The sequence below is a fragment of the Rana temporaria genome, chromosome 5, assembly GCF_905171775.1.
Source record: "Rana temporaria chromosome 5, aRanTem1.1, whole genome shotgun sequence".
NCBI classification, from domain to species: Eukaryota; Metazoa; Chordata; class Amphibia; order Anura; family Ranidae; genus Rana; species Rana temporaria.
The window spans coordinates 345,384,501-345,528,679 of record NC_053493.1 but is presented as its reverse complement, the minus strand read 5'-3'; the positions used below and the strand labels follow the sequence as shown (position 1 = coordinate 345,528,679).

General features: G+C 44.9%; 2 protein-coding genes across 3 annotated transcripts in view; one reads left to right on the top strand and one right to left on the bottom strand.

The window, feature by feature from the left end:
• The window catches only part of LOC120941308 (uncharacterized protein K02A2.6-like), a 1,800-nt gene extending 673 nt beyond the window's left edge, over positions 1-1,127 (top strand). The window contains exon 1 of the mRNA XM_040354628.1: positions 1-1,127. This exon is cut by the window's left edge and continues 673 nt beyond it. Within this exon, the coding sequence (XP_040210562.1) occupies positions 1-1,127 (1,127 nt within the window).
• Positions 1,128-36,685: 35,558 nt separating this feature from the next.
• On the bottom strand, positions 36,686-142,319 carry ZC2HC1A (zinc finger C2HC-type containing 1A). 2 transcript variants are annotated; one of them, XM_040354477.1, is made up of 10 exons: positions 142,152-142,318; positions 110,917-110,984; positions 103,696-103,812; positions 101,911-102,052; positions 97,860-98,008; positions 94,073-94,172; positions 83,771-83,876; positions 71,733-71,852; positions 55,813-55,914; positions 36,686-37,195 (listed from the first exon to the last, which is right to left on the bottom strand). In XM_040354477.1, the coding sequence occupies exons 1-10, from the start codon at positions 142,165-142,167 to the stop codon at positions 37,009-37,011; spliced, it is 1,107 nt and encodes a 368-aa protein (XP_040210411.1). In that variant the 5' UTR covers positions 142,168-142,318; the 3' UTR covers positions 36,686-37,008. The 2 variants fall into 2 exon arrangements, with proteins under 2 accessions (XP_040210411.1, XP_040210412.1); XM_040354478.1 differs by lacking the exon at positions 71,733-71,852 and having other exon boundaries at positions 142,152-142,319.
• Between the last annotated feature and the right edge of the window lie 1,860 nt (positions 142,320-144,179).

Below are 144,179 nucleotides of genomic sequence, written 5' to 3'. Positions count from 1 at the left end.
CTGGGTGCTGTCAAGCCCAGCGACCCCAAAAGAGAGGGACCCTGCAACCTTGGCCATGGCCAACAGAACCGTGGTCCAGACTCCATCTTGATTTTGCTGGCCCCATCCAGGGTAAAATGTATTTGATCGTGGTAGATGCGCATTCAAAATGGCCGGAGGTTTTTCAAATGCCTTCTATTACCTCAGCTGCTACCATTCTAGTCTTAAGGAAGCTCTTTGCTCAATATGGCTTGCCAACAGCCATAGTCTCCAACAATGGAACTCAATTTACATCGCATGAGTTTCAATCCTTCCTTAGTGGCTTGGGCGTCCAACACTATAAAACAGCTCCTTATCATCCAGCTTCAAATGGGCTGGCAGAACGATTTGTGCAGACATTTAAGAAGCACTTACTGTCCACTCTGGACCAGGTTGGACTGTCAGAAGAGAAGCTGCTGGAATTCTTGATCATGTACCGTAACACGAAACACGCTACTACTGGGCTGTCACCGGCTTTTCTTATGTTTGGCAGGCATCTCCGCATCAAACTTGATTTAGTTCGTCCGCAGGAACAGTCACCAACACCTCCTCCGCCGGGCCGTCTGGGATTCCGTGCCGGTGATCTTGTATGGTCTCGGAATTACAGAGCTTTGCCTCCTTGGCTTCCTGGCGTTATTGATGGAACTCTTGGCAGAAGAATGTACCTTGTCCACCTGGAGGAAGGCATTTGTGTTCGGCGACACCTTTCACAATTGAGGAAACGCATTTGCCGGCCACTAGTGACAAACCCGACCCCTCTTTCTAACCACCCACCATGTCACCTGAACTCTGCTGGTGACATATGGCATGGTGTCTGGCATGATCCCACAAGTTTACAACCAAACACTGAACCGGTTGGTGACCATATTCCTGAGGAGCCCGGACATATGCCTGGAGTTACAGAGACTGATTTGTCTGTGGGACGCCCACTGACATCACCAGAACCTTTGACTGACTCTATCCCTCCCGGTGCTGTGCCTCTTCGTAAGTCTACCCGTCAAAGACGTCAAACGCCTCGCTGGCAAAGTGCTGAAATCTTACGGGACACATTGGAGGTCAGGGAACAGAGACAAAGGGCTCATGAAGTGCTGCGGAAATCACAGAACTGAGTTGGAGATACTACTTGCTGAACTGATCTCGCTTGCCTTGTTATGTTATGTGTTCAACATTTTGTTCTCTTGTTATGTTTTTTTTTTTTTTTGGGGGAAGGAAAGGAGGTGTGATGTTTGTGATAGATCAGTGTGACCTTTACCCTCTTTCTCCTGATGCATGATGGGGGAGGAGGAGCTGTACCAGGAAGTCAGACAGTGTGTGAGGGGAACTGGAAGTAGACACATGAGGCTGAGAAGGGATTACATCTGATAAGGACAGAAGCTGTTTGGAATAAGACTCCTCCATGTAAGAATGCCATAATGTTCTGAGTAATAAACCTTGCTCTGGTTAAGTAGTACATCGGCCTGTGTGTGTAACTTGCTGAGCAGATACTGGCAGCATTGCCAGCAGCACCTGAGAGACACAGAGCGTCCAGGGGACATAACAGCAACCAGTTTTGATAAATTCCCTGCCTGTGTTTTTATTTTCAAAACATGCATTTGATGTGTAAAATCTTATGGTATTTTTTTACTTTTCCTTATAACCCATTTATGCCTAAAGTGGAAAAAAATAATTAATTTTCGCATTAAAATTCATATGTTACCTAGAGCAGTAGGATATAAATAACTCCCACATCACTACTGTCCCAATATTGGAACAAGGCATTAATGGGTTAATGTAATAATTTTTTTGTCTGACTTTTAAATAAAAAGCCCCAGCCAGCTGTCAATTTGGCTCACTCTATCGCCTAGTACACACGACCGAGTTTCTCGGCAAAAACCAGCAAGAAACTTGCTGGGAGATATTTTTTTGCAGAGGAAACCGTTCGTGTGTACATTTTCGTCGAGGAAACTGTTGAGAAACTCAACGAGCCAAAAAGAGAGCAAGTTCTCTATTTCCTCGACGGGAATGGAGAAACTTGCCTTGTCGAGTTCCTCGACAGCCTAACAAGGAACTTGACGAGGAAAACGATGTGTTTCGCCCGTCGAGTTCCTCGGTCGTGTGTACGAGGCTTAAGCGAGACAAAATGACAGCGCAACTGGCAGGTTTGTTTTGTACACATACTCTTGTGAGCACTGTGATTGGCTGTCATAGAGATCATATGATCAGGAACAGTTCTAAAATATTTTCTATAGTTTAAGACATTTTGGTGTTGTTTTTATGTTCTGAAAAAATTGCATGTTGCTTGCATTTTAGATCAGATATCTTAACATTTTACTATAGAATTTCATATGTCTCGGAGTACCTTTTATTACTGAACACACTGAGAAACATATGAAGGATGGCATTACCAAAACGCTTTCTGAAAATGCTATGTACCTGGCAATCTCTGACCTTCAAACTTTCAAATTCACGGCCTTTGGTCCCTCAAAAATGTCATGCTGTTCATTCTATGAGGCAGGAAAGTGTCCCTACGCCATTATGTTACTCTCTTATATATAATAATTTACAGGTAAATTAATGTTATTAAATGATGTTCATCTTATTACAAAAAGACTTGCTATATGTCTATTTTGAAAGTTGAAAAAAGAAGGGCAAAATAAGGAGTTATTTAGGTGACTTTTAAGCTCGATTCCAGCCATGCATTTTTAGTTTCATATAGAAAGGGGGGCGGGTTAAAACATCTATTGGGCTTTTAATGATGTCTGATGGTGGGCATTGTTTCTCACCTCCGGTTTTGCCTGCCTATTACCTGGATAAGAAAATCCGAAAGAGAAAACAACTTAATTTAATGGCAAGTGAAAACTATGGATACACGGTTGTTAAAGAGGAAGTAAACCCTGATGGGTTTCCCTGCAAAGGTAAAGCATAATGGGCTACTATGCATCGCTTTGACTGACAGTTGCGCGGTCGTGCGACGTGGCTCCCAAACAAAATTGACGTCCTTTTTTTCCCACAAATAGAGCTTTCTTTTGGTTGTATTTCTGCGGTTTTTATTTCTTGCGCTATAAACAAAAAAAGACTGACAATTTTGAAAAAAACACAATGGGGTTGATTTACTAAAGGAAAATCCACTTTGCACTACAAGTGCACTTTTAAGTGCAGTCGCTGTAGATCTCAGGGGAAGCTCTGTTGATTTTATCATCCAATCATGTGCAAGCTAAAATGCTGTTTTTTATTTTCCTTGCATGTGCCCTTCAGATCTACAGTGACTGCACTTCCAAGTGCACTTGTAGTGCAAAGTGGATTTGCCTTTAGTAAATCGACCCCATTGTCTCTTGTCTGGCAATAGTGGTTCATTAGACTGATTGCTCTAGTTTGGTAACTTACAGCATGTCCATATTAAAATGTTTGTAAAACAAAGTGCAGCAACCATGGGGTGATATCCCCTAACATAAAGAAACATAAGAAATTGGAATAAATTAAGTGAATAAAGTCCTTTGAAATTCAATATATCTATCTACATACAAAATGTGAATGAAATAGGTGAATAAAGTCCTCTGAAATTCAATATATCTGTTTGTGCCTTCCACCATCAAAGTTTCAAAACACAACTTGTGGCTGACACCACTACCACACCCAGATTTTTATTTAGTTTCACTTCTTTCTTTCTTTTTTTTCCTTTATTGAAAAGAGAAAGCCTAAAAACATTTTTATTTTTTTGCTGTACACATTACTGGAAGAACAAATATAGAAATTTGGGAAGTTGGTCGATCTTCTTTCCAGTAATACAAATGGTGTACATGAAAATGAAGCTTGAATTCTTGCTTTCACAATGTTACCACAAGTTGATATTAAAGCGGCACCACACCCACAGCAGATGACTAAGGTTCAATGCTCTGCTGAGATTTGGAAGGTTTTCTATATTTCTGAATGAAGTTCCTTTCTGATATGCTGATGCGTCAGTGTGCATCCGGCTTGCTTTGTAAGCAGATTCTTACTGAAGTGCAATGACCCCTAGGAAGCAGGTTACATAGCACTAGTAGAGAGGGCACTAGAGATTATTTAACCACTTGCCGCCCGCCAATGACATATTGACGGCGGCAAAGTGGTTGTCTGATCCTGACCGGACGTCATATGACGTCCTCAGGATTCTGAGCCGCTGCGCGCCCCCGGGGGCGCGCATCGCGGCGATCGTTGTTGCGGGGTGTCAGTCTGACACCCCGCAACACCGATCTTGGTAAAGAGTCTCTCACGGAGACTCTTTACCACGTGATCAGCCGTGTCGAATCACGGCTGTTCACGGTGTAAACAGGAAAAGCCGTTGTCGGCTCTTCCTCACTCGCGTCTGACAGACGCGAGTAGAGGAGAGCCGATCTGCGGCTCTCCTGACAGGGGGGGTTCGCGCTGATTGTTTATCAGCGCAGCCCCCCCTCGGATCACCACATGGACCACCAGGGATGCCCACCCTGGACCACCAGGGTGGGCAAAAAAAAAAAAAAAAAGTCTGTAAAAAAAAAAAAAAAAAAGTCTGTCAAAAAAAAAAAAAAAAAGCATTAAAAAAAAAAAGATGCCAATCAGTGCCCACAAATGGGCACTGACTGGCAACATAGCTAAATCAGTGCCGCCCCAGTGTCCATCAGTGCCACCCCACATTGTCCATCAGTGCCACCCTACAGTGTCCATCAGTGCCACCCCACAGTGCCCATCCATGCCCAGTGCCCACCTATCAGTGCCCATCTGTGCCACCCATAAGTAGCCATCAGTGCCACCCATAAGTGCCGCCCATGAGTGCCCATCTGTGCCGCCTATGAGTGCCCAGTGCCGCCCATCAGTGCCGCCCATGAGTGCCCATCATTGCCGCCCATGAGTGCCCATCAGTGCCGCCCATGAGTGCCCATCAGTTCCGCCCTGTGTGTGCCCATCAGTGCCGCCTATGTGTGCCCATCAGTGCCGCATACAAGCGCCGCCAATCAGTACCACCACATCTGTGCCCGTCAGTACTACCTCATCGATGCCCATCAGTGCCATCTCATCGGTGCCCATCAGTGCCGCCATATCAGTGCCCGTAATTGAAAGAAAACGTACTTATTTACAAAAAAATTAACAGAAAAAAATAAAAACATATTTTTTTTCAAAATTTTCAGTCTTTTTTTAGTTGTTGCGCACAAAAAAAAAATCGCAGAGGTGATCAAATACCACCAAAAGAAAGCTCTATTTGTGGGGAAAAAAGGACGCCAGTTTTGTTTGGGTACAGTGTAGCATGACCGCGCAATTGCCATTCAAAGTGCGACAGTGCTGAAAGCTGAAAATTGGCTTGGGCGGGAAGGTGTATACGTGCCCTGTATGGAAGTGGTTAATAAAGCAATAGCAATTATTAAATCTAGTCGATCAGCTTCAAAAGGTGGCCGCCGGCTCCAAACACTGGGGAACTCTCTTTGGAACCAGCTCCCTCATCAGCTCCGAGCATCCTCCTCCTTGATGGCCTTCCGTAAGGGCTTGAAAACACTTCTTTTTTCACAAGCCTACAGATAGAGACTTGGCCTTCCAAGCCCTTAGCAGGACGCTGCCTTAATCCCAGGCTGCGGTCCATGGTCAGGGAGTAGGGATAGGCTTTGTGTGCCCTGACACCCCCCCCCCTTCTTTTTATATTTCTGTTTATTTCGTGTCTGTTCCCCTCTTTTACTTAGATGTCCTAGTTTCTTCTTTTTGCTCTTGGGAACTGGATACCCCCAGCTTGTTGGTAAGCGCTTAGACGCGAGTTTCACAACTCGCATTCGGCGCTCTATAAGTATTTATTCCAATCCAATCCAATCCAATATAAAGAGTAATTATCATTTACGTCATGGGTGCTCAACCTGTGGCTCTCCAGCTGTTGCGGAACTACAATTCCCATGAGGCATTGCAAGCCGCTGACAGGTACAAGCATGTCTCCCAAAGGCTGAGGCATTATGGGAATTGTAGTTTTGCAACAGCTGGAGAGCCACAGGTTGAGCACCCATGATTTACGTGGTACAAAATTACCCACCATTCAGATGAATGAAAAATCGATTGCTGTTAGTTACCAAATGTAATACTTTGATCTTAGGCTTGCGATAGGAAATCTATAGTGATAGAAATACACGAGTTGGTATCATTACCTCAAACTCCCCTTTTCTGAGAATACTAGTTCCCTAGCTGTTTCTGGCATCACTGACCTTGACCACGTATGCAGATTAGAAAGTAAAGCAGTTTAAAAAAAATGGGACCAGTGCTATAGCCAGGAAACTAGCAACTATACATATCTCTCAACTGTCCCTTATTTGGAGGGACCGTCCCTCTTTTGCAACCATTTTCATTTGTTCTCCTAACTTGTTCCGTTTATTTTTGGTCTAATGTATAGTCTGCTATACAAAATGCACTACTATCAGAAGAAGTGTTATATTGCACCAACCCTTACATACCACCTCTTTATTATTGTATTATATATTTTGAAAAAGCCAGTATAAAAAGGTAAAGTAATGGTTTAACCAATCATTATTTTGTGAATTAACTTCTCATTATTTTGTGACTAGATTTGCATATGAGCGAATTGGATGCAGATTTCTCAGCATCCAATTCACATGACTAGATTTGCATATGAGCGAATTGGATGCAGATTTCTCAGCATCCAATTCACATGACCGGCTCTCAATAGGGCCAGTTCACACAGGTCCGGGGTGGTTGCGGAGCAGATTGATTTTTTTTTTTTGCGTGTTTGGGTCCGGTTCAGGTGCGAATTCAGGCAAAAAATTCAGACCTGAATCGCACCTGAACCGGTGAACAGACATGGGCCCCAGGCACAAACCCGCGGCCGCACATATGTGAACCCAGCTTAAAGGAGTTGTAAAGGAAATTTTTTTTTTGCTGAAATTACTGTTTACAGGGTATAGAGACATAATAGTTAACAGATTCCTTTTAAAAACAATTACAAATAGATAAAAATCAATCATATAATGTACCTACAGTTTCTAGTTTCAGCCAGGTGTCGGGTGGTGGGTGGAGTTACAAGTCTTCTCAGTGTTGTCTTCTCCCCCGTGCGGTCTTCTCGTCCCCCGTGCTGTCTTCTTGTCCCCCTCTGTGCCATCTTCTTCCCCCGAGCCATCTTCTCCTCCATGCTGTGCTCTCCCCGTGCCATCTTCTCTCCCCCCGTGCCGTCTTCTGTCCAACTCCGTGCTGTGGTCCCCCGTGCCATCTTCTCTCCCCCTTGCGTCTTCTGTCCCCCTTTGTGCTGTGCTCCCCCCTGCTGTCTTCTGTCCCCCTCCGTGCCATCTTCTCTTCCCCCGAGCCATCTTCTCCCCCTCCGTGCTGTGCTCTCTTCTCTCCCCCCGTGCCGTCTTCTGTCCAACTCCGTGCTGTGCTCCCCGTGCCATCTTCTCTTCCCCTTGCGTCTTCTGTCCCCCTTTGTGCTGTGCTCCCCCCGTGCCATCTTCTGTCCAACTCCGTGCTGTGCTCCCCCGTGCCATCTTCTCTCCCCCTTGCGTCTTCTGTCCCCCTTCGTGCTGTGCTCCCCCGTGCCATCTTCTCTCCCCCGTGCCGTCTTCTGTCCAAATCCGTGCTGTGCTCCCCCCGTGCCATCTTCTCTCCCTCCCGTGCTGTCTTCTGTCCAAATCTGTGCTGTGGTCCCCCCCCCCCCGAACTGGGACTCGGCTGTATACGGCGCCTGCGCACACGGCTCCTAGTCTGTGCGCAGGCACCGTATAGAGCCGAGTACCAGTCCGGCTATTTTCGGAATGCGTGACGCGCCTTATCCGCACGTCAATCATCTACGCCTCTTCAAAGGAACGCCTATTCCCCGCGGGAGTGAGAAAATAAAAATAACTATAAAACGGATGTACAGCGAAAAAAATAGCAGCATACTGTACATGCTGGATTTAATGGTATATAGATGTTTTTTAGGGTGAACCTCCGCTTTAGGAGCTTGGCAGAGGTTGGTCTTTTGTGTATATACTGTTGTAATAGGTATCCCTAGTTTCCCATTTAGAAAGTTGGGAGGTACAGTACTGTGCAAAGGTCTTAGGCAGGTGTGAAAAAATGCAGTAAATTAAGAATGCTTGTCAGAAATAGAAGTGTTATATTATGTTTATTTTTATTAATTATAAAAATATAATAGTTTGAATAATAGTTTATTTTTTATCAATTAACAGAATGGAAAGTAAATGGACAGAAGAGAAATCCAACTCAAATCAACATGTGGTGTGACCACCCTTTGCCTCCAAAACAGCATCAATTCTTCTAGGTACACTAATGACCCATACACACGATCAGAAATTCCAGACAAGAAAAGTCTGATGTGAGCTTTTGGATGGAAATTCCACCAATAAAAGATTGAGAGCAGGTTTTCTATTTTTCCGACGGAAATTACGATCGTCTGTATGCATTTAACACGCGCAAAAAAACATGCATGCTCAGAATCAAGCAGAAGAGCCGAACTGCTTATTGAACTTCATTGATCTCGGCTCGTCAAACGTCTTGTATGTCACCGCGTTCTTGACGGTCGGAATTTCAGACATTTGTGTGATCGTGTGTATACAACACAAGTTTGAGCCAACATTCTGTCAGAATTGTTGGAATTTCCGATCGTGTGTTCAGGGCATTACACGCAGTTTTTGAAGGAACGCAGCTGGTAAGATGCTCCAAACATCTTGGAGCACTAACCACAGATTTTCTGTGGATTTTAGAGCCGCACGATTAATCGTTAAAAAAATCACGATCTCGATTTAACCCCCCTCACGATCTTAATCCCGCATTTCCCCGATTCTATGTAAACAGTGCAGAGCAGTTTTCTGCTCAGAGCTGTCAAAAAGAAAAGAAGCTGGCAAATGTTTGTCAACATTCCTCAGCACTGAGGCCTCGTACACACGACCGAGGAACTCGTCGTAAATGAAACATCGTTTTCCTCGACAAGTTCCTTGTCAGGCTTGTGGAGAAACTTGACAAGCTTTCTTTGCGTACACAATGTCAAGACACATACAACGGCAGGGGAAGTTCGATTCCACTGGCGCAACCCTTGGGGCTGCTTTTGCTAATCTCATGTTACTGCGTGTTTAGTGAAAGTTTGGTAAGAGACAATTTGCACTTTTCAGACTGTTACAGCGTGACAAATGTGCTATCTCCATTACAAACGCTACTTTTACCGAATGTGCGCTCCCGTCTCATACTTTATTCTGAGCATGCGCGGGTTTCTTAGCATACACACGAACGTGTTTCTCGTCGAAAACCAGCCCGACGAAGAACACGGCGAGGAAATTGAGACTCCCGTTGAGGAAAAAGAGAACTTGTTCTCTTTTTTTCTCGTCGAGTTCCTTGACAGTTTCCTTGATGAAAAACATACACACGACCGTTTTCCTCTGCAAAAAAGCTCTGCCACCAAGTTTCTTGATGGATTCTGTCAAGGAAAACGGTTGTGTGTACGAGGCCTCAGAGATAGAGAAGAGAATAGATACAAAGTATCATTTGGTTCTTTTAGATCAAAGTGATGAACTTCAGTCTGCAAATGAGGTCAGTTTAACCCCATAAAGACGTAGCCTTTTTTTTGTATAATGTGAAAGATGATGTTAAGTTGTGAGAATCGTGATCTTTATTCTAAGCAAAAAAAAAATTATTCTCATTTTTTTCAAGAATCGTGCAGCTCTAGTGGATTTTGAATCCTCATCAGTCCGAAGCACCTGCTGCCATTTTTCTGTTTGTATGTTTTCAAGCATAGTTGAGATGCTTAGACTTGTTTCCATGTCCTATGCATTTAAACATAGAAACTAGGTTGCAAAAAAATGGCAGCAGGAGCTCTGGACTGATATGTCAAAATTTGAATATTTGACTGTAGCAGGAGGCAGTTTGTTTGGGAAGGGCTGGAGAGTGATAAAATAATGAGTGTCTGCTGAGAAATATAGACAGATACTTATCCATCATACCATACCATCAGGGAGGACTCCTTGTTGTTCTTTACACTGAAGATTGTTCTTAATGACACTGTTTAGTGCCAATGTTTAGGGTTGTTGTGCCCAATATCTATTCTGTAGCAGGACAACAACCCTAAACATTGACACTAAACAGTGTCATTAAGAACCATCTTCAGTGTAAAGAACAAGGAGTCCTGCAGGTCATGGCTTGACTTCCACAGAGCCCTGATCTCAATATTATAGAGTCCGTCTGGCATAACATGAAGAAAGATTTTAGTCAGCCTTACATCCACAGAAGATTGGTGGTTAGGTCTCCAAGATGTTTGTAACAACCTACCCAACAAGTTCCTTCAAAAACTGTATACAGGTGTACCTAGAATAATGTATGCTGTTTTAAAGGCAAAGGGTGGTCACACCAAATTTTGATTTGGATTTCTCATCTGTTTATTTACTTTCCATTTTGTTCATGGATAAAAATAAACTATTAACACTTCTATTTCTGAAAGCATTCTTAAAAGATAAGAATGGGATCATTTTCATTTTGGAATCATACTTACCTAGGTGGATGCAGCATCGGGTGTAACACTAAGAACCGAGTGATCAAACACCGCCGATTGCTCAGGGAGCTGTGAGAACCAAGCGGAGAGTTGTTGACTGTCAGTCACTGACTCTCTGCTCTGCCCTCCCACTCTCACTGAAGTGTTGGGCTGTGGAGGGGGTGGAATTGGCTGGTTTAGGCTTTCAGAGGCTTGCTGAGAGGCTGAGCTGGGTGCCGGTCCAGGCACCTGGGTGGATCCTGACCATATGGCCATGATCTTTTGAGCCTGAACCGACTCTTTGACGTCAGCTGACAGAACGAACTGCACTTTTGTGATCCACATGAGAGGTACAGCCAAACGAGCTTTGGCTGTACTTCTCCTTTAATTTGCAGCATTTTTTTCACACCTGCCTAATTCCTTTGCAGAGTGCTGTATGACTACAGGTTTCCATAAAAAAATCGCCATCACCCTCTGGAGGGTTCAGCAATAGTATCACAAAGGCTGACAACGCAGTCGCATTAAAACCAAACATCTGTGTAAGGGGGAGAAATGCATGGTGTGAAAAGGAAAAAATCATGCAAACAGGAAACTACTATGGTGAAAAGATTTCACAAATAAGAGGAAAAGTCAGCTTTTCCCCCGTCTCTGCTGCTCAGTTAATAGGCAATTGTAATATCACTGAACGTAACTGCATTGCCATCTTGTGGCTACCTTATGTCAGAGTGATATTAACCATGACCAGGATGTAGTCCAGGTCTCAGGCTTAGTAAGCAGGGGCTGTAGGCAGTTTGCAGGTCAACTCTGAAACACTGCTTGTGAATTTGCTACGTAAAAGTACCTGAAAAGGTAGAAAAGGCAAATAAATTGCAGAACATTTGCCTAATTGCACCAAGAGCAGCCAAATGTCCACGATAGACATTTTATATTATTCTTTAATCTGGCCATAGACGGTTCTTGGCTGGTTCAGCAGGGACTGCCTGAGATTTGAACCATGTATGGGCAGGCTGAATGTTCCCAAGTTGATCAATTTATCCAATACAACCAGCCCATCAGATTTTACTTGCGATTATTGCTAGCAGCTGTTAGTGGACATTAGTTGTCCAGGTCACACCCACAGTGGTGGCACACTCCATTACTAGTGATGTTACACTTATAAGTTACCACAGCCACATTTTACAAGGTTGTGAGCAGTATCACACCCTTAGATAAAACAATAGCATAACTTGGAGACTGAGTGCTAGCTTCCAATAGTTAATCAGATAGGAAAAAAACACAAACCCATCCAGTTCAACCAACCAAAATAAACCCCCTAATAGAAAACCTCCATATGCACAATCCTATACCCACAGTTGATCCAGAGAAAGGCAAAAAAAAAAAAAAAACAACGTGGGGGGAACAATATCCTTCCCGATCCCCCAAGAGACAATCAGATATTTTTTGGATCAACTTCTATAAATATCAGTATTAAGTTATATTGTGTTCATCTATTCGACATTTCCACATTCCTGAGGCCCCATACACACGTCCGAGGAACTCGACGGGCAAAACTCATCGTTTTGCTCGTCGAGTTCTGTGTGAAGCCGCCGAGGATCTCGGCGAGCCAACTTTCCTCATTGAACAACGAGGAAATAGAGAACATGTTCTCTATTTGGCTTGACGAGGAACTCGTCGGCTTCCTCGGCCGAAAGTGTACACACGGCCGGGTTTCTCGGCAGAATTCAGCTCCGATCGAGTTTCTGGCTGAATTCTGCCGAGAAACTCGGTCGTGTGTATGGGGCCTCACTGTGAACAAGCCTTTTACATGTGAAAGTGAAATCTCTGTTTCTCCAGACCTAAAGATTACCCCTGTGTGCTCTGTGATGACCTGAAAGGAAATACCTCAACACCAAGTTCACTATATGGACCACTTATTTTTTTACATGGTGATCATATCTCCACTTCTTAAGAGAGAAAACATTCAGGTAAGATAAACTCTCCACATAGCTGAGCTCCTCCATGCTTCTTATCAGTTTGGTTGTCCTTCTCTGCGTTTCAGTGGAAACGGACACAGTGGAAAGCTCTAAAACAGCGGTGGTCCATTTTCTTGATACAAAAGGCCTCAAGCGCCGCTCCTGACATTATCAAAGAGCAGCATAAGATATAATACAGCATTAGATATAATACAGCATTAACTGAAAGTGCCAGAATTCCATTACCACCAAGCATCCTCCTTTATCTTACCACTGGTGTTGATTGTGATCTTCTGTAGCATTGCACGATAATTTAAGGGCTTGTTAACACTACAATGCCTATACAACGGGTATTTGCTATACGCCATACTTTTTTTATGTGTCTTTTAGTTACAGACAGACCACATCAGGGATCAAAATACCTTTTCTTCTATTTTGATAGGCATATTGTGTTGACACTCATTTTGTGCAGCATGCCTATGTCTTTTTCCCTCAATGTACAACAATGCATTTGTGTGGAGTGAACGGGTAGCTTTGTTGTAATATTTTGAATTAATTTAAATACAAATTTAAATAAAGATTGTTATCTTGGGATAAAAATTCTACTTAATGTGGACCTCTAAGTGAAAATTTGGTGTCTTATAGGAAATATGCAAAAAGGGTAATTGTGGTTAATTCTGGATGTTATTCTCTCAAGATTTGGAGTGTTCTTCTTAGCATTGTAGTGACAGTTGTTTCACTCATCCTGTGGACCCATGCTTTCTCCTCCTCTCCTGCTACTGTTTGATCGCTTCTCCAACAAGTCAGTGGAAGTGATCTGACAGGAGGAAGCAAAGCACTGCTCCTCTACCAAGATGGCCACCCCCAGGAAGTTAGTTAGTCATGCAGTAAAAAACTATTTCAGGGAGCCTATATGCAATATTGTGGATTCCTCCTATCCAATCGTCATGACTTTTTTTTCCAGGGGTGGGGGGGCAGCAATAGCTTTTATAGTATCATAGGTGCTCTTTGAACCCTGGTGTTGTTACAAGTCTTTATATGGCCACCGATTATTAAAGCGAAACCCAAAACGACTGGGGAGGTTCCCAGAAAGCTTTACAAAACTGTACATATCGTCCATTAGCCTTTATTTGACCATTGTAAAAGAGTGAGGGAAACAAGTATTTAACCTCCTGCTGATTTTGTAAGTTTTCCCACTGACAAAGAAATGATCAGTCTATAATTTTAATGATGGGTTTATTTTAACAGTGAGAGACAGAATAACAAAAAAATCCAGAAAAATGCATTTCAAAAAAGTTATTTCAGGTATTTATATAGTGCTGTCAATTTACGCAATATACATTGTACATTCGCATCAAGTTATAAATAGATTTGCATTTTAATGAGTGAAATAAGTATTTGCCTTCTTCTCAAAACAGGATTAGTACTTGGTGGCAAAACCCTTGTTGGCAATCACAGAGGTCAGATGTTTCTTGTAGTTGAACACCAGGTTTGCACACATCTCAGGAGGGATTTTGTCCCCCTTCTCTTTGCAAATCCTCTCCAAGTCCTTAAGGTTTCGAGGCTGATATTTGGTAACTGGAACCTTCAGCTCCCTCCACAAATTTTCTGGGATTATGGTCTGGAGACTGGCTAAGCTACTCCAAGACCTTCATTTGCTTCTTCTTGTCATGCTGGAACAACCATCCACGACCGATTTTTAATGCCCTGGCTGTAGGAAGGAGGTTCTCACCCAAGATTTGACGGTGCATGGCCTGTCCATTGTCCCTTTGATGCAGTGAAGTTGTCCTGTCCCTAGAAAAAACACTCCCAAAGCATAATGTTTCCACCTCCATGTTTGACGGTGGAGATGGTGTTCTTGGGGTCATTGGCAGCATTCCTCCCCCTTCTCCAAACACAGTGAGTTGAGGCCAAATGGCTTGATTTTATTCTCATTTGACCACAACACTTTCACCCAGTTCTCCTCCTCTGAATCATTCAGATGTTCATTAGCAAACTTCAGACGGGCCTGTACATGTGCTTTCTTGAGCAGGGGGACCTTGCGAGCGCTGCAGGATTTCAGTCCTTCACAGCGTAGTGTGTTACCAATTGTTCTCTTGGTGACTATATGCCCAGCTGCCTTGAGATCATTGACAAGATTCTCCCGTGTAGTTCTGGGCTGATTCCTCATTGTTCTCATGATCATTGAAACACAGAGAGGTGAGACCTCGCATTGAGCCCCAGACTAAGGGAGATTGAGAATTATTTGGGGTTTCTTCCATTTGCGAATAATTGCATCAACTGTTGTCATCCTCTCACCAAGCTGCTTGGCGATGGTCTTGTAGCCAATTCCAGCCTTTTGTAGGTCTACAATCTTGTCCCCAACATCCTTGGACAGCTTTTTGGTCTTGGCCATGGTGGAGACATTGGAATTTGATTGATTGCTTCTGTGGACAGGCATCTTTTATACAGGTAACAAGCTTTCGTTAGGAGCACTGCCTTTAAGAGTGTGCTCCTAATCTCAGCTTGTTACCTGTATAGAAGACACCTGGGAGCCAGAAATCTTGCTGATTGATAGGGGATCAAATACTTTTTTCACTCATTAAAATGAAAATCAAGTCATAACTGATTTCACTCATTAAAATGCAAATCAAGTCATAACTTTTTTTAAATGTGTTTTTATGACTTTTTTTTGTTGTTATTCTGTCTCTCGCTGTTAAAATAAACCTAAACCTACCATTAAGATTCTAGAACATTTCTTTTTCAGTGGGCACAGTGAGGGGAAAAAAGTAATTGATCCCCTGCTGATTTTTTATGTTTATACAAAATCAGCAGGGGATCAATTACGGTACTTTTTTCCCTCACTGTATAGTGATACAGTAGTTTCATCAAGAACTGTAAACAAAGTAGATTCATTATTGGAAAAGGATTACCGTTCCAAACACAACTCTTCCTGAAATTGCCCACTAATCTCAGATGATCAAATATGTAGACAACTTACCAGTTGCAGTTGATTCGCAAGCAAACTCTTCCTTATCAAAAAGTACTTAGCTACAAGGTGCATTCTGTGCAGATCCAACTGTACTTTGTGTAGTGAACAAGACACTTCCAGTGCACATACTGTAAGCAAACCAGATCCTACAGAAAGTTTACTGGTGTGAATTTGCTTGCCTACAATTCTTTAACTCAAGTCCCCATTAGCAAACATAAAATACAAATTAAAAATGTGCCTTGCATTGATAAAGCAGATCTGAAGACTTACCATTTATCACTGGAAAAAAATGTGCAGCGTCTTCCTGGGGGCTGCATATTTGTGCGAGAGGTGATGTCCGGGTGCAGCAGCAGGACCCTAGGAACTTATGAACTCCGCCTTGGGGCCCTTCCGTTTTGAGAAAAAGTGTTTAGATGGCGTTTCTTCAATATTTATACAAATACAGGGCTGACATAAAAAAAAGTGCACATGGGCCCCATTAAAGGTGGGCCTCTGCTGAAACAAAAATTGAGCAATAATGATATGTGATTTTGATAAAACAATCTATATTTAATAAAAATATGAAATGATGCTTGTCCAATAAAGCTACATAGGGTAATGGTGTATATGGTCACCAGCAAAGGAGAGTTCCCTGCCCAGCCAGTCTTGGAGGAAATAATAACCCTTTGTGATGGATAATTTTAGCTAGCTCTGTGTTAAGCTGCTACAAGTAACGTCACTCTCCTGCTTTGAGTAATTCAGATATACATGCTTATGTTACACCCTGTAAAGCTGTATAACTGGGGTCTCCAAACGTTTCAGTACAAGGGCAACATTGTATATATTACAAGTATTTACAGGCTAAAAAAAAAAAAAAAAAAAATTGTAAATGAATGAATACAATTTAAATACATATGTTTTAGTTGCATAGTCAGGTTGAAAAAAGACACAGTTCAAAAAAAAAAATACAATCCCAATTTACCCACAGTTGATTCAGAGGAAGGCGAAAAAACCCAGCAAAGCATGATCAAATTTTCTACAGCAGGGGAACAAAATCCTTCCTGATCCTCTGAGAGGCAATCGGAATTTCCCTGGATCAACTTTACCTATAAATGTTAGTACCCAGTTATATTATGTATATATGTGCTTTTTTAAAGCAATCTACTGAGCTGGCCAGAACTACCTCTGGAGGGAGTCTATTCCACATTTACACAGCTCTTACTGTGAGGAAACCTTTCTGTATTTGGAGATTAAATCTCTTTTCCTCTAGATGTAAAGAGTGCCCCCTTGTCCTCTGTGATGACCTGAACGTGAATAACTCAACAGCAAGTTGACTATATATGTAACTATATCCCCCCTTAATCTCCTCTTCTCAAGAGGGAATGGATTCAATTCCTCTAATCTTTCCTCAAAGCTGAGCTCCTCCATGCCTCCTTATTTTTTTAAACAAATCCTCCAAATACCTTATTCTTGCAGTGCTATTGTGTGGTCACGTGATTGTTCCCTGTTCTTTGGAATCTGCAGGGGAGTATCCTTGGGAGGGGCATCTATTACTCTGGCCAGCCTTCATTGGTGCTGTGTCAGTCACATGACTTAAGGACCGCCTCCTGCACATATACGTCGGCAGAATGGCACGGCTGGGCACAAGCACGTTCATGTACGGCCTCTTTAAGTGCACAGCCGTGGGTCGCGGGCTGGTCCGAAGCTCCGTGACCCTCGGACCCGATCGCCGCTGGAGTCCCGCAATCGGTCCCCCGGAGCTGAAGAACGAGGAGAGCTGTGTGTAAACACAGCTTCCCTGTGGCGCTGTCATTGATCCTGTGTTCCCTGATATAGGGAAGCACGATCAATGACGTCACACGTCCAGCCCCGCCCCACCTACAGTTAGAAACACATATGAGGTCACACTTAACCCCCTCAGCGTCCCCTAGTGGTTAACTCTCAACCTGCAATTGTCATTTTCACAGTAAACAATGCATTTGTATAGCATTTTTTGCAGTAAAAATGACAATTGTCCCAAAAATGTGTCAAAATTGTCCGATGTGTCCGCCATAATGTCACGGTCACGAAAAAAAATCGCTGATCGCCGCCATTAGCAGTAGAAAAAAAATATTAATAAAAATGCAATAAAACTATCCCCTATTTTGTAAACACTATAAATTTTGCGCAAACCAATCGATAAACGCCTATTGCGATTTTTTTTACCAAAAATATGTAGAAGAATACGTATCGGCCTAAACTGAGGGAAAACATTTTTTTATATATTTTTGGGGGATATTTATTATAGCAAAAAGGAAAAAATATTGCATTTTTTTCAAAATTGTCGCTCTATTTTTGTTTATAGCGCAAAAAATTAAATCCGCAGGAGGTGATCAAATACCACCAAAATAAAGCTCTATTTGTGGGAAAAACAGGACACCAATTTTGTTTGGGAGCCACGTCGCACGACCGCGCAATTGTCAGTTAAATCGACGCAGTGCCGAATCGCAAAAACTGGCCAGGTCCTTTACCTGCATTTTGGTCCGGGTCTTAAGTGGTTAAACAGTTTAAGAAGAGCAATTGAAATAGTTTTATAAATATCAAATAACTGTTTTACAGCTGCCAATAAATCTTTATTAAGCATCAAATGTGTATTTTTTGTGCATTAATATGGTGTAGGCAGGGTCAAAGATGACGGACACTAGCTTTCATTTTGTTCTCTATGTTTTACTGTAATCGTCTCGGCAAGTAAATTAGGTATAATTAATAACGATTTATATCAAAACTAAGCATTTTGTGAGTTTCTTAGTAAATGTAATGAATCAGCATATTATATCCCGCCCCCATAGTGTTTAGCAATAGGAGGACATGGAGGAGACGGGAGGGAGGGGAGTGTCGTTTACCACTTTGTATACGCCCACGTGTGACTTGTATACGCCCACATGCGGACTGTACAGATAAGAAAACAGGAGCAAATGAAAAGCTTGGAAGGGAACCAAAATTGAGCATGCTCCGTAGAGGACAGCAGCTGGTCTACACAATCTCATCCTGCAATGGGGACACAGATAAGATGGGAGGGACAGCTGAAGACAGGATAAACCAGGTATATTTCACTCTACCTCTGCCTTCTTTTACATACATTAGGATACTCCATTCTGCAAAAGGGGCAGTGCAATGTGCTACATGGACCAATTCATCTCCTCAGACCCACCCTGCATCTTATTTTTTATGACATTTCCCTCTGATGCCAGTTGTACTTTTTTAATCCATAACTAGCAGAAAAGGACTACGGAAGTGGTGGATGGTAGTTTAAGAACACTAAATAAGGTAGAATACAAAGCAAAGTAATTTTGTGAAATGTAAACAATACTTCTAGTATCACATGGAAATGTAATAGAGTGCACTTCACAAAGATTGAGTAATATTTTTATTATCAGGAAAAACAGCACATTCATGGCTTACAAATCCAACTCAAGATAGACATCTGAACAATGAATCACCTTTATACAGAGGACAACGGACCCATCTACTAGAACTGACCCAAAGTGCAGTGCTTCAAAGAACATTAACTGTAATAAATAATGACATCCTGATTAACAATACAAGTTAAGGTTTTGGCGAAGAAATGTGTCAAAGGATAAAAATAACAAATCACAACATAAACACACTAATTGAACAAGATACATAAAATAAAATGCAGAAAGGTTGATGGGAGTACAGTACTGACATTTAGGGCCAGATTCACAAAGGACTTACGACGGCGTATCTCCACGTACACCCTCGTAAGTCCGAATGTGGGCAGTCGTATCTATGCGACTGATTCATAGAATCAGATACGCCTCACTGTTGCTAAGATACGAGCGGCGTAAGTCTCCTACGCCGTCGTATCTTGGGTGCATATTTACGCTGGCCGCTAGGGTCGCTTCCGTATATGTCCGCGTTGAATATGCAAATGAGCTAGATACACCGATTCACGAACGTACTTGCGCCCGGCGTATTAATATACGCTGTTTACGTAAGGCGTACGACCGGCGTAACTTTACCCCTCATAAAGCAGGGGTAAGTCATGTTAAAGGGGTGGTTCCCCTAAAAATAAACTTTTGACATTGCATTTGCTATAATAATTACAGTTAGAATCGGCTGGTTTTATGTAAAAAATACCTCCGTACGTAGCGTTTGTATTATTCAGTCCCACCGCCACTTCCGAGTACGATACTGGCGGTGGGCGTTCCTTATTGATGGACAGGCATCCGACCGACGCATCCATCGCGTCACGAGATGCCGAAAGAAGCCGAACGTCGTTGCGCATGCGCCGTATAGAGCCGCACCGACGTTCGGCTTCTTTCGGCATCTCGTGGCGCGATGGATGCGTCGGTCGGATGCCTGTCCATCAATTAGGAACGCCCACCGCCAGCATCGTACCCGGAAGTGGCGGTGGGAACGAATAATACAAACACTACGTACGGAGGTATTTTTTACATAAAACCAGCCGATTCTAACTAATTATTATAGCAAATGCAATGTCAAAAGTTTATTTTTAGGGGAACCACCGCTTTAAGGTATGGACGTCGGAAAAGCGTCGTATTTTACGTCGTTTGCGTAAGTCGTACGGGAATGGGCGTAGGTTACGTTCACGTCGACTAAGCATTGAGCCGGCGTAATTTAGGGAGAAAATTCAACGTGATACTGAGCATGCGCGCGCATTCGCCGTTCGTTAGGCGCGTCATTTACGTGGGGTCACGATTAATTTCCATACAACACGCCCCCTACCAGCCTACTTTGAATTACGCGGCCTTACGCCGGCCCATTTAGGCTACGTCGCTGCAACTTACGGAGCAAGTGCTTTGTGAATACTGCACTTGCCTGTCTAAGTTGCGGCGGCGTAGCGTAAATAGGATACGCTACACCCGCACAAAGATGCGCCCAGATACGTGAATCTGGCCCTTAGTGCTTAACTCAAAAACTAAACTACAAAAAAAGAAAGAAAACACATCAGTTATAAAATGGCTTGTTCAAAGGGTTTTCCACTTTGATTAGTGCATGCATTAGAAATCTCCCCCCCCTGCACAGGCTTGCCAATCAACCGATTTGGTATTATTTGGCTGCATGTTGCCCAAAAATGAAATGCAATTTTCAAAATACCTAATCCATGGAGATATGGAGAGTACCGACCCTTAGGATGGACATAAACACCAGATAAACTGGCAGATAGCAAGCTAATTTTCCAACATGATGAACATCATAAATTGCAGCAGATGGATATTGAGAAGCTACACTAAATTACCAAAAGTATTGGGACACCTGTCTTTACATGCACCTGCACTTTAATGAAATCCCAGTCTTAGTTCGTAGGGTTCAATATTAAGTTGGCCCAACTTTTGCAGCTATAACAGCTTCAAGGCTGTCCACAAGGTTTAATGGTGTGTCTATGGGACTGTTTGACCATTTTTCCAGAAACACATTACTGAGGTCAGGCACTGATGTGGACCAAACAGGCCTGGCTCTCAGTCTCCACTCTAATTCATCCCAAAGGTGTTCTATCGGTTTGAGGTCAGGACTATGTGCAGTCCAGTCAGATTCCTCCACCCCAAACTCGCTCATCCATGTCTTTATGGACCTTGCTTTGTGCACTGGTCCAAATCATTTGGTGGAGGGGGGCTTATGGTGTTGGGCTGTTTTTCAAGGGTTGGGCTTAAGAGAACTCTTAAGGTGTCAGCCCTTTCCTGTTCTAAAATGACTGCACACCAGTTCACAAACAAGGTCCATAAAGACATGGATGAGGGAGTTTGGGGTGGAGGAACTTGACTGCCTGCACAGGGTCCTGACCTAAACCCGATAGAACACCTTTGGGATGAATTAGAGCACAGACTGTGAGCAAGGCCTTCTCGTCAACATCAGTGCCTGACCTCACAAATGCGCTTCTGGAAGAATGGTCAAACATTCCCATAGCCACACTTCTAAACCTTGTGGACAACCTTCCCAGAAGAGTTGAAGCTGTTATAACTACAAAGGGTGGACCAACTCAATATTGAAACTTACGGACTAAGACTGGGATGCCATTAAAGTTCATGGGTGTGTAAAGGCTGGCGCCCCAATACTTTTGGTAATATAATGTATGTCATCAAGGTGAATGATCACACTGAGTGGTGTGCTATGGCATTTCTAACACTAATTGCAATAGCAAACTTCTTCCAGGAAAGTTACATTTTTGATAGTTTTTTTTTTCAGTTTTTTTTTCTAGCCTCCTATGCTTTATTCAGTGTACAGAAAGCCTGGCCAATGGCACTACACCCCGATTTTTTATTTATACTTGACAAACCCCTTCAATAAGTAAACATGATAATATGAAGGACAGCTCTAACAAGTATTTATACACATGTCCACCGTAAGCCTGTGGAACAAGGGCAGTGAGCTTTGTTCACATTTTAGTGAATAAAGATGCATTCACATCCGATATACCAAAGGTCTGCTGAGTGGTGAATAGAGCTCAACCTACAAATGTACTAATGTCGCAGGGAAACGGCTTTCATGCTGTGCAGTAATAATTAACAAACTGATATAAGCAAAAAACAATATTGTATGATACCTACCGTATTTTCCGGCGTATAAGACGACTTTCTAACCCCTGAAATTCTTCTTCAAAGTCGGGGGTCATCTTATACGCCGGTAACCTAATGCTTACCTTATCCGGGACCGTGACATGCAGACCGCGTCTGTCCATTTTTCCGTGATAGGCCGAACACTCCGCTTCCCAGGAGACACTGTTTAATGTTCCGCCTATCACGGATGCCCTCTCGTCCGAGACCGAGAGGGCATCCGTGATAGGCGGAACACTAAACACAGTGTCTTCTGGGAAGCGGAGTGTTCGGCTTATCACGGAACAGCAGAAAGAGGGGCGCGGCTTTTGAAAAATGGACGGACGCGGTCTGCATGCCATGTCACGGATAAGGTAAGCAGTGACACACTAAGGCGTGTTATTGGGCACAGTGAGGCATGTAGTGGGGCACAGTTAAGCACGTAATTGGGCACAGTGAGGCATGTAGTGGCGCACAGTGAGGCATGTAATTGGGCACAGTGATGCATGTAATGGTGCACAGTCTGGCATGTAATGGCACAGTGAGGTGAGGCGAGGCATGACTAGTAGGAAGGGGGTCATCTTATACAGTGAGTCTATCCCAAAACCAACATTTTAGCTGGAAAATTAGAGGGGTCATCTTATACGCCGGCAAATACGGTAAACTAAAAAAAAAAAGCTGCAGGAGTAAGGGAGGCCATATGTAATTTTTTTTCCGTTCAAGCAGCAGGTTGAATAAAAAAAAAAAAAATGTACCTCATTTCCCCCATCCATACATTCGATGGGGGCGAATCCTCCTGCTGTACTATTGTATTCTGCCGGCAGGGAGCCTTCCCAGCCGGCAGAATACAATGATCAGTGTTGCAGGCTTTAGCCAGTGGCACTGATCATTTGGGAAAATCCCGACAGGCTGGTTGTACACAAGTCGATCGATGATAGATTTGCTGCTGAACTAGCCAAATTTTGATCCATGTATGGCCGGCTTCAATTTTCTAGTTTTAAACCCATTTGTTAAAAATAGTTTGATAACATATGTCGCAGACACAATAGCGCAGTGTCAAATGTCATCAATTCCTTTCATTCATCCTTTAATGCTAGAAATCCCCAAAATAATACAGATAATTGGAGAGCTGTGTAGGCTGCTATAGCTAACCTCTCCTGAAATGTCTAGTTGTCTGGCTATCCTGTTTAAAGCCTCATACACACGATCAGACTTCCAACAGACTTTTCCGTGGATTTTGCTCCGAAGGGTGTTGTCCGTGAACTTGGTATGCATACAAACTGCAACAAACACGAACGTAGCGACGTAATAGACGTACTACGTGGTTTTTCTGCTCTTTACCGCCACCCTTTGGGAAACTTCTGCTATTGTTGTCTGATCTTTAGCATTGGTTCTGAGCATGCGTGTTTGTACTTTGGACTTGTGTACACACAATCGTATTAGCCATTGTAGGACATTTGTTGCCGGAAAGTTTGTCTGTTCTCACAACGAACATTTGTCCGATGAAAAAGCGAAAAAATTTGTCCGATGGAGTGTACACACGGACGGATTGCCTGCAAAAACAGGTCCGTCGGACATTTGTTGTCAAAATGTCAGATCGTGTGTATGGGCCTTAAGTATGCAGTAAATGCAAAACACAAGCCACCAGAAGTCTTGGACCCCTCAGAGGGCAAAACAGGCACTTGTTTTAGCATCACTCACATGTATACAGCATATTAAAAAAACACAACTACAAGTTTCAGGAGCAAGTTCAGCAATGGGAACCTACACATTATCCCAGTACAGGTTTCCTACATTTACTTAAAGTGTAGGTAAAGCCACGACTTTTTTTTTACATTAGCCTAGAGTAGGAGTAGTAAAGACCTTCGTAATTTTTGGGATGTTCTATCAATGAGATTTCACTTTATTTCCTGCCCAGGAACAAAACAGAAGTAAAATGATATCTATCCCAAGTGACAAGACATCTTCTCTTATGCTGCGTACACACGATCGGTCAAACCGATGCGAACGGTCTGATGGACCGTTTTCATCGGACCAAACCGATCGTGTGTGGGCCCCATCGGTTATTTATCCATAGGTTAAAAAAAAGCAATCTTGTTTTAAATTTAACCGATGGATACCTAACTGATAGGAAAAAAAAAACGATCGTTAGTAGGCATAACCATTGGTTAAAAATCCACGCATGCTCAGAATCAAGTCGACGCATGCTTGGAAGCATTGAACTTCGTTTTTTTCAGCACGTCGTTGTGTTTTACTTCACCGCGTTCTGACACGATCGTTTTTTTAACCGATGGTGTGTAGGGGGCGACGGACCATCAGTCAGCTTCATCGGTTAACCGATGAAAACAGTCCATCAGACCCTTCTCATCGGATGGACCGATCGGGTGTACGCGGCATTAGAATCTCGTCACCAGAAGAGGTTTACATACTAGAAGAGTTTCAACTCCGGTTCCGACAACTGACAAGTTTGGATTTCCCTTCACTTTCTGTGTTGAGCACAATGGTCACCAGGACAAATAGTGATGGTAATTCTACCCAACGGGGACACAGATGGCATTAAAAACCTGACAGAGGTACTAACCCTACCACATTCTATTCAAAACAAATTGTCATTGCATACACTTTCTAAAAACACAAAACCTACAGTACGTATAGTACAAATAAACCTGGCCTCCAAAGACTGGTCTAATAACGCTGTATAAAATGAATGTCCTTTTGTGATCCAAACTCCAAAGGTGATAAAAATGTTGCATGTGCATGCAAATATATTATATTTAATTGCAGACATTGCAAATTTAAATGAATGCCATCATCAAAACCTGAAAGACGTAATGAAGCAGAAATGTGCTGAGGTGGAAAAGGAATTTTCCATGTAATGCTTCCTTGGTAAAAATAGAATATGCTTTGTGTATTTTAGGAGCAGCTAAGCAGTTTTCATACCCTATGCAGATGGCAAGGACAAGTTACGTATTGTGTAGAATAACAACTTGGGCCAAATTCTCAAAAACGCCGCCTAACTTAACTTTCAGCAGTTAAATTTCTACCTAAGTGCCCGATCCACAAAGCACTTACCTAGAAATTTCAGGCCGTGTAACTTTAGTGCCTCCGTCGCAAGGCGGTCCTCCTCTCCGGGGGGCGATTACAATTTAAATGAGGCGCGCTCCCGCGCCGGCCGTACTGCGCATGCGTGTGATGTAATTTTCCCGACGTGCAGCGCGCGAACGTAATTTACGCCGGGCTTTGTGGATTGCGACGGGACAATAAAGTTGCGACGGGTGAAAAAAAAAAATACGCACCGGGAAAAAAAATTCAAATTGAAAAAAAAATTGCGGCGATCGAAAAAAAGGTCTGGTTTTACATGGTGTACTAACTTTACACATTGTAAAACCAGCCCTAATTTAACGCGTGCAAATCGTAACTTACGCAGAAAACACAAAGCTTAAATGCTTTGTGGATCTGCTTAAAGCGGTGGTTCCCCCTTAAAAACAACTTTTTTTTATTCCACTGCCCCCCCACATTCCATCACGATTAAGGCACATATTTTTTTTTCCCTGCTGTACATACCTTACTACAGCATATTCACCCGTGCATCCGGGTTGCGGAGTCCCGCGGGAGTGGACGTTCCTCACATGCTGTTGATTGACGTTTTGCCCAAAAACGAGCTCTCCCCCCGTCGCGTAAGCCGCGTCACGGTTGGCGAAAGGAGCCAAACGGCGAGTCGGCGCTATACTGCGCATGCGCATCGCTGTTCGGCTCATTTCGCCAATCGTGACGCGGCTTACGCGACGGGGGGAGAGCTCGTTTTTGGGCAAAACGTCAATCAACAGCATGTGAGGAACGCCCACTCCCGCGGGACTCGCAACTCGGATGCACGGGTGAATATGCTGTAGTAAGGTATGTACAGCAGGAAAAAAAAAATATGTGCCTTAATCGTGATGGAATGTGGGGGGGCAGTGGAATAAAAAAAAGTTGTTTTTAAGGGGGAACCACCGCTTTAAGTACTCATTTGCATACGCTAGCCGTCATTTCGACTCGAAATGCCCCCAGCGGCGGATGCGGTACTGCATCCTAAGATCCGACAGTGTAAGTGTCTTACAGATGTCGGATCTTCTGACTATCTTTGGAAAAATCCTTCTGAGGATCGTTTCCAAAGATAGCCACAGGGATACGCAGGCTGAACAGCAGTTCCGCCTGCGTATCTCCTTTGAAGATTTGGCCCCTTAACTCTGCTGATGAGCAGAGAGATGGTATGGGAACTTAGGAATACAAATTGTTAAAAAAAATATCACAATGCACATTTAGAGAAATAATATCAGCTTCATGAACAAAAACTGATTTGGGGGCATATCTATTACAATAAACACCAGAAAACTAAAAGCTGAACTACAGATTTATTCAATGAAAGGAGCTTACTCAGGGTTTCCTCTCTTCACTCCCCACAGCATTTATATCCTGTTAAAGGGCTGGGAGACGACAGCAGGAAGGGGTTAAATTATCACTGATCACATGATTGGGAAAAGTGTAGATGGCTTCATGATCATGAGTGGAGACCTCGGACTGCGAGCTGTGAGGAGAAATGTAGAATAAAATTACCTCAGCATGGGACATTGTGGCAAGACACGGTAACCTACAAATTTTAAATTGGAAAGGGTTTAAGGAAACCTGTATCAAGGAAGCATGGAGGCTGCCATTGCCAACCTCTCCTCTCCTTCCAAAAATGCTAGCGTTTAGAAAAGTACTCAAAAGTGGAACTTCCGCTTGTTCATCTGATCCCCCCCCTCCGATGCCACATTTCAGGGGGGGAAGGGGAACGGTGACCTGCTTTTAACAGGTCCCCTTCCCCACCTTTAGGAGATGGGGCTCGGCGGTCTCTCAGGAGTTCGCCCCCTCCTCCTTCTTCCGCCGCCGGGACAATTAAAAAGCGCAACTTGCTTTGCGCATTAGAGTACCTGCTGTCAAGCTAAAAGGCTTCACTGCTGGGATCCCTTACAGCCAATGGCTCCGAAGATCGGCTGGGGTGCCAACATCGCAGGCTCACTGGACAGGCAAGTGTGCTAATAATAAAAGTCAGCAGTTGCAGTATTTGTAGCTGCTGACTTTTAATTATTTGTGGGGTGGATGGACCTCCGTTTTAAGTACTGTATTTATTGGCATACAACACTCACTTTTTTACCCTGAAAATAGAGGGTAAACCATGCCTGCGTGTTATACGCAGGAGGCTGTGGACATTTCTTTCTCTGAAACTTCCCTCTTAAAGTTAGGGTGCGTGTTATACGCCGATAAATACGGCAATTGAAATAGCTTGACAAATGAATCCCTTGCCTGGTACAAGCATGCAGATGAAAAGCTCTAACTTCACTTTTCTGATGTATATGCTTGTTCTCTTGCTGAAATTTGACCAAGTTGATTTTTTTGGATTGAACTAAATACACAAGTAGGAATTTATGACCAATTCATTTTCCATGTATGGTCAGTGTTACTCATCTACTAATCAGATTTAAGCCCTTCCTGGAGGCCTTAATCTGATTAGTAACTGTGGGGCAGGAAGTCTAGTATGTGGACACCGATTTCTAAGCTGTACTGATCCCTCAATGATTCTGTAAATATTCAAACAACCTTCCTCCCTCATTACTTAGATGTCAGGCATAATCATAATTAACATATTTAGAGAATGAACTGCGCACCATAAATGGTTAGTCTCCTTATCGTGCTGACATTATTGCAGGACGCCAGGCAAGCACATCATTTATGAATAAATAAAAAAATAGCATAAGACAAAATGTCTATCTCAACGAAAAGGTATTCAGAAGCCCACACAGTAATATAACTAATCACAATGTCAGCATATCCAGGAAAAAGCCAAAACACTTTCCCATAATAAACCGTCTAACCAAGATAGCAGATCCTATCCATTTCTGGTCTACAAACTCTCCCTTTACATCTTATGGAAAAAGAGTGGAACAGCTGACAAGTATAATGGCGTCTAGAAAAATATATCTTAAAAGGAAAAATTTCATGAAGCAAAATTCCTTTCTGTAAAATGTCTTGTGGAAGCTGCCATTCTGATTTCTCCCGACTACATACATTCCATTTTTAGGCTATGGAAGCAATCCCAGTTTAGAATCTCTGTTAGGGGTGTCACTACCCCAAAGAAAGTATGTGGCCCAGAAGCTAGAGAATGGCAGCTTCAATCTGAGCCTTTCTAGGCAGGAAAATGCTTTGTGCTAAATTCCCTTTAAAGAAGAACTCAAAAGTTTTAAAGGTCTCTAGATGGAGGCGAGATAAGCGTTATGTGTACTACATCTAACTTCGTAGCCTCAGTAGAGAGATATTTGGGTCTAAAGTTTGGGATAGAGCATGCCTCTGTGATCAAAGCACCACTCTGCATGTAGCCAGAATAAGTTGGTAGCCCCAAAGAAACCTCCTTAGTCCAGCTTACCAAATAACTTCAAAACCTCCTAAGACATGGTTCTCGAAACCCACACCATGAAACCTCCAGATGCCAAACCTCTGCCTGGTCAAAACCCATCTGCTACTCCATTTTCTCTTCCGCCACCTAAACATCAGATATTCCATATACTGCTAGTAAAGAACACCTCTCAAAACAAGGTCTGAGTCAACTGATATGCCACAGATATGTCACAGAGAGCCAAATAATAACGGTGTCATGATGTTTGATGATCACCCATAAAACTACAGAAGTTAGAGAGCTGTGTTTTCAGTAGTCCATGGCCTTCACCTTTGGTAATTAGATGGTAAGGCCCTCTGTCATCAAACTGGCCGAGTGGGCGCAAAATGCATCATCCTCTCCTGTCCCCCACTGTTTGCATGATGTCCATGTAGTGCTTTTACCAATAAAGCCATCAAGAAGTGCAGCTATCCGGACTTGATCTGTGTTCTTTAGTGCTAAAATATGTCCAGTGAAAGTGTTTCCTTGGAGACAACCAACAAAGCTGTCAGAGTGTGTATTAGGTAACTACAGCAGTCGTTTGCAACTTTAAAGTTTATTACCTGTTTAATGTATAGCTAGATGCTACCTATTTCTCTTATGTTCCCTCAGTCAGTGTTAGTCATCAGTGACAATGTATAGCAAGTCATTGGGATTGATTTATGAAAACTGGAGGGTGCAAAATCTGATGCATCGCTGCATAAAAACCAATCAGCTTCCATGTTTTTTGTCAAAGCTTAACTGAACAAGCGGAAATTAGAAGCCGATTGGCTACCATACACAGCTGCATCAGATTTTGCATTCTCCAGTTTTAGTAAATCAAACCGATTGTCCTCTTATACATAAGACTGCAAAAACATCCCATGTTCTGCACTTATCTGAAGTAAGATCGCATTGGATTCAACTTCTGTGTCTCACTGTAGAGTTAAGCCGCCGGTGAATGGTAGCGTTATACATAAATTAATTCATAATCCAAAATGTGTAAAACATATAAATAATACTACAATTAAAGTGCAAAGTACCTGTGCAATAGTGTCCATAAACTCATTCAAAATGTATTGTGATTAGCACTGGTTATTAAATAAAAGTCCATATATTTGAAGAAAGGTGGAAGGTTGGAAGAACTATCTCTGGTAAAGCTGTAAGCCGTTTTCCAACTTATGGGTGTTTTTTATAGTATTTATTGTTTGGCGCTATTGCATATTTTAATGAAACCAGGTCTTACTTCATGATGGGTCTATATTCATTTTCATTTTTGTGGTGACATTGCATGGTGGATAAGTGGATTCCAGTGGAGGAAAAGTTGAAATTGGGACACCAGGTGGTGTGATTTACTCAAGCACTGTTTGACCATTTTTATAATGGCCCATTGGATCTGGTAAGCGGCCCTCCTGAGTGGTGGCACACGGTGGTGGAAGCACTTTTTTCTTAATAGGAGGTGGAAGTGTGAAGACACTTTTTTTCAATTATGTGGACTTTTATTTAACCCCTTCCCGACCGACGCATGTACAAATACGTCGGCAGAATGGCACGTACAGGCACATTGGCGTACCTGTACGTCCCTGCCTAGACGTGGGTGGGGGGTCCGATCGGGACCCCCCCCGCGACTTGCGGCGGTCGGGTCCCCTCGGGGAGCGATCCGGGACGACGGCGCGGCTATTTGTTTATAGCCGCTCCGTCGCGATCGCTCCCCGGAGCTGAAGAACGGGGAGAGCCGTATGTAAAACACGGCTTCCCCGTGCTTCACTGTGGCGGCGCATCGATCGGGTGATTCCCTTTATAGGGAAGACCCGATCGATGATGTCATTCCTACAGCCACACCCCCCTTCACTAGTAAACACACACTAGGTGATCCCTAAATGTTACAGCGCCCCCTGTGTTTAACTCCCAAACTGCAACTTTTTTGCTGTGAAAATGACAATGGTCCCAAAAATGTGTCAAAATTGTCCGAAGTGTCCGCCATAATGTCGCAGTCACGAAAAAAATCGCTGATCGCCGCCATTAGTAGTAAAAAAAATAAAAAAAATAAAAATGCAAAAAAACTATCCCCTATTTTGTAAACGCTACAAATTTTGCGCAAACCAACCGATAAACGATTATTGCGATTTTTTTAACCAAAAATAGGTAGAAGAATACGTATCGGCCTAAACTGAGGAAAAAAAAAAATGTATATGTTTTTGGGGGATATTTATTACAGCAAAAAGTAAAAAATATTGCATTTTTTTTCAAAATTGTCACTCTATTTTTGTTTATAGCGCAAAAAATAAAAACCGCAGAGGTGATCAAATACCACCAAAATAAAGCTCTATTTGTGGGGAAAAAAGGACGCCAATTTTGTTTGGGAGCCACGTCGCACGACCGCGCAACTGTCTGTTAAAGCGACGCAGTCCTGAACTGTAAAAACCCCTTGGGTCTTTAGGCAGCAATATGGTCCGGGGCTTAAGTGGTTAATAGCTGGTGTTAATCATGATAAATTCTAAATTAATTTATGAACAATATTGCACAAGCACTTTAACTGTAGTATTATAATTATCACATTTTGGATTGTGAATTAAAAATTTATGTTTTGCATTACCTTTAGATGTAAACATTGTTTGGTGATTTGTATCACAATTCATCTTTAGGCTGAGCTGTTTTCCTAACCCTCAGAATGTTCACTGAATGCGGAGTCCCACCCAAAAATGGAAAAACGGAATCCTTCCCCCCCTGCGGTGTCACATTTGGCACCTTTCAGGGGGGAGCTGATACCTGTCTAATACATGTATTTTTCTCCCACTTCCGAGCATAGATAGCCGAGGCACCCGCGGCCATCTACGCCACATACGGCACCTCCTCGCCCCCCCCCCCCCGTCTTCTGAGAGACACACAGGTCCCAAAAGACAGCAGGGACCAGTGGAGACGCGCATGCGCAGTAGGGAACCAGGAAGTGAAGCCGCAAGGATTCCCTTACCGAAGATGGCAGCGGCAGCACCTGAGAGCAGAGGGACAGATCAGCTTCAGGTACTGACATCGTGGGTGCCCTGGACAGGTAAGTGTTCTCATTTTAAAAGTCAGCAGCTGCAGTATTTGTAGCTGCCGGCATAAAAAAAAAACTCTGCTTTAAAGCATAATTTCGCAGTATATGTTGTACAGCCAGGCACAATGATGGTCCACTTTTAGATAGACTGGTGACAGAAAAGAGATTCTACACCAACCACACAGGTTATAGATGCTAGGCCCATGATGCTTCAATACCATGAAAAGTATTAATGTGTTATTGAACCCTAAAAAGCACATAGTGCTGCCCAACGCAACCCTCACCATGTTTGCATGTCTGCTTTATTGCAGCTACTTTTGCTTGCACACTACCAGATGACACTACAGAAGAGTCTTCTTACAGCCTCAGAAACAGACAGCTTCAGCAGTAGCAACAATCAGGCTTCCCCCTTCAAGTTGGCGAATGTCAGCAGCTAAGGCCTGCACTGTCACGGCATGTGAAGTGCTGAGAGCATGCCCTCTCCTATCCACGATCTTAGTGGAGTGGTAATGGAGGCCTGTAACTGCCTGAACAGAAAAATGTGTAAGTGTTCATATCCACCATGAGAATGGGTAACATGTTTCTTAGGCTAAACTAAAAACTGGGAGCATTTCATACTACCTCAAAATAAAACAAGGTTCTGAAACTTTTTAATTCAAGCAAATCCATGTCCTTGGAAAAGTCTTTAAACTTGCCCTGGTTTGTATGACGTCTTTATTTCCACAATACCCCAAAAGTCTCAATATTTGAGGTGGTCTAATAATTACAATGTAAATGAGGGTTCCCAAATATATAAGGATTCACACACCTGTAGGTACCAATTATATATGGACTGAGAGCCAGCTTTGCCAAGGACAGGTACAGTTGTGCGCCAAAGTTTGCACACCCTGGCAGAAATTGTGAAATGTTGACATTGATATTAAAAATATGACTGATCATGCCAAAACTTTAAATTTTTATAATTAAGGATAGTGATCATATGAAGCCACCTATTATCATATAGTTGTTTGGTTCCTTTTTAAATCATAATAACAGAAATCACCCAAATGGTCCTCATCAAAATTTTACATACGCTGGAATGTTCGGCCTTGGTACAGACACACAAGATATATCACACACACAGGATAAAATAGCAATTAAAGGTTATTTTTTCACATCTGTGGCTTTTTAAATTGCAACTAGTGTCGGTGTATAAAAAGTCAATGAGTTTGTTAGCTCTCATATTGATGCACTGATTAGGCCAGTGTTTCTCAATTCCAGTCCTCAGGCCCCCCCAACAGGTCAGGTTTTCAGGATTTCCATTATTTTGCACAGGTGATTTGATCAGTTTCACTGCCTTAGTAATCACCACAGCCTTTTCATCTGAGGGAAATCCTGAAAACCTGACCTGTTGGGGGGGCCTGAGGACTGGAATTGAGAAACACTGGATTAGGCTAAATACTGATCAATGGGGAGCAGGAAATAACTAATTGTCAAAAGACCTGCGTAACAAGTTAATGGGACTGTAAAAGATGTAAAAAGATGGCCAAAGCCTTAAATATGCCAGTCAGTGCTGTTCAATCACTTATTAAGAAGTGAAACATTCAGGGATCTCTTAATATCAAGGCAGGATCAGGTAGACCAAGAAAGATTGCAGCCAAAACTGCCAGAGGAATGGTTTGGGATACAAAGAAAAACCCACAGCCTATAGAGAAATACAGGCTTCGTCTACTTTGGTGCCTTTACTGCGCCAATGCCACAAAAAAGCCCAGTTACAATATACCCAACACCACCTTGACATGCATCACAGTTTCTGGCACACTGTAATATGGAGTGACAAAATAGAGCTTCACGATCACAACCATAAATGCTATGGTTGGAGAGGGGTCAACAAGGCCTATAGCGACAAGAATACCATCCCCACTGTGAAGCATGGTGGTGTCTCACGGATGTTTTGGGGATATGTAAGCTGTAAAGGCACAGGGAATCTTGTGAAAACTGATGTCAAGATAAATGCACAATGCTATCAGAAAATACTGGCAGAACTAAGGGTATGCAGACTTTTTAACAGGGGGTCATTTCATTTGTTTACTTGTTGCCATGCCATTCTGTCATGACTTATTCACAAAATATGTATCCCATTAGAAATAAAATAAATATGTTGCTCACTAATGTCCCCCCCCCCCTCTTTAAATGCTACATATTGTATATTGCCAATTTTCCAAACTTTTGAGCACAACTGTATGTGCTTTATCCAAACTAAAATGATTTAAAATCAGTTTGCATTTGAAATGTACAGAGAAAGCAATCCTCAGCATTCCTATAATAGGATTTGGTTAAAAGAAAATCCAGAATACAAAGTTTAAATTTACTGAAACCAGTTAGCAAACACTTCCAGGTTTACACTTGCATTGAAAAAGGTTCTGAGTTCATTAACCTGCAGTCCCCGTAGTGCAGTAGTAAATTCCAACTTCTGAATAAAGTGCACCCAAAAGACGTTACTTCTTTATTAATTGTGGGAATGTAACTGCCTTAAAGCTGTTCAAACACACCTTACACAAATGATTACTGGTATGGTACGCAAAACACAATTAAGCATTATACTGCAGTAATGTTGGCTATATTTGGGTCATTATTTGGTCAATTTGCAAAAATGTCCATAAGCTGCTTGCAATCAAGACAGATACCTAGCATCCTTTAGATACAACTAAATATTCTTAGTTATTCTAAAATCCTGTTGTGATTTTTCAGTTTTGGTGGTGGAAGACCCCATTTTCTGCAAACAAACTGTCCCATAACCAGTCTGTCCAGTAACACTATCAGCCCAATCACAAAATGAAGCGTTGACCAGCAATAGATTTTGATTAGTCAATCCAAGCAAATGTAATATGCAAGAGAGGGCCCAACACAGTTATATATTATTTGATATGCCTATGTACTAAACAGTTTATGAATTCAACTGAACCAACCAAACTCTTCCTATGAATTGGTTCCTATAAATTTGTTATGAGGTGAACATGGCCATTACCTGACAATAACCGGAAGGGGTGCACAGGGGCCCTCTGCAACCAACCAGCTTTTGTTCATAAAGCTTTAAACTGTAAACCGCTAATTAGTTACTAAATTTCAGTGCAGAATTTTTTAATTAATTGTTATGTCCATCCTTAGAAAATACAGAAAGTGAAAAACCATTGTGAAATTTCACTTCTTGCAGTGCGAAAGTCCAGTAATATTACAATTCCATATATATATATTAATGCATATCAGTGCATTCCTAGTACCAGCAAACATGCACTTGTAATTATTATTTAAGATTGCATGTGACAGAATATTGTACAGTGTGTATAACCTATGTGGTATCATTTACCACAATACAATGAAAGCTAATCATAGGGTACAATACTGTTCTAGATATTCAAAAATGATACAAAAAAAATTAAAAGGCCCTTTTACAGGGTCTCCAAACCTGAAAACAAGGGTTATGTTGTATAAAGAAGTTATTAAAATCATAAGTATAGGTCTAAAGGTTCCTAGTAAATTTACAGTATAAAAGGGCATCTGAATTCAAAGCTTGGGAATTAAGGGAGGCCTGGTAGGGGGTGTTGAATACACTTAGGCCTTGTACACACGATAGGATAGCCAGAGGTTAACCTATGAATCTGACTGATGGTCCGTCGTGCGTACACACCATCAGTTAAAAAACCGATCGTGTCAGAACGCGGTGATGTAAAACACAACGACGTGCTGAAAAAAACGAAGTTCAATGCTTCCAAGCATGTGTCAACTTGATTCTGAGCATGCACGGGTTTTTAACCGATGCTTTTGCATACCAACGATCGGTTTTGACCTATCGGTTACCAATCCATCGGTTAAATTTTAAAGCAAGTTCTCATTTTTTTAACCTAAGGTTAAATAACCTATGGGGCCTACACATGATCGGTTTGGACTGATGAAAACGGTCCTTCAGACCGCTGTCCTCTGGCTATCCTATCGTGTGTACAAGGCCTTACAGTTTCCTTTTTATGATTAACAAGAAAATCCCTTGCTGCTCCGGTTCCAAGTCACATGACATCCAGTATAAAGCCATGATCTGCAGCACCTCTGCACTATGGACACCAAGCTCTGTAGACTTTTCACCCATGTTGACCAACGATACCATCAGCATTGGATCACGTGACCAAACCCAGGAGGGCAACAAGATCTTCTTGTGGCACACAGGTACATTTTTGGTCATCCCAATGCTCCAACCCACCTTCCTTAAAGTATATCTAACCCCAAGAAGAAAAATTGTATATATTGCAGCTTACCACATTCGTTTTTTTTCTACGACGACAGAAAATACTTAAAAATAAAGTTTCCCTGTCAATTCCTGTGCGTGGAACTGAAACCTCAATGTAATCTTCCCTCAAAGCTATTTTCTGTAAACTACAAATCACCCCACCGCACATGTATTTGAGAGATGGGTTTATAGTCCAAAGCAAGAGAGCAGCCTAGGGTGACAAAACTGCTCCTCCTAGATTCAGTGAAGTAGTAAGTGTTGTCATCGTAGGAAAGTGTGGATCACCAGATGGAAATACGGACTAAATAAAAACGAATAAAGCCACCACTTTTTTTGGATTGTATGCTGCATTGTATTACATTTTTGTTTTCGGATTTAAATGTGCTTTAATTTTTGTAGACAGTTGAATATTTTACTGTGTTAGCCAAAGATTAATGCAGAAAGTCTGGAGAGTTTAATTGATACCTTTTGTTGGCCAAGTTAAAGATAAATTCCAGGCATGGCAAGCTTGTAATATTCCTTATATCCCTTTGTCAGGTTTTATACATTTCTGGTTGGATGTAGTCACTGCTGGGCTGACACTTTTTCCACCCAACCCCTTCAACAGAAGTTGAGTGAACTGACTTTTGTCAAGCTGGGTGGTGCCCACAGGTCAAATTTTAGCCAATTCACCAAGAACTGGTCAAAATTTGACACAGTGTGACAGCCATTACGGTTTCAATCATTTCAAATTGAGAAGAGGCTGCAAAAAGGTGAACCATGACCTTGAGATGTTTTACTTAAAGTGGAAGTAAACCCATCCAATTATCAGTTTCAAAAAAGTTTCATTTCCGGCACGTGCCAGAAATGTAACGCTCCCATTGGTTGTGCTCTCAAACAAACTGTCAAACCATCCAATGGCTGGTGTCATAACTGATCACATGAGCAGCACCATGGTAGTTGTAGATTAAACAGAATCAAAGTTGGCAGCTTCCTTGGCTGAAAACGATAGGGGGGTTTACTTACACTTGAATTATAGCTTTGACTTATAGTTCTGAAATTATCATCTTTTGTAACAAAAATGTTTGTGTTGGTAATATTATTATTTATTAGACATAAGCTTACCTAACCTGTGCTTTAAAGCTTATTGATTATTTAACTTGTTTAAAGCTTAGATTTAATGTTGATATTTAACATTTCCCTTATATATCCAGTAACCTATAATAATAATAATAATAATAATAACCCTGATGACAACTTCATTAATGACTAGCAGTTTTCCCATGAGCACAGCAATGCTTCAGTTAGGTATGCATCATATATCCAACAACAGCAAGCTCAGGATTTTATTAGTACAAGTGTGCAGTCTAGATGCGTTTGGCGTCACTGAGATAATAAGGTATTTGCTCAGATAACCATCCTCCTTACTCCACATTCGCAGCAGAACTTTGCCCACTGAACAGGATACTTCGTGCCACATTCATGGCAGAACTTGGTAAGCTGTCCTGACCCATTATTGTCTTCAGCCTTTATGCGTCCACCATTCACAATCTCTGAGTGCTCCTCAAAACCGTATCCTGTCTTCCCATCAGGCCTAGAAGTTTAAACAATAAGAAATATTATCAAATCATTTTGCAAATCTGAAGCAAGTGCATTAAATATTATACTTTTGCTGAAGGACCTACATAAGTAATAAGTTCCTATTAAAATGTGTACACCTTGCACAATTACCAACACTATTGTGAATTGAAAAGAGATAAGCCAGTATGTGTTCTATAAGTGTCTTACAAAAAGCACAAACTCCCATTTTAAGTAAAGAGTCATCTTAGATCATAAAAAGAAATGAACACCTGCAAATTCTGCTGATCTTAAAAAAGAGCGATTTTTAACCACTACAGTCCCGAGCATATTTCTGAGATTTGGGGCTAGATTCAGCATTGATTTACGCCGTCGTATCTATAGATACGCCGCGTAAATTCAAAGCTGCGCCGGCGTATCTTCTTTCTGTATTCAGAAAGCAAGATACGCCGACATTAGCCTAAGATCCGACTGGCGTAAGTCTCTTACGCCGTCGTATCTTAGGGTGCATATTTACGCTGGACGCTAGGTGGCGCTTCCGTCGTAGAATATGCAAATGGCCTAGATACGCCGATTCACAAATTTACGTACGCCCGGCGCTATTTTTTTACGTAGTTTACGTTAGGCTTTTTCGGCGTAAGGTTGCTCCTGCTATTATGAGGCGTACGCAATGTTAAGTATGGACGTCGTTCCCGCGTCAAATTTTGAATTTTTTACGTCGTTTGCGTAAGTCGTTCGCGAATAGGGCTGGACGTAATTTACGTTCACGTCGAAACCAATGACGTCCTTGCGGCGTACTTTGGAGCAATGCACACTGGGAAATTCCACGAACGGCGCATGCGCCGTTCAGGAAAAACGTCAATCACGTCGGGTCACCACACATTTACATAAAACACGCCCCCTCATACTGATTTGAATTAGGCGCGCTTACGCCGACCCCATTTACGCTACGCCGCCGCAACTTACGAAGCAAGTGCTTTGTAAATACTGCACTTGCCCGTGTAAGTTGCGGCGGCGTAGCATAAATAACATACGCTACGCCCGCACAAACTTACGGCGGGCTACTTGAATCTAGCCCTTGGTGTTTACAAGTTAAAAATATTTTTTTTTTGCTAGAAAATTACTTTGCTAGAAAACTCCCAAACATTATATATATATATATTTTTTTTCTAACACCCTAGAGAATAAAATGGCGGTCGTTGCAATGCTTTCTGTCATACAGTATTTGCGCAGCGGTCTTACAAGCACACTTTTTTTGGAAGAAATATACTTTTTTGAATTAAAAAAAACAACAATAAAGTTAGCCGAGTAAATTGATACCCAACATGTCACACTTCAAAATTGCTCGTAGAAAAGGCGACAAACATTTACCCTTTAAAATCTCCATAGGCAATGTTTATAAAATTCTACAGGTTGCATGTTTTGAGTTACAGAGGAGGTCTAGGGCTAGAATTATTGCTCTCGCTCTACTAATCACGGCGATACCTCACATGTGTGGCTTAAACACCGTTTTCATATGCGGGCGCTTCTCACGTATGCGTTTGTTTCTGCACGTGAGCTAGCTGCTACCATAACAACGGTATTCCTCTTCAAAGACAGGATATATAGTCATCAGGTGGGAAGCAAGTGGTTAAAGTATTAGAAAACATCTATATTGTGTCCCCTTTACCACACACTTCACCAACATGGGTTTATTCACAAAAAATATAAAAAGAATCTCCTGTATGCTGTAACCCATTAGATTTACATCTCATCGCTTTACAGCAGTGAGATCAGTTAAATGGAAATTCATAGTTGCCGAAGGAAACTACACTTGGGTCTTATTACATTATACCCTAAATTAATTACGTAAATGGATAAGGAAATAAAAAAGCATATGTGTACATATATAAATAATATATTTAAAGCTAACATTTGTTTGGGATACACAGGACCAAACACATTAGTTATGTGTAATGTTGCATATCCCATTACCTGCAGGCAGCTTCTGGTAAAACATTTTTTTTTTTTACTGCGTACTGGAAGAGTTGAGAGTACTAGAAGCTCCTTCTCATCCTCCCTGCACTAATCTATACGCTTTCTCAATCCCCCAGTACATATGTTCTGTCCTTATGCCTCGTACACACGACTGGGTTTCCCAAAGGGAAAAATGCTACGAGAGCTTTTGGCCGGGAATCCCGGCCGTGTATTTGCTCCCTCGCAGGTTTTTAAGATGGGAAAACTGCCAAACGCACCGAAAAAAAAAAAAAAAGAGAACCAGCTCTCCGTTTCACCCATCGGGATTCCCGACGGACTTTATGCCCGTCGGAAATCCCTAGTGTTTGTACGACGCATTACAACAAAAAACACAAAAAGAAATATTCCCATTTCTACTAGGTGTCACTTAGCTGGTGGAACTGCAGTCAATAAAACTGCACATAAAATGATCTGTTCCTGCCTAAGCCGGCGCCATGTTCGAAGGTGCCTTCCGATTCTAGCCTCATCTGTACTTCCGCCCATTTCTCTCTGAACAAGCCAGGATCTCAGGCATGCTCAGTAAAGATTACCCAAGCCTCGTTTTAGTATACCGTTACCATGGCAATGGAACGGGCAAACCCATAAGAGCACACATGCTAATTTCCTCCCAGTAAATTAATTTCCTTGTTCACAACCCCTGTGATGTAGCTGGTCACTTGGGTAGTTTTAAGAACACCAAGATGTCATGGGATTGTGATGCCGTGAAGCTCTGCTATCAGAGGCACAGCACATAGATGAATAGATGGACATCTTGCTGAGTGTGCCGTGAATGAGGGACAAAACGCGCGGGTACGAGTGACGTCACTGAAATGGATATCGGCGATATCATCTAAACAGAGTAGTTTGTGAAATTTTTAAAGCCACCTACAAGTAAGACCCCTTTCACACTGAGGGCGTATTGCAGTTAAAAATAGCGCCTGCAATCCGCCCTCAAACAGCCGCACCATTGTCTCTAGTGTGAAAGCCCACGGGCTAGCAGCCGCATCTTTGGAGCGGTGTGTATACCGCTCCTCCACCGCTGCTGCCCATTGGAATACCGCCCGCAATGCGCTGCTTCAATGCGCTGCCGCTAGCGTATAGCCACGCTGTCCCATTGATGCGCCGCAAATCCGGCCATAGCGGCATTTTACCGCCGACGCTATGGGCGCCTCAGTGTGAAAGGGGTCTAAGTGATTGCAAATTGCTTTCCATGCGGTAAAGTTGGGCAGAGGGGGTTTACAACCACTTTAGGCTTAATATTGATACAAAATATCTGTAATATTACTTGAAGAAACAGTACATTTCATCATCATCATCACCCTGCTGTTAAAGGAATGTTCCCAGCCCTTCATAAGTTCCCAGCTTTTATTAATAAAATAGAAGCCTGCAGGGTGAAATTCCATTGTATCTGTTACACCTATGTTTTGAGACTTGAACCTCTTTATCAATATCATCAAAGAGACACGTAAACTGTTAAGTGGTTTAGTGCTCCAACATTCACCAAAAACTGAAATGTCACTTTTCAGTAGCCTGGACCTAATCCAATTTTTATCAAACAAATTGTGGATATTTTCATTTTCTTATGGGGTTTTGTATGACACTGGAGCCTCTTCTTACACAAATATGTATGTTGGCAAGTGCATTCTATAATCCCCACTGTAGGTGGCACTTAACCAAAACAAAATACAAGAAGAGGAAGAAGTCGTAAAGAACTTGGTTCCTCTATGACACAGGTGTCAAACACAAGACCCGCGGGCCGGATTAGGCCCTCCAGGCCATTTTTCATGTGGCCTTCGCACCTCTACTGCAGCTGCAGAAGAGCTCCAGCCTTCCTCTGGTCCTACTCCAGACCCTGTACTTTCTGCTTTCAAGCAATGCATCCAGCTTCTTCCCAGCAGCAGCAAAAGAAAAGGGGGGTGCACTGTGATGTAAGGGAGAGAGTGGGAGACTCAACTTAACTTTTGATGCCCCCATGAACTTAGGGCCAGATTCACAGAGGAAATATGCCGGAGTATCTACTGATACACCGGCGTATTTTCAAATTTGCCGCTTTGTATCTGTAATTCACAAAAAAGATACGACGGCTTTTGGCTAAGATCCGACAGGCGTACGCCTTCGGATCCTAGGTGTAATTTTTCGGCCGCTGGGTGGAGTTCGCGTTGTTTTCCAGCGTCGGGTATGCGATTTAGCTGATTACGGCGATCCACAAAGATACGCGCGTTCGTCGCAATCTCTTACGTCGTCGCTAGTCGGTTTTTCCTGTCGCAGAGTTAGGCCTGCTTTTTCATGGCTTATCTTTAGAACAGCCATGTTAAAGTATGTCCGCCGTTCCCGCGTCGAATTAAATTTTTCTTTTTATTTTGCGCAAGACGTCCGGGAATACGAAATGACGTAACACACGTCGCCGTTCAAACAATACGTCGGGGCGCCGTAATTTCGCACAAAGCACGTCGGGAAATTTCCTAACGGAGCATGCGCAGAACGTTCGGCGCGGGAGCGCGTCTAATTTAAATGGTACACGCCCCATTTGAATTAGGCGGGCTTTACGTTACACCGCCGTAAGTTTACACGCAAGTGGTTGGTGAATCAGGCACTTGCGCTGAAAACTTGCGGCGGTGTAACGTAAAGGGGATACGTTACGCCGCCGCAGATAACTGTGAATCTGGCCCTTAGTGACCATCTTGGGGCAAGGAAGACACTAGCCCCTGGGTTTGGTGAGTGGCCAGAGTAGGGGCAGGTTCCCCTTCAGACAAGAAAAGTACTAGGTTCTGAAGGAGGGTGGGCAGTGCAAGGACAACGTCTACCTCGCTTCGCTAAGTGGGTGTGGACCAGCCTGGCCGCATTCTGCTCCTTGTTGCAGATGCTTTTAGCATCTTTCAAGTGCCTATTTTGGACTGTGTTTACTGTCTACCACACCACAGTGCACCTTGCTCACACTTGCAATCTTCTGTTAGCTGCACCTGTTGCTGTACACATCTACACAAGCAAACTGTAAGGCCCCATACACACGATAGAATTTATCCGCGAATACGGTCCAGTGGACCGTTTCCGCGGATAAATCCTCTCGAGGATTTCTGCAGATTTTAATGCGATGGAGTGTACTCACCATCGCATTGAAATCCGCGCCGAAATCCTCTGGCGATGACGTGTCGCGCCGTCGCCGCGATTATGACGCGGCGACGTGCGCGACGCTGTCATATAAGGAATTCCACGCATGCGTCGAATCATTACGACGCATGCGGGGGATCCCTTCGGACAGATGGATCCGGTGAGTCCATACAGACCAGCGGATCCATCCGTTGGGATGGACTCCAGCAGATGGATATGTTCTGCATGTCAGCAAATATTCGATCTGCTGGAATCCATCCCAGGGGAGATATATCCGCGGAAACAGATCCGCTGGATCTATCTGCTGAAACCCATTTGCTGGGATTTATCTGCGGATGGATTCTATGGTGTGTACGGGGCCTAAGAAACCTTGATGCTACTCCACCGACCTTTGTGTCCATAGCAGTTGGGATTAGGGGCTGCTTGGTGGAGCGACATCTCAATGGTAATTTTTTATTTTATTCTTTTCATAAAAGGTCTGTTTTCCTCACAGACAAGCTTGGTTCCGGTAACTTTGGATGCTTCATTTGGAGAAAACAATCTCACAGTGTAATGAAGTTAAAGTATTGGCTGCTCACTCACTCTATCCACTGTGCCCCCCCCCCTATATATGGAAACAAACAAAATACCATTGCAATTTCTGTTTCACAACAGGACTTGAACACCTTCCAGTTCCCAGACTTTTGTATGGGGAAGACAAACATTTAATTAACAATGTTAGAAATAAACTAAAAATACCACATTGGCAATAATATGCCTTTAGAAGTGGTCAGTCTTGTTGCACTTAAAGTAGAACTTTAGTCAGAAAACAAAGTCCTGCTAGATTACTTAAGGCTGACCACATCTGCAGATATAGCTATGGAAAACATTAAAATAAGTGCCTATACTGTTTAAAATCCATCAACACACTGTCTCGCCCAGTTCTGCATGAGTAACAAAAGTATCACCAGCACTCAACTGTAGATCATGTGAAGAAATATCTAAAGATACAATTAGAATAATAAGTTGAGTATCTGCTAAACCCAGTGCAGCTGAACGATGACCATAACTGGAGGATATGGATAGCAGCAAAACAAAACAATGTCAGAGCTCTATGGGTAACATTAAATGAACATAACACTGGCAGAGAACATAAATGGCCTAAAAGAGTTTCAATATGCATTAGGTTAATGAAGATGATCTTTTCAGGTGGTACTGATAAACCAAAGCAAGTTTAATAAATAATCATCATAAAATTAAAATCCTCATACATGTGATGTATGGTAAAAGAGGGAGCAATAAGGAGCTAACGGTATCCAATGGTGGAACAGTGCAGCTAGGGGGCGCCAATGATCCCGCTGCACTGGGGAGTCCTGACCAGAACAATGAACCCGCTCACTGGCGTGGTCTTGAAAGGCTGGCGTGCTAATGGAAGAGAAAGGAAGCCACGGCCTTTTCAGTCCTTGAAAAAAGGAACACACGCAAAACGTGTCATCACAGCAACCATTCAGCCTGTGCCTCACGCTGGTTCCTGAGGACTTCCGGCTACCACCATCCTGGCCACTGCTCTACATCACCCGCATGAGCCCTCCCTGGCTTCCCCGGCTTTTGGTTCTGGATTGCAGTGGTTCTTCCTCCTCACCCCACACCCGTGTGATATCCATCTGCTTGCTGAAGATCCATCCAGGGAGAGTGGCTCACCAGTGCCTACGGACCACGGCTTTCCCCTCCACATCCATCTGAACGCCAGCCTGCTCAGTAAGTTGCCCTGTGGAGAGCAGCTTGGTTTCCTGACCGCTGCCGCGGCTTCTGTTCTCCTCCACCAGCACGCCAGTCTTTCAAAACCACATCGGCGAGCAGGTCCACCATTGGATACCGTTAGTGCCTTATTGCTCTGGGAACCTCCAGAGACATTGTAGAATGTATGAGGGATTTTTGGTTTTAATTTTATGATTATTAATTAAACTTGCTTTGGTTTATCAGTACCACCTGAAAAGATCATCTTCATTAACCTATTGCGTATTGAAACTCTTTTTGGACCATTTATGTTCTCTGCCAGTGTTATGTTCATTTAATGTTACCCATTGAGTGCTGACATTGTTTGTTTTGTTTCACCCTGTTCTGCACATGCTCAGTTGCTCTAAATTTTTAAGCTCCGACAAGTTTGTCGAGGCCAATCTGTTGACAGCCTTAAAGTAGTTGTAAAGGCACAAAGTTTCTTACCTTCATGCATTCTATGCATGAAGATAAAAAACCTTCTGTGTGCAGCTGTCCCCCCAAATAATTACCTGAGCACCATCACGATCCAGCAATGTCCACGAGAGCCTTACCTCTTAGGGGACTCACACTCCTGATTGGCTTTCGGCAGCAGGGGGAGCCATTGGCTCCTTACTGCTGTCAATCACAGCCGGTGAGCCAATCAGGAAACCAAGGGGCGGGGCCGAGTCGCGGCTCCATGTATGAATGGACATACACAGCCACGGGTTGTGAGCACGCCTACTTGAGTGCCCCCAGAGCAAGCGGTTTGCTGTGGGGGATCCCCTCAGGAGGGAGGAGCCAGGAGTGTTAGCGTGGGACCCGAGAAGAGGAGGATCCGGGCTGCTCTGTGCAAAACCAACGGCACAGAGCAGGTAAGTAAAGGCATTGTTGACTCCTCTCCAAATGTAGAGTTTATGGTTATGGCCAAAAATCTCAATTTTGGTCTCATCACTCCGAATGACCTTGTGCCAGAAGGATTTAGGCTTGTCTCTGTGCTGTTTGGCGTATTGTAAGAGGGATACTTTGTGACATTTGCGTAGTAATGGCTTTCTTTTGGTGACTCGACCATGCAGCCCATCTTTCTTTAAATGCCTCCTTATTGTGCATGTTGAAACAGCCACACCACATGTTTTCAGAGAGTCCTACATTTCACCTGAAGTGATTTGTGGGTTTTTCTTTGTATTGAACAATTTTCCTGGCAGTTGTGGCTGAAATTTTAGTTGGTCTACCTGACCGTGGTTTGGTTTCAACAGAACCCCTCATTTTCCACTTCTTGATTAGAGTTTGAACACTGCCGATTGACATTCTCAATTCCTTGGATATCTTTTTATATCCCTTTCCTATTTTATACAGTTCAACTACCCTTTCCCACAGATCCTTTGACAATTCTTTTTCTTTCCCCATGACTTAGAATCCAGAAAGGTCAGTGCAGCACTGGATGAAAGATGCAAGGGTCTGTCAGGAGTCCAGAAACTCATTGACCTTTTATACACACACACACACACTAATTACAAGCGAACAGATCACAGGTGAGGATGGTTACCTTTAATAGCCATTCAAACCCCTTTGTGTCAACTTGTGAGCATGTTATCAGGCCAAAATAACAGCTCAACACCAATATACCAGTCCCGCACATGCATTTGGGGGTTCCCAACTGCTTCAGGGTACCACAAAGGCCGCAGAAACCGTGTTTAGTCGCCAGATAGTCCACAGGTTTGAACCACTCCATACTACCTCACAGAGAGGTGCTGACTTCTATCGCTCCCCTTTTCAAGCCTCCCCTGAGGGCAGGTTAACCCTTTTGGGACCAAAGTCCGTGTTAATCAGGGTTTAGAGGCTTTTTGCCATCCAAGGTCTAAAGGACTCCTCCCCCACCTGGCAAGATGGATGGAGCCAAATACAGGGCAATCTTGCAGACTCTAACAGGTCTTCTTCTAAAAGACTTGAGACCGGGCGGAGGTTTACCTTCCAGCAGGACAAAGACCCTAAACATACAGCCAGAGCTACAATGGAATGGTTTAAATCGAAGCATATTCATGTGTTAGAATGGCCCAGTCAAAGTCCAGACCTAAATCCAATTGAGAATCTGTGGCAAGACTTGAAAATTCCTGTTCACAGACACAAAAACAAATGTGCAAAAGACATCCCCAAAAAGACTTGCAGCTGTAATTGCAGTGAAGGGTGGTTTAACAAAGTATTAACCCTCTAGCTTCACTTGTTTTGGAAGTAAGAAAGAAGAAGGATCTCCAAATGCAAGGACTTCCAGTCACGGCCGTAACTGAAAGTGACGTCACCAAGCTTCTTCCGACGCGTTGCGTCACTGTCAGGAGGAGCTTAGTGACGTCACTTCCGGTTAAGGCTGTGACCAGAAGTCCCCGCATTTGACACTGTTTTTACTAGTTTGGCGTTCTTTCTGCCATTTTATTAAAATGGTCATTAAAAACGATCGTGTGTAGGCTCCAGAGCATTTTTCTTGACGTGAAAAATGGGCATTCAAAATGTAGAACATGCTCTAAATGTTCTCGTCGTTTTTTACGTTGACGATTTAAACGTCGTGAAAAACGGTCGTGTATAGGCTTTAACGACAGGAAAAAAATGCGCATGCTCAGAAGCAAGTTATGAGACGTGAGCACTCGTTCTGGTAAAACTAGCATTTGTAATGGAGATAGCACATTTGTCACGCTGTAACAGACTGAAAAGCACGAAGACTGAAAAGCGCGAATCGTCTCTCACCAAACTTTTACTAACACGAAATCAGCAAAAGCAGCCCAAAGGGTGACGCCATCTGAATGGAACTTCCCCGTTATAGTGCCATCGTATGTGTTCTACGTCACCGCACTTTGCTCGAGCATTTTTTTTCACGATCGTGTGTATGCAAGGCAGGCTTGACAAGAATCCTGGCGAGAAAAACGTCGCTTTTTTCTAGGACATTAAAAATGGTCGTGTTTATACGCGGCTTTAGGGCTTTTTTACAGCTGAAAAACTCCTCTCAAAACCCACTAGTTTTGGGTTTTTTTTTCCCAGCTAGAAAACCCCCCTGCCAAAAAACTAAAGATATCAGCTTATGTGTGCATGGACACATAGGATAACATGCTGGGGAGTTTATTGACTTCAGAAAAAAACATCTGAAGCCAAAAACAGCAGCTGTAAAAACTTCCAGTGTGCATGAGGCCTAGGGCCCCATGCACACGAGACGCTATTACAAACGCCTCTAATCTCAGCTTTTCAAAGGCAAAAACCGGCATTTAAAACGCCTGTTTTTGCCGCGAATTGCACGGAGTTTTGCTGCGTTTTACCGCGATTTGCGGCTGTCAGCGTTTATCCCCAAAACACTGTAGACCCTCCCCAAGCTCAGAATCAAACTATTTGTGCCGCGTTTTGCATCTAAAACGCAAAAGCTGAAAGCTTCTGAACCCAAAATTTTGGGTTTGGAAAAACGTCCCTAAACCCAACTGCTTTGAAACGCCAAAAAACGTGATCGTGTGCATGGACACATAGGATAACATTAAATGTGTTCAGGGGCAGTTGAAAAAAATGCCCAAATGCCTCTGAACTCGAGTTTAGCAGCGTCTCGTGTGCATGGGGCCTAAAGGCCGATGATGCAAAATCCTATTGTGTGTACACAAGTCCATCGGACTGAAGTCCAAAGTACCAAGCACGCATGCTCAGAACCAATGCAAAGGTTCAGACAACAATAGCAGAAGTTGCCCAAAGGGTGGCGGTAAAGAACAGAAAAAACACGTGATTTGGTGAAAGTTGGCTGAAAAAGTTCTGCCGTGTGTATGCAGAACAAGTTCACGTGCAACACCCTTCGGACCAAAATCCATAGAAAAGTCAGTTGGAAGTCCGATCGTGTGTATGAGGCTTAAGACCCCTTTCACACTGAGGCAGTTTTCAGGCGTTTTAGTGCTAAAAATAGTGCCTGAAAACTGCCTCCCATTCATTTTATGGGTGCTTTCACACCCGGGCAGTGCGCTTGCGGGACGTTAGAAAAAGTCCAGCAAGCAGCATCTTTAGAGCGGTTTGGGAGCACTGCATACGGCGCTCCCAAAACGCCCCTGCCCATTGCAATAAATAGGCAGCGCGACAACACAGGAGTTTTTAACCCCTTCTTTGGCATTAAAAGCGCCCTGCTAGCAGCCAAAAAGCGCCACGTAAACAGCGGTAAAGCGCGGCCGTGGCCCCAGTGTGAAAGGGGTTTTAAAGTTGGAGAAAAAGTTAGTTACAAGCATGCCTGGCCTTAGACAGCTTGAAGTCATGGGGCCGGATTCAGAAAAAGAGATACGCCGGCTTATCTCCTGATACGCCGTCGTATCTCTGCGCCTGATTCATAGAATCAGGTTGCGCATACATATCCCTAAGATCCGACAGGTGTAAGTGCCTTACACCGTCGGATCTTAGGCTGCAATCTCACGCTGGCCGCTAGGTGGCGCTTCCGTTTGTATACGCAAGGAATATGCAAATGAGGAGTTACGCCGATTCAGAAACGAACAACCGCCCGGGGTTTTTTTTGTTACGTCGTTTGCGTTCGGCTTTTTCCGGCGTATAGTTACCCCTGCTATATGAGGGGTATGTGCGGCGTATCCTATGTTAAGTATGGCTGTCGTTCCCGCGCCGAGTTTTGAATTTTTTGCGTCGTTTGTGAATACGGATGGACGTAATTTCGGTTCACGTCGAAACCTTGCGACGTCATTTAGAGCAATGCACGCTGGGAAATTTTACGGACGGCGCATGCGCAGTTCGTTCGGCGCGGCGACGTGCCTGATTTAAATTTTACACGCCCCCTACCCGCGGAATTTGAATTCCGCCGGGGGGTTTACAGGCAAGTGCTTTCTGAATAAAGCACCTGCCTCAAAAACTTGCGGCGGCGTAACGTAAATCAGATCTAAAGATCCGCTCACCTATCTGAATCTAGCCCATGGTCTTCTACAGGAAATAAAAGAATGTGCTGATTTGTAAACTGCAAGGTTCTTTACAAAGAGGAAATCATTAAAGCCTTGTGTTGATTTAAAATAAAAATTTTAACAAAAAATGTAGGCTTTAATGAAATCCAAACAAATTGCTACATCTTAATTGAAACCAGGCCACACTATTCATTATAGGAACCCATCATGGTCAGTTTTATCAACAGGAAAATAACTTGTAAACGTGCCAAATAAACACAGATTACAACCTGGCATAAATAATCAAGAGCGTAAATAAATTGGATGCTAAAAAAAAAAAAAAAAAAAATTTGAGAAGGCCATAGAATTTTCCCGAAATAGAGGGGATTTCCTGTCTAGTAATCTGACCCGATTTTGGGAAATTCTTTAGCCTGAAAATACTTTACAGCTATAAATAGGGGTTCAAGGAAGGACAAGAAGATGTTGTTGTCTGTGACCTGGGACCAGCACTTTTCCAGTGTAATTTGCCAAACAGACTGAAGAAGTGTACCTACAGATAGGCACGTCTTTCCGTCTTCTCACTGATAAGAGACAAGGGTTAGTCTGTTTGCACAGAACTTTTTCAAGCAAGTTAGGAAATCTAAAATCATTTAGTCTCCTGGCTTAATACAAGGATATGTGCATTGTGTATGAAAACTCATTTATCCTTTAAAATTTGTGCAGACTCTTGAAAGCGAAATAAAGAGACAGGGGGACAGAGATTCCGCTAAGGCTAGGTTCACATCACAATTTTTCCATCCGACAAACGGACCGTTAAATCGGATGGAATCGTATCTGTCAAAATCGTATGCAATCGTGTGTCAAAAAAAATCGGATCCTGATTTTAACCTCCCTGGCGGTATGTTTCTGTCTGGAATTACGTACCAAAAGCGGTACATTTATTTTGCAAGGAAATTTGGCGTTTTATATTGTAGGCCTGTAATTTTTAGAAATAACTCACTTAAATCTGACCAAGCAAGATTCTAATAGGCATCCCGGGTATGATTTTTTTTTTTAAAACAAAATTATAAATTATAATATAATAAATAATTATAAATAATTATAACAAATAATAATATAATTATAATAAAAATTATTCAATAATGTAATCAACTCAAAATCACTGAAATTTGCTCAGTTGCAGAATTGTCGCTGTCATTATATTTTTTTTTTTATGACGAATTTCCCCACAAATCGCTATCGCACATTTCTGCAAGTGATTATAATTTATTATCGCTGTTTTCTAGCTGATCTAAAACCATTTTTGACATAAAGGGACACTTTTGGACAATCTACAGTTTTTAGGCAGAAATGACATTTTTTATTTTTATAAAAGTACATGTAGGGCACTGGGCAGACCACTAGGGACAAGGGGTGTGTGTATTTTTTACATACAGTACTGTAATCTATAAGATTACAGTATACTGTATGTAAAGTGTTTGTTTACTTTTTTGAATTTGGCGCTGATCTCCGTCCCCGTGCGTCGTAACGTCGCAGGGAACGGAGATCGGCGGCACACGGGGACTGTGAATCGAGCGAGGAGGTCCCGCTCGCTCACACAGCGGGGTGGCATCGCTGGATCCAGGGACAAGGTGAGTAATTTGCCTGTGAATCCAGCGAAAGGTAAGCCGCGCCGCTGCACGTCCACCCCGAGCGTGACTCGGGGATACAGATTTTAGCATTGAAAACCAACCCCGAGTCACGCTCGGGTTTACCGCCAGGGAGGTTAAATAATGTAGGTTTTTTTTTTTTTTAGAACAAGGTTTCCCTTTCTGTAGCATAAAAACAATAAACTGGTTCCCAACAAATCCGTTCCTAGTAATTTGTGTTGTCTCCCATTAGTAACATTATATCAAACAACAGTCATTGATTAGTGACAGCAAAGGGGAGAGAATTGGGATCGTGTGGGATTTTCTCTGCACCACGTCTCACACCTTAAAACCTCTATAAAAAAAAGAATCTCGAATAGCTATCAGTAGGCAAAATAGGGGGTTCATTTTCTCCTAATACAGCACTTCAAAGGCTCGGAGGTCACCATTTTTTACATCAAAGAGGGGAAAAATCAAGGCAAATTGAAATCTTAACAAAGGGAAGACAGGGCAGCCCTCTGGGCGGTGTGTGTACATTTGTAGTGTGAGGAGGGAGACTCCGGGAGGCACTGGGATTAAACCCATTAACACCTTTTTGTCTCAGTGTTAAACTGTAATTAGAACATTTATGATCACTTTTCTTCTTCTCAAACATTATCTTGAAACCAAGCTGCAGTGAAGGTCGAGAATTATCTCCTGAGCCAGTTTGATTTCGTTCTGAAAGATCTGTAGAAAAAAAGGGGGAATAACCTGAGCTCTCTTATTGCAATACAAGATCACAATTTGAAATAATAATAATAATAAAAAAGAAGTATGGCTTGCTGCAAAGTCAAGTCATGGTGTAATTAGCGGCGATTTTCCTTAAGGATACCTGCTCCTAGAAGAGGGACCTGTGCAATCAGCCCCATCACAGAGGAAAATCGCCGCTAATTACACCATGACTTGACTTTGCAGCAAGCCATACTTCTTTTTTATTATTATTATTTCAAATTGTGATCTTGTATTGCAATAAGAGAGCTCAGGTTATTCCCCCTTTTTTTCTACAGATCTTTCAGAACTAAATCAAACTGGCTCAGGAGATAATTCTCGACCTTCACTGCAGCTTTAGTTTCAAGATAATGTTTCATCTTGTAAAAGATACAGATTATTATATAAGTTTCAGAATTAAAATTCCCTGAATCAATATGTGCAAATCTGAAAGAGACAAAGGCTATCCTACTATTAAACCCCTATATACTAATCTATCTCATAATAACGGTGGCTGTGCCAGGGATTTATAGGCTGCCTAATACAATATTCCAGCGCTGGGTGATATATGGGGAGGGAGATGAATTGCACAAAATTAATTGCATAATGTAATCAGTCTGCAAAGAAGATCCTCAGCTCTGGGTACTTCTATGATCTCTCCAAATATCTAGATTGTCATCCCCACATCTGGAACATCCTGGATAATCAAAGTCTTTGAATCTCATGCATATGATCTATTCATTGTCATTTACCGCACACTCCTCCCTATTTACTTCCAGTAGTCCAACGCCAGCCAAGATTTTCATTCATAAACCTTTTGTTCTGACAGTCCCGTTGTAGCATATGATGACACGTACTGACGTTACTTGTTCTCACGATTGTAGGTTTGAAATCGTATGGCAAACGTATCCATTCACTTCCATTCATTTAATTTAGGTCCCCAAGTGCATCCGATTTGATCTGCATCCGATTGTAATACGATTTCAAATCAGGACCAAAAATCGTGGGCAAACGTTTTTTGATACGATTTTAAATCGTATCAAATCGTATGCGGATCAAAACGGATGCATTTGGGGACCTTAAATAATGAATGGCAGTGAATGGATACGTTTTGCCATACAGATTTGGACGATTTAAAAGCTAAAATCGTGAGTAAAAAAAGGATGACAAAATCGTGGTGTGAATGCACCCTTACACACTCTATGCTGATGATTGTAAGTGATAGGAAATAGTGTTTTTGTCTGTATATAATTTAAGGCAGTATGCAGAGATTTGTAGGACTGGGCAGGAATATCTATACTAAGAAAGACTGTCCACCACATACAGTAACGCCGGTATGCATGTGTCCAATCACAAGACCCCCAACAGGTGTTCAAGGATTCTATTTCCATGCATAGTATCCAACTACAAAAGGAACACGATTTATTTAATGGGCAGGCTGATTGTATCCTGATTAAGAAGGATGAAGGTAACCACTGTAATATGGAGAGCCTGGGGTCACCAGCCAGCCACTTGTCAGAAATTAAAAAAACAGAATGGCTCAACACCAATATACCAGTCCTGCACATGCATTTGGAGGTTCCCAACTGCTTCAGGGTACCACAAAGGCCGCAGGAACTCGGCAAAACCGTGTTTAGTCTGCAGATAGTCCACAGGTTTGAACCACTCCATACTACCTCACAGAGAGGTGCTGACTCCTATCGCTCCCCTTTTCAAGCCTCCCGAGGGCAGGTTAACCCTTTTGGGACCAAAGTCCCTGTTAATCAGGGTTTGAAGGCTTTTTGTCATCCAAGGTCTAAAGGACTCCTCCCCCACCTGGCAAGATGGATGGAGTCAAATACAGGGCAATCTTAGAAGAAGACCTGTTAGAGTCTGCAAAAAACTTGAGACTGGGCCGAGGTTTACCTTCCAGCAGGACAACAACCCTAAACATACAGCCAGATCTACACTGGAATGGTTTAGATCGAAGCATATTCATGTGTTAGAATGGTACAGTCAAAGTCCAGACCTAAATCCAATTGAGAATCTGTGGCAGACACTCTCGATCCAATCTGACAGAGCTTGAGCTATTTTGCAAAAAATAATGGGAAAAAGACATCCCCAAACAGACTGGCAGCTGTAATTGCAGTGCAAGGTGGTTTAACAAAGTATTGACTCAGGGGAGGCTGAATACAAATCCCAATAATATAAATTTACGTTTTTGATTGTAACATGACAAAATGTGTCAAGAAAAAATGTTAAGAGAAAAAATAAAATCGATTCACCCTCAAACGGCCTCAGAAACACTGGAGGCCATAAACACCGCACTATCACAGTCAGCCGACTTGATAGCTCCGAAACGTAAAACCTGCATCCGGAAAAACACCTCAAGCCAGCTGTCGCTATTGAAGCAAGAGCGCAGAAGGGCGGAAGCCGCCTGGAAAAGAAGCTCTTCAGTAGAAAACCTCACCATCTACAAGGCTACAACAAGAAAATACCACAAAGAAATTTTCAAAGCCAAGAAAAATTATTTTTCCAAGGCTATCAACAGCGCCCTAAACCGCCCCCGCGAACTCTTCAAGATGGTCACTCAGACCATGAATCCCGTCTGTCTCGAAGCCTCCAATTCGGACACCCAAGAGTTCTGCAATGAATTGTCGGATTACTTCATTAATAAAATTGAGGGAATCCGTGAAAGCATTCAGCAAAACAACACCCCCCTCAACCCCACCCCCCACAATTATTCACCCAACACCCACAGAAATTCACCACAATGAGGAAAGTTCACTCTAGAACCCATCTCCATCGATGCCACAAAAAATATCATTGGTACTTTGCGAAATAGCACAGCGCCAAATGATATCATTCCCACCAAACTGCTGAAGGAATGCGCCGACATCCTGGCACCTCCTATCACGCAGCTTATAAACCAGTCTTTCAAGGAGGGCATAGTGCCCCACCAGTTGAAAGAGGGCATAATCCAACCCATCTTGAAGAAACCCACTTCATCGCCGTCCCATAACAGGCCTAAACGTTCTCTCCAAGGTAATGGAAAAAGTAGTGGTACAACAGCTGCAACAGCATCTAGATACCCACAGCCTACTTGATCCATTTCAATCTGGCTTCCGGGACGGAAACAGCATTGCTCAAAATATGGGACGACGCTCTCGAGGTCGCAGACGAAGGAGAATCTTGTCTCCTGGTTCTGTTGGACCTAAGCGCTGCCTTCGACACTGTAGACCACAAACTATTACTGACTCGGCTAGCTGACGTAGCCAAAGTCGCAAAAGATGATTTATCTTGGTTCTCCTCTTTTTTGGAAAACCGGTCACAAACAGTGAAATTGGGACCCTTCACTTCTGAGAAACGCACAGTATCATACGGAGTCCCTCAAGGATCTCCTCTATCGCCGGTGCTGTTTGACATCTACCTTCGTCCTCTTTTTGAAATCATTAGCAGCCAAAAACTGCTTTATCACTCATATGCAGATGACACGCAACTGTATTTCCGCATTTGCAACAAAAAGGATCACCACCTCAATCTAGAGACATGCCTCTCTTTGATAGAAGACTGGATGACAAAGAGTTATCTTAAACTCAATGGAGCGAAAACAGAACTTCTCCTGTTTCACGCCAAGCGTATGAATCAACCTGCAACAACTTGGTCCCCCCCGCCCATTCTGGGCAAATTCATCACCCCTAGCGCCAAAGTCAAAAGTCTCGGAGTCATCTTCGACTCCTACATGACAATGGATGCACAAATAGGGTCAGTAGTCAGCGGATCTCACCATCTGCTGCGCCTACTACGCAGACTTACTCCTTTCATTCCCAAAGAAGATATAGCAGTCGTGGTGGGAGCAATTGTTAACTCCAGACTGGACTATGCAAATGCCCTTTACCTCGGACTCCCCAAGTACCAAATCGCGCGTCTGCAAGTCGTTCAAAATACGGCCGCCAGACTAGTGACTGGGAAAAAACCATGGGAATCAATCTCACCTTCACTGAGATCCCTCCATTGGTTGCCAGTAAAAGACAGAATTGTTTTTAAAGCACTCTGCCTAACGCATAGATGTATCTATGGGAATGCTCCCCATTATCTATGCGAAAAAATAAAAGCTCACAACTCCAATCGTGTTCTGCGATCCACCAACCAAAATCTCCTCCAGATACCGAAAGCCAATTACAAGTCCAAAGGAGAAAGAAGATTCGCGGTCCAAGGTCCCAGACTATGGAACGCTTTACCAACCAGCATTCGGTTGGAGGAAAATCACTTAGCATTCAGGAAAAAGCTTAAGACGCATCTCTTTTGATATCAAAAGAGACAGGAACAACAAGCGCCCAGAGGCGATTAAGTTCGCATGTGCCGCGCTATATAAATTTTCATTCATTCATTCATTTCAAGGGGTATGAATACTTTTTCAAGGCAATGTACGTTGTAAATGTAATGCAGAGCTACTGCTGAGATAAAATGCCATTTCAGTGCACTCACCACAAGCTGAACGCAGCTTAATAGTAACCACACATGCGTACACACAACATCTAGAAGGGTAACAATACCTAGTGTAGTTTTCAGCATTGTAGGTTTTCCTTTTGTTAGCAGATGCTGCTGATGGCGGATTTTTGGCCAAACTTGGTGGTGTCCTAGACTTTATTGAACCTCTGTAACGACACATCAAATAGGATTAAAAATGCAACATATTGTAAAAAACAACAGTCTAAAAAGAAAAATAATCAAGATTAAACAACAGCTCTTCCTTGCAATGTATATTATTATTTTTTTATAAGTAGATCAGGTACCTATTAGGTACACACAAAAGTACCAAAGCGCAGAAATATTTGCAGGTAATTATAGTTTGGGTTGTGATATACTTAAAGAGGAAGTAAACCCCAATGGGTTTACTTCCTTGAACTTTGTTTCCCTGCAAAGGTAAAGCATAATGGGCAACTATGCATCACATTGTAGACTATTATGTGTCACTTACCTGAAACCAAAGCCTGCATTGTCCCCGATTTCCTCGCGTCCACGAAGCATCCATCTTTCACCCTCTTCCTTCCGGGTATCGCTGCTCCGACACTGTGACTGGCCGGAGCAGCGATGACGTCACTCCCGGGCGCACGGCATGATGCCATTCAGCAATGGCACGCTCAGTGCACCTGACATCGGTGCATTATTTATTGCAAATATCTCCTAAACCATGTAGGTCTAGGAGATATTGCAAGCACCTACAGGTAAAGCCTTAATCTAGGTTTACGTGTAGGTGAAAGTTCTCAGAGAGGGTTTACAACCAAAAAAAAAATAAAAAATATTAGGTCTGCCAATGAATGAAGACAAGCAGATATCTAGCGGGTATCTACAGCACTTCCTTCGTCCCCCTGCTGTCTTCTGGGAGACACACAGGTCCCAGTGGGATAGCGTAGTGCGAGTCGCGCATGCGCAGTAGGGAACCAAGAAGTGAAGCCGCAATGCTTCACTTCCCGATTCCCTTATCCAAGATAGCGGCAGCAGCACACGAGATTCGATCGATAAATCTGCTTTGGGTGCCGACATTGCGGGCGCCCTGGACAGGTATGTGTAGTTATTTTAAAAGTCAGCAGCTGCAGTATTTGTAGCTGCTGACTAAAAAAACAAAAAAAGATGGCCCTCTGCTTTAACTTCCTGTGTTTAGGAGATATTCACTCTGGATGCCGCCGGCGACGGCACCAGTGTATGCTCTCTGAAGGGAAGGCATACCCTTTGACTGGTCCCTGCTGAGCTCTGTGCTGTAAATCGTGGCCCGCATACGCAGATGACATTATTTTTTCGGCTCAACCTTTCAAAGGACAGGAGCCAGCGAATCTGGAAGGAAGACCAGTTGAAGAGGGCTTTTCCAAGGTTTTTTATAATGTGCCAATATGTGATGCATACTAGCACGCTAGCCTTGCAGGGGATTTTTTTTGTTTGTTTGTTTAAAGACAGCAGTTTACTACCGCTTTAGGTAGAACAGAATTAGAATTTCCAACAGGATTTCATTATTGTGTGGATCCATTTTGGACAACATTACTAGTAATTTAGCTCCATCTCCAAATGGGTAGAAAGACAACAATATATAGCAAATAGTGAATAGTTCTAGCTTCTACCCCTCTTTTTCCCTTATCGTGCCTCTCTCGTTGGCAGTTTCTTCCCTTATTCTTTTCATACTCTCCTCTTGTCTACTCTTTCTTTTGCCACGTCCATCGATCAGATTTTCTGTTGGAAAAAACCTTGAATGGTTTTACCGATGGAATTCCGCTCAAGCTTGGCTTGCATACACATGGTCACACAAAAGTTCTCCGAACTTTCGACCCTCAAGAACGCGGTGACGTACAACACTACGGCGAGCTGAGAAAACTAAGTTCAATGCTTCCTAGCATGTGTCGGAATTGCAACAGACGATCAGATTTTAAGGTTTTTTTCCGTCGGAAAATTTGAGAACCAGCTCTCGATCTTTTGTTGGCGGAAATTTAGACAGCAAAAGTCCGATTGAGCATACACACGGTCGGAATTTCCGTTCAAAAGCTCATATCAGACTTTTGCTGTCGGAATTTCCGATCGTGTGTACGGGGCATTTCTATGCCTCTTTTCTTTTCTCACTAGTTCATATTGTATGGCTTTGTTTTTTTTTTCAAATAAATAAAATCTCTGGGAACAAAAAAACACTAGAAAATGTTTTGAATAGAGTACTACATTATTTTTACTCATCTAAGTTTCTCCATTTTTTTTATTTAATAATTTCTTTATTCAAGAGGAAAGAATAATCCACAATGTAGACCTGAACAGTATATTAAAAGACATGTAGAATAGTACATTATAAGTAACCATTACAGAGAGAGCTATACGTGACAAGAATAAACCTATATTTCCTCTCAAGTTACTTTTTTTGTTCATTTGAAAGGTCCAGGAAGAACACGTTCGGAATTTACGATGGGATAAAATCTGATGGAATTTTCCGTCGGAATTCTGTTCAAGCTGTCTTGCATACACACAGTCAGACCATATTCCAACCGTCCAAAACGCAGTGATGTAAAACACTACGACGAGCCGAGAAAAATTAGGTTCAATGCTTCTGAGCATGCGTCGCCTTGATTCTGAGCATGCGTGTTTCTTTTTCTCCGTCGGAGTCCAACACAGATGATCGGAATTCCCGATAGGATTTTTTTCCATCGGAAAACAACAAAACATGTTCTATTTCTAAACTCCGACGGAAAAAGTCAGATGGGGCCCACACACGGTCAAAATATCCGATGAAAAATTCCAAGACAAGGCATTAGAAGTAAGAGAAAAGCTAAAGTGGGGAGAAAACAGGATGCTGGGGAAAGGGCAAGTAGAATTCAAAAGGGAGGGAGTGGATCTGGCCTTTTGGGGAGGAGGCTTGTCCGGACATCCCCCTCCCCTCTCGCTATGCAAGCAACCAGTTCAGTTTATATGGAGAAATGCTAGGGCTAGTCTCCAGTGAAGAAGTTAATGGGGTTTGATCCCTGTAAAAATGCAAAGGTCTCCAGGTTTCCAGTATTGCTCATCTTGCTCCCTCAGAGCCTGGGTGTGCTGCTCCATTTGTTGTATTTCTGTGATCCTAGCTTGCCACTGTGCAATGGCGGGGAGAGAGCTTTGTTTCCACATTGCTGGCATAAGGCCTTAGCAGCATTGAGAAGGTACAGTATTTGAAGGAATGAACACTTCAATTTTTTAATAGAAAAGGGAGTTTCATGCAATATGTAGGCTGCCAAGGTTCTTTCCAGAGACATGTATAGTATAAGGGCCTTCATTGTAGGTTCTACGGAATTCCAGAAATCACTTAAAGTGGAGGTTCACCCAAAAACCTTTTTTTTTAACATTAGATTGAGGCTCGTTTTGTCTAGGGGAATCGGGTGTTTTTTTTACAATCAAAGCAGTACTTACCGTTTTAGAGATGCATCTTCTCCGCCGCTTCCGGGTATGGGCTGCGGGACTGGGCGTTCCTACTTGATTGACAGGCTCCCGACAGTCGCATACATCGCGTCACGATTTTCCGAAAGTAGCCGAACGTCGGTGCGCAGGGGCCGTATAGAGCCGCACCGACGTTCGGCTTCTTTCGGCTACTCGTGACGCGATGAATGCGACCGTCGGAAGCCTGTCAATCAAATAGGAACGCCCAGTCCCGAAGAACATACCCGGAAGCGGCGGAGAAGATCGCTCTCTAAAACGGTAAGTACTGCTTCGATTTTAAAAAAACTACCCGATTCCCTTGACAAAATGAGCATCAATCTAATGTTAAAAAACATTTTCGGGTGAACTCCCGCTTTAACGTGGGGTATTCCCAAAAGATACGTAGATGGGTTCTCTCTGCCTCTAAGCATCTCCTACAACAGTTGGACACTTGTGGATACATCCAATGGGGGACACCGGGTGCCCTGTACCATCTGGTTAGTGCAGCGGGAGGGATTCCCCCATCAACACTGAATGTGTCGATCTGGGGGCCCAACCAATTTTCTTTCCTTTAAATCATGTGAAGGAAAGAAAAATTGCTTAAATGTATAGCTTAATTTACGATTCAGTAAGATTTAAGCAGCCCATATTTTATACTTTTTTTTTTACATTCAACCAGCAGGTTGATAAAAGCCACTTCCCCCATGCGCGAGAGTGACGACATCGCAGCTCCAGCCACTCACAGCACTGGAGCCGCGATACCCGGAAGACACGCCGAGGCAACATGTCAGCTACCTCAGCGTGGACCAGGTGAGTTACTGACGCCTCGTTCTAAGGTAAGTATTTCATAATGAGCTAGTCAAAAAAAGTTCAACGGGTATACAACCGCTTTAACAGAATTGTAAAAAAAAAAACAAGGCAAAAATTCCTCTGGACGAAATTCAACAGGTTCTTAGTTTCTTCTGAACTGATAAGCCTCAAACTCAAGTATGTTGTTCCAGACCAAACAATGCCTCCACTGTATACTAGTGACACTAGTAGGTTTGGTCATTCAGGAAGTCTTCACCTCCCACGCTAAAAACATCAGTGTGTGGCCAACAGAAATCCTTCCGCCTGCGGTCTGCAGATGCTGCTGTTGTTTTTCTGGTCTGTAAATGCCATTAATCTCTGTGGACTGACAAGCCATAACACAGCCTGTTTGCAGACTCTGAACATGAGATAGATTTTTATCTCTACTGATGTAATTAAGCAAAGAATAAAACCAGAAATCACATTTATTAGAGTCCTTGCCAACTCATCTAGACTGAGCCTGGTCTTCTATAGAAACATAAAAAACAGTGGCTGTAAACCCAAATCCTCAAAACACTATTTTTGCACAATGTAGTAGATAATACGGTTATAATTGAAATAACATTGTGTGTACCTGTGAAAAATTTTATGTAAAAGTTCACTTTTTAGGAAAAAATAATAAATGCACATATTTCTGCAGAAAAAAACCTTGCTTTTTTATAGTTTTCCCGCAGGAGGGGAAGGGATCACCACTCCAGGTGGATGTGTGGAAATGGCACTCTATAATAGCTATGACTAAGCACTGTTGAGAGCGTGAAACGCGTCAGTTTTTTAATCCTGTACCCTGCTGTGGTTTGTACTTTTGTTACAATAAAGACGTTTTTATTGGAGTGCGGCTGTCCAGACCTTCCCTCTTCTAAGTTCCTGCAGGAGCCTGGAAAGCATTGCAACCCTGATCAGTGGATCAGAAATGCAATGCAGCTTTCAGGCCATACCTCCGACACGGCCGTTTACAAGCTGCAAGGCTTGTCAATGTACTGTGAGAGCACTCATTCGTGCCCTCGCAGTCCATTTAGAACAGCAAGCCGTCAGCTGCAGTGGCTGACGGTAGTTGTATTCTATTCATTCACAGAAAACTGTGAATGAATGACATGGATGGGTGGACAGAGCCCCGCACGCCCGTGCAGTTTTTCAATCGCCACAGCGTGTGTGGGGAGAAGATCCCTCGCCCACTGTCACACTGAGTTGGGGAGCGGGGGCAGAGGCTGCAGGAGCTGGAACATGTTACACCCTAAATACAGGTGGAACATGTAACATGTTTGGAAGGGTGAACATATCCTTTAATCATTTGGTTGCAATTCTTGTAAATCAGCCGTTCTGTTGTCGTGGCATAGCTTTACAGCTTGGGTGGCAGAAAAGTCTTCCATTAAAGTGTTATTAAACCTTCCTTTTTTTTCATTTAATAACAAACATGTCTATATTTACCTGCTCTGTGCAGTAGTTTTGCAGAGAGCAGCCAAGATCCTCTTCTTCTGGGGTTCCCTGCTAAAGATCCAGGCTCCTCCTCTTCAGAGAGGGCCCCCAAGTAAAGCCGCTTCCATGGAAGCGGCCGCGTGGGCTCGCTCACGAGCCACCCTGTCTGTGTCTATTAACACAGTACGGGCAGCTCCACTCCAACCTTCCATCACAGCATGTGATTGGCATTTGAGAGACGCGGGTCTCATGCACATCGCTGGATCAGACCGGGCTCAGGTAAGAAAAAGGAGGGGGGGCCAAAGGCTACAGCACAGACGTTTTTAGAGAATAGCCAACATTCATAGAATGCATTAAGGTGAAAATCCTTATAGATTTAGAACCACTTTAAGGCTTAAAGAAGGATTTTTTTTAAGGCAAAACGTTTTTTTTTATTTTGGATAGAGTAAGGGAGGATTACAACCCTGTCAGATTTTTTTTTTTTTTCGCCATTTGTGTCCCTATTGCAGAGATTTCCCTTCACTTCCTATCCCACAGCCAAACAGAAAGTGAGAGGAAATCCCTGCAAATGAAGGGAATTCCTTAGGGACCCCCAGGTCACCAGAACTGGTGTCCCAATTGGAAGATTTCCCCACTATTACTTTTCTGGGGACAACTCAAAATTTGGGATTTTCTTTCACTTTTACTTTCAAAGATATTGACAAACATGACAAATAAAATAGAGTGAATCTCCTTAAAGCGGAGGTTCACCCTAAAAAACAACTATGTACCATGCCATCCAGCATACTAGCGTCAGCTACAGTATGCCTTTTTTTTTTTTTGCGCTGTACTTACAGTTTAATCCTTTAGTTTCGTTTCAGACTCCCGCGGGGAGTAGGCGTTCCTATGAAGAGGGGAACATGATTGACGACCGGCTATGGTGCGTCACACGTTCCGAAAATAGCCGGAGTAGGACTCGGCTCTTCACGGCGCTATACGGCGCCTGCGCACAGACTAGGAGCTAACTGCGCAGGAGCCGTATATAACCAAGTTCTATTTCGGCTATTTTTGGAACGCGTGACGCGCCCTAGCCGGACGTCAATCATGTTCCCCTCTTCATAGGAACGCCTACTCCCCGCAGGAGTCTGAAAAAGTCCATGACTTGCCCCTAGGCCATTTCCTTGTTTGAATCAATTCAGGACATGGCACACGTAACACTACCATGTATCCACATGCTCACTACATGTGAGGATGCATTAAAATCCCCCCTTTCTTTCCCTATCAGAAGGTGATGGCGCGTCTCTAATCCACCAGCCCAAGTGACTTAAGGCAACAGATGAAACGTGAATGGCTACCTTTTCAAAACTACCTTTATTACGTGGCTTAGCGGCACTACTCTTTTTCCTGGGGACTTTCCCGGAGAGCAGAATGACCTTTCATTGAGGGGATAAGAGGTTGTGCTGCTCCCAGGGAAGTACCCAGGGCTCCCTCCCTGATTCCAATCTCTGGATATCAACCTCCATTATTTGGTTTCCATTCTTACTGATCCCCTACCCACAACCTCTAATTCTGCGTACACAAAATTCGAAATTCCGACAAGAAAACCGTGGATTCTTTCTGATGGAATGTTGGCTCAAACTTGTGTTGCATACACACGGTTACACAAATGTTGTCGGAAATTCCGATCGTGCGTACGCAGCATTACTACCATTTTCAGTCCCACTTTTGTTCTGGATACACATCGTCTATACAGATATGTTTTTCGCTGGTTGGTACATTTAGTTCTGAACGATACAAGTCAAGATCCATACACTTGTCAATTGATTAGGCCTCATGCACACTCTCTCTGAGACACCTTTCCTGGCAACAGTGTTTTGGCGGAAAAGACGCTTGATGCTTGTAAACGCATGTAACACGTTTAGGCACGCCAAGCTCTTGTGTGTCACTTTCATTGGCCAGAATAACAATTTATTATTTTGTCCTAAGCACATGCTTTCCACCCCAGAGTCCTGATCACAGGTGCAATGCTTTGCAGTGGAGAAACATAATAAATGTACTTTTTCTCTCACAAAAATATGTGCATTTATTGATTTTTCTTTAATAAACCACTGTTCATTTTTTACTATATAAAAAGAAAGAAAAAAAAAAAAAACAACAACAACAACGTTTGCTTACATTTTCCTTTCATTTCGTTTGGGAAAAAAAGATCCCACAATTATTGGTGATCAGTAGCACTTTAACTCCTCCACCCTGACTGCGAGAGGCTGACATAACGTCCAATCAAACTACTTACATTGCTCAAAATAAAATATTCAATTTATGAATTAATTATTAATTACAGAACTGCTTTGATTTGTGTTTTAGGCTCCATTCACACAAAGTCTTTTTTTGATGCATTTTGCAGAAATGCAGGGAATTTTTTTTAACATGGTTTCCTATGGAACATGTTCACATCAATGCTTTTTTGTGCCTCTGCGTTTTTGGAAAGGGTCAGGGACTTTTTTCCTGCAAAAAGCAGCGTTTTGCATGCAATAGAATTCAATGGACCTGCATCCAAAACGCAAGTACCGCGATTTTGCTGCGATTTGCATTTTTTTAACCGGTTTATAGCTGGTTGTTAAAGCGGAGGTTCACCCATAGCAAACACATTTTCCCCTTAGATGGATGCTCGTTTTGTCTAGGGGAATCGGCTGTTTTAAAATATGATCCGTACTTACCCGTTTACGAGATGCATCTTCTCCGCCGCTTCCGGGTATGGGCTGCGGGACTGGGCGTTCCTTCTTGATTGACAGTCTTCCGAGAGGCTTCCGACGGTCGCATCCATCGCGTCACGATTTTCCGAAAGAAGCTGAACGTCGGTGCGCAGGCGCAGTATAGAGCCGCACCGACGTTCGGCTTCTTTCGGCTACTAGTGACGCGATGGATGCGACCGTCGGAAGCCTCTCGGAAGACTGTCAATCAAGAAGGAACGCCCGCTCCCGAAGACCCATACCCGGAAGCGACGGAGAGGATGCATCTCGAAAACGGGTAAGTACGGATCATATTTTAAAACAAATAGCCGATTCCCCTAGACAAAACGAGCATGAAGCTAAGGGGAAAATAGAGAAAAAAAAAACGAATTGGGTGAACTCCCGCTTTAAAGGAAATGTAAAAAAATAAAAATTACTGGCTAAAAAAAAAATGCAAAACAAAAATCGCGGTAAAAACGCACATCAAAAAACGCAGCAAGCACTGCAAAAACGCTCAAAAGCAACATACATAGGTGTGAATCGAGCCTTATATCTGTCTGGAGTTCAGCTTTAATGTCATGCTGGACATGCACAATTTTAAAACTCCAACTATATTTCCCATCAGCATTATAAGTGTGACAATGATACAGCATCATAAAGCCGTTTATGAAAGCCAAGCTGTAAATGAAATTAAAACTAGCATATAATATAATATTACCGTAGTGGAATGAATCAGTGAATGACTAAGAGGCAGCTGATTGTTTCACACGCCCAATAAACCATCACACTTTCAGCTGGGGCTACTCGTGGGGTTTTCAATGCTGGTTCGTCCAGATTTAACTCCTTGTTTGCAAAACATTGATTTGGACACTTTATCATTTTTGTAGCCTCAGCCCTAAGAGCCCTTTTATACTGAGGCGCTTTTCAAGCACTTTGGCAATAAAAAAAAGAGCCCTGAAAAGCTCACAAATACCTATTTCCATTAAAATCAATGAATGCTTTCACACTGGGGGAGCGCGCTGGCGGGGGGAGGTGAAAAAACTCCTGCAAACATCATCTTTGGTGCGCAAAAAAAAAAAGAGCCTCATTGAAATTAATGAAAAGTGCCACAAAAGCGCCTCAAAACGGTTCTTGAAGCAGCTTTTGAGTCACGTGACATTCAAAAAAGCGCACTGCTAATGCCTCAAAAGCGTTCAGCGGGAGCTGACAAGCCATTCACCTCTGCAGCTAGGGGTTCGGATCCCGGTCTCGGCTACATGTGAATTGAGTTTGGTGGTCTCAGCCCGGCTCCCGGTGGGTGTGCTATGCGAGGTAAGCCTGCGCTTAGTACGCCCACCCACCTCCCACAAAAAACACCACACTTACACGCACTCGAAATTGGGTTAACATGCACGCACTTTGACCACGCGGTCTCTAAAAAGAGAGGCGAAGGACTAACGGGGCTGGTTGAGCGGGCTAGATCCTCTCACTCCCTTATAGGGAGTCCCTCTGCCCCATTGGGCTTCAAAGCGGAGCAGGTAGGGCGGGCTGTGTGGGAGGACCCCCTTACACACCTGCCATTGCCACCCGGGGCATGGAGAAAGGTGGCAGATTGCCTCTGGGGAAGGCCTGCCTACTCCCAACTCCTGCAGTCCGGCTCCTCTCTCGAGTACACGCACAAAATACACTGCGTTTTATGGGCAGTGTTGCCTATCAGTGCCACCTATGAGTGCCCTTCTGTGCTGCCTATGAGGGCCCATCAGTGTCACATATCAGTGCCACCTCATCGGCTCCCGCCAGTGCTGCCTCATCAGTGCCCTTCAGTGAAGGAGAAAATGTATTTCTTTACAACATGTTATAACAGAAACTGAGAAAAAAAAAAAAAAAAAAAAAACCCCAGCAGTGATCAAATACCACCAAAAGAAAGCCCTATTTGTGGGAACAATTTTGTTTGGTTACAGTGTAGCATGACCACGCAATTGTCATTTAGCCCTGGTTCACACTGGGTACGATTTGGAACGATTTGAGATGCGATTTGACATGTCGGCAATGGCACTGTCCTAATCAGTGCGACGCCGCATCTGCGATTTCAAAAAGTAGTTCCTGTACTACTTTTTGCGATTTCGGGCCGCGATTTACATTAACCTCTTCCATACAGGGCAGTTATACACACTTCCATACCAGGCCTATTCTGGCACTTCTCTCCTACATGTACAAATCATAATTTTTTTGCTAGAAAATTACGCAGAACCCCCAAACATTATATATGTTTTTTTAGCAGACACCCTAGGGAATAAAACGACGGTCATTGAAACCTTTTATCTTGCACGGTATTTGCGCAATATTTTTTCAAACGCCTTTTTTTTGGAAAAAAATTGTTTCATGAATTAAAAAAATTAAAAAACAGTAAAGTTAGCCCAATTTTTTTGTAAAATAGGAAAGATGATGTTACACCGAGTAAATAGATACCTAACATGTCACGCTTTAAAATTGCGCACACTCATGGAATGGCGCCAAACTTCGGTACTTAAAAATCTCCATAGGCAACGATTTGAAAATTTTTACAGGTTACCAGTTTAGATTTACAGAGGAGATCTAGTGCTAGAATTGTTGCTGGCACTCTAACGCACGCGGCGATACCTCACATATGTGGTTTAAACGGCGTTTACATATGTCGGCGGGACTTGCGTGTGCGTTCGCTTCTGCGCGCAAGCTACCGGGGACAGGGGCGTTAAAAAAATAAATTTTATTTCTTTTTTTTTTCATATATTTATTTCTTTTTTTACACTTTTTTTTTTTATTTTTTATTTTTTTGATCACTTTTATTCCTATTACAAGGAATGTAAACATCCCTTGTAATAGGAATGTGTGTGACAGGTACTCTTTATGGAGAGATGCGGGGTCAATAAGACCCCACATCTCTCCTCCAGGCTGGAAAGCATGAAATCGGTGAAAAAAAATTCACCGATCTCATGCTTGCTGTTGCTTAGCAGCCGCAATCGCGGCTTTGTTTACTTACGGGGACCCGGGCGTGACGTCATCAAATCGCGCCCGGGTCCTCCGACGGTCATAGAGATGACTGGTGACCATCTGGTCACCAGTCATCTCTATGCTTCCTGCGAGCGCCAGACGATTCGTTCTCCGGGCCCCCGATGGCACGGGAGAGCCCGGAGAAGCACCGGATGGCGGCGGGAGGGGGGGGATGTCCCCTCCTGCCGCCTGTAAGAATGATCTATCGGCGGATTTGCCGCTATGATCGTTCTTACGTTGTGCAGAATCGCCGGCACAAGAGAAGGATATCTGAATGATGCCTCTAGCTGCAGGCATCATTCAGATATCCCCCCGCAAAGCCCAGGACGTCATATGACGTCCACTCTGAACGGCAGAGGTTCTTTGTGGACGTCATTTTACTATGGGCCGGTAGGGAAGTGGTTAAATTGCAGGCCGAAATCGCGGCAAAATCGCAGCTGCGAAATCGCGGCATTTTACCGCGATTTTGAATTCGCAGCAGTGTGAACCTAGGCTCAAACAGCAACAGTGCTGAAAGCTAAAAAATTGGCATGGGCAGGAAGGGGGGAAAGTGCCCAGTATTGAAATGGTTAAAAAGGTTCTAAAGGCAGAAGGTTTTATACCTTGATGCATTCTATGCATTAGGGTAAAAAACCTTCTGCATGCAGCTTCCCCCGAGCCCCCACCTTATACTCACTGGAGCCCGATCTCAATCCAGCAATGTGCATAGACACACACAGTCAGCTTGGGAGGAAGCATGCATGAGTGCCCCCATAGCAAGTGGCTTGCTATGGGGGCACTCGGCAGGGGGAAGGAGCCAGGAGCGCCATCGTGGGACCCCAGAAAAGAAGGATTGGGGCTGCCCCGTGAAAAAACATTACACAAAGCAGGTAAGTATGACAATTTTTTTTTATGTCATTAAAAAGTTTACCCTTAGAATTGCATAGCAATTGTTTTGCAAAAATAATGTCAAGAAGCACCCCTGGCCTTCCTCATCTACTGCATATGTCCTAATGCCTAGTACACACAATCAGTTTTCCCGGCGGTAAAAAGTCCGCCGGGAAAACAGAGGCGAAAACCGAGAACCTGCTCGGTAACTTTTTTCCCCTACACATGACAGGGTTTCCGACAGGTAAACTGCCATGAGAAGCTTTGGTCGGGAAACCCGGCCGTGTGTATGCTCCACCGCAGTCTTTTCCCATAGGAAAACTGCCGGCTTAAAAACCGCCGGGAATCCTGGCGTGAAAAAAGAGAGCTGGTTCTATTTTTTTTTTCCTGTCGGGAAAACTGTGATGGAGCGTACACACGGCCGGGATTCCCGGTCAAAAGCTCTCATGGCAGTTTTCCCGACGGGAAACCCGTACGTGTGTACGAGGTTTAACACAAACTCCACTTTAGTGTGTCCCTCTCTGTAGGGAATAGAGTTGAGGTCAAGCATGGTTCGGATCATAGTACAAACCCACCTGAACAATCCCACCAAGAAACGGCCAATGCAAAAAGCCAATTATAAGCGACTTAAGCATTCCCAGCCCCCCAGGCAGCACATTTATAAGGGACGTGTACAGCTGAGTGCTGGGGAACGTCTCGGCCGCTTATCATTGGTGCTGTTCACTGACTGCGTCCTGGTTAGATGGGTTTGGACCAAGATCCAAATACGCCTGGACTCATCCCTCGTGGGGAACAGGAAAGTGAAGCATTTGCTGAGTATTTGAAACTCTTGTACAGCAACATAATGGGGACAACGAAAAATCTGCAGCAGAGGACAGTTTGGGCGTTTCTTAAGGTGAACCTGTGGCCAGTCTATGAACAAATATTTCCAGTACATATTCTTAACAAGCAGCAAATGAACTCTCACTAACACTGTAGCTACAGGCTTTTATCCATTAACGTTCAAAGCTGGGGCATTGTTAAAATAGTACTAATGCATTGTAATTTTTAACACATCAGTATTAATTCTTTTATCCCAGTACAGAACACAAGTCCCCCCCCCCCCCTCCCGGAGCTTGCTTTGTGTTTATATTAGAGGCTGGAAGACTGCTGAGTCACTGATGGGATTGGGAGCAGAAAGAGCTGGAGGATTTCAGTGCTACTGCTGTGAACTTAGAGGATGAATTGTTTCACAGTGATTGCAGCTACAGAGGTCAATAAGGACATGTCCGCCGCATTCCCAGGTATCAGACAAATGCTCGGTATCGGTCCCTTCCGTCATTCCCTCTCCATACTCAGGAGAGTAAGGAGACATTTTATACCCACAAGGGGAACCGGCCTGGGGATAGTCAGAAGCCCTCTCTTGGACTATTTTGGAATTTGGAAACATGACCCTTAGCTGGTGGAATTTTTAACACCACCTAATTGAACTACTTAGTTCTATCCACTCTATGAGTGACACCAATTTGGGGGATTTTTGTATGGTTCAGCCTGCAACAGGAGACATCCATGTCCCATAATACCGGCGGGCATTTGGCTCATAACCCCTAGGCACGAAGTTTTTTAAACGACAGATGTAATACTTGTATATGCCATGAAGAAGAATGCGTAGCATTCGAAACGCGTCGGCTTTTCAGCTACTTAACCTCCCAAACCATGGTGATGGTACCGTATGCCAGACAGTATTGCATTGTTTATGATTTATACATTGTATATTTATGTGATTTATTTATGTGATTTTTTGATACATTTTTGTATATGTAATTTTGTAATAAATTGATATATTTTCTATATATAATTTGAACCTTTTGCGTGTTGCCTACATAGTCCCAATTTATGAGGTATTTCGAATATTTTCTAGCACTATGGGATGATGGCAACTACATGCTGTCATACATATGAGTTGGTCTTTTTTCAATTCCTCTTTGTAATTGTGACTCGTATAATGATAAGTCTAACAACATAAAAGGGGGGAATGTTTTCTGGCCCCTGAAATGTGCTGGCTGTTTTTTTTTTTTTTTTTCAGTGTTTCTTGATCTTTTAATTGGTGTGCATTTTGTCTGGTAAGCCTTCTTTGCCGTCTGCGTCCTCACTAGCGAGATTCACCCCTTTATTTTTCCTGGAAACTTTTTTCAAGGAGACAGCAAGTAAGGCTGGGTTCACACTACGGTTTTCCCGTCCGTCAGCCGCATACGATTTATATGAAAAAACTTATCCGGCTGAAACGGACGGGAACGTATGGCACCGCACATATGTGCGTTTTCCATTAACATTAATGTTAAAGGAAAACGTATGCGGTTGCCATACTGTTTTAAAAACGACCGCAAAACCGTGGTTGAACACGGTTTTGCGTACGTTTAAAAAACGTTTTGCCAGCAAATCGTACGCACCCGGATGCATCCGAGTTGCAATGCATTGTCTATCTCTACGTTTTCCCGTCCGGGCCCGTACGTTTTCAATACTGAAATCGTATGCGGCTGACGGACGGGAAAACCGTAGTGTGAACCCAGCCTTAAGCAGAATCCAAAATGTAAAGCTGTCCCAACAAGGGGTGAGGGAAGATCATCCAATGGGGACAAATGTGCATGTGACAATCCCCTATGATGGAAATTCTGTTCCCCATCTTTGGACAGCAAATATACCCCGATACCAATTCCTATTCTTTTTAAAACAAAACTATTGTATTTACATACACTTTAAAGCTGAACTCCGAACAAATGTTTTTTTTTCCACATGCAGTGGGGCTCTTCCCACACTGCATGGGTTAACTTCTTGTTTTTGTCTAGGGGTTCGGAGAGCCAAGAAATACTTAACTAATCCTCCGATCCTCTCAGTGCCCGCCCGCCAGGTCCCTTCAGCTTCTGCCCCCCCCCCCCCACGGTCTTGGTGCGGTGGACTGTTCCTGACTTCATGATGCCCATAGACTGGCTCTGTGTGTGAAGATGTCAGGAAGAGTATGATGTAGGGGGAGCGCCATTTTCCACAAGATGGAAGGATCAGATGAGTATAGGCTCTGTGTTCACCCCTAGTCTAAACGGGCAGCTAACCCATGCAGTACGGGCACAGACCCACGGCAAGGGAAAAAAAGTAATTTTGTCCAAAATTGGGCATTAAGGATTTCATAGATTTGAGATCAGCACATAAGATCATGTCTTATTATGCCGCGTACAAATGATCCGACGGATGTTCACTCAAACTTGTCTTGCATACACACGGTCACACAAATGTTGGAAATTCCGAACGTCAAGAACGCGGTGACCTACAACACTATGACGAGCCGAGAAAAATTAAGTTCAATGATTCAGAGCATGCGTCTAATTGATTCCGAGCATGCGTAGGATTTTTGTCTGTTGAATTGTGCACACACGGTCGGACTTTCCAACAAGAACTTTTGTTGACGGAAAAATTGAGAACCAGCTCTCAAACAAGCTCACATCGAACATTTGTTGTCGGAAATTCCGATCGGGTGTACGCAGCATTAAAATTGAAAGCAGTTGGGAAAATATTGATCCGATAGGCTACAAAAACATTGTAAAACTGCCTTGTTTCCCTCGGAGACAATGGTGTCTGCTCCCTGAGAGATGGACAGATCAGGTCCGAGTGTCTTCTCTGATGGGCATTCACATTTCACATGTACATCTACACCAATCCCCACATCTTTCTATACTTACTTGTTAATTGGGAGCAAGTCATTAGATCTTGGGTTGGAACTGTCTGTTTTAGGGTTACCATTATTCAGGCTTTGTAAATCTCTTCCTGTCCGCAGAGGTGGGCCTACTCCACCAATTTTACTAGTAAAAAGAAAAGGTGGACCGGTTTTATTTGTTGCCATTATCTGGAAGTGTGTGATAACAAAACTAAACCATGCAAGTGAACGCAGAAACATAACGGTTCCCTCTGAAATTACTTGATGTCATATAATAAGACAGGTGAAAAGGGCCACGTGTAAAGTGCTTGTACCTGATATTACTACAGTAACCCCAAATACAATTCCTAAGGATTAATGTTGTTCATGCACAATCATTACCGTCCATCAAGCTCCCTCTCTGCTGTGGAAGTTTTTCCCATTGATAGATGAACACGGACTTGTAGAAATGTGATAATAGAGCTTGTGTAGCAAAACAGAAATACGTAGAAGTGAGAGTGTTGACCTTAAAGGGGTTATAAAGGTTCATTTTTATTTTGTAAATTGGTTACTTTAAGCTAGTGCATTGTTGGTTCACTTACCTTTTCCTTCGATTTCCCTTCTAAATGATTTTTTTCTTTGTTTTCTTTGTCTGAATTTCTCACTTCCTGTTCCTCCTCAGTAAGCTGTTCTGGCTGACTAACCCCCAGTCAGAACGGCTTGGATGATGGGGGAAAGCTTACTGAGGAGAAACAGGAAGTCAGAAATTCAGACAAAGAAAAAAAAAATTTAGAAGGGAAATTGAAGGAAAAGGTAAGTGAACAAACAATGCACTAGCTTAACCACTTAAGGACCGCCCACTGTATATATATGTCCACAGAATGGCACGGCTGGGCACATGTACGTACAGGCACGTCCTGTACATCTACCCAGTCGTGGGCGCGCGCCCGCGACCTGGTCCGAAGCACCGGGACCGTCAGACCCGATCGCCGCTGGGGTCCCGCGATCGGTCCCCGGAACTGAAGAACGGGGAGAGCCGCGTGTAAACACGGCTTCCCCGTGCTTCACTGTGGCGGCTGCATCGATCGTGTCATCACCTTTTATAGGGAGACACAATCGATGACGTCACTCCTACAGCCACCCCCCCCTACAGTTGTAAACACACACTAGGTGAAACCTAACCCCTTCAGCGCTCCCTGTTAACTCCCAAACTGCAACTGTCATTTCCACAATAAAGAATGCATTTTAAATGCATTTTTTGCTGTGAAAATGACAATGGTCCCAAAAATGTGTCAAAATTGTGCGAAGTGTCCGCCATAATGTCGCAGTCACAAAAAAAAATGCTGATTGCCGCCATTAGTAGTAAAAAATAAATTATTAATAAAAATGCAATAAAACTATCCCCTATTTTGTAAACGCTATAAATTTTGCGCAAACCAACCGATAAACGCTTAATGCGATTTTTTTTACCAAAAATAGGTAGAAGAATACGTAATCGGCCTAAACTGAGGAAAACATTTTTTTTATATATTTTTGGGGGATATTTATTATAGCAAAAAGTAAAAAATTGTGCATTTTTTTCAAAACTGTCGCTTTATTTTTGTTTATAGCGCAAAAAATAAAAACCGCAGAGGTGATCAAATACCACCAAAAGAAAGCTCTATTTGTGGGAAAAAAAGGACGTCAATTTGGTTTGGGAGCCACGTCTCACGACAGCACAATTGTCTGTTAAAGCGACGCAGTGCCGAATCGCAAAACCTGGCCTGGGCCTTTAGTTGCATTTTGGTCCGGGGCTTAAGTGGTTAAAGGAACCCATTTATAAAAAAAAAAACCTTTACAACCCCTTTAACAGCCACTGTTACTGACTCAGTGTAAGCCGATTCTAATAGAATTTAATGACTGAATTATGTCAAGGAAGCTTAAAGTGTTACTAAACCCAGGACCCTGCATTCACTATATCTGGTCTCCCACCGTACACAGAACATGGAAATGCAATTGTTTTAGTAAATATAAACTGCTAAATACCTTTTCTCATCAGCAGTATATAGCAGTCTTAGGACTTCTATCAGTTCTTGGTTAAAGCTTGTAGGAGAAGTTTTCATAATGCACTGCCCGCCCTATACCCTGTGTCTGGACAGTGCCGATTGGCTCTGTGATGATCACATGCACTCTCCCAAGAAAAAAAAAAACTCTTTAACAATACACACCAAACTGGGCATGTGCAGCCTGACTCCAGTAACTCTGTCTTATCTGGACATGTTCTGGAGTCAGTGAAAGAAGAGGAGTATCTGTGCATACAGGATCAAACAGCCTTTTTACATAATGCAGAGGATTAACCCCTTAGGTTCCATAGTGTACAACAAGTATGCCTTACTGCATATACAGACTGATTTTACTGTTTGTTATGGGTTTGGTAACACTTTAAGGGCTCGTTCACACCAGAATGTGCATTGTGATATGTGTCAAGACCCACATCACAATGCAGGGTAATTGACTCTATATCTGCTACAATGCACAGTCCAATACCTTAATGCACATATACAGTGCTGCAATGCACCTGCGGTAAAGCACACTGTAACGCACAGATGCATATGTGTTGAAGAATGCACTTTGCTTACAAAAATGCAGCAGGACCTATTTACCATGTATTAAGATAAGTTAACTTCCCATTCATTTTAAATAGGCTGCCTACCGCAATGCAGTTCAGAATACATGTAATTTGGCCCTTATTCTTAAAGTGATTGTAAGGATTTTTTTTTTTTTTTTAATAACAAACCTGCTCTTACCTACCGGTTCTCGCTCTCTCATGTGACCTATAAACTGTATAACTCAACTGAAAAGCAAGCTAAAATCTTTTGGGTGGGGAGTAAAAATAAAAAAGTAAAATAATGTGGTTGTATAAGTGTGCACACCCTCTTATAACTTTGGATGTAGCTGTGTTCAGAATGAAGCAATCACATTCAAACTCATGTTAAATAGGAGTCAGTACACACCTGCCATCACTTAAAGTGCCTCTGATTAACCCCCCAAAAAGTTAAGCTGTTCTTGTAGGTCTTTACTGACATTTTCTTAGTTCCTACAGCAAAAGCCATGGTCCGCAGAGAGCTTCCAAAGCATCAGAGGGATTTCATTGTTAAAAGATATCAGTCAGGAGAAGGGTACAAAAGAATTTCCAAGGCATTAGATATATCATGGAACACAGTGAAGACAGTCATCATCAAGTGGAGAAAATATGGCACAACAGTAACATTACCAAGAACTGGATGTCCCGCCAAAATTGATGAAGAAGCCTACAGCAACATTAAAGGAGCTGCAGGAATATCTTTCCAGTACTGGCGGTGTGGTATATGTGACAACAATCTCCTGCATTCTTCATGTCTTGGCTATGGGGTAGAGTGGCAGGACGGAAACCTTTTCTTACAAAGAAAGACATACAAGCCTGGCTACATTTTACAAAAACACATCTAAAGTCTCCCAAACACATGTGGGATAATGTGTTATGGTCTGAGGAAACCAAGGTTGAACATTTGACCGCAATTCCAAAAGATATGTTTGGTACAAAAACAAACACTGCACATCACCAAAAGAACACAATACCCACTGTGAAGCATGGTGGTGGTGGAGGCAGCATCATGCTTTGGTGTTGTTTTTCTTCAGGTGGAACAGGGGCCTTAGTCAGGGTAGAGAAAATTATGAACAGTTCCAAATACCAGTCAACATTGGCACAAAACCTTCAGTCATCTTCTAGAGAGCTGAACATGAAGAGGAACTTCATCTTTCAGCATGACAACGACCCAAAGCATACATCCAAAACAATAAAGGAATGGCTTCACCAGAAAAAGATTAAAGTTTTGGAATGGCCCAGCCAGAGCCCAGACCAGAATCTGAATAAAAATCTGTGGGGTGATCTGAAGAGGGCTGTGCACAGGAGATGTCCTCGCAATCTGACAGATTTGGAGTGTTTTGCAAAGAAGAGTGGGCAAATATTGCCAAGTCAAGATGTGCCATGCTTATAGACTCATACCCAAAAAGACTGAGTGCTGTAATAAAATTAAAAGTCTAAGATTATAAAGTTGTCACCAGAACAAAGGCAAGGATATATACAGTATGCCCAAAGGGGGCACCTGTTACAGCGACAACTGTCTCAGAGGGGAAGCTCTAAGGGGCTTTGTAGAAATTTCCTCTGCACTTCCAGGAGGGAAGAATCCTTCCCAACAGGACATAGAGAGCAAAATATAACATACCTTTCTCTAAAACAGCAACTTGATTCATAAATTCTTCTCTCTTCTGCTCAAAAGTAACACTGCAACAATATATAACCTGCCCCTGAAAAAACTGCACAGGACTGAGGACGCAGGGGTCACAAATGCCCGCAAATTGATTGTAAATATTTTACTAAACGAGAATTTAAAATTAATGGTTTACAATAAATATACTGCTAATTTGGTTGACAATTAGCTTGTTAAATCCCCATCATTATATAAATTCCTTTAAATTTCCTTGTTTTATTAATTTTCAAGAAAATAAAACCCCTTTCACACTGGGGCAGTGGCCACGTTATCGCAGCTCGTTTTTGCGCAGCTTTTCGGCTGCTAGCGGAGCACTTTTAACCCCAAAAAAGGGGTTAAAAACTCCCATATGGTGGCACTTTCAAAGTGCTTTTAAGGCGCTTTCAAAGTGCTGCCCATTTATTCCAAAGGCCAGGGCGTTTTGGGAGTACTGTATACAGCACCCAACCCCCCGAAGATGCTGCTTGCAGGACCTTTTTTCCCATTCCGCAAGCGCACTGCCCCATTGTGAAAAGTCACACTGGAATGAATTGGAGGTGGTATTCAGGCGAATAGCAGAGGCTATTACTAGCGCTAAAGTGCCTGAAAACTGCCCCAGTGTGAAAGGGGTCTAATGCCTCGTACACACGACCGGGATTCCGGACGGGAAAAGATCCGTTGGAAATCCCGGGGGGGAAACCGAGAACCTGCTCGGTAACTTTTGTCCCGTACACACGAGAGGTTTTCCCGTCGGGATGAGAGCTTGGTCAGGAATACTGACCATGTGTATGCTCATTCCCAGTTTTTCCCATAAGAAAACTGCCGGGAAAAAGTCTGCCGGGAATCCCGGCGGGGAAAAAAAGAGCAGGTTCTCTTTTTTTTGTCCAGCGTTTTTTGGGCAGTTTCCCGTCGGAAAAACTGCGAGGAGCATACACACGACTGGGATTCACAGCAAAAAGCTCTCCTCGCAGTTTAATCGATTCTCCCCGCCCGCGATCTCCCCGTGGGATGACCCGCGATTCTTTTGTGTTGTCCGCAGGTTCCATGTAACCAGCGTGGAACGCAAATGCCGCCGGCATAGAAACCGACGTCAGCAGCCTGCGCCGCTGGATAGATTCCTTGAGCTTCTCTCACAACAATAGTTTGTATACATGCGCCACCCAGTGGTTGCCGGCGGTACTGCTTCTGATGTATTGAACCTTCTCACAGTTCTGTACAACTGTGTGTATCCATGCGCCACCCAATGGTTGCTGACAGTACTGCTTCTGATCTATAAAAAAAGAGACCAGTGATATGTTAAAGACCATATAACTCCTATGAAAAAATCAGAATCAAAGTTTTATTCTGCTTTTTTCACGTCTTTAATGATCTTTAACATTATAGACATATCACTGGTCTCTTTTTTTATATATTCATATTTTCAGATAAATCAGTTTTTTTTTATAAATTTTTTTGGGGGGGGGGGGGTTCTGGCATTACATTTTGAGAATCGTGATCTTTTGTCTAAGCAAAAAAAATCGTGATTCTCATTTTGACCAGAATCGTGCAGCCCTACCGTGTGTACGAGGCTTTAGGAGTCCTATTTTGTGTAAAAAATAAATAAATAAATAAAAGAAGTTCAGGGAGAAGAGAAAGAAGGAAAAACTGCAGTGGATTCACACTGGAGTGACCGCCGAAAACGACGTGAAATGTGAGGCTACACACTGGAGGCCGTGAATCATGCAATAGCATTGTTTATGTCGTCTCCAATAAGGTATTTTTAGCCTGCAAATCATAACAAAATACAAAAATAAACAGCCGATCTGGCAGCAGTCTAATGAAAAACAAAATGTTGATTAGTCACTACAACCCCTTTGACAGTTTTAGAATGAGAGTTAAAAAAATAAAAGAATGATCAGGTCTGGTAGCTAAAGAGTGCCACCTAGTGGACTGTGGGTGAAGCAAGGCATTTTCTTAAAGGATAAGTTCGCCTGTACAAAAAATAATACATTTACATATTTTTGAAGGTAAAAAAAAATGTTGTCACAGAGAGGGGGTGGGGGAGTCGGCGTCTGCAGCACTGTGAACATGTTACATGTTTCACCCTAAAAACACGTAAACATGTAACATGTTCCCAAAGGTGAACTTATCCTTTAACCACTTTGGCTCTGGAAGCTTTTACCCACTTCCTGACCAGGCCATTTTTTGCGATACGGCACTGCGTCACTTAAACTGACAGTTCCGCGGTTGTGTAATGCTGTACCCAAAAAAAATTGATGTCCTTTTTCCCCACAAATAGAACTTTCTTTTGGTGGTATTCGATTGCCTCTGCGCTTTTTATTTGTTGCGCTATAAACAAAAAAAGACACACAATTTTAAATAATAATAAAAAAAAAAAAAAAAAAAACTTTACTTTCTGCTATAAAACATTCCCAATATTTTTTTTTAAAAAAAATCAAAATTTCTTCATAAATTTAGACCAATATGTATTCTGCTATATATTTTTTGTAAAAAAATCCCAATAAGCGTATATTGTTTGGTTTGTGAAAAAGTTATAGCGTCTTCATAATAGGGGATATATTTTTATTGTTTTTACTAGTAATGGCAGCAATCTGCGATTTTTTAGTGGGACTGCGACATTGCGGTGGACAAATCTGACACTGAGTGACACTTTTAGGGGACCAGTGACACCAATACAGTGATCAGTACTATAAAAATGCAGTCACCATAGGCCTGCGCACAGGGTGTGCCAGATGTGCCCAGGCAAACCCTAATCACCCTTTACAGCACACATTCCCCCTACTGCCCTGGCTCCCATCTTTCCCCCTGCAGAGCTGCCAGCTCCCCTCCTCTCCTATTGCTCCTGGGATGTGGGAGTGGGGAGTGGGGAAGGGGCCAGTAAATATGTAATGAACATCGTGAGTGATCGGTACTTTGTGTTTGGGGTGCACACCGTAATGCAATAGACTGCGCACACCTATGACTGTCACTGTATAAATAACACTAGGGGCGATCAAAGGGTTAAATGTTCCCTAGGGAGGTGCTTACCAACTGTGTGGGGCAGTGTCACACTGAGGGAAAAGAGGTCCGTGATTCAGCTTGGCTTAGCTGAATCACAAGACGTCTCTTTCCCTTCCCGACAGATCCGCCGTTTGTACAAAATTGCAATGTCTGCCTTTATTTTGTTAAGCGCTGCGCAAACTGTTGGCGCTATATAAAACCTGTATAATAATAATAATAAAAACATCTTTGCCATTCTGAAGCTTCCCTCCAACCACTTTGCATATTATTTTATATATACTGTGATTCTGTACTTGCAAAATATGCGTCAGAAATCTCCCTCCACTGAGTCTGGCTGCATCCATTTTAACTGTGGGCAGCTGAAGCTGCTGCCTGTTCACTTCCTGTATTTACACAGACACACAGAGGCACACCTGGAAATTTAACCACTACCCGACGGCCGTACGACTTTATACGGCCACAGGGTGGTTCTAAATCTCTAACTGGCCGTGTTTTTACGGCCTGCGCGCGCAGTCATCAGCGCGGTCGTGTTTGCCGCATCGCTGAAATGCCGATGCGAGTGCCTGGCGGCCGTGATGTCCGCCAGGCACTCGGGATCGGCGGCTACAGGGACAAGACGTGGATCTGTGTGTGTAAACACAGAGATCCATGTCCTGTCAGGGGAGAGAGGAGACCGATCTGTGTCCCTTGTACATAGGGACATAGATCGGTCACCTCCCCCAGTCACCCCCCTCCACACACAGTTAGAACACAATTCAGGGTACACATTTAACCCCTTCCTCACCCCCTAGTGTTAACCCCTTCAATGCCAGTCACATTTATACAGTAATTAGTGCATATTTATAGCACTGATCGCTGTATAAATGTGAATGGCGCCAAAAATGTGTCAAAAGTGTCCGCCATAATGTCGCAGTCACGAAAAAAATGCTGATCGCCGCCATTAGTAGTAAAAAAAAATAATAAAAAAAAAAAATTCTGTCACCTATTTTGTAAGCGCAATAACTTTTGCGCAAACCAGACGCTTCTTGTGATTTTTTTTATTTTATTTTTTTTACCAAAAATATGTAGAAGAATACGTATCGCCTAGACTGAGAATTTTTTTTTTTTTTTTTTTTCGAAATTGGGCTATTTATTACAGCAACAAGTAAAAAATATTTATTTATTTTTTTTTCGAAATTGTCGCTCTATTTTTGTTTATAGCGCAAAAAATAAAAACCGCAGAGGCGATCAAATACCACCAAAAGAAAGCTCTATTTTCGTGAAAAAAAGGACGCCAATTTTGTTTGGTTGCCACGTCGCACGACCGCGCAATTGTCAGTTAAAAGTGACGCAGTGCCACAAGCTGAAATTTCACCTGGTCAGGAAGGGGTATATGTGCCCAGTAAGGAAGTGGTTAAGTTAGAGATGAGTTTGGGGGACGCTCAAGCTCATCATAGGCTCCATGCACACAGGACGTTAAAAAAAAAAAAAGTATTTCTGGACGTCAGACTGCTGGCAGAAAAACGCTGTTTTTTTTTTTTTTTTTATTACACCCAGCGCATTTTTCAGCATCAGCATTTTTGCTAGTTTTTTTTAATTACACCCAGCTTAGACTCAGCTCTGCAATGTAAAAACTGCTGATAAAAGTGCGTTTAGGAGCTTTTTTTTATGGCCCATAAACTCACCTGCTGATAAACTTCAAAAATTGTCCATGTGTGCACATAGGATCGCATAGATGGGAGTTTTAAGGGCTCTTAAAAAAAACACACAAACGCCAAAAAAATTAGTTTCATTAGCTTCAGTGTGCATGAGGTCCAATAGTAAGTTGTTAAGGGGGACTTCCCCTTTAAAGTGATTGTAAACAATCACCTTGTAAGGCCTCTTGCACACAATACTCTTGTTTTTAAAACATATTTTACTGAAGAAGGCACGGCTGTATATTAGCTCAGTAAAAAAAAAAAAGCTTTTTCATGCTGCTGTGCCCCTTTCACACGGGGCGGATCAGTAATGATCCGCCTCCGTGTGTCCGTAAGCTCAGCGGGGATCGCTCCGTTGATCCCCGCTGAGCCGGCGGATGACAGGGCGGTCCCCGCACACGGTGCAGGGACCACCCTGTCTTTTCTCTGCTCTCCCCTATGGGGGATCGGATGAACACGGACTGTTTGTCCGTGTTCATCCGATCCGCTCTGCAGAGGAAAGAAAAATAGTTTTTTCTTCCGTCAGCAAAATCGGATGTTTGCGGAGGTGGATGATTACGGGTGTCAGCAGATGTTTATCCGCTGACACCCGCAATCTCATTGGGACCAATGTATGTCCCTTTTTCATCCACAAACGGATGGATGAAAAAGCGGACATACGGTCCGCACGTGTGAAAGGGGCCCCGAAACCCCCCCCCTTTTTTTATAAGTTTTAAGTGATCACATTCCCTCTGCCCCCAATGTTCTCAGCTGCATGAGAGCTGGGGGAGGAGAAACAGCAGCTCAGTAAGTGCCTGGGGCGGGGCTTGTCAGGACAAGTCTGCTTATTGGAGGAGAGCAGGCTCAGTTCCCAGTACAGCTAGAGAACTGACCATGGTGGTGTGTTCTTCTGCTTAGTGTGGTCAGTTTTTACTAGGAAAGCAGAGGGACTTGCAGGGACACCGGGGATTTCACACAAAGGAAGCAATACAAGGAGAACAGGATCCATCTGCTTAGTTATTGTGGTACATGCCACTCCTCTAGTTTATTGGAACTGGAAGACTGTGATAAGATTTCATAAGTGTATGTTAGTATTGGGGTTACAGAGAAAGTTAGTATGGCAGAGCTTTAGGGTAAGGCCCCTTTCACACTGCCGTGACTTGAAAGTCGCGCAAGTTTGCTGTGATTTCAGGGAATGCCTGTGTGATCTTCAGACCTCAGCTTGCATCAAAGTCAGGCCAAGGTAGTACAGGGACTAGAAGTCGCACAGATATGAATGGTACTCATTGGAACTCATGGGTTGCGACTTTGCAGTCCCAAGTCGCACAAGTGTGAAAGGGGCCCAAGTTATCTTTCCTGACACCAGCAGCTCTGCACAGAAAACTACAGGCACAAAACTCCCAAAACCTGAAAAGTAATGTAATTGTGCTGCGTAAACTGATGGCGCTATATAAATCGTGTATAATAATAATACTGCACCATCCAGATACACAGCTGTAATAAATGGATATGAAACTGTATTACCTGCCACTAGGGGTGTAACGGATCATCATTGATCCGTGATCCGCACGGATCAACCTTTTCGGATCGGCACACATGTGATCCGTATGATCCGTAGATTGTGAGCTCCCTCAGCCTCCTCTCACTGCAGTACACTGACTGACAGGAAAGGAGGAGGCGGGAAACGAAACACTAGCACTCGGCCAATCAGGATGCTTAACAGAAGCGATGACCCAGAGCTGCCCTGCCTCCAAACCAATCAGCGGGCGCGTTACAAGCAAGGCAGCGTGTGTGTGTGTTTTGGCCGGAGCTGTGTGTGAAGGGAAAAGGAGATGTGCTGCGGAGCCCGGGGGGGGAGGAGGGGGAGGCCGAGTGTTTGTGATTGTATTCCTGGACGGGGGAGGATGTTATTCGGCATCCCCAGCACTGGACGAGGAGACCATCAGAGAGCAGAACACATACGGTAGTGAATACATTGTATGAGCCTGACACATCCCTCCCCTCCACACCGTGTTCCCTGTGATCACACACTCACACACACTATGGGGACACCATCATACCCCACAATAATCACTGACAGGTGGAGGAAGAGCCCTGCTGTGTGTGTCAGATCATATATTTCATAGTTATTTTCAATACAAAACTGAGCTTATGTGCTTAAATACAGTATTTAGAAATCCAACGGACTGTTTAGTTTTAAAAGCAACAGCAAACCTTGCATGCTTGCTAATGTGACAGAACACCTCTGATTTTCACATTTAACATTTAGTTAAATGTGAAAATCAGAGGTGTTCTGTCACATTAGCAAGCATGCAAGGTCAGCAGGTTTGCTGCGGCTTTTAAAATGTACCATGTAAACAGTCCATCGGATTTACATATACTGTATTTAAGCACATAAGCTCCATTTCGTGTTGAAAATAACTATGAAATATAAAACTCTGGTGGGTGTAACACGATTTGTCTTTTTTTTTTTTTGCTGATCCGAAAATGATCCGATCCGTGACTCCTGATCCGAGGATCGATCCGATCCGTGAGTTTTTTGATCCGTGGCACCCCTACCTGCCACCATATTTGATTACCAAGAATGACTTACTTAATTTTCAAATATCCCGGCCACACAGAACAGGCGGAACAGGGACAACGCTATTCACTTTCGCAGCTTCCTGGGTCACCTGTCACTGATGGAGTAGGACTACACTGCTGGCCGCACTGTGCAATGTAATGAAGCCTGAATGGCTTACACATTCCATTCAACCAGCGAGTTTAAAAAAAAAAAAAAAAAAAGGGCAGATCCCTGTATCAACACCATGATATGTAATGCAGGAATATCTCCCGCTGCGCTATTGTTTTTTTAACAGTGGATTCTACATGACAACCCCCCCCCCCCCCCCCCCCCGCAAGGATACAATGATCAGCGCTCACAGCCTTTGGCTTCAAGCACCGATCTAATGCTGGTTTTCCAGCAAGGCTGTAATGTGATGAGATCATACTAATGGCCTAATAGCACTTGTAATGACAGATCAATATATTTCAGGGAGGAAAGGCAAGTAAAGCCATCATGTTATATTCATATCATAATATATCAAAACAATCAGCATCACCTCACCCAGCCTCCACTAAAAGCTTCTGAATAGAGTGCTCACTTAATCCGTTTAACCTACCCTGATTGGGGAGATGGTATGGCAGGACTTTTGCTTGCAGGGGAAGACGGCTGATACCGATTTATTGCTGTTCCACTACCCGATGCTGGCTTTGCTGAAGGTATACCTGAATAAAAAGTATAATGCAAGGAAATAAGTATTAAAAAATAAAAATAAACCGTTTTAAAACATATTGTCTCTGATGAAGCTAAAATAAAAATGGTGAAGCTACAACAAAAATGTATTCTTACTTTTCACATGATGAGGTTTTGAAATGGTTAACAACTGCTTAAAATAAACTTGGGCAATTATAATGAAGTATACAGTGAATAAAATAAAAAAAATAAAAGAAGAAGGATACGGTTAGGGTGCATTCACACCTGAGCGTTTTGTCGAATACATTATTCCCTATGGAGATGGTTCACATCTCCACTGCAAAACGCCTGACGCCGAACGCCTGAAGTCGAACGCATGACACCCCATTCACACCTCCGCAACAAAACGCCCGACGCCGGACGCTCGTGCCGCTGGAGGGGAGAATTCCCATTGCTGTCTATGAGATGGTTCACATCTCATAGACGCCGTACGCCTGCCGCCTGAAAAAAAGTCCCGGACCCTTTTTTTCAGGCGGCATTGGCGTTCGGCCATACAAAGCAATGGATTTGGATTTGTAGGGGGAAAAAAAAAAAAGTTACACTATTCGCGGCAAAATACGCCACGTACGCGGCGTTACTTGTCGCGGAGGTGTGAATGCAGCCTAAAGCTCAAACAAGTTACGGACCCTTTTTTCGAATCGGGCGGTTTGGGCGTTTTTGAGTGTTTCTATTTCCCATAGAAAGTAATGGAAACGCTCAATTCAAGCGACTAGCGCGACAACGAGCGTTTGCTACGGGCGTTTTGTCGCTTTAATCAATAGAACATTTCACCCAGGCAGAAGATAAAAAAAAAATCTACCAACATAGCAACAAGTGATGAAAAGATGATCATTTTTCCTATTGGCTAAAATAAAAAACGTTGAAGTACAAAAACGTCGGACGACGCTGTATGCAAACGCGCAAATAAGCATGAATACGCGCGGCAAATTGTCGGAAAAAACGGCCGACGCTCAGGTGTGAATGCAGCCTTAGGGTCCTTGCAGCCATTTATCACAGATTTTGGACTTTTTGCACTAATAATATTATATACACACACACACACACACGCGCATATATATATATATATATATATATATATATATATATATATATATATATATATATATATATATATATATATATATATATATATATATATATATATATATATATACACATACATACATACACACACAGTGATGAAAATAAGTATTTGAACACCCTGCTATTTTGCAAGTTCTCCCACTTGGAAATCATGGAGGGGTCTGAAATTGTTATCGTAGGTGCATGTCCACTGTGAGAGACATAATCAAAAAAAAAAATCCAGAAATCACAATGTATGATTTTTTTAACTATTTATTTGTATGATACAGCTGCAAATAAGTATTTGAACACCTGAGAAAATCAATGTTAATATTTGGTACATTAGCCTTTGTTTGCAATTACAGAGGTCAAACGTTTCTTGTAGTTTTTCACCAGGTTTGCACACACTGGAGGAGGGATTTTGGCCCACTCCTCCACACAGATCTTCTCTAGATCAGTCAGGTTTCTGGGCTGTCGCTGAGAAACACGGAGTTTGAGCTCCCTCCAAAGATTCTCTATTGGGTTTAGGTCTGGAGACTGGCTAGGCCACGCCAGAACCTTGATATGCTTCTTACAGAGCCACTCCTTGGTTATCCTGGCTGTGTGCTACGGGTCATTGTCATGTTGGAAGACCCAGCCTCGAACCATCTTCAAAGCTCTAACTGAGGGAAGGAGGTTGTTGCCCAAAATCTCGCAATACATGGCCCCGGTCATCCTCTCCTTAATACAGTGCAGTCGCCCTGTCCCATGTGCAGAAAAACACCCCCAAAGCATGATGCTACCACCCCCATGCTTCACAGTAGGGATGGTGTTCTTGGGATGGTACTCATCTTTCTTCTTCCTCCAAACACGGTTAGTGGAATTATGACCAAAAAGTTCTATTTTGGTCTCATCTGACCAGATGACTTTCTCCCATGACTCCTCTGGATCATCCAAATGGTCATTGGCAAACTTAAGACGGGCCTTGACATGTGCTGGTTTAAGCAGGGGAACCTTCCGTGCCATGCATGATTTCAAACCATGACGTCTTAGTGTATTACCAACAGTAACCTTGGAAACGGTGGTCCCAGCTCTTTTCAGGTCATTGACCAGCTCCTCCCGTGTAGTCCTGGGCTGATTTCTCACCTTTCTTAGGATCATTGAGACCCCACGAGGTGAGATTTTGCATGGAGCCCCAGTCCGAGGGAGATTGACAGTCATGTTTAGCTTCTTCCATTTTCTAATGATTGCTCCAACAGTGGACCTTTTTTCACCAAGCTGCTTGGCAATTTCCCCGTAGCCCTTTCCAGCCTTGTGGAGGTGTACAATTTTGTCTCTAGTGTCTTTGGACAGCTCTTTGGTCTTGGCCATGTTAGTAGTTGGATTCTTACTGATTGTATGGGGTGGACAGGTGTCTTTATGCAGCTAATGACCTCAAACAGGTGCATCTAATTTAGGATAATAAATGGAGTGGAGGTGGACATTTTAAAGGCAGACTAACAGGTCTTTGAGGGTCAGAATTCTAGCTGATAGACAGGTGTTCAAATACTTATTTGCAGCTGTATTATACAAATAAATAGTTAAAAAATCATAAATTGTGATTTCTGGAAAAAAAAAATTTCGATTATGTCTCTCACAGTGGACATGCACCTACGATGACAATTTCAGACCCCTCCATGATTTCCAAGTGGGAGAACTTGCAAAATAGCAGGGTGTTCAAATACTTATTTTCCTCACTGTATATCATTACATTCGCTACTGTGAAATGTGCAGATTTTGAGTGTATTTTATACAATGAAGTATACAGTGAAAAAATACAAAATAAAGGTTACTGTCCTTGCAGAGGTGCAGTAAGCTTACCGCCCTCTAAAGGGTGATTCCAAGGTGGATCTAATTTCTGAGAGGGGTATAGCAGAAGCGGAGAGCCCTTCAGAAAGGACTACTGCTGTTACCTGCACCTGTCTTTTTTTTTTTTACTGCTAAACATCAAATTTTACTGTTGTGGTGCAGCCCCATTGATCTTAGTGGGCAAGTCTGACAGGTGGTGCCACCTGTCAAATGCTGAGGCCCAAGTTAAAAATCCCATGATGTGTCCAACAGTGTCAGGCTGTATTGTTAAAATTTGGGTGGTCAACCTCCCGTGTCAAAGAGCCCTTTCTAAAAACTGCATGTCAAACATTTTAGTAGATCCAGACAGCTGAAGATTAAGTGTCAATAAAATCTCCATGTGTACCTAAACCACCCCAACCGCAATGACATAATACCACATTGACTTAAAAGTTTAAGGTTTCTTACAAATACCATTTTTTGGTCTTTTAAATGACCTGTCTGAACACACCCAACAAAGTATTTTTCCTGTCACCGGAGAAAAGTGCGTGGGCCACTCAGGCTGGATTCACACCTATGCAGTTCTAGTGCTTTTGGCACTTTGCAGATTTGCACTACAGTCCATTTAACATTGTTTCCTATGGAAAACGTTCTGTAGTGCAAATTTGCAAAATGCAAAAAGCACTAAAAAAAAAAAAGCAGCTGCTGCTAATTTGCTGACAGGGGATGGAGCCCGTCCTGGCTCCTGCAAAGGCTCAAGAAAGGAAGGGTGCCCCTGGAAGTCGCACATCTATGGTGTCCTGCTGCATTGAATGGAGTGGCAACCTCAGCTCGCACTCCGACCAGGCCACACCCCCAACGCGTTTTACTCCGCCCCTGGAGCTTAGTCATGGGGGATCTTTTTCCTCTCAACTACCAGTTTAAGTTGTAAGCAGTGCAAGTAATGCACCACTCTGCTCATACTACATTTCCCAGGATTCAATGCACCTGAACGTTCTACTGCGCATGCACCCCTATTGTACTCTGTACATTGCATTGGACGGTACAGTGTGGGCAAAGATGTCATCAATTGGCATTTTTATGTGTTATTAAGTGCCGCTATGGATGTGTCAGTGCATATTACTGTAGTCTTTTTGGATGCAAGCACAGGAGGGTGGCTATGTTCCCTCGGTATACTGTGAGACCATGTAGAGCAAACATAACCAACCTCAATAAGGAAGCCGCAGCTCAGGAGATTGGAAAAATCTTTTTCTGGGCGTGCTGTCTGGCAAAGCCATTAAAAGGGACAAAGACAAATACAGGTACTGGATATTTATTTTCCATTGTTGGCTTAGTGGCACTTTAAACCCAATTCTCAAACTTTTACTATAATAGCCAAATATATCCCTGTTTACCCACACCTCCTCATTGGTTCTTTAACCACTTAACGACTGCCGCACGCCTATATACGTCCGCACAATGGCACGGACAGGCACAAGGGCGTATATATACGCCCTTGCCTTCTAGCGGGTGGGGGGTCCGATCGGGACCCCCTCCGCTGCGTGCGGCGGTCGGGTCCCCTCGGGGAGCGATCCGGGACGACGGCGTGGCTAGTCGTTTATAGCCGCTCCGTCGCGATCGCTCCCCGGAGCTGAAGAACGGGGAGAGCCGTATGTAAACACGGCTTCCCCGTGCTTCACTGTGGCGGCGCATCGATCGAGTGATCCCCTTTATAGGGAGACTCGATCGATGACGTCCATCCTACAGCCACACCCCCCTACAGTTGTAAACACACACACACAGTGATCCTTAACTCCTACAGCGCCCCCTGTGGTTAACTCCCAAACTGCAACTGTCATTTTCACAATAAAGAATGCAATTTAAATGCATTTTTTGCTGTGAAAATGACAATGGTCCCAAAAATGTGTCAAAATTGTCCGAAGTGTCCGCCATAATGTCGCAGTCACGAAAAAAATCGCTGATCGCCGCCAATAGTAGTAAAAAAAAAATAATTAATAAAAATGCAATAAAACTATCCCCTATTTTGTAAACACTATAAATCTTGCGCAAACCAATCGATAAACGCTTATTGCGATTTTGTTTACCAAAAATAGGTAGAAGAATACGTATCGGCCTAAACTGAGGAAAAAAAAAAAATTTATATATGTTTTTGGGGGATTTTTATTATAGCAAAAAGTAAAAAATATTGATTTTTTTTCAAAATTGTCGCTCTATTTTTGTTTATAGCGCAAAAAATAAAAACCGCAGAGGTGATCAAATACCACCAAAAGAAAGCTCTATTTGTGGGGAAAAAAGGACGCCAATTTTGTTTGGGAGCCACGTCGCACGACCGCGCAATTGTCTGTTAAAGCGACGCAGTCCCGAATCGCAAAACCTGGCCTGGGCATTTAGCTGCAAAATGGTCCGGGGCTTAAGCGGTTAACCACTTAACCCCCGGACCATTAGGCAGCTAAATGCCCAGGCCAGGTTTTGCGATTCGGCACTGCGTCTCTTTAACAGACAATTGCGCGGTCGTGCGATGTGGCTCCCAAACGAAATTGGCGTCCTTTTTTTCCCACAAATAGAGCTTTCTTTTGGTGGTATTTGATCATCTCTGCGGTTTTTATTTTTTGTGCTATAAACAAAAATAGACTGACAGTTTTGAAAAAAAATAAAAAAAATTTACCTTTTTCTATAATAAATATCCCCTAAAAATATATATAAAAAAAATGTTTCCTCAGTTTAGGCCGATACGTATTATTCTACCTATTTTTGGTAAAAAAAAAAAAATTGCAATAAGCGTTTATCGGTTGGTTTGCGCAAAATTTATAGCGTTTACAAAATAGGGGATAGTTTTATTGCATTTTTATTAATTTTTTTTTTTTTACTACCAATGGCGGCGATCAGCGATTTTTTTCGTGACTGCGACATTATGGCGGACACTACGCACAATTTTGACACATTTTTGGGACCATTGTCATTTTCACAGCAAAAAATGCATTTAAATTGCATTGTTTATTGTGAAAATGACAGTTGCAGTTTGGGAGTTAACCATAGGGGGCGCTGAAGGGGTTAGGTTTCACCTAGTGTGTGTTTACAACTGTAGGGGGGGGTGGCTGTAGGAGTGACGTCATCGATTGTGTCTCCCTATAAAGGGGATGACACGATCGATGCAGCCGCCACAGTGAAGCACGGGGAAGCCGTGTTTACACGCGGCTCTCCCCGTTCTTCAGTTCCGGGGTCCGATCGCGGCCGTGGGTCTCGCGGTCCCGGAGCTTCTGGCCGGGTCGCGATCCACGGCTGGGTAGATGTAAACGACGTGCCGGTACGTCGATCTGCCCAGCCGTGCCATTCTGCCGACGTATATCATCGTGCGGCGGTCGTTAAGTGGTTAAGGTAAAACTGAAGGCAAACCTAAATAAAATTGAATATAAAAAAACTGAAAAAAATAAAAAATAAAAAGGCATAGATTTTTTCGTTTTGGACAGAGTGGAGAAGTATTAGAACACCTGCCAGGTTTTTTTTTTATTGCTGTCTGTACCCCGATTAGGGAGAGTTATCTATTCATTCTGGTGACAGCTATCACCAAAACAGGACAGTGGTCTCCAGAACAGAGGGAATCTTCCAAAGGGGACACTAGTTTTGTTGTGACATTCATAAAATTCACTCACTTTGGAGGGATTTTCTCTCTTCCTGCTGTGGCTATGGGACAGGAAAGCGAATGAACATTTCTTCAAAAAGATTAAAGCCATCCATAGATGGTGCAATTGTCTTTCATACAACCACGAGTTACAGGAAATAAAATTACTTGATTCCCCTATCAACACAGTCAGTGTTGATGGGGGAATCCTCTTTGTGGAGCTATTGTGTTCTCCCAGCGGGGGGGGGAGAGCTCTGGTGAGGGAGCTCCCTGCTGGGAGAACACACACAGTGATTTTTGCTAGCAGCTATAGCCACTGGCAATAAGCGCATGAAAAATCCAACATGCTGGTTGTACCCAAGTTGATCAATTTGGATAAAATCAGCCTGCCCATACATGGTCCCTGCTGAACCGTCTGAGATTGGAACCATCTATGGCCGGCTTTCGATGACAAAACACCTGACAGTGGTTATAACCCTCCCTTACTAAACACAAAATGTAGAGAGACATTGGGGTTTGGGGAGATGAGAACAAGCTTGATTTTTACAGATTCACATTTATCTTCAGCTGTTTTTATCTCCGGATCCACGAATGAATTTGGCATGAAGATTGTTAATGGTGGTGTTTAATAATTAGTCACTTTATAGAACTCACACAATTTGTAGAAACAAGGTTTTGTAAAGGATTTGAATACAATTCATATATAAAAAAAGGTAAATGTCAGGGGAACCTCAGAAGAGTAGATATTTCAAATGAAGGAGTTCTAGTAAGGTGCCATATTTAGAAAGAAACAGAAATATTCCTGGCCACCAATCTAACAAATATTAATATTCGCTATTTTGCCCAAAATAACAAATGAAACATCAATAGGCTGCACAGATTAAGGCCTCTTTCACACGGGGCGGGTCAGTAATGATCCGCCCCGTGCACCTCCGCTTGCTCAGCGGGGATCGCTCCGTGGAACCCCGCTGAGCCGGCGGATGACAGGGCGGTCCCTGCACACCGTGCAGGGACCGCCCTGTCTTTTCTCCGCTCCCCCCTATGGGGGGGATCGGAGGAACACGGACCGTATGCCTGTGTTCACCCGATCCGATAGACGGATGGAAAAGTAGGTTGTTCCTCCGTCACACTTTGGCGGATCGAAGCGGGTCGGATGTCAGCGGGCATGTCACCGCTGACATCCGCGGCTCCATAGAGGAGCACGGAGTGCCCGTACAGGTCCGCAAAAAAAACTGACAGGCGTACCTGAACGGACGCTTAATGTGAAAGAGCCCTAAGGTATACATTTGTCAAATAAATAAACTTTTGGACAGATGTTGTTGCATGCTTTTTAGTGAACCCAACTTCTCTGCGATATGTTCCATCCACCAACACTTTTATTCCTATTACAAGGAATGTAAACATCCCTTGTAATAGGAATAGTGTGTGACAGGTCCTCTTTATAAGACCCCACATCTCTCCTCCAGGCTGGAAAGCATGAGATCGGAAAAAAAAAAAGGATTCACCGATCTCATGCTTTCAGCCACGATTGCGGCTTATTTTACATCCAGGTATCCGGGTGTGACGTCATAACGTCGCACCCGGGCCTCCGACAGTCATAGAGATCTCTATCCTCCTCATCTGGCGGTGGCCGATTCATTCTCCGGGCCCCCCGCGGCACGGGAGAGCCCGGAGAAGCATCGGATGATCGGACGTCCCCTCCCGCCGCTATGATCGTTCTTTTGGTGCACAGAGTCGCCGCCTGAAAAGAAGGATATCCGAATGATGCCTGTAGCTGCAGGCATCATTCAGATATCCCCCCTAAAGTTCAGGACATCATATGTTGTAGGTAGGGAAGTGGTTAAAGTCTTGTTTTATTTATTTTTCTAAAATAACCAACATGTCATACTTACCTGCTCTGTGCAATGGTTTTGCACAGATCAGCCCAGAGCCTCCTCTTCTCGGGTCCCACGCCAGCGCTCCTGGCTTCTCCCTTCTGCCCCCACAGCTAGCAGCTTGCTTTGTGGGCACCCAAGCAGGTGTGCTTCCGAGCCGTGTCCATTTACAAACACACAGAGCTGCAGCTCAGCCCCACCCTGCCCCCTCTGTCTCCTGATTGACTCACTGACTGTGAATAACAGCCAATGGCTTCCACCGCTACCAAAAGCCAACCAGGAGGAGTGCAAGTCCCCAGAGAGCCAAGGCACTCCTGAGCATCGCTGGATTAAGAGAGGGCTCAGGTAAGTATTGGGGAGGGGGGGGCTGCTTCACCAGGTGTTTTTTACCTTCATGCATACAATGCATGCACAATTCAATGCACAAAGGAAAAAAAAAAAAATTGTGGCTTTACAACCACTTTAAGCCTTGACAAAAAAAAAATGGAAGTGGACTGGTTTCTATGCAGAGCTTCACAAGATTTTGCACTGTCCAGTTTTGGTAAATCAACCCCATAGTGACACCACAACCATACAATGCAATGGCCTAGGTACTTTAGCCTATGATAGTGTTGGACCACCCTCTGGTGGTTCTAGATCTATAGTTCAGACCATTGAATTAAGTAAGTTGTTCCCAAATTATTCATAGCAACCTAATGACCACATGTTGGCAGCAAGGCCTGGTACTCCCAACGTCCTGAACACGCTGACGACACTCAAATCTATTTCTCTGCCCCTCAACTCACTCCTTCATTCTCCTCACGTATCACTATTTTACTATCAGATATATCACTTTGGATGTCGCACCACTTCCTCAAACTACCCAAAACGGAACTTATCATTTTCCCTCCCCCACGTGCCTCTTCCCCTGATCTCTCTGTCAAAATTGATGGCACAACTATCTGCCCATCCCCACATGTCAAGGTCCTAGGTGTAGTCCTGGACTCTGAACTGTCCTTTAAGCCTCTCGTTCAATTACTGTCCAAATCTTGCCGCCTCAACCTTCGCAACATCTCCAAAATACGCCCCTTTCTAACCAATGACACCACAAAGCTCTCAATTCACTCCCTGGTCATCTCTCGCCTCGATTACTGCAACTCCCTCCTCATTGGCTTACCTCTGCATACTCTTTCCCCTCTTCAGTCCATCATGAATGCTGCGGCCAGACTCATCCACCTTACCAACCGCTCTGTCTCTGCTACTCCTCTCTGTCAATCCCTCCATTGGCTTCCGCTCGCCCAACGAATTAAATTCAAAAACTACTAACAATTACCTACAAAGCCATCCACAACTCTTCCCCCAGCTACATCACTGACCTAGTCTCTAAATACCAACCTAATCGTTCTCTTCGTTCTTCTCAAGACCTCCTACTCTCTAGCTCTCTCATCACCTCCTCCCATGCTCATCTCCAGGACTTTTCCAGAGCCTCTCCAAGCCTATGGAACTCCTTACCCCAAACTATCCGCCTATCTCCTTCTCTATTAGCTTTTAGAGGATCCCTGAAAACCCTCCTCTTCAGAGAAGCCTATCCTACCCACACCTAACAACTGTATTTTCATTTGAGTCCATCTGATCATCCCCCACAGCTACTACCCTCTGTTCCACTTGACCCTCCCTTCTAGATTGTAAGCTCTAACAAGCAGGGCTCTCTGATTCCTCCTGTATTGATTTGTATTGTGACTGTACTGTCTTCCCTGATGTAAAGCGCTGCGCAAACTGTTGGCGCTATATAAATCCTGTATAATAATAATAATAATAGTATTCATACCTGAAGTAAGTTTACCAATATTAGGTGGTTGTGGCAAACGAGAATTTGTTGAGGACACAGACGCAGGAGAATTAGTCTTCGTAAGAGCAGGGGGCTTGACCTAAAATAAATAGTTACACACAATGGTTAAAGTGGAGGTTCCACCTGAAAAAAAAAATTCCACCAGAGAAAAATAATAAAAAAATAATAATAATAAATGAAGAAAAAAAAAAAAAAAGAAGAAATGTTACTTACCCTAAATAGCTGTTGCTATGCGGAAGTGCCGAATCTGCCTCTTCATCCTCCGCGGCGGATTCTCTTCCTCCTCCTACACTCTGGGAACTGTGTGCGTCCCAGAAAGCAGCCGGCCCGTTCACAAAGCGCCGCGCTGCTCGCGCAGTAGGAAACGGGCAGTGAAGCCGTACGGCTTCACTGCCAGTTTCCCTTACTGTGGATGGCGGCGCTTGGAGCTGCCAGGATCGAGGATCGGCCTCGGCGGGGGCCGACATCGCTGGCGGCTAGGAAAGGAAAGTGTCCTTATTAAAAGTCAGCAGCTCCAGTGTTAGTAGCTGCTGACTTTTAATTTTTAATTTTTTTTAAATGGAACCTGTGCTTTAAATCGGGAGTTCGCCCATAAATGTTTTTTTTAACTTCGATTCACTTAGATTGATGCTCGTGGTGTCTAGGGGAATCGGCTAGTTGTTTTAAAACCCGAGCAGTACTTACCGTTGTAGAGGGCGATCTTCTCCGCCACTTCCGGGTATGGGTCTTCGGGACTGGGCGTTCCTATTTGATTGACAGTCTTCCGACGGTCGCATCCATCGCGTCACGAGTAGCCGAAAGAAGCCGAACGTCGGTGCGGCTCTATACTGCGCCTGCGCACCGACGTTCGGCTACTTTCGGAAAATCGTGACGCGATGGATGCGACCGTCGGAAGCCTGTCAATCAAGAAGGAACGCCCAGTCCCGCAGCCCATACCCGGAAGTGGCGGAGAAGATCGCTCTCTAAAAAGGTAAGTACAGGTTCAATTTTAAAACAACTAGCCGATTCCCCTTGACACAACGAGCATCACTCTAAGGGTAAAAACAGCATTTTAGCGGTGAACCTCCGCTTTAAGTACGTACAGACAGCAGTCCTCCAAAGAGAACAATGGATAGATGAAATCACTTAAAGCCCAGCAACTCCTTTCTAACAAACCTGAAAATGCTCCTGAAGTTGCTGAGGCTCCAAAGATGTAAAAAATCGCGTGAGAGGACCAGAGTTCATTGTTACTGGGCTCATCCATTGATGTAGGCAACATGTGGTAAAATTTGAGTTTTTTTCAACACTTTTAGATGTTCGAAAGTATCAGAAATGTTTTGCCCTTATAAAAACACAATCGCGCATAAATGCAGTTTACCGTGGTCACAAGCATTTGGCGTTTGAAATGCCAGTAAACTACAGTCCTGAACGTGATTTTTCTGCTTTCAAAAGAAAAATGCCTGTAACCTCAACTGCCTCTAAACTACTATAAATGACACATAAGATAATATAGAGGAAAGTTCAGGGGCTGCTGAAAAAAACGTCCAGCTGCTCCTAAACTTCAATGTAGCAGCTGTAGTGTACATGAGGCCTAATGCCCCGTACACACGACTGGGTTTTCCAACGGGAAAACTGCGAGAAGAGCTTTTGGCCTGGAATCCCGGCCGTGTGTATGCTCCATCACAGTTTTTCCAGCGGGAAAACTGCCGGAATCGGCTGAAAAAAAAAAGAAGGAGAACCAGCTCTCTTTTTTACCGTCGGGATTCCCAGCGGACTTTTTCCCGGCGGAAAACGGCAGTTTTCCTGTGGGAAAAAAGACCAATGGAGCATACACACGGTCAGGATTCCAGAGGAAAGGCTCTCATCTGAGTTTTCCTGAAGGGAAAGCCGAACGCGTGTACGGGGGAAAAAGTAGAGGGCAGGTTCTCGGTTTTCCCCTCAGGAATTCCGATGGACCTTTTGCCGTCGGGAATCCCGGTCGTGTGTAAATGGCATTACAATACTGAAGTTCAGACTGCCCATGAGGGAGAAAGGATTGAGAATAGGGGAGATAAGAAAGGACAGGGCCCTTGTAAGTTTTGTGTCTCCCTGACAGCAGAGTTTGTCCTTTTACCTCTCCTGCTATTCTTTTCTCCCTCTCTAATCTGTGTTCTCTCAGCCCAGTCTGTCATTTCTGTTGCTTTCTTCTCACCTCAGCAACAGTAAATCCTAAAGCTGCCAAATGATCCGCCTCTAGTGGCTCTAATTCGAGGCACAGTGCCGATAATAGAAAGCAAATGAGCATGTGCAGAGTAGGGAGAGAGTACATTACTGGATTTTAACCTCTTGACCATGCCCCATGTCTAAAAGACATCCTCTTTTTAAAGATGAATATCTCGGTAACGGCAGCAGCTGCTGCCACAACCGAGATATCCATCTCTTCAGTGGGCGGTGGTGTACGCGATAACGGCGGTCTCCGCGAGATCGCCTTTATCGGAGGCGGGACAGGGCCCCCACCCTCCCGCGCCCTCCGCCGCTTACCGGAGCCGTCGGTAGCGGCGGAGGCGATCGGGACCGTTCGGCAGCTGTGCGGGGTTGCGAGTGAAGGAAAAATCTCCTTCACCCGTCCCCATAGCTCTGCTGGGCGGAAGTGACGTCAAAACGTCAGTCCCGCCCAGCGTCTTAAAGAAACATTTTTTTTTTGTCATTTGAAAAAATTACAGTTTCAATTTTTTTTTTTTTTTTTTTTTTAATTTAAGCCGAAATATGAGATCTGAGGTCTTTTTGACCCCAGATCTCATATTTAAGAGGACCTGTCATGCTTTTTTCTATTACAAGGGATGTTTACATTCCTTGTAATAGGAATAAAAGTGATCAATTTTTTTTTTTATTATTTCAGTGTAAAAAATTATAAAACTAAATAAAAATAAATAAGAAAACAAAAAAAAATTTTTTTTAAAGCGCCCTGTCCCGACGAGCTCGCGCACAGAAGCGAACGCATACGCGAGTAGCGCCCGCATATGAAAACGGTGTTCAAACAACACAAGTGAGGTATCGCCGCGATCGTTGGAGCGAGAGCAATAATTCTAGCCCTAGACCTCCTCTGTTACTCAAAAAATGCAACCTGTAGAATTTTTTAAACGTCGCCTATCGAGATTTTTAAGGGTAAAAGTTTGACGCCATGCCACGAGCGGGCGCAATTTTTAAGCGTGACATGTTGGGTATCATTTTACTCGGCGTAACATTATCTTTCACAATATATAAAAAAATTGGGCAAAATGTATTGTTGTCTTATTTTTTAATTCAAAAAAGTGATTTTTTTTCCAAAAAAAGTGCGCTTGTAAGACCGCTGCGCAAATACGGTGTGACAAAAAGTATTGCAATGACTGCCATTTTATTCTCTAGGGTGTTAGAAAAAAAAGATATAATGTTTGGGGGTTTTAAGTAATTTTCTAGCAAAAAAAACAGTTTTAGTCTCGTAAACACTGAATCTGAAAAATTAGCCCGGTGGTAAAGAGGTTAAACAGTATAGACACTTATTTTTAATGTATTACATAGCTATATCTGTAAAAGGGGGGAGCCTGAAGTGATCTAGCAGGACAAGTTTCTGACTAAAGTTCCGCTTTAAAATATATATTACAATTATAGCTATATAAATTAGTCATTGCTTAACGCTACAAAATTTGGCTTGGGCATCTAGGCTTCAATGTCCTCTGCTCATGAAGAAGTTACCATGTAAAATCGACCATAGAGATGCATTTGGTAACAAGACAGGACAATGACAGATTCAAAAACAAAATTGAATTACCTGAGTCCGTGGAATCACTTTTGCTTTCGTATCTCCACCTAATTTGCCTTTATTGGGTATGCGAGCCGCTTGTTCTTTGCAGAAGCCGATGTGCCTGTCAGCCGCATTCTCATTAAACCTCCTCTGACAAAATGGGCACTGGACATAATCTAGATCAAATAACAAAAAAAAAAAAAACATGCAATGTCAGTTTCTATTAAAAGATTGTCCTAAAGAGGAGCTCCGGCCTACTTCATAAAAAAAATAAAAGTCAGCATCTACAACTACCGTAGCTGCTGGCTTTTATAATGTGGACACTTACCTGTCCAAGGATCCCAGGGGGGTGTCACCCCAGCCAATTTTTCACTTGTCTCTCGGGTGCTGCCACCGCCATCTCAGGTGAGGGAAACCGGCAGCGAAGCCTTGTGGCTTCACAGCCGGTTCCCTACTGCGCATGCTCAAAGCGGGCTGCACTTTGTGAATGGCCCAGTGGTAGGGAAAGGGGGGAAAACTACCGGACGACTTTTCCACAGCGAAGTCAGCCAGAAGTGGGAGCGGGTACCTGTCAAAACCAGGTACACGCCCCCCCCCCCCCAAGGAGGAGGCAAAAATGTGGAACTTCCCTTTTTGGGTGGAGCTCTGCTTTAAGAGTAAACAAGAAACTCACACATATTCTTCCAATAAAATACGCATTATAACACTTTACGCAAACATTTCTTTAAAGCGGAATTTCAGCCAAAATTTTAAGATAAAAATACCTCAAGAAAAGTCATGCCCCGTGCAATGTAACAAAGGTATGCTGTAAACTATTCCCAGTTTTCTATTTGTGGAGCATCGTTTTCTTACTTTGTGCAGTTCCTGCACAGCGCAGCCATCTCCAGTGTGGGCAAATGAAGCCACAGTGTCCTTCTTCCTGGATTCTGTGCATGCTGGCTACCCAGCATGCACCTGCCAATCTCACACATGTGCAATGCAATCTTTGTCAGCTTGCCATGCCAAGCTGACCAAGATTTTCCATAGACACCAATGTTAAATGTTACGGGAGGAGTGCCATGCCAAGCTGACCAAGATCTCCCAATGCAAAACTGGAAATGACGTCTGTGGCCACGGCTGCTAAAGGAGGAAGTGAAATTAGCTATAGGCTTAAATCAGGTAAGTAAGTGAGCAGAAAAAAAATGCCAATTCATTTTAAGGATGCACATTAGTGCTGCACGGTAAGGAGTGAAAAATTTGGGTGGAACTCTGCTTTAAGCTACACAGAAGGTTGATCAATAAAACAGAGCAAATCATATGGACATGTGCAATCCCATAGCAACCAGATTTAAAGGACAACTTTTACTGCTGTATCACTACATGCATTCCCCCAGTTAGATATATCTGACTTACATACGACTTATAATTACAAACGGAGGGAGAGAACAGGAAGCGAGAAGAAATCTACCCCTAGGAAGGGAAACTCACAACTGTAAGGCCCCTTTTTCACGCTGAGGAGTTTTTCAGACGGTATAGCGCTAAAAATAGCGCCTAAATACCGCCTGAAAAACTCCTGCAAGCAGCATCTTTGGAGCGGTGTGTATAACGCTCCTTCACTACTCCTTCCCATTTAAAACAATGGGAAACCGCAGTAATACTGCCCGCAATGTCAAAAATGTCTAATGTGTCCGCCATAATATCACAGTACTGACAAAAATCGCAGATCGCAGCCATTACCAGTAAAAAAAAAATTAAATCCCCTATTTTGTAGGTGCTATAACGTTTGCGCAAACCAATCACTATACGCTTATTGCGATTTTTTTTTTTTTTTACCAAAAACATTTAGAAGAATACGTAATCGGCCTAAACTGAGAAAAAATAATTTAAAACATAAATAAATAAATTGGATATGTATTATAGCAAAAATAATTTTTTTTTTTTTTTTCAAAATTGACACTATTTTTGTTTATAGCGCAAAAAATAAAAACCACAGAGATGATCAAATACCAGCAAAATAAAGCTCTATTTGTGGGGGAAAAAAGGTCGTCAATTTTGTTTGGGAGCCACGTCGCACGACCGCGCAATTGTCATTCTAAGCGTGACAGTGCTGAAAGCTGAAATTTTGCCTAGGCAGGAAGGGGGTATATGTGCCCAGTAAGCAAGTGGTTAAAAAAATTTAAATTGGCAGCTAAAAAAAAAAACGCAAACCGTGGTAAAATTGCTGTAAAAACGCGTGTCGAAAAACGCAGCATGCACCACAAAAAGCACTGCAAAAACGCTCAAAAGCAACATGCATAGGTGTGAATCGAGCCTAAAGGTTTATCACCAATCCTTGTTTCCATGACAACCCAAAATTCTCAATATCCAATTGTCAAAGGGAAAGAAAGCGAGATGAAATCTTCTGAACAGAGGCACAGGACAGCAAAACCAAAAAACGTAAAAAAAATAAAATTTTAACTGGAGTTGCACCTAAAAATTTACCTGTTCCAACTTGCATACGACAACTTGCATACAAATTCAACTTAACCATTTTAGTACTGGGCATTTTCACCCCCTTCCTGCCCAGGCCGAATTTCAGCTTTGAACGCTGTCGCACTGAATGACAATTGCACAGTCATGCAATGCTGTACCCAAACAAAATTCTTACCATTTTTTTTAAGACAGATAAAGCTTTATTTTGGTGGTATTTAATCACCACTGGGGTTTTTTATTTTTTGCTAAACAAATAAAAAAGCCTGAAAAAAATAAATAAAAAAAAAGGATTGTAAAACAATTTTGTAAATACGTAAGTTTTCTCATTCACTGATGGCTACTGATGAGGAGGCACCAATATGCAGCACTGATGGGCACTAATATGCAGCACTGATGGCAGAGGCCGTTATGGGAACGGATAGGCAGCACTGATAGGCATCACTCATGGGCACTGACAGATGGCATTGATCAGCATCACTAGTGGGCACTTTTGGGCATCGCTGATGGTGCTGCACTAATTACATCACTTCACCGATTATCAAACGCAGACCTCTACTCACGCCTGTCCAGCATGAATAGAGGAATACTGATAACCGTTCCTAGTAACACTGGGGTAGATTCAAAGAGCAATTGCGCCTGCGTAACCATAGTAACGCAGCGCAATTGCTTACTTGCCCCGGCGTATCGAATGCTCCTGATTCAGGAACCTTGATACGCCGACTGCAGCCTAAGAAATGACTGGCATAAGGCTCCTTATGCCGTCATATCTTAGGCTGCATTCTTAAGCAGGCCGCTAGGGGGCGTTCCCGTTGTGGTCAGTGTATATTATGCAAATTGCTTACCAACGCAGATTCACAACGTTACGCGAGCCCTGCGTACGCAGTTTACGTTGTTTCCGTCCGTCGGGTTTCGCCTAAGGCTGCTCCTGCTAATATTAGGGGCAGCCAATGCTACGTATACCCGTCGTTCCCGCGTCGCGAAGTTTAAATTTTACGTCGTTTGCGTAAGTGAATCGTGAATGGCGCTGGACGCCATTTACGTTCACTTTGAAGCAAATGACGTCCTTGCGACGCCATTTGCTGCAATGCACGTCGGGAAAGTTTCCCGATGGAGCATGCGCCCTAACGCTCGGCGCGGGGAACGCGCCTAATTTAAATGATTCCCGCCCCCTACGGATCATTTACATTAGACGCCCTTACGCCGGGCATTTTGAGGAGCGCCCACACAAATTACGTGGCTACTGCTTCGTGAATGAAGCGTAGCGCAGTTAATTTGCGGGGGCGCAGGGCAAAAACGGTACGCTGCGCCTCCGTAAGGAGTGCGCAGCGGTACCTGAATCTACCCCACTGTGATCAGCTGTGATTGGACACAGCTGATCACATGGTAAAGCGCCTACGTCATAGGCCTACCGATCGCTGCGGTGCACACCCCCAGGGGCACACATGAGCGGTTTGTTCTGCTGGACATCATATGATGTCCAGTCAGAACGGGAGAGCCACCGCCCGGGCATCATTGTACTATAGGCCGGGCGGGAAGGCATTAGGAACAAACCCACAGACCCCATCTTGTTTGTAACCCGAGGACTGCCTGTAAACTGTTCTAAGGAGGAAGTCTGCGGGTTTCTTACCTGGATCATATGAAGGTGGGGGTGGAGGTGGAAGTTCTCCACCTTCCTTTATGATTTTGTCGAGTCCTTTAGCAGCTCGAATCGTAGCAATGAAGTCTTCATGCTTCCTCCTCCAGTTGGACGCCTTCTTTGGAGGTTCTGGCTGAAATACAATTTCACAGAACTGCTACATCCAACATGATACACAGTCTGATTGGTGCAGCTGAATGGCAACATAACAATTCCATCAAAATCCAAAGCCAAAAGGTGTTAAAGCGGGAGTTCACCCAAAAATCAACTTTCTGCAGTTAGATCCAGCATACTGCTGACATCTGCTGGTCTTTTTTTTTTTTTGGACTTATCGTTTTAGCAGTAATTCTTCTATGGCTCCGAGCGGGGATTACTTCCTGGTATAGGCGTTCCCGAAGACAAGCAAGTTGATTGACAGCCTTCGATAGCGCGTCACGGCTTCCGAAAATACACACGAGTGACACTCGGCAATTTATGGCGCCTGCGCAGTCAGCTCTACACGGCAGGCGCAGGCGCCGTAAAAAGCCAAGTGTCACCTCGGCTGTTTTCGGAAGCCGTGGCGCGCTATCGAAGGCCGTCAATCAACTTGCTTGCCTTCGGGAACGCCCATCCCCCGCAGGATTCCCCGCTCGGAGCCATAGAACAAATACTGCTAAAACGATAAGTACCAAAATAAAATAAAAAAGACCAGCATACTGCAGATGTCAGCAGTATGCTGGATCTAACTGCAGAAAGTTGATTTTTGGGTGAACTCCCGCTTTAAGAAAAGTATGTTGTTATTTACGTATTTTTTATGTAGTCAATCATTTCTGTATTCAATGAATTGTTTTGAGCGTTTTTGAGAAACGCTGAATTTTGTATGAAATATTTGGAGTAGGTTGGTATCTGTTGACCTGCTGGCAGCTGTTTTTAATTTCCATAAGGTTATAATAAAAGAAAATCGTTTTTTTTTTCCTATCGGTTAGGTATCCATCGGATAATTTTAAAACAAGTTCCATTTTTTTTAACCGATTGATAAATAACCGATGGGGCCCACACACGATCGGTTTGATCTGATGAAAACGGTCCATCAGACCGTTCTCATCAGACAAACCGATCGTGTGCACGCGGCATAAGGGGATTTGACAGGTGCCCAACTATGCCCACCTTTTCCATCCAGCTCCTCCATTCATAGAAGCTGTTCTACAGTCTCTATGAATGAAATAGGATCCATGAATGAAATAGGATCTATGAATAGAGGAGATGGACCTTTCAATCATCTATCCATGCTCCATTCATAGAAGCTGTGAATGAATGGAGGAGATGGGTGGATTAGGCAGGCATAGTCGGGCACTCTTGAAAAGTACTTCTCAGAGCTTCCGTAAAAGATTGTGGCAGTGGGAGCGGAGGCTTCAGAGAAGGACAATTTCTGCCAGGACACAGAAGCACAAGGAACACACATTGTACTATCCCTTGTGCTGATATTTTTAAACGTAAGCTTAGGGTAGTAACCTCTGAGTTACGAAACACCTCCGATTATGCTATGGAGTTGAGGAGATGGGGAAGTGTTATGTAGCCCTAACACTTCCTGTCCTAGGGTGACAGTACTGCACTTCCAAACATATAGTATAGTAAGTGTTGTCATCTTAAATCAGAAAGTGTATTACGGACAGAATCACCAGGTAAAAGAAAAGAAAACTAACGCAGACACGACATTTAAAGGTAGGTAAGCTGCAATATATTACTTTTTGGTTGTGGGTTTGGATACATGAATTATTCCTATTTGAAGTCACTTACCCGTGGCTTTACTGGTTTGACAACTGAAATTTCTGTGCCCTCGGCTCGCTGTCTGCTGGAGTCAAATGTTTTTCTTCTTTTAATAGCTGCTTTTTGGCAAATTGGAACATGTTTTTTCTGCCAAACCAAAAACAAATAAAAAAGTTGTTTAAAATGTTGATTTATAAATACAATAGCAGGAAAGTAGTCAGGTAGCCATTTTTTTTTATGCAAGAGGCTGAACATTAAACCACGACATAAGACCTACCCGCTGTCAGTCTGTGAGAGCTGCAGTACATTCAGATAAAATTAAAGTGTTTGCAAACCTTTGATTTTTTGGGGGGATTTTATATAAAAATAACAAAGCATGCCTATGATTACCTGACCTGTGCAATCGTTTTGCATGGAACAGCCCCAATCCTCTTCTTCTTGGGAGCCCCGCTGGCACTCTAGCCCCCTCCTCTTCATCGACAGACAGCATTACTCGGCCCCGCCCCTGTGTCACTGGATTTGATTGACAGCAGCGGGAGCCAATGGCTCCCGCTGCCATCAATCTGTCCAATGAGAAGAGAGACATTCCCCGGACCCTCTGGATCTGATCGGGCTCAGGCAAAAAAGACAGGGTCTGGGGGGAGCTGCAGCACAGAAGGTTTTTCACCTTAACGCATAGGTTAAAGTATAACTAACAAAAAAAAAAAGAAAAAGAAAAAGTTTTGCCTTTTAAACTTTTGGATAGAGGAGAGAGGGATTAGACCACTTGACAATCTTTATTGCTGGATGTGCTCCTGTTAGGGAGATTCACCCTCTCTACATTTGTCCTATTTACCACTATTGCAAAAAAGTGAAAGTAAAAAAAAAATCCCAATTTTTGGGTTGAAATCAGAACATAGAGGGGAAATTTTCCAAAGGGGATACTGGTGGTCAGAAGAGAACTGTCCCCCTAACAAAGCGTGGTCAGAAGAGAACTGGCCCCCTACACTGGAGGTCAGAAGAGAATTGGCCCCCGACACTGGCGGTCAGAAGAGAATTGGCCCCCTACACTGGCGGTCAGAAGAGAATTGGCCCCCGACACTGGCGGTCAGAAGAGAATTGGCCCCCGACACTGGCGGTCAGAAGAGAACTGGCCCCCGACACTGGCGGTCAGAGGAGAACTGGCCCCCTACACTGGCGGTCAGAAGAGAATTGTCCCCCTACACTGGCGGTCAGAAGAGAATTGTCCCCCTACACTGGCGGTCAGAAGAGAATTGGCCCCCTACACTGGCGGTCAGAAGGGAACTGGCCCCCTACACTGGCGGTCAGAAGAGAACTGGCTCCCTACACTGGTGGTCAGAAGGGAACTGGCCCCCTACACTGGCGGTCAGAAGAGAACTGGCCCCCTACACTGGCGGTCAGAAGAGAACTGGCCCCCTGCGCTGGTGCTCCAAAAAAAAGCCTTACTGTGCCATCAAACATCGCCACTGTGCCATCAAACGCAGCCACTGTGCCATCAAACGCAGCCACTGTGCCACCAAACGCAGCCACTGTGCCACCAAACGCAGCCACTGTGCCACCAAACGCAGCCACTGTGCCACCAAACGCAGCCACTGTGCCCAGAAATTGTCACCACTGCACTGTGCCCAGCAATTGTCACCACTGTACTGTGCCCAGCAATTGTCACCACTGTGCTTCCCCGTCCCCCAGCACTTACCTTTCTAGGGACAGTCACGCTCCATCGATGTCTTCTCCCAAGTCCCGCCTTTGATGTTGCTTTAGCCAATCAGGTTACTGGTAACCAGACCCGGTGAACCTGATTGGCTGAGACGAGTGTCAGTGCTAACCAGGGAACGCACACCCCCTTCGTCCCATGGTTAACTATTTGGAAGCCGATTAGAGCCAACAGGCTGTAATCGGAAAGCCTCCAAACACCAAAAAAATGCTGTTATTTAGATGGCCGTCGCTCACCAGGGGGCTGGCCATCTGAATAGTGGGCAGCAGCGGTGACAACACATAGAGATTCATGCATTGCATGAATCTCTATGTATTGTACACCTGACGCAGGGGAGAGAGGGGGTGGCGCTCCTGCGCCCACTATGGATGCACCCCTGCTGATAGTAGGTGAGGTTGAAAAAAGACAAGTCCCTCAAGTCCAACCTATGTGTGTGATTATATGTCAGTATTACATTGTATATCCCTGTATGTTGTGGTCATTCAGGTGCTTATCTAATAGTTTCTTGAAACCATTGATGCCCCCCCCGCTGAGACCACCGTCTGTGGAAGGGAAATCCACATCCTTGCTGTTCTTACAGTAAAGAACCCTCTACGTAGTTTATGGTTAAACCTCTTTTCTTCCAATTTTAATGAGTAGCCATGTGTCTTGTTAAAGGCCGTACCGCAAAAAAGTTTTTGCCCCAGTGTGAAAGGGGTCTAAGTAAGGGGAGAGCCCTTCTAAGACAGTTTTTATGGGAATTGTGTTCCCATTGGAGGATTGTTTGTCACTTTCTGTCTTGAGGAAAGTGATCACCAGGACAGTTTTTCCTTTACGTATATTTTACATTCCACCCCCAGTTCAGAAAAGCATTAAAGTACATTGTGTGGTAGCCCCCCCAAGCTCCTGCATGCATCAGTTTGGAGGTGCTTCCTGTAGACTGCAATGACAGGCGCCCCCTTTAGGACACTTTAGCACCACATTGGAAACCTAGATTTCAGCACATAAATCTAAATAAATTCTAAAGGCTGAGAGCTGAAGCAGGTTACGGCAATTATACCATAGATCACAAACAAGTGCAGCATTTCCATTTAAACTGGAAACCTCTTTAACCACTTAATGCCCGCCGCACGCCTATTTACGTCCACAGAATGGCACGTACAGGAAGATGGGCGTATATATACGTCCCTGCCTTCTAGCGGGTCGGGGGTTTGATCGGGACCCCCTCCGCTGCGTGCGGATTCCCACGGGGAGTGATCCGGGACGACGGTGCGGCTATTCGTTTATAGCCGCCCCGTGGCGATCGCTCCCAGGCTTCCCCGTGCTTCACTGTGGCGGCTGCATCGATCGAGTCATCCCTTTTATAGGGAGACTCGATCGATGACGTCAGTCCTACAGCCACACCCCCCTACAGTTGTAAACACACACTAGGTGAACCCTAACTCCTACAGCGCCCCCTGTGGTTAACTCCCAAACTGCAACTTTCATTTTCACAATAAAGAATGCATTTTAAATGCATTTTTTGCTGTGAAAATGACAATGGTCCCAAAAATGTGTAAAAATTGTTCGAAGTGTCCGCCATTATGTCGCAGTCACAAACAAAATCCCTGATCGCCACCAATAGTAGTAAAAAAATAATAATTAATATAAATGCAAAAAAAACTATCCCCTATTTTGTAAACGCTATAAATTTTGCGCAAACCAATCGATAAACACTTATTGTGATTTTTTTACCAAAAATAGGTAGAAGAATACGTATCGGCCTAAACTGAGGAAAAAAATAAATTTTATATATGTTTTTGGGGGATATTTATTATAGCAAAAAGTAAAAAATATTGCATTTTTTTTCAAAATTGTCGCTCTATTTTTGTTTATAGCACAAAAAATAAAAACCGCAGAGGTGATCAAATACCACCAAAAGAAAGCTCTATTTGTGGGGGAAAAAGGACGCCAATTTTGTTTGGGAGCCACGTCGCACGACCGTGCAATTGTTTGTTAAAGTGACGCAGTGCCGAATCGCAAAACTTGGCCTGGGCATTTAGCAACAAAATGGTTCGGGGCTTAAGTGGTTAAGAGATGGTTTTTGCAGTGGCTTCACACCTGGGTTGCCTCGAGAGATCCAAAGAATAAAATGTCTAAAAATAATACCATTAAAAAAACATGCTGTGTGTAATCAGGGGGAATGGTAAAGTGCACGCTAGCAGTTCTCATGCAGTTATTCCAAGATGATGCATTCATGTATATTTTAATAAGGCTTTAGGTTTCCAATAATAGAAGCATTTTTGATTTTGTAGTAGGCACATCACGCACAAGAACACATTTGCTATGCCACCGCCCCGACACTGCGTCAGACTTTAGCCCCATCTTAATTTGAATATCCTAGTGATTCTTCCTTCACGGTAATTCACACAGACACCTTTAGCCCCCCCACCCCCCGCTTCTGTTAGTGGATCTAATTTATTATACAAGTATATTACACCCGGCAAGAATGGAATTTGTGGGCTGCTGGTCCTTCTCCTCCTCTGAAAAAGCCGCTCGCGATACATTTGGGTGCTTTCTAAGTCACTGACTTGGTAAGAATAAATAGAAAGAAGTCTAATATTTTTTTTTTTTCCAGCTCTCGTACCGTTATACCCCTAATAAACAAATGCACTTTTTACATTTACACTTTGGGCCTGTATATTTAGTAAACACATAGGGCCAGATTCTCAAAAGAGATACAACGGTGTATCTCAAGATACACCATCGTATCTCTGTTTTTGGGCCCGGGTATCTATGCGAGTGATTCCTAGAATCATTTACGCATAGATACGGCATAGATCCGACAGGTGTAAGTCACTTACACCGTCGGATCTTAGATGTAATTCTACGCTGGCCGCTAGGTGGCATTTACGGTGATTTCTCATTCGACTATGCAAATGAGCCTGATACGCCGATTCCCGAACAATTTTGCGCCGCCTCGTCGTCGTTTACGTTGTTTCCGTAAGCGTAAGGTAACCCCTGCTATATGAGGGGTAACCTTACGTCAGTCCGCCGTATGCCATGTTAAGTATGGCCTCCGGTCAGCGTCGTCTTTTTCCGTCGTTTACGTCGTTTTTCTAAGTCGTTCTCGAATAGAACTTTAATGACGCTCACATCGGCTTCATTGACGTTTTCCGTCGTGAGCTGGAGCATGCGCATTGGGCTATTTTTACGGCCGGCACATGCGAAGTTCGATCGGCGCGGGGGCGTGCTTAATTTAAATACAAGCCGCCCCTTTTGAATTACGCGGCCATACGCCGGGCCATTTACACTACGCCGCCGCAAATTACGGAGCAAGTGCTTGGAGAATACGGCACTTGCTCCAGTAAGTTGTGGAGGCGTAGTGTAAATGCCTTACACTACGCCGCCGCGGATTCTATGTGAATCTGCCCCATAATTTTTTTTGGGCACAAACTAGGCTGAAAAAAATATATAGAAATAATAATAATATTAATAAAAAATAAATAAAAAAATAACATTTTTTTTTATAAACAAACAATTAAGATAAAGTGATTGTAAACCCCATTCAAATAAAATTTGATATAAGCACATATAGCTGTAGTGTTTACTTGTCTCTCTCCAAAGCTTTAAGTCATATCTCTCTCTGGTGCTCCATTTCTCTTATCAGCATGAGTCACTTCTAAAAAGTTCACACATGAGATAACATAAGCTAAAAATTTGTGTCGTGAGGGAGCTTAGAGCTAGATAATCAGAGAGCTTGTCTGTTTAGAAGACTGCTTTGCATGTTCCTTCTCTCCTCTGCCTATGTGGTGGTGGGGGGTATCCCTTTCTTCCAATCAGCTCTCACACAGTGTAAATACAGTCTCTCCACTAACCCCTATGTTTTGCTGAATAATGAAGATTTTTTTTTAACAAGATCTGCACTTTTGAAAGGGTGTAGAAAGCGTAAGACTGCAGATATACAAGTAAAACTTATGTAGGAGGATTTGTTTTATCTCTGTGTATTATCTGAGGCTGTTTACTTTACTGGGTATATGTGAGGGTTTACAGCCACTTTAAAAGAAAAAAATAGCTAAGGGTAGTAAAAAAGGAAGGTGTTAAAGAATAATTCCAGGCATAGGTATGTTACACATAGTTACATTAGTCTAGCTTGGACCAATGTAACTACTGTATGTACAGTATATACACCATACCTGTCCGAACACCGCTATTCTGACAGGGTGACGGCCAATGGCTGAGAGCGTTGATCGGGAGCCTATCGGCTGCTGGTTTTTGCCGCATGCTCGGCCGGCTTCTGTCGGGCTGACTGACATACACACGGACTGAATGTCAGATGGTTTTTACCGAACCAGCCGATGTCTCCTGACATTTGGCCCATTTGTATGTGGCTTAAAGAGAAGTTCCGCCTGCACTTTTAAAAGTTAAAATTTACTGTAGCTGCTGACTTTTAACATACGGATACTTACCTGTCTTGGAGTCTAGCGATGTCGGCACCGCAGCAGATGCTTACATCAGCTGGTTGGGTGCTGCCGGTGCCCATTGATGGTAAGGGAACGCGGCTGTGTAGCCTTTATGGCCGGGTCCCTAATGCGCATGCGCGCTGTCTCATTGGCCCAGCATAAGGGGAGGGAAAAGGGAGCAGGAGGAGGGGCCGAACTGCCTAAGCCCCCATTCACACCTAGGCGTTTTGTCGCCTGTAGTGTGACGCCTCTGCCGCCAGAGGGATGAAAACACATTGCCCTCTATGGAGATGGTTCACATCTCCACGCCCCCTCACCCCTAAGCCCCCATTCACACCTAGGCGTTTTGTCGCCTGTAGTGTGACGCCTCTGCCGCCAGAGGGATGAAAACACATTGCCCTCTATGGAGATGGTTCACATCTCCACGCCGAACGCCGGTCGCCTGCCGCCTGAAAAAAGGTCCCGGACCTTTTTTTCAGGCGGCTTTCGGCGTTCGGGAACCATCTCCATAGAGGGGCACATCTAGGGGCACATCTAGGCGGACAATCGCGGCGTTTTGTCGCCGCAAATCGCGGTATAAAAAACGCCGCTATTTGCCGCCGCAATTCGCGGGACAAAACGCCGCGATTTCGTCCGCCTAGATGTGAATGCAGCCTAAAAGGTGCCAAATGTGGCAACGGAGGGGGGGGGGGACAAATAAGCGGAAGTTCCACTTTTGGGTGGAACTCTACTTTAAAGCTCAGAGAAGAAAGTTGTCCCTTAACTATAGATTGCAGTCTACAGCAGAAACAATCTACCAATATAGTGCTAACAAAGTGTAAAATAAAAATAGTTCTAAAGACATGACTTTACCCGTTTTAACAGATGACTTGGCAGAAAATCAATAAAATCTGCAGCTTTGTCTATACACCCTCTTTAAAAAAAAAAAAAGGGGGGGGCCCCCAAATCCATGAGTTGAGACCCCAAACACATAAAAACGATACACCACCACTTGGTACACTACAGATGAAGAGTGTTTGTTATGAAATATTGGGGTGACATGGCATCCTGGGACATATAGATCCATCAGTAGCTGAAGATACAGATTTTCTTACCTTGATGTTATTTTATACTCACCAAAGTAGCAGGAAGAAATGTTCTTCCACATATTTTACAGGGCCTGAGATCATCAGGGGATATGCTTTCTGTTAAAATATCAAATTTAAAGAATCAGAAACAAATTCAAAAATACCATTGTTAAAAAAAAATGTTCACCCAATTAAAATATACTGTAACTTTTTGCAGTTCTTTAAAAACACAGTTTTGGATAAGGAAACGTAAAGATTAGTTCCAGTTGGCTACACTGGAGTCTAAACAGAAAAGAAACCCTATACATATCCCCAACACTACACACTCAGTTCTTCATCCAGGCATGTGTTCTACACCAGTCAACCCCACTGTCTTTTGTCAGCAATCTGGTGATCCTGGAACACATCTGCTTGAGATGCTGGAACATCCTCTTTGCTGCCACTCACAAACTATTCAGATGCATACACATACGAGTGATACGTTTCTCAGATAGATGTGTCTAAGAAAACAGAATGTGACTGGTGATTCAAAAAGCTGAGAGAAAGCAAACTACATACCACAGGCTTCATGAAGTACACTCCCTATGGGCTCTTTTTGGAGCAAAATGTGCATGGATGACGCAAAACTTAAATGGCCCGCTTGGTGTCTGCAATCTCTATGCTCTCAGGCAGGGCCGATCCTAGGGTCACAGACGCCTGGGTGCAGAAATATTTCTGGTGCCCCCACATGGGCGTAGTCATCTTACTAACTCCTCCCCTTTACACATGTTTCTATGGCTACGACTCAAACACAGAGATGCTCCCCTAAGAAGTCTTCATTAGTGTCCCCCATCAGAGTCCCCCACAGCAGGTGTCCCCCATCAGAGCCCCCCACATCAGGTGTCCCCCATCAGAGCCCCCCACATCAGTTGTCCCCCATCAGAGCCCCCCACATCAGGTGTCCCCATAGATCAGTACTTGTCCATTAGATTCTTGTAGCTCGGGCGCGCTGGGAGCAGAAGCACTTTACAGGGGGCGGGGCATCTTTGGCTACTTGGAGGGTGGCACTCGGAGAGCATTTCTGGGAGTGCACGGGATCATTGGCAGCAGCTCCAGCCAACTCAGAAGCCTCTCATCACACCGCCTATGGGAGAAGAGCCGACACACGCAGAGGGGGCGGGGCAGACAGGAGACTGCTCCATGCACACTGGACAGAATTAATTAGTGGAGCCTAGTGTCTGAACATGTTCCGGCACTAGGCTCCGCTGTGGTACCCAGCCCAGATTGCGGGGACAGCGGGAGGTATGCGCTCTTGTCAGTTGCCAGCAGAGAGAGCAAGCGGGGTGGGGAACCGCAGCACCCACTACATGCGCTCTACCTCTTGACACAGACAAGGAGGAGGGACGAGAGCACTTTGGAGCTTCGCGGGCCCCCACCTCTGCAGCGCCTGGGTGCTAGATTGATTCAGTGCGGTGCCCATCTGCTGCAACGCTGGTTTTCTCTCTCCCCTCTCATAGGCTCAGAGACAGCAGCGGGAGCCATTGGCTCCCGCTGCTGTCAATCAAATGCTGTGAGGAGGGAGCCAGGGGCGGGGGCCGACCAGAGCTGTGTGTGTCACCAGACGCATACAGCTTACCTTGGGAGCAAGCCCGCAGGTGTTCCCTTATAGAAAGCAGCTTCATATGATGGCACACCAAGAGAGGATGAGCCGAGAGTGTTGGTGGGGAAAACCCCAGAAGAGGCGATTCAGGGCATTCTACACAGAGCAGGTAAGTATGACGCGTTTGTCATAAAATAGATAAATATATATATGTACATATACACACAGGGCTTTTTTTCTGCCAGAACTGAGTTCTGGCATCTATGCCAGGGAGCAGAACTTATTTTTTTATATAGCTTGTTTTATGCAGCTTATAGCCTGCGGAGTCGGCTGGTGGCTGCATAAGCCAACACGGCTCCTATAGTGCCGGCTGCAGCCTTAAGAGAGTGAAGAGAGGAGTGATATCAGCTGCACTCTGCCTCTCCTGTAGCAGAGTGGATGTTCCTGCGAGTGTGAGGAAGCTGCAGAGAGGTGTCCGGTCCTGAAACTTCTGACAGCTCACTGCCTGAGGAAGACTGGACATTGATTTTGGCAATTATTTAAAACTGTCAATGTTGCTGCTGGATGAATATAGGGGCTGCTTGACTGTCTATCAATTCTGCTGTCAGGATATGGGGATGTCTAATAAAGCTGCCTGGATAGTGGACTGTCTCTTGCTGTATATGGGACTGTCTCTTGCTGTATATGGGACTGTCTCTTGCTGTATATGGGACTGTCTCCTGCTGTATATGGGGGGCTGCATCTTGCTGGATATTGGGGGACCTGCGGCATACGGGGGACCTGCGGCATACGGGGGACCTGCCTCCTGCTGAATACGGGGGACCTGCCTCCTGCTGAATACGGGGGACCTGCCTCCTGCTGAATACGGGGGACCTGCCTCCTGCGGCATACCGGGGACCTGCCTCCTGCGGCATACCGGGGACCTGCCTCCTGCGGCATACCGGGGACCTGCCTCCTGCGGCATACCGGGGACCTGCCTCCTGCGGCATACCGGGGACCTGCCTCCTGCGGCATACCGGGGACCTGCCTCCTGCGGCATACGGGGGACCTGCCTCCTGCGGCATACGGGGGACCTGCCTCCTGCGGCATACGGGGGACCTGCCTCCTGCTGAATACGGGGGACCTGCCTCCTGCTGCATACGGGGGACCTGCCTCCTGCTGCATAGGGGGGACCTGTCTCCTGCTGCATAGGGGGGACCTGTCTCCTGCTGCATAGGGGGGACCTGTCTCCTGCTGCATAGGGGGGACCTGTCTCCTGCTGCATAGGGGGGGACCTGTCTCCTGCTGCATAGGGGGGACCTGTCTCCTGCTGCATAGGGGGGACCTGCCTCCTACTGGATATATTTCCACCCCCCTGGATTGGACTTGTTTTTCCCAGCACATCTCACAGATGTTTGATGGACTGCGATCTGGAGAATTTAGAGTCCAAGTCAACACCCCAAACTCATTGTCCTGTTCCTCAAACCATTCTTGAATTCATAGGCCAGTCCACCTTCTTCCATTGCTCCATGGTCCAGTTCTGATGCTCACATGCCTATTGTAGGCGCTCTTGGCTGTGAACACGGGTCAGCATGGACACCCTGACCGGACTGAAGCCTTGTACATACTATGAGAAAATTCGGGCAAACAATCGACCAGCTTTCCCTCGACATTTCACAGCAAGTCAGAACCGAGGATATTAATAATGTACCAAAATTCTCGCACGACAAAAGGCTTTTTTTGTTATTTGTTGTTTCTGGTCATGCGCAGACTTTTGTATCTGATATTTCTCGTATGAAAACTGTACACATTAAAATGAAAATCGTTTGTTCTGTTCCCGTACAAGAACATTTTTGGAGTTTGCGCCCTTCAGAAATTTTCATTCAGAAGGTCGGAATCGGCTGTAGAAAGTGGTATACACCAATCAGAAAATTGTACAATCGTTCCTCGGGTGAAAATGTTCGCCTGATTTTCTTAGAGTCTACGGGATATGAGGCTACACAGCCCCATACACAACAAACTGCAATGCCGACTGTTTCTGCTTTCAGCGCCATCATTTTAGAGACAACATGTTTACTTGCTGCCTAAAGCCTGGTACACATGGGCCGAATATCAGTCGGTACAGCTGACATTCAGCCCATGTCTCTTAGATTGTAAGCAGGGCTCGACAAATCCCGGGCGCCAGGTCGCCATGGCGACTAGAAATTGTGTCCTGGCGATTTGGCTTGGAAGGTGGGCAAAAAAAAAATGAGCTGGCGCCATCTGGTGGTGAGCCGTTGGTATTACAAGTTATTACCACCAGATGTGTAAGCTGGCGCCATCTGGTGGTGGCCGTTGGTATTACAAGTTAAACAGCAATTCTAATGTCATTTTTCACTATTTTCACTGCCATCTTCTTCCCTCTAATTAGAACCCCCAAACATTATATATATTTTTTATCCTAACACCCTAGAGAATAAAATGGCGATTGTTGCAATACTTTCTGTCACGCCATATTTGCGCAGCGGTCTTACAAGCGCACTTTTTTGGGAAAAAAATTACACTTTTTTTTAACAGTAAAGTTATCCCCATTTTTTTTTATATTAAGAAAGATAATGTTACGCCGAGTAAATTCATACCCAACATGTCACGCTTCAAAATTGCGTCCGCTCGTGAAATGCCGACAAACTTTTACTTTTTAAAATCTTCATAGGCGACCTTTAAAAAAATCTACAGGTTGCATGTTTTGAGTTACAGGGGACGACTAGGGCTAGAATTATTGCTCTCGCTCTACCAATCGCGGTGATACCTCACATGTGTGGTTTGAACAACGTTTACATATGCGGGCGCTGCTCACGTATGTGTTCGCTTCTGCACGCAAGCTCGTCGGGACGGGGTGCGCCTTCTGGCTCCTAACTTTTTTAGCTGGCTCCTAGATTCCAAGTAAATTTGTCAAACCCTGGATTGTAAGCTCTAAGGATCAGGGTCCTCTGATGACTGAGAGCACTGACCAGGGTGTTCTTGCAGGGGGGGGGGGGGTCCACTTTTCAGAACACAATAGCTCAGCAGGGAAATGATGTACTAACATCAGCTAATTAGTACAGTGGCTCCCCAGTTTGTTTGATTGTTTTTTTCGTTCAGCCCGCTAGATTAAAAAAAAAAAAAAAAAAGATAATGTGTACTAGACATAATATATTCCACCCAATTTCAGATGACGTTGTAGCGAGATTTATCATAATTGTGGCTGATCAGTGTATAATTCTAGTACCCGCTTGCTTTAAATCACCAACAATCACTGCACCCTCTGGCAATGGACTCAATGCAGTTAAACAAGTTTTCACACTGGCATGAAGGAAAGATCTCAGACGGCAGCGATTATGTCGGCACACGAGTTGTGTTGGCTTGTGATAAAAGTTATGACAGCCAAGCTTCATATAAGTGAGGTCATTGTTCAGCATGGAAACTCAACTGAAAAAAGAAAACATAGCGAGCAAACAAAACATTTCAAGAGCAAGTGAGCAAACCCTTGTCTGCGGACAGATAAAAGAAGAAAGGGAATGTGGAAGGTAGGGACGGGGAAGGGACGGGGAAGTGACGGGGAAGGACAGTTGCTATGTAGAGGAAGAAAGGTCACACTGTCCCTATGTGGTCTCCCAGTAACTCTGTATATTTAAAGTTTCCAATGCAGACAAACTCTGATAAGCTGTGTGTGTGACGTCCAGATATAGAGGGAGAGATCGCCACCGATAGCGACAACTTCACCCTCCAACGGCACGCAGCATAGCACCGAATACAGATTACAGTTCCAATAACTCACACAGCCTAGTAAGCCGACCTCCTAAAGTAGGTCGAAGCCGGCCATAGACTGATCAAAAATCATCCGCTTCAGCAGGAACCAGCCCAATTTCCATCCACAAATGGGCAGGTCGGTTATACTACAGTTGTTCCATCGGTTTACTTCGGTACAACCAGCCTGTTGGGTTTTTATTAGTGGTGCACCAAAATGAAAATTTTGGTGCCGACACCGAAACTTTATATTTTTATAAACAATTGTATTGTATTCAACTTTTTTTTTTTTGCAATAAAAGTTTTTATTGAGCAAAATTAGACAACACTTAGGCCCCTTTAACACGATACGCCGGCTCGGATACGCCTGTCCGTTTTTCAAGTGGATCCGTTTTTCAGGTGGATTCGTTTTTCAGGCGGATTCGATCGGGCCACCCATTGACTCCTATGGGCAGGGCAGGTGGATGTCAGCGGAGATGTGTCCTCTGACACCCGCCTGCCATCCGATCCGCTAAAAACAGACGTATGGCGATACGTCTGCCACCCGTCTGGTGGATCGGATGAGATCTGATGAAAACGGAAATGCTGTCGGTTTTCCTCCTGATGGGAATCAGCAGGGCTCTGAAAGGTCCCTCCCCACTCAGTGAGCAGAGACAGACCTGTCATCCACCAGCCCAGCGGAGATTAACAGAGCGATGACCTGCTGAGCGGATTCGCCCCGTGTGAAAAGGCAGAAGTATCTTAAAGCGGGAGTTCACCCCCAAATCAACTTTCTGACATTAGTTCCAGCATACTGCTAACATCTGCAGTATGCCGTTTTTTTTTTTCCCCCTGCTACTTATCGTTTTATGAGCCGTTGTTATCCGGCTCCGAGCGGGGAATCCTGCGGGTATAGGCGTTCCTAAGAGAAGAGGAGTTGATTGACGGGCTGCTAAAGCGCATCATGACTTCCGAAAATACCCGAAATGACACTCGGGTGTTTACGGCGCTCTCGGGTATTTTCGGGAGCCGTGACGCGCTTTAGCCGACCGTCAATCAACTCCTCTTCGCTTAGGAACGCCTATACCCGGAAGCGATGCCCGCTCGGAGCCGGATAACAACGGCTGATAAAACGATGAGTAGCGGAAAAAAAAAAAAAACCCCAGCATATTGCAGATGTTAGCAGTATGCTGGAACTAATGTCAGAAAGTTGATTTGGGGGTGAACTCCCGCTTTAATGCATTCTATATATCTCCTCCATCCAGTGCACTCCTCCTGATTGGTTGAGACAAAGCAGCGGCGCCATTGGCCCCCGCAGCTGTCAAAGTCAGTCAGCCAACCAGGAAGGAAGGGGGCGGGGCCAGGTCGGGCTCCATGTCTGAATGGATACACGGAGCTCTGATTTGGCTTGGGTGCCCCCTGTAGCAAGCTGCTGGCTGAGGGGCGCTCAAAGGAGGGAGGGGCCAGGAGCAGCAAAGAGGGACCTGAGAAGAGGAGGATCTGGGCTGCTCTGTTGAAAACCAACTGCACAGAGGATAACGTTTGTTATTAAAAAAATAAAAATAAATAAAAATTAGCCTTTACAATCACTTTAACCTATAAAGGGTGTAGCATAATATTAACATTATTCAAGAAACATTTTGCATATGTTTAGGAATTACTAATCTTTGTTAAATAAAATTAAGTCCGCCGCCTTCGAAAGGTATGCAGAGAACAGGGGACTTCAAAATGTAAAGATAAGCACTATGAGGTCTAAATAGGAAGTAAACAAATAAAGGGTTAAAGTTCCCCCGGTGGGGTGTCACAGGTATGAATATGTTCTATTAATGGTAAGTCATAAACAACACATGTAGGTTGGTCAAGCTACAAATGCGTCGCTATGCTTCCCCATCACGTCCGGTCATGACATCCCATCCGACCGACTCAGAATTCCACAGGAATCCAGAAGCCCTGGGAGCCTCTGGCGCTCCTGACCGGCAGGACCACAGTCTTTCACCTCTTGGCAGACTAGGACAGACACGTGTTGGCGAGGATATCCTATCACAGCGTTACATGCTTGAGTTTTACTTCCCTTTGGGAGTGCATTACTTTTATCTCTATTAGTGGTCTTTTTGCCTTGTCCTTGTCCCCATGTTGCACCAATTTGATTGTCTTTTGGTTGTACTGAAGTTGATTTCCATACAACCAGCCTGCCCATAGATCTAAATTACTGGCTGAATTTTGATCTGTCTATGGCCGCTTTAGGCTGCATTCACACCTGAGCGTTTTGTCGTCTGAAGCGCGACGCTCAAAAACGCTAGAGGGGAAAAAAATAGGATTTTTGTACTCACCGTAAAATCCATTTCTCTGAGTTCATAGACGGACACATCCTTCATTGACCTTAGCGTTATGCTTCTTCCTACCAGGAGATTTAGGCAGAATTCTACAGCACTTAAGGTGTTAAAACCTTTTCTTCATGCCGCTCCTCCCAGGGGGCGTGGCTCCCCCAGGCATAACCCACACCCTGCTCTAGCAGCCTCAGTTCGTAACAAGCAGTACAAACAAAGGAGGGGTGGGTGCTGTGTCCGTCTATGAACTCAGAGAAATGGATTTTACGGCGAATACAAAAATCATATTTTCTCTTTCGTTCATAGACGGACACAGCCTTCATTGACCTTAGGGACGTCCCCAAGCAGTGTCAAAAAATTCGAGGGGTGGGAAAGTAACACAGCAAAAACAGGTTACACCCCAAACAAAACCGGATTTACTCAACGGAGGAACTCCAACCTTAACCACTTAAGCCCCGGACCAATATGCAGCCTAAAGACCCAAGGTGTTTTTACAGTTCGGGACTGCGTCGCTTTAACAGACAATTGCGCGGTCGTGCGACGTGGCTCCCAAACAAAATTGGCGTCCTTTTTTCCCCACAAATAGAGCTTTCTTTTGGTGGTATTTGATCACATCTGCGGTTTTTAGTTTTTGCGCTATAAACAAAAATAGAGCGACAATTTTGAAAAAAAAGCAATATTTTTTACTTTTTGCTGTAATAAATATCCCCCAAAAACATATATAAAAACATTTTTTTTCCTCAGTTTAGGCCGATACGTATTCTTCTACCTATTTTTAGTAAAAAAAATCGCAATAAGCGTTTATCGATTGGTTTGCGCAAAATTTATAGTGTTTACAAAATAGGGGATAGTTTTATTGCATTTTTTTTTTTTTTTTATTTTTTACTACTAATGGCGGCGATCAGCAATTTTTTTCGTGACTGCGACATTATGGCGGACACTTCGGACAATTTTGACACATTTTTGGGACCATTGTCATTTTCACAGCAAAAAATGCATTTAAATTGCATTCTTTATTGTGAAAATGACAGTTGCAGTTTGGGAGTTAACCACAGGTGGCGCTGTAGGAGTTAGGGTGCACCTAGTATGTGTTTACAACTGTTTGGGGGTGTGGCTGTAGGAATGACGTCATCGATCGTGTCTTCCCTATAAAGGGAATGACGCGATCGATGCGCCGCCATAGTGAAGGACGGGGAAGCCGTGTTTACACACGGCTCTCCCCGTTCTTCAGCTCCGGGGAGCGATCGCGACGGAGCGGCTATAAACAAATAGCCGCGCCGTGGTCCCGGATCGCTCCCCGAGCGGACCCGACCTCCGCATGTAGCGGGGGGGGTCCCGATCGGACCCCCCACCCGCTAATAGGCGAGGACGTACGTGTACGCCCATGTGCCTGTACGTGCCATATTGTGGACGTATATGTACATGCGGGGGTCGGGAACTGGTTAAACTGCCGCCTGTGACACCCTGCGGCCGAAGGAGGCATTAGAAGATGCACTCACATCCACCTTATAAAACTTTGAAAAAGTGTGGACCGACGACCAGGTCGCAGCCTTACACACCTGTAACACAGAGGCTTGGTGTCGGAAAGCCCAAGAGGCCCCGATCGCCCTGGTCGAATGCGCCGTGACCCGAAAAGGGGGCGCCCGCCCCTTCAGGGCATAGGCCTGAAGCACAACCTGTCGGATCCACCTGGAAATGGTGGCCGACGAGACTGCCAGGCCCTTACTGAGACCGGACACAGACACGAACAGCGAGTCCGACTTCCGGAACGGAAGGACATAAGGATGGAAGAACAATGTCCTCGTTAATGTGAAAGGCCGAAACGACCTTCGGAAGAAAAGAGGGCTGCGGGCGCAGCACTGCCTTATCCTGATGGATGACCAAGTAGGGGGCCTTGCAAACAAGGCCGCCAGTTCAGACACTCGTCTGATCGAGGTAATAGCTACCAGAAAAACCACCTTCTGCGACAGAGTCAGCAAAGGGATCTCCCGAATGTTCTCAAAGGGGGCATGCTGAAGCGCCGAGAGGACCAAATTCAAGTCCCATGAAGGCAGTGGAGGGCGCACCGGAGGGGCCACATGGCGGACCCCCTGCACAAGCGTGCGAATCAAGGAGTGGGCCGCCAAGGGACGCTGAAAGTAAACAGCCAGAGCAGAAATCTGACTCTTGATCGTGCTCAAGGCAAGAGCCTGGTCCACTCCCCACTGCAGGAACAGCAGGATCCGGGACACCACGTAAGTACGGGGGTGCCACTTCATCTCCTCACACATAGAGATGTATGCTTTCCATGTACGATGGTAAATTTTCCGAGAAGTGGACTTCCGTGCACGCAGCATGGTAGAGATCACCGGGCCCGACAGGCCCCGGTCCTTCAGCACCTGGCTCACAACAGCCACGCCGTTAAAGCCAGTGACCGTAAAGCAGGATGGAAGATCGGACCCTGAGACAGGAGATCTTCCCTCAGGGGTAGACGCCAGGGGACGTCTGCCACCAGACGTACAAGGTCCGCGTACCAAGAGCGACGTGGCCAGTCTGGGGCGACCAGGATTGTTGGAATCCCTTCTGCATCCACCCTGCGCAGCAGGCGAGGGAGGAGCCTTAGAGGAGGGAAGGCGTAAATCAGGTGATAATGACCCCAGGGAGCCACCAACGCGTCTGACGCGTCCGCCCACGGGTCTTTTTACCTGGCCACGACCCGTGGCACCTTCCGATTGAGACGGGACGCCAGAAGGTCCACGTCTGGAGTGCCCCATTTTAGGCACATGTTCTGAAACACCTCCGGGTGGAGAGACCACTCCCCCGGATCCAGAGTCGTGCGACTTAGGAAGTCGGCTTGCCAATTCTGAACCCCCGGAATGTATATGGCCGACAGAGCCGGAACGGACCCTTCGGCCCACCGAAAGGATGTGCGCGACCCCCGTCGCTGCAACAGAACTCTGTGTGCCTCCCTGATGATCAACCTACGCCACGGCCGTGGCGTCATCGGACAGGATCCTGACCTGTCGGCCCCGTAGATCCAGGAACCACCTGGTAAGGCAAAGCTTGAATGCTCGGAGCTCCAGAACGTTGATCAGTAGGCAGGATTCCACCTGAGTCCAGTGCCCCTGGGCTGACTGGGTGTCCCAAGCGTCCCAAACGACTTCCCGGCCCGAAGCACCGGAAACGCCAGCCACCACACCAGGGGAGACATGATCAGATGACTCAAATGAATCCGGTAATCCAGAGATGACGGAAGCCAGTCCCATCGTGACAGCAATTCCCTCCAAAGTACTATGGCGTGGAATTGGACATACGGAACCGCCTCGAAAGAGGCCACCAACAGACCCAGAACATTCCAGCAGAACCGCAGAGTTGACCGTTTCTGGGTCGGCAACTGCTGCACAGCAGATAGCAGAGTCTGAATTTTTTTCCGGTTAGGAGAAAAACACTCCCGCCCTGGCAGAATCCAGGACTAGTCGCAGGTATTCCAGTCCTCGAGACAGAATCAACCCTGATTTCAGGACAATCCAGAAACCAGCCAAACACTCGGAGAGCCTGACACGTGATAGACATGGCTCCACCAAAGCAAAGCTCGAAGAAGCTCGTAGGAGAATGTCGTCCCGACATCCCATGATAACAAACCCCCGCCGTCACAGCCAGGCCAACATCGGGACGAGCACCTTGGCGAAAACCCGCCGAATGGGAAGGACACCAATTGAAAATGGTCCCCCCTGACCGCAAAGCACAGAATCTCTGGTGCTTCGAGGATACGCGAACATGTAGGTACACGTTCATGACATCCAAGGATGCCAGAATGGAGTGCCGCTATTACCAAGCGAATCGACACCACCTGAAAGTTTGCACCTTGACAAAACAAACGAGGGACTTGAGGCCCAGGATCGACCGGGCCCCATCCTCCGTGGTGACACAAACAGAACGGAGTAAAACCCCTGAGACCGTTCCAACGAGGGAACTGGCACAAGCACTCCCCTGACCAGAAGATCCTGGACAGCCCCTGACAGAGCCAACCGGCGAACCGGAGGAGGCCGGAGTGAAAAAAACCTGTTTTGGCAGAAAAGAGAGAAACTCAATCTTGTACCCCAAGGAAACCACTTCCCCAACGGTCGGAGAGGAGAGACCTCCACCGAGCCACGAATGTGCGAATCCACTCTCCCACCCGAGACACGGGCGGGAGCAGACCCACAGGCGGAAGCCCCATCCTCCGTGGTGACACAAACAGAACGGAGTAAAACCCCTGAGACCGTTCCAACGAGGGAACTGGCACAAGCACTCCCCTGACCAGAAGATCCTGGACAGCCCCTGACAGAGCCAACCGGCGAACCGGAGGAGGCCGGAGGGAAAAAAACCTGTTTTGGCAGAAAAGAGAGAAACTCAATCTTGTACCCCAAGGAAACCACTTCCCCAACGGTCGGAGAGGAGAGACCTCCACCGAGCCACGAATGCGCGAATCCACTCTCCCACCCGAGACACGGGCGGGAGCAGACCCACAGGCGGAAGCAGGTATGTCCGCAGACTTGTTAGGCATGCGGCATCAGGTGCGCTGTTACCCCGCGACGGGGATTTAAGCACCATGTAGACCTACCCCCACCGCACAGGGCGGGCAAAAAAAACGCTCGGAGGTAGTCAAGGAGGGTCCTTGCGTAGGGCAAGGTCCCTAGCCCTTCCCAGACTGTGGGAACAGCATGCCCTTACCACCCGTGGCATCCACAATGATGCCACCCAGGGAAGTCCCAAAAAGGACCGTTCACCCATAAAGGCCATCACCAAGGCCCAGTTTCAGCGGACACATGTTCGGTCGTGTGTACGGGGCCTAACTTTCAGTGCAGCAAACTCTCTCCAGAAGTTCAGTAGGATCTCTAAATGATCCAATGTTGACCTAAATGACTAATAATGATAAATCCATGTGCTGAGTTCCCGGGTCTGTACACCCGCTGTGCCCCATTATGAGGGGTTCCCACCATCCCTGTGCTGAGTTCCCAGGTCTGTACCCCCCGCTGTGCCCCATTATGAGGAGTTCCCACCATCCCTGCACTGAGTTCCCGGGTCTGTACACCCGCTGTGCCCCATTATGAGGGGTTTCCACCATGGGCTGAGTTCCCGAGTCTGTACACCCGCTGTGCCCCATTATGAGGGGTTCTCACCATCCCTGTGCTGAGTTCCCGGGTCTGTACTCCTGCTGTGCCCATTATGAGGGGTTCCCACCATCCCTGTGCTGAGTTCCCGGGTCTGTACACCCGCTGTGCCCCATTATGAGGGGTTTCCACCATCCATGTGCTGAGTTCCCGGGTCTGTACACCCGCTGTGCCTCATTATGAGGAATTCCCACCATCCCTGTGCTGAGCTCCTCCTGCTTCCTTCTTCCCCCAGCACAGCACATTGCCACCATAACATTGCCCACCGTATCATCCCCGACACAGCACCCCGCATCGGCCCCGGCACAGCTCCCCGCATCGGCCCCCCGCATCAGCCCCAGAACCACAACCAGACCCAAATGTCAGGGTACACCAGTGCAGATTATCAGTGCCCACCAGTGCATTATCAGTGCCCATTAGTGCGGTGACACCAGTTCATTATCTGTGCAGTGGCACCAGTGCCTTATATCAGTGCTTTGACAACATTATTAGTGCCCATCAGTGCGGTGACAACATTATTAGTGCCCATCAGTGCAGTGACAACATTATTAGTGCCCACCAGTGCGGTGACAACATTATTAGTGCCCATCAGTGCGGTGACAACATTATTAGTGCCCATCAGTGCGGTGACAACATTATTAGTGCCCATCAGTGCGGTGACAACATTATTAGTGCCCATCAGTGCGGTGACAACATTATTAGTGCCCATCAGTGCGGTGACAACATTATTAGTGCCCATCAGTGCGGTGACAACATTATTAGTGCCCATCAGTGCGGTGACAACATTATTAGTGCCCATCAGTGCGGTGACATTAGTGCGGTGACATCGGTGCGTTGACATCGGTGCGGTGACAACATTAGTGCCCATCAGTGCGGTGACATTAGTGCGGTGACATCAGTGCGGTGACAACATTATTAGTGCCCAGTGCAGAGTGGGGGGAGTACCTCAGGCATACAGAGCGGATCTCTGATAGATCTGTATGTGAGTACACTGATCATAGTACAGCCCCGCCTCCCTGCACTAGAATTGTGACAGACAGTGCAGAGCGATGTTTCAATGTACAGGGAGGCGGGGCTGTACTACACTCGGTGCTCTGATACAGACCTATCAGACAGAGATCCGCTCTGTCTGTCTGATGATCTGTATCTCCGTGCACCGGAGACAGACGGCAGGCGGGCGGGTGGTGGAGGGGGGAGGACGGGGGCGGTGCTAGGATGGGGGAGGAGTTAGAGAGGGAAAAGAGGAAGGACACCACCTCTATGGGCGGCACTGCCCTCCCTCCCTCCCGTCCCCCGAGATGTTCAACCACGGCTGCGATGTTGAGGCCAGCCTCCTGGGATTGATGACACACATCTCCCATGAGGCATAGCAGCGCTAGATGCGGCGGGGAGGCCATTCCGCCGCGGCGGGGGAAAGAGACTCACACCAAGAAAACCGTGAGTTTTTAAAAGACAAAAAAAAAACATCCCAAATGTATTTAAGGGGGCAGTGTAAAAAACAATGCAGATAAGTTGAAAAATAGGGTGGAACTCCGCTTTAAAAAAAAAAACAAAAAAAAAACAGGAAGGTGAAGCGTGTGCGACAACCATTATGTGCATTTCCAGGAATCTATGTGATAACATATTTGGGGCGCCTTCATGCCGAGCTCCACACGAAAACACATTCATGACGATGTACACGTGTCTATAGGGGCAGTAAGGAGCCATGTGAATGATGATAAAAAGCATTTGATCACATCAATCTTGTATAATCAAATGCTTTTAAGGGCAGAGGATGGATTTGGGGCTGAAATTTAAAGCGGCAGTGTAAAAAAAATGTAAGCGCCCCCGGTGCATATATGTTGCCGTCTTAAAGCGTGACATGTTTGGTATCTATATACTCATCTTTTGAAATTTCACCAAACAATTGGGTATTAAATTGTGTTTTTGTGCACTAGAATGCAAAAAAGTGTATTTTCCAAAAAAAAAAATGCTGCTCAAATACAATGTGACATAAAAATCGCAAAACACCCACCAATTTATTCACCTCAGCTTTAAAAAAAATATATAATGTTTTGAGGTTCTAAGACATTTTCTAGTAAAAAATGCTGATTAAAACCTTTATCCCAAACAGAAAAATAAAATAAAATTTATACTGTAATTGCTTATAAAGTGTGAGCTGAAGTTTGGCTTCAATTTGTAGGTGTATTTAAATCTGCTAGTACATACAACATTCCCCCCCAGACCAACAATGCTGCCACCCAAAGGTGCCCCTGTGCTCCTTCATCCAGAGTGGGGGGGCACTCTCACACAGGAGGTATTACTGACCAGATCGGCAGGTAAAGACAGAGGGGAAAAAGCTTAAAAACAAATGATTGGTAAGCTGCAATATATTATTATTTTGGGTTTTATGCCGCTTTGACGCAGTGTTGGGCTGTGTACAGGGCACATAGAACACACCACCCCTGGGTTGATCGATGGATATTGTGTGAACGTGTCCTTAGTCAAACAGCAAGAGTAAGGAAATGAAATCCTTGTTATCTCCCTGTGATCCAGAATGGTAACGCACTCCACATCCATAGACCGGGATACATTAAAGCCAATGAGCTGACTGCGTATTCCCAAGTAAAGGTGACCTACAGAGCGCATTCTCAGCTGTTTCTTTAGCTGCTGTTGGCCAGCAATGTGTAAAAGTGACAGAGCCAATCCAGTCCTTACAAATGACATCCATGTGTTCTCATAGCAGACCACATCCGAGCATGCACCTCTCATACACTATATTACCAAAAGTATTGGGACACCTGCCTTTACATGAACTTTAATGGCATCTCAATCTTAGTCTGTAGGGTTCAATATCAAATATTGAGTTAGCCCACACTTTGCAGCTATAACGTCTTCAACTCTTCTGGGAAGGTTGTCCACAAGGTTTAGGAGTGTGTCTATGGGAATGTTTGACCATTCTTCCAGAAGCGCAATTGTGAGGTCAGGCACTCATGTTGGATGAGAAGGCCTGGCTCGCAGTCTCCGCTCTAAGGCCCCTTTCAGACTGGGGCGGGAGCAACGCTGGCGGTATAACGCCGCTAAAAATAGCGGCACTATACCACCGGGATTGCCGCGGGAATCAGCCGCTAGCGGTGCGGTATTAACCCCCGCTAGCGGCCGATAAAGGGTTAATACCGCCCGCAATGTGCCTCTATAGAGGCGCATTGCGGGCGGTATTGCCGCGGTTTCCCATTGTTTTCAATGGGAAGGAGTGGTGAAGGAGCGGTATACATGTCGCTCCTCTCACCGCTCCAAAGATGCTGCTGACAGGAGATTTTTTTGGCACCCGCCAGCGCATCGCCTCAGTGTGAAAGCCATCTGGCTTTCACACTGAGTCTGCAGTGAAGGAGTTTTTCAGGTGGGATAGCAGCGCCTGAAAAACTCCTCAATGTGAAAGGGGTCTAATTCACCTCAAAGGTGTTCTGTGCATGTCAGTGAATTTCCTCCACCCCTAACTCGCTCATCCATGTCTTTATGGACCTTGCTTTGTGCACTGGTCCGAATCATTTGGAAGAGGGATATGGTGTGGGGTTGTTTTTCAGGGGTTAGGTTTGACCCCTTAGTTCCAGTGAAGGGAACTCTTAGGCCCTGTACACACGATCAGACCCAAACTGATGAAAACGGACTGAAGTTCAGTTTCATCGGTCCAAACCGACCGTGTGTGGGCCCCTTCGGACAGTTGTTCTTCGGTCCAAAAACAGAGAACTTGCTTTAAATTTGGACCGATGGACGCCTGATGGTTAATATGCAAAAGCATCGGATACAAACCCGCGCATGCTCAGTATCAAGGATGAGCTGTAGCTTGTTTGCACAGTACACGTGCAGAGCCCGCCAGGAAGTTGGCACCCGTGCTGCGCTAATCACATCCAGGCAGACATTTCCCGATCTCTGCAGCTGAGCATCGGACAATGTCTCCCTGGCTGTGATTAGCGCAGCGCGGGTGCCGACTTCCTGGCGGGCTCTGCACGTGTACTGTGCGAACACGCCAGGGCTCATCCTTACTCAGAATGAAGTCGACGCATGCTTGGAAGCATTGAACTTCATTTTTCTCTGCACGTCGTTGTGTTTTACGTCACCGCGTTGGACTCGATCGGTTTTTGAACTGATGGTGTGTAGGCACATCAGACCATCGGTCAGCTTCATCGGTTAACCGATGAAACTGAACTTCAGTCCGTTTTCATCAGTTTGGACTGATCGTGTGTACAGGGCCTTAAGGCATCAGCAGATCAAGACATTTTGGACAATTTCATGCTCCCAAATTTGTGGTCACAGTTTGGGGAGGGCCCCTTCCTGTTCCAACATGACTGCACACCAGTGTACAAAGCAAGGTTCATAAAGACATGGATGAGCGAGTTTGGGGTGGAGGAACTGCACAGAGTCCTGATCTCAACTCGATAGAACACCTTTGGGATGAATTAGAGCGGAGACTGTGAGCCAGTCCTTCTCTCTAACATCAGTGCCTGACCTCACAAATGTGCTTCTGGAAGAACGGTCAAACATTCCCATAGACACACTCCTAAACCTTGTAGACAGACTTCCCAGAAGAGGTGGAGCTCTTATAGCTGCAGAAGGTAGGCCAACTCAATATTGAACCTTACAGACTAACACTGGGATTGTCATTAAAGTTCATGTAAAGGCGGGTGTCCCAATACTTTTGGTAATATAGTGTACTGCATTCACATACACCTCCGAGCCTGCACCTCTCATATACAGGTACTGAATTCACATACACAAAGTAACACTAAATTTTGGTTAAAAGACAAATTCTATTCAGGTATGTATTCTTAACCCAGAAAAGCCCTTTCTACATCTTTTTCACTTAGGGGTGTACTCACTTTTGTTGCCAGCAGTTTAGACATTAATGGCTGTGTGTTGAGTTATTTTGAGGGAAACAAATTTACACTGTGAGCCCAGGTTCACACTGGGTGCGATTTCATTCGATTTGAGATGCGATTTCACATGTGAAATCGCATCTCAAATGCCTCCAATTGTCGGCAATGGCGCCGTCCTAATCGGTGCGATGCCGCATCTGCGGCGCTGCACCGATTTCAAAAAGTAGTTCTTGTACTACTTTTTGCAATTTCGGGCCGCGATTTACATAGACATCTGTGCAGAAACCTGCACAGATGTCTCTTAAATCGCGGCCGAAATCGGGACTGCCGGCGGGAGTGAAATCGTGCGAGTTCAGCTGAACTCGCACAGCTTCACTCCCGCAGCCCAGTGTGAACCAGGGCTTATACAAGCTTTACACTCACTACTTTACATTGTAGCAAAGTGTCATTTCTTCAGTGTTGTCACATGAAAAGATATAATAAAATATTTACAAAAATGTGAGGGGTGTACTCACTTTTGTGAGATACTGTATATGATCACAAAAAAAAAAAAAATCACACCAAACCAAGGTTATGTGAATACTAGGAGTAGGGTTGCCCTGATACCGATACCAAGCATTTCCCCGAGTACTGTACTCAGGGCAAATGCTCCGATGCTTCACCCGATACCTGGGCAGTCAGGGATGATCGGTGCGGGGGGGGGGGGGGGGGTGTCACAGGTACAGATCTCCCTGTATAGATTTCAATAAAGCCTGACAGCTTCCCGCCGGACCTCCCCCCCCCCCCCCTTTCAGCTCCCTTAGTGAAATCTATACAGCGGTGATCAGTGCTTGTAACTCCCCCCAAAGCCGCTCCGATCACCGCTGACTGTCCCTGTATCCTCCTCCAGTTCCCCCATCCATGCTGCTCGCCCCCTCTGCGCTCCTTGTCCCTCCTCCGTGCTGCTGCCGTCCTCCTCCGTTCTTCTGCTCTCCCCCTCCTCGATCAGTGTCCTCCTCCGTTCTTCTGCTCTCCCCTTAAATGCCCAGTGTCCCCCCTCCTTGTTGCTGCTCTCCCCCTCCGCGCTCTGTGTCCCCCCTCCGTTCTTCTGCTGTCCCCATCCTCGCTCTGTGTCCCCATCCTCGCTCTGTGTCCCCCATCCATTCTTCTGCTGTCCCCCTCCGCGCTCTGTGTCCCCCTCCATTCTTCTGCTGTTCCCCTCCGCGCTCTGTGTCCCCCTCCGCGCTCGCTGTCCCCCTCCATTCTTCTGCTGTCCCCCTCCATTCTTCTGCTGTCCCCCTCCATTCTTCTGCTGTCCCCCTCCATTCTTCTGCTGTCCCCCTCCGCGCTCTGTGTCCCCCTCCGCGCTCTGTGTCCCCCTCCATTCTTCTGCTCTCCCCCTCCGTTCTTCTGCTCTCCCCTGACTCTGTGCATTCACATAACTGAAACATTGTAACCTGTGTTTACGATGCTTCCGTTTATGAATGGAGAGGAGCTTCTGTCTCCTGTTAAATCATTTTCAGTGCAGCTGAGGCTGCCGAGAACGGGAGAACGGGATTGGGGAATCTGTATCCTTAGTCTCTTTCTATGTCTCAATGGAGAGATGTCAGGGGTCTTAAGACCCCTGATATCTCACCAAACCCCCTTAACAGGGCTAAAAAAAAAAATGCAATAAATAAAAAAAAATGATTGTACAAAAATTATAAAAATGTTAATAAAAAACACATTGACAGTGACACCATCCGCTCCCCCCCCCCCTAAAAAAAAAAAAAAAAAAAAAAAAAAAAAAAAAAAAAGCATTGTAGAAAAACATAACATAAAAAAGTAAAAAGAAAAAAAAAAAAGAAAACTGACACATGTGCCACTGTCACATGACAAACAAAAAAGGATCAGTAAACGGTATTGGCGAGTACTTGAAAAAAGTATCTTAAAAAAGTGGGACAACCCTAACCAGGAGCACTGTAGGTATTTCAAGGTATTAAAGCGGAGCTCCACCCTAAAGTGGAACTCACGCTGATCGGAACCCGTCTAAAGACAGGTATTTGCACCCACTTCTGGCCACACGTCATTGGGAAAAAGACGGGTTTTTCCTGACTTCCCGTCTGTCGCCCGTTGTGTGCTGGGAACACTTGGCTCCTAGCACACAACGTGTGAGCCAATCGGAGGGCGCAGCGCGACTCGCGCATGCGCCGTAGGGAACCGGGTAGTGAAGCCGGAGCGCTTCACTTCCTGGTTCCCTCACTGAGGATGGCGGGGGGAGCAGCAGAGAGACGAGCGATCGCTCGTCCTCTGCTGCGGACAGCGCTGGACTCCAGGACAGGTAAGTGTGCGGATATTAAAAGTCAGCAGCTGCAGTATATGTAGCTGCTGGCTTTTAATATTTTTTTTTACTGGCACATCCGCTCTAAAGACTGCAGAGAGTCTATATTTATAAATATCTTTTCAATATTTTCCAAATACATTCAAAGTAAGGCCCCTTTCACACGGTCAGACTGTTCAGATCCGCTTGTCAGCGGACCTGAACGGCCGCTCCATACATCTCTATGGAGTGTCGGATGTCAGCGGTGAAATGTCCGCTGATATCCGATAAAATCAGATGGATGGCGATACGTCGCCATCCGTCCATGGCGGATTGGGTGAGATCTCTCCATAGGAGACAGCTGCGCTGGACAAAACCATCCCCGCTCAGTGAGCAGAAAGGGATCTGTCATCCGCTGGCTCAGCGGAGATCAACGGAGAGCTCTCCCGCTGAACTGGCGGACTCCGCCGCAATGGATCCACCTCATCTGAATGAAGCCTTGAGCTGGAGGCATCGGTGTCCGCTGAAATTTTTTCAGAGGGGGCGCTTTGGCAGCGGCGATACACGGTCGCATTTTATCCTTTCTTCGAACCTCTAGCGCGGGTTAAAAGTGCCCCCCACGTTAAAATGTAAAAACACCCCACTGTGCCCCCTGCATCTTTCAATATCTCTTTGTCACTACTGTGTACCCCCTCTCCACAACTGCACCTCTGGACCCCTTTACATTACACTGCACCCTGCATCTCTGGACCCCTTTACATTACACAGCACCCCACAGCTCTGGACCCCTTTACATTACACAGCACCCTGCATCACTGGACCCTTTATATTACACAGCACCCCTTTACATTACACAGCACCCCGCAGCCCTGGACCCCTTTACATTACACAGCACCCTGCATCACTGGACCCTTTACATTACACAGCACCCTGCATCACTGGACCCTTTACATTAAACAGCACCCTGCATCACTGGACCCCTTTACATTACACAGCACCCTACATCACTGAAACCTTTATATTACACAGCACCCTGCATCACTGGACCCTTTATATTACACAGCACCCTGCATCACTGGACCCTTTACATTACACAGCACCCTGCATCACTGGACCCCTTTACATTACACAGCACCCTACATCACTGAAACCTTTATATTACACAGCACCCTGCATCACTGGACCCTTTATATTACACAGCACCTCGCAGCTCTGGACCCCTTTACATTACACAGCACCCTGCATCACTGGACCCATTTACATCTCACAGCACCCTGCATCACTGGTCCCTTTACATTACACAGCACCCTGCATCTCTGGACCCTTTACATTACACAGCACCCTACATCACTGGACTTCTTTACATTACACAGCAACCCTTTCCCTTGATTGAAACACTACACTATATTGACAGTATATTTATTTCAGGTCAAAAAGAGGAACCTTTTGGAATGAGGGACAAATGGATTTCATTCCAAAAGGACAGGCACTCTAAATAAGGGACAACTGGAGGGGAGCGCTGCAGTCACCGCTTAAATCGGCCCCGCTTCTGGCTCTCCCTGGCGATTCCAGGGGGGCAAACGACCCCCCTTGCCCTATGGAGCAGATGCCCATGGCTGGAGGTAGATCTTAATGGATGGTAAACTTTTATAAAATCTTTGGGCCAAATCCACAGCCAGCGGCGCAAAATAAGTTTTTTCTAACTTATGTCATTTAAGTTACGGCGCCCTAAGTTGGTGTCGTAATTGCCGTATCCACAGCGCATTTGCGCCCAAAAGTGCGCCTGCCGTAACGTAAATTCGGAGGCGTAAGGCGGGGTTATGGCAAGTGGGAAGGAAGTGGGCGTGCTTCATTGTAATGAGCCGTGACCCCATGCAAATGAAGGTCCGGCCGTACTGCGCATGCGCGCACGAATCTGCTGCTCACTGCGCATGTGCAGAACTTTGCTTGGCGCAATCAGTGAGATAGGTAAAAGGCCAAGTGTACTTAGTTTGAGGATCGCACTGTGCTTAACTAGCTCCAGTCAAACACACTTCATTTGCAAAAGTATTTCCCTGTGTTCCCTTCCATGAGCAATTTGCTTCTGCTCTTAGTTTGTCAGTGTTTGTTGGTAAGTTGTGTTTGATAGAGAAGTGTTGGAGGAGTAGTAGATAGTAGTTGTTGTTTGTTTGTGATAAGTGTAATTTTTGTTTGATTGTTTCTGCTTGGATTTTGTGTTTGGTTTTTGTGTGTTTGTATTTGACTTTGTAGTAGCTGTCTGCGTCTGTGTGTATTTTTGTGTATTTGTTTGGTGTGTATTTTTGTGTGTTTGTATTTGACTTTGTAGTAGCTGTCTGCTTGTGTGTGTATTTTTGTGTGTTTGTCCTGTTTGGCTTCTTGTTGCTGGGTGGTGTCTGTGATGGCCCCCAAACGCAGGAAGCTGAATTTTTCACATGTTGAAAAGCAAATCCTAGCCAGGTATGTCATACAATATGGAAGATATCTACATGGGCCTGATAGCCGGAACACCTCCCCGGCCCAAAGGAAGAGGATCTATGCCAAAATAACAGATCACATAAATGCGGCGGGGGGAGGGGAGACGAGAACCCCCGCTGGCATTAAGAAAAAGATCAATGATCTGAGGAGCGTGGTCCGCAATAAGGTGGCCAAGCTCACTGCGCATAGGAGGGGCACTGGAGGAGGGGGACCATGCCCCATCCGGCTGACTGAGGAGGAATGGGCAGTGGCCCGGTGTTTCGAGCCAGAGCAGGTGGTGGGCCTGCCTGGTTATCAGTCTGATGTTCCTGTGAGGCCAGGTAAGGTTTTTTTTTTTTTAATTTGGTGATTAGCATGTGTGGGTGGGGGAAGGGAACATGTGCCAAGTGTGTGGATCCTCAAACCTGTGATTGTTTGGTGTCTTCCACAGATGACCAGGAGATTGCTGGGCCATCAGGCCAGGCTGCTGCACCACCCCAAAGACAGGAGGCTGCTGAGGAGTCCCCAGGGGAGGGGAGTGGCCAAACCTCCCCTCATGAGGAGGCTGAGGGGGAGGAGGATGAGGGGGAGGAGGAAGAAGATCTCCAGATTGGCCGGGAAATCATTATTGCCACAGATCTGATGACCTTTGACGATACCCTTGAGGCTACCCCAGAGGCTCCCCTTGAGGCTACCCCAGAGGCTCCCCTTGAGGCTACCCCAGAGGCTGGCACCAGTCAGGCCACCATCAGGGGTAGCCCCTCCCACTCCTCCCACAACATGCCGCAACCCACAAGGGTCACTCTATCCCCTCCTACCTGGCCACAAGCCTCAGGGGCAGGCAGGATGGCGACCCAGGACACCAGGGTGGGGTCTGAGCATATGCCGGCCAGTCTGCTGAGGGACAATGCCAAGCAGACCCGCAGTCTGGGTGACATCAAAAAAACTATGGCCAAGATGGAGCACAGCCTGGATGTAATGAGGGAGTCACTCAGTGATGTGGCCACCAATTCATTGGGTGTCATCACCTGTTTGTGGTCCCTGCATACCGCCACAACAGGCGTGGGCCAGGAGGTGACTGCCCTCACCCGGGCTGTGCAGGACAACACCCGGGCTGTGCAGGAGAACACACGGGCTGGCCAGGCCAATACGGCTGCCATCACTGCCTGCCTGACCAGGATAGCAGTGGCCTTGGAGGGCAGGCCAGCCGGAGGTCAGACACCAGGGGAGGCTCCTCCCTCCCCTGCTCCCCCCCAATGAAGATACTCCCTCCCCTGCTCCCCCCCCAATGAAGATACTCCCTCCCCTGCTCCCCCCCCCCGTGAAGATCCTCCAGGTGCCCGTGGCCGTGCCCGTGCCCCTGCCCGTGGGCAGCCTAGACGGAGCACTCGCCGCCGGACTTAAATACCAGGGGTACTTTTTTTTTTTTTTTTGCTTTAAAAATTTTGGTTATTATACTGTACTTATGATTTGGTTTATGTGTGTGAATGATGTGTGAATGTGGGGGGGTGGCATTACTGACAAAATAAGGGTGTCACCCTCAGTTTTGGTGGAGAAGGGATCCCCAGGACCAGGGAGAAGTCATCCTAGGTTCCTGAATGGTGTATGAATGCACAGTGACATAATTGGAGCCGTGGCGGGGCGTTACTGCTCCCAAGTACCAAAGGGGGGGGGGGGTACTTGGATCTAATCCAATTCGATGTGCATGTGATGTGTTTGTGCTAGGGACCACAGTGGTGTGCATTCATGCATTCTCATTGTGACATAAATCATGTGCGTTTCCAGAGACAAAAACATTCTCAATGTGTCATTAAACATGTGCGTTTACTGTGCAAAGCAACATTCTCATTGTCACATAATTCATGTGCGTTTGCAGTGAAAACAAATAATAACATTGTCACATAATTCATGTGCGTTTGCATTGAAAACAAATAATAACATTGTCACATAATTCATGTGCGTTTGCATTGAAAACAAATAATAACATTGTGACATGATTTCTGGCCATTTACTGAGAAAAGATGCCTTCTGCCAGGCGTCTCCTGGCTACTGTGCCCTCAGTAGACCGGGTAGAGTGGGCTAGGGGGGGATTGCCTGGGTGGGGGGTCAGGTCAGCATGCAAGTTAATCTCCAGTCCCCTTCTCGTTGCAAAGTTATGAAGAATGCAACAAGCCCCTATTATTTGGCACACAAAGTCTGGGGAATACAGCAGTGTACCCCCAGTCTTGTCCAGGCATCTGAAGCGGGACTTCAGCAGGCCAAAAGTACGCTCCACTACTGCCCGGGTGCGAATATGAGCCTCGTTGTAGCGTTGCTCTCCTAGGGTTTGGGGGTTCCTGAATGGGGTCATCATGTGAGGGCCCAGGGCATATCCAGAGTCACCTGGAAGGCAAAAGACAGGAGGATATTAGTCATGCATGTGCCCCATGTGATGTCTGCATCATGGGGGGGGACAGTCATACCTGACACACATGTCACTCACCAACCAGCCAGCTGTCTCCATACACGTTCTGCTCCAATTCACGTGCTATGTTGGTCTGCCTAAAGATGTAGCTGTCATGGCACGAACCTGAGAATTTGGCACACACATGCCAGATGAGGCCATGGGCATCCACGATTACCTGGACATTGATGGAATGCCAGTTTTTGCGATTCCTGAACAGGTGCTCTGTATCATGGGGGGGCTGTAGTGCCACATGGGTACAGTCAATGGCCCCGATGGTCCGTGGGAATCGTGCAATCTGATAGAAATCAGCCATGCTCTTCATTCGCTGGTCCTCCTGGGTGGGCTTTTCAAATTGACTGCCCATGCGTCTCAGTATTGCAGGGACAACCTGGTGCACACACCTGCTCATCGAGGACTGTACCATCCCAGCCATACCTCCACATGTTCTCTGAAAAGACCCAGTGGCCAGAAAATGCAGGGTGGCCATAACTTTAATGTGAGCTGGCAGGGCATGGGATCGTTGGGTTGGGGTGTTCAGATCATCCTGCAGGATCCTGGTTAAGTCCAGGATGGCTTCCTGGTTAAATCTGAAGTTGCCAATGACCTCAGACGCAGTCATGCCAAAGAGATCTTGGCGTGGGCGGTAGATCCTCTCCTGTGCCCTCCTCCTCCTCCTCTGTGCCCTCCTCCTTCTCTGCGCCTGTAAAGTGGCGAGTGCCGTTATAATCATTGATGGCCCAGGCATTTTGGCAGTCACAATGAAGTCAAGCAAAGAAGTGTTGGCAGCTCTTCCTAAATGGTGTTGCTTCAGCAGACCTTTACAGGGCTGGTGTAAAATTAGGGCTGCTTTTATAAAGTCTAATTTTGCTCCAGAAAACGAACAGGTGCGCACAGGGCGTTATCTACGGCGCACAGGGCGTTATCTACGGCGCACAGGGCGTAATCTACGGCACTTAATTTTGAGGATCGCCCTATCTCCCTCATTTGCATCTTTGCCTATCAAATAAAGCGGCGTGACTAGCGTAATTTGCGTCAGAGGATGCGCCAGAGTAATTATTTTAAGTAGGACGGAAAAACCGGATTTTTCGTTTTGAGGATCGGGCGCAAAGATACGCGCGGAGTAAAATTAGAAATCTCGAGTTAAGTCGGCGCATCTGCTTTGTGGATTTGCCCCTTTGTTTCTATGTAAGATGTGTGATGTAACTAGGGGCAACCAAACTGCTCATTCCATACACAGACGTCCTGCTTTTCTAGTGCTGCACAGTAATTGTACTTTACTGTTCCGTCTCACAATGCTAGTCTGGGTTTTGGCAACTCCTGGATACAATGCCTGTGTGTCCGATATCTTCATCACAGTGGGTATTATAACTAAGTAATTAGCAGTCATTGTAGAAGCTAATCCCCCCTCCAATGGCTAATTATAGAGCCCATCTGTACTGTAGTAAATTGTATTATTAAAATACACAATCACAATGCATGGCAAAACCTTTTCTCTAGATGTAGTGCCACCCATTGCAAACGGCTTTCCAGTGCATTGTACAGCAGCGCACGACACCCGGCACAAAAAAAAAAAAAAAGCGGATATTGATTGGTTTACGTAAAAGTTGTAGCATCTACAAAATAGGGGATAGAGTTATGGCATTTTTATTATTTATTTTTGTACTAGTAATGGCGACGATCTGCGATTTTTATCAGGACTGCGACATTTTGGCGGACATATCAGATGCTTTCGACACATTTTTGGGACCAGTGACAATTATACATTGATCAGTGCTATAAAACTGCACGGATTACAGTAAAAATGTCACTGGCAGGGAAGGGGTTAACACTAGGGTGCGATCAAGGGGTTAACTGTGTTTCCTCTACATGTTCTAACTGAAGGGGGGGTGGGACTTACTAGGTGAAATTACAAATTTCTCCCCTGAAAGAACCCAGTTCTCGCTTTGTCACGAGCAATCGCGGGTGCCCGGCGGTCATCGCGCCTGCCAGGCACTCGCATCGGCTCTGGGGGCAAGCAGCAGGCGCACGCGCCCCTAGTGGCCACAGAGCGAAGCGACAAAACATAACGTTGTTTCGCCCAGCCGTGCCATGCTGCCGCAGTAAAACTGCGGCGGCTGGTTGGCAAGTGGTTAAATGCAAGGACTCATTCTTGCTGGTAGTTAGTGGGAAATTGTGTGAATACACCAATGCGGTGCATGTTATCTCAGCTTGCAGAGCTTGGATTCATTGAATGAGTTTACCAAAAATATAAATACCGTATTTATCGGCGTATACCGCGCACTATTTTGCCCTGAAAATCAGGGCAAAATCGTGGGTGCGCGATATACGCCGATACCCGCTTTCCCGCCATGAGTTTGAATACTGCACCCGCATATAGCGAGCGCAGTACACTCGTAAATCTTCGGCCAGTCTCGGCGCCTCTCGTACTGACGTCCTGAGCGTACAGGACGTCAGTGCGAGAGGCGCCCGAGCCTGCCCGAAGATTCACGAGTGTACTGCGCTCGCTATATGCGGGCGCAGTATTCAAAGTCGTGGCGGGAAACGAGCGGGAGGACGCCGCCGAAGGACGCCGGACCCGCTGAAGATGGACACCGGACCCGCCGAAGATGGACACCGGACCCGCCGAAGATGGACACCGGACCCGCCGAAGATGGACGCCCGACCCGCCGAAGATGGACGCCCGACCCGCCGAAGACGGACGCCCGACCCGCCGAAGAGGACACCCGACGAGGCCGCAGAAGGACGCCGGACCCGACGAGGCCGCAGATGGACGCCGCGCAAGACATCAAAACTGTAAGTACAAAACAACAAAAAAACTTTTTTTCCCACATGATTGGGGGCCACTTTGGGGGTGCGCGGTATACGCCAGAGCGCCTTATACCGCGATAAATACGGTAAATAATGCGGAATATACAGCCTCATGCTACATAACTAAGCTCCATTTCATCATGAATAAACTAAATTAATAATGTATCTTAAATAGAAAACCATCTTTAGAAAGATTTTTACTCCAAAAGGTACTTTATTAAAATAAATTTGATCAAAATCAACAAAATCTGATTTAATAAAAAAAAAAATATATATATATATATAAAAACTGTGGGATGTGCTGGAAAAACAAATGTGACCCATGAAGACCCCACTTTAAGACTTAAAGCGGGAGTTCACCCATTTGTAAAAAAAAAAAAATTCTCCCCTTAGCTTCCTGCTCGTTCGGTCTAGGGGAATCGGCTATTTGTATTAAAATATGAGCAGTACTTACCCGTTTTCGAGCTGCATCTTCTTCCGTCGCTTCCGGGTATGGGTCTTCGGGAGCGGGCGTTCCTTCTTGATTGACAGCCTTCCAAGAGGCTTCCGACGGTCGCATCCATCGCGTCACTCGTAGCCGAAAGAAGCCGAACGTCGGTGTGGCTCTATACTGCGCCTGCGCACCGACGTTCGGCTTCTTTCGGAAAATCGTGACGCGATGGATGCGACCGTCGGAAGCCTCTCGGAAGCCTGTCAATCAAGAAGGAACGCCCATTCCCGAAGCCCATACCCGGAAGCGACGGAGAGGATGCATCTCGTAAACGGGTAAGTACTGCACATATTTTAAAATAAATAGCCGATTCCCCTAGAGAAAACGAGCAGGAATCTAAGGGGAAAAAGTGCCCTCTAAGGGTGAACCCCCGCTTTAACCTGGAATGGAGATCTAGGTTATGATAGACTGAGCAAGCAGGCAGGCCAACATAGCACAAGATACATTGAAAGTCCTGCCCCCTTCCTACCCAGGAAATTGTTAAGCTTTCGGCGCTGGCACACATTGAATGACAATTGTGCAGTTATGCAGCACTGTACCCAATCTACATTTTTGTAATTTGTATGTAATCATCACTGTTTTTTTTTTTACTTTTTGCTAAAAGAAAAAAAAAAAAAAGGGACAGAACAGAACAAAAAAAAAATTAAAAAATGTCTCCTTCACTAATGTGCGCTAATGAGGCAGCACTGATCGGCTGCACTGTTGGGCACTGGTGAGGCAATATCCATGAGCACCGGTGAGGCAGCATCCATGGGCACCTGTGAGGCAGCATCCATGGGCACCTGTGAGGCAGCATCCATGGGCACCTGTGAGGCAGCATCCATGGGCACCTGTGAGGCAGCATCCATGGGCACCTGTGAGGCAGCATCCATGGGCACCTGTGAGGCAGCATCCATGGGCACCTGTGAGGCAGCATCCAGCTGGTTATTGTCTCTTCAAACCCTGTCAGCATGAGGAAAGTACTGCCGATAACTGGATTCTGTTTACATTGTAATCAGCTGTGATTGGACACAGCTCATCACATGGTAAAGGGCAGCTGATTGGCTTTTTACCTCAATCTGTGATCAGCAGTCAAATGACGCCCTCCCAGAACTGACCAGCCGAGCTGTAACCGTCATTGGTCTATAGCGCTCTCTGCAAGTGGTAGAAAAGGTATTTTGTGGATTTTTACTTACAAGTAAGCCTATAATAAAGCTCACCTGTAGGTACCATAAACATCTCCTAAACCTGCACTGTTTAGGAGATATTTACGCCCATTGCGCTCTTAATGCTTGGCGTGCCATCCCTTGAGAGAGCTGTGCTATGAGAGTGATGACATTGCAGCCTCGGCCAATACGATGATTGCAGCGGGTGAACCCGGAAGGAAGACCGGGCGAAGATGGAAGCCATGTCAGCTGTGACAGCAGGAGGGCTTTGTTGTCAGGTAAATCTTTCATAATGTGCTAGTATGCAATGCATACTAGCACATTATGCCAGCAACTTGCAGGGAGTAGTTTTTTTTCTTTTTGGGGTTTACTATTGCTTTAACCACTTCAATACCAGGCACTTACGCACCTTCCAGCCCAAGCCAATTTTCAGCTTTCAGCGCTGTCGCAATTTGAATGACAATTGCGCGGTCATGCTACACTGTACCCAAACAAATTGGTTATCATTGTGTTCCCACAAATAGAGCTTTCTTTAGGTGGTATTTGATCACCGCTGCGATTTTTATTTTTTGCGTAACAAAAAAAAGACCAAAAATTTGGAGAGAAAAAAAGTTTTTTCTTTGTTTCTGTTATTTTTTTTGTAAATAACTAAGTTTTCTTCTTCAATTATGGGCACTGATATGGCTGCACTGATGGGCACTGATAAGGCGGCACGGATGGGCACCCATGAGGTAACATTAATGAGGTGGCACTGATGGGCACTCATAGGCAGCACTGATGGGCATCACTTGTCTTGACTGATCCATAGTGTTGCCAGTCAGTGCCCATTTGTGTGCACTGATTGGCATTAATTGGGCATATATTTTTTTTTATGTAGATGGCCATGAGGTACATACCTGGCCATCCACATTTCAGGGGGCTTCCTTGGTGGTCCAGTGTGGGCATCTGCAGGGGGGGGGGGGCTGCGCTGATTAACAATCAGCGCAGACCCTCCCTGTCAGGAGAGCTGCCGATCGGCCCTCCTCTACTTGCATCTGTCAGACGTGAGTGAGGAAAAGCCGATCAACGGCTCTTCCTGTTTACATCGTGATCAGCTGTGATTGGACACGGCTGATGACACCACCGGAGGCTCTTTACCGAGATCGGTGTAGCGGTGTGTCAGACTGACACTACACCATCGATCGTCGCGATGTACGCCCCTACGGGCGCGCAGCGGATTTTATCCTGCTGGATGTCATAGGACGTCCAGTCAGGATAAGGCAACCACCGCCCAGCCATCATTTTGCTATAGGCCAGGCAGTAATAGGTTAAGGATGATGGAACAGCACTGGGGTCCCCAGACTGTATCACTATCTGCATGGAGTTTGCATGTTCTCCCCGCGCTCACATGGGGTCCCCAGACTGTATCACTATCTGCATGGAGTTTGCATGTTCTCCCCGCGCTCACATGGGGTCCCCAGACTGTATCACTATCTAGATGGAGTTTGCATGTTCTCCCCGCGCTCACACTATCTGCATGGAGTTTGCATGTTCTCCCCGCGCTCACATGGGGTCCTCCCTGGTAAAAGCAGAACTAAACCCTCCTCTCCTTTTCAGACAAGGAAGCTGCCATCTTGGCATGGATTTGATCCGCGGTTGCCATGGCGCTGCACATGTGATCAGTGATGACAGTACAAGAAAATGTGACAGTTAGTAATCCCAGCACTCCAGGGATAGAAGTGTTTCCTGAGACCATTACATTGATGGGTTTAGCTCCATTTTATTATACAGGGAGGTTAGATTGTCAGCTCCTGGATGTATATTATGTACACTGTCAGTGTAAGAGATGACATGATGGTCACCCAGTGTAGTGGAGGGATGTGATTGGATGTGTCCGTTATATGAGGGCTTGTACTGCTCTCCTGCTGCTGTGGTCGCCATAGGACACGTGATGCATTGCAGGCCTGATGGTCCCCCCGGAGATCGGAGCGGCCTTTGTGTCCCCGGAATCCCCTCCAGTCAGCTGACTCTATCACAGAACAATGACCCGCCGCCGCCGCCCCTCCTTACCTTCCAGCTCCTCCATGTCTCCCCCTCTATGTGTCGCTCCGCCGCACACTCCCGCTACCACGGCAACCGAGGCACGCCCGGCCGGGAACCAACACGCCGATAATTGGCTGAGCCAGAAGCGTCACCAGGCACCGAACTCTCCACTAGGGGGCGGGGATGGAGGACCGGAGTGGGCGGGTCCTAAATGTCACTATGGTCGAGGCCAGCCAATTGTAGGGGGCGGGTTCTCTGTCGCTATGGCAGACTCGACTTGTCAATGAAAGAGGGGGCGCGGCCTGTCTGCGAGATCGGCATGTGGGGGAGTGGCCTGTTCTAGGACCCGCTTAATGTGTAAGGTCTGCCACTTCGTCTCCTTGTCCTTCCATGGGACCTGGCTGGCGGAGAAATAAGTCCATGACCGTATAGCCGCAGTAATGCGAGACGTAAAGGGCGTTTCCTAGTATTAGCAGTGAGTTGGTTTTTCCACTGTACGACTAGCGTGTTCTCTCAGTTTATTGTCATGCATTAGGGAGGGGCGTGCTTTCTCTAGATTATAGTGAGGGGCGTGTCATGTCCAAGTCCTGCCAATAAAAGAGCTTTCTAGTGCTCGAGGGGCGTGGTCGCGTGGGTTCAACCAACAGCTGCTCCTTCTAATGCACGAGGGGTGTGTTCTGTCTAGCTTCTTTAATATACGAGGGGCGTGTTCTGTCTGGATTCTAACGAACCAGCGGCTTATGCTAATACACAAGGGGCGTGTGCTGTCTAGATTCTGGTGAAACAGCTACTGTCTAATACAGGAGGGGCGTGTCCTTTTGAATCCTAATGGAACTGCTCCCGAGGGGCGTGTCCTGTCTAGATTTAGATTAATTGTAAATGATCACCTTGTAATACAACCCATTCATTTTAACCACTTGCTTACTGGGCACTTAAACTTAAACTTAGGTGAGACTGAAAGGCAGCACTGCTAGGTGACACTGATGAGGCACTGACTGGCACCAGTGGTGGGCATTGATAGATGGCAGTGATGGGCACTGATAGGTGGTACTGATTGGCACTGGTGGTCACTGGCAGGGAGCACTGGCAGGCGGTACTGGTGTGAACTAGTGAGGCTGATGTGCCTCTTCCACTGGGGACCGATGTCCCGTACACGATTACCGAACTTTGTTTTCATCACGTGATCAGCTGTCATTGGCTGACAGCTGATCACGTGGTAAGGGGCTGGGACCGGCCCCTTACTCGGATATGTGGTCACCCGAGTCTCAGTGACTCGGTGATCACAGCTCGTGGCGCGCGCTCCCTGCAGGGCGCGTGCAAAGGGGAGGACATCTATTGACGTCCTCCCGGCAATTGGGGTCCACATTGTAGCCATCATTTGGCTATAGCGGGGGCCCCTAGTGGTTAAAATAGAAATGAAAGGCAAAACATTTTTGTATAGATATAAAAAAAAACATTATAAACATTTTTTTGTTTCTTTTTTATAAGTGATCTTATTCCCTCTGTTCTCAGCTGCATAAGTGCTGGGGGGAGGAGATGCACACTGAGCTTCCCAATGAATGGCTGTGCAGCGGGGTCATGTCAGCACAAGTCTGATCATTGGAGGAGAATACACTGGGCCAGATTCACATATAATAGCGGCGGCATAACGTATCGTCTATACGTTACACCGCCGCAAGTTTTCATTGCAAGTGCCAGATTCACCAAGCACTTACGTGAAAACTTACGGCGGCGGCGTCCGGCGCAAGCCCGCCTAATTTGAATGGGGCGTGTACCATTTAAATTAGGCGCGCTCCCGCGCCGGACGTACTGCGCATGCTCCGTTTTGAAATTCTCGCCGTGCTTTGCGCGAAGTGACGTCATTTTCTTGAACGGCGACGTGCGTAGCGTACGTTCGTATTCCGGGACGTCTTACGCCAAAAAAAAAAAATTGAAATTCGACCCGGGAACGACGGCCATACTTTAACATGGCTCGACTAAAGTTAAGCCATGTTAAAGCAGCCGTAACTTTGCGATGGGAAAAAATTACTAGCGACGACGTAACGAACGCGAAAA

Bases quoted from the DNA above. Each gene is read 5' to 3' on its own strand.
- ZC2HC1A (XM_040354477.1), bottom strand. The intron at 103,813-110,916 runs GTGAGTATAAAA...TTGGTTTGGCAG, and splicing joins CATTTCTTCCTGCTACTTTG to AAAAAACATGTTCCAATTTG. The intron at 83,877-94,072 runs GTATGAATACTA...CTTTTTATTCAG, and splicing joins TATTGGTAAACTTACTTCAG to GTATACCTTCAGCAAAGCCA.